General features: G+C 42.7%; 4 protein-coding genes across 5 annotated transcripts; 3 read left to right on the forward strand and 1 right to left on the reverse strand.

Annotated features, from left to right (window-relative positions):
- Positions 1–1977: 1977 nt before the first annotated feature.
- Positions 1978–33974, reverse strand: GOLGB1 (golgin B1). Its single transcript, XM_069979985.1, has 16 exons — positions 33836–33974; positions 31794–31897; positions 27943–28110; positions 24369–24482; positions 23328–23627; positions 21326–21421; positions 19808–21233; positions 18892–18941; positions 13396–18473; positions 11168–12956; positions 7946–8086; positions 6817–6948; positions 6447–6541; positions 5322–5447; positions 4324–4414; positions 1978–2998 (listed from the first exon to the last, which is right to left on the reverse strand). Exons 2-16 carry the CDS (start codon positions 31878–31880, stop codon positions 2867–2869), a joined length of 9825 nt encoding a protein of 3274 aa, XP_069836086.1. The 5' UTR covers positions 31881–31897; positions 33836–33974; the 3' UTR covers positions 1978–2866.
- Positions 31834–59291, forward strand: LOC138799145 (guanylyl cyclase-activating protein 1-like). The gene is made up of 5 exons (XM_069979972.1): positions 31834–31918; positions 41419–41641; positions 49219–49368; positions 57925–58015; positions 58554–59291. Exons 2-5 carry the CDS (start codon positions 41444–41446, stop codon positions 58679–58681), a joined length of 567 nt encoding a protein of 188 aa, XP_069836073.1. The 5' UTR covers positions 31834–31918; positions 41419–41443; the 3' UTR covers positions 58682–59291.
- Positions 59292–73044: 13753 nt separating this feature from the next.
- LOC138777554 (TRPM8 channel-associated factor homolog) lies at positions 73045–96805 on the forward strand. Of its 2 annotated transcripts, XM_069956304.1 has the most exons (9): positions 73045–73159; positions 77876–78144; positions 79390–80016; positions 80534–81483; positions 83817–83911; positions 84632–84845; positions 90782–91021; positions 93695–94029; positions 96517–96805. In XM_069956304.1, the coding sequence occupies exons 2-9, from the start codon at positions 78122–78124 to the stop codon at positions 96763–96765; spliced, it is 2733 nt and encodes a 910-aa protein (XP_069812405.1). In that variant the 5' UTR covers positions 73045–73159; positions 77876–78121; the 3' UTR covers positions 96766–96805. The 2 variants fall into 2 exon arrangements, with proteins under 2 accessions (XP_069812405.1, XP_069812406.1); XM_069956305.1 differs by lacking the exon at positions 77876–78144 and having other exon boundaries at positions 73046–73159.
- Positions 96806–133512: 36707 nt separating this feature from the next.
- On the forward strand, positions 133513–143536 carry LOC138799165 (TRPM8 channel-associated factor homolog). Its single transcript, XM_069980010.1, has 7 exons — positions 133513–134129; positions 134431–135389; positions 137453–137547; positions 138079–138292; positions 141111–141350; positions 141793–142127; positions 143294–143536. Exons 1-7 carry the CDS (start codon positions 133513–133515, stop codon positions 143534–143536), a joined length of 2703 nt encoding a protein of 900 aa, XP_069836111.1.
- The last annotated feature ends 643 nt before the right edge of the window (positions 143537–144179 follow it).

Here is a 144179-nt window from a genome sequence, read left to right on the forward strand (position 1 = left end):
GCTAAGGGGTTAATTTAATAAAATAACTTTTATTTATATTTGGCAGATGAATGTTCTGTCATTACAGGCAAGTAAATGCTCATCCTATCCTAGTGCTAGAAGAGATATCCCATACATACCGAAATGACAATATTTGTATAATTCTATAACAAATTCCTGCAATTTGGTGTCAAATAGACCCAAAAAGGCAATGGTATATGAAAGTAAGACAGAAAGAAAATCTTGACGACCTTTCAAGGTTTAGAATAACTATGTAGTCTGCACCAGACCAAGGCACTGTTTGATGGAGGATTAAAAGAATTTTATTATTCTATATTACACGCACATTAACATTTTGTATTTTGAATAGGAATGATATCACAGCTGTACAGTTGGATATTACAAGGTAGCCCCCCGATCAACTGGCTTTAACATTTATCTTATGCAGAACATCCTTTAATACATCAGCTTGTAATAGCCTACTGCCCTAAGCATCATATAGAAACAAATATTAATACCTTCTTAAGAAATACAGCATTGATGGAAAGGAAAAGCAATCTGCCCACCATTGTCTATAAATAGGATTTGGTGTGCATCACATTGCGAATGCTGAATTTACCAGTGTCAGATTTGTTTCAGACATTTCTGCAACTAAATCCTTTTATTTGGATGAGCCTGCTTAAAGGGGCATTCTGGCTTTAAAAAAAAAAAGTAAGATGTTATACATCAATCTTCTGTCTTCTGCAGCTTCTGTGTACTTCCAGTCCCCCAATCGTCAGTCTTCTTCCTGCTTCTGGCTCAGTGCAGGTCTCATCTTGGTCACTGGTTGGCTGAGCAGGCAAAACCTGAGCTTTAAACTTTGAAGCAGGAAGAAGACTGGAGAGATCAGGGAACTGGAAGGTGTCAAACAGAATCTGCAGGGGACTGGGGGTAGGTAAGTATATCTTTTTTTTTCCACAGACCCAGCAACATATTTTTTTTCAACGTGCTGGAACACCTCTTTTAAATCAATGTGCTTTTTGCCTATACAATCCCAATCGAAAAAACTTAACATATTCTCAGTTGCAGAGATTTCTACAACAAATCTGCCACCCTAACACTGAATAATCAAACAACAACTTAATAAAATTATAAATCAATTTAATTATTTTTTCTTTAAATAAATCCCAGAAATGGCACCATTCTTGTCCATGGATCTTGGTATTGCAGCATACCCCCCTTACCCCAGGGTACTCCAAATAAAAACATATTCCCATGCTGTCTGACCCTATGTGTACTATTTTATAAATGCCTTTATTGGGTGGGCTGACGGGTATCAAACCTCTTCAACAAGTTCTTTGCATTTGTTAGATAATGACATACATTAGACAGTGGCCAGAACACTTTTCCTATTTATATAGAATACTTATACTTCCATATGGAAGCCACCTGGAGATTACTACAGTTTTGTGTGCTTGAAAGTGAAATGGTTGCTGATATATCATGGACTGTATAGTACTTAAAGTGAATGTACCACTAGGTACGTCTGCTTTGTGATTTTTACATGACCGGCACTGGCAGTTCTTTTTAACTGCTGCCCGGGTCCCACACACAGCGCCAGTCTGTTCCCAAGCACGACCCACCATGAAGCACTGGGGAAAAGGGGGTTCCATCACACTGGGGCCCACAGGCTTGTCCCCAGTGCTTCATGCCACGCCGCTGCTCGCGACCAAGGCAGCGGTTCAAAAAAAACGTGGCACCAACATCCTTGCGCTGGCCTGTTCATGTAAAAAACACAAAACAATGTACATAGTGGTACATTCTTTTTACAAAATGTTTTCTTTCTAACTTACTCCAATTCACCCTTATTCCATCCTCAATGTTTTCAGATCCTGGGTTCACATTAGAGTAATATAGACACATTTTTGCATTTCCATTATGAACTCCAAGTCCCAACTGATAGTCATGTAGGGAATACAGAGGCAAAAATGTCTCCATATTATGTTTGGGTAACCTTACATGCTGGGACAAACATTACAAATGGATAAAAAAATATATTAAATAATAGCATCCATTCAGGTGATTGAAAACATTACTATGTGTCTAACCCTTTAATAAAGCCTTGGCTTCCACCAGATACAAGAAATAAAAAGACAATTCTGGTACATTCCTGTACTTGTCAGTGAGAACTACATGACCCTGACAGACTATAAAAAAATCCCTTCTGTTGAGACAGCATGGGGTAATGTTAGTCAAGGAGAAAAAAGGGGGCAAAATCTGTAGATGGAAAGAAGACAATACAAAATGGCCATTCTTTCAGTCGTATAAAACCTTTTAACTATTGTGCATAATGTAATCAAGATGCAACATTTACAGGAATAAAAGATCTTGGTCTCTGTGCAATAATTATAATAAATAGGTTTCAGTCCCCTAGGATTCCTCAGGAAGAGGGCAGATTTAACATATAAAGTTATTTACAGACAGATGCACATACAACTTTTCTATTTTACATAATCATACTGCTAGAAAGGTGCAAATCAAGAGCCATAAAATGCCCAGGAGATTAAAAGGTAATTTATGAAAATCCCAAGGAAAAAAAAAAGTCAGGCTTTGGGTTGTGGAGAAGGCATCAAAGGTGAACTGGGTAAAATTACATTTCTCCTTCTTCAGAACAGTAAAAGAGGTAACAGGTCCTGGAGAACACTTGTGTCCTGCTTCCTGTACTCATACTGATGGGGTTACGTGTGCTGTAGCCTCAGTCTAGTACCATCATGCCCTGAGTGGTTCCCGCCATGTCACAGAACAGCTTCGTTGATTGGCACCAGTTGCGGTTTCAGTAAAGTTCCTGATATAATGCAGCATGCAGGTTCTAGTGCTCGCCTGGCTTTTCGTTTTGAGGCATTTTTTGTCACAGGTGTCCCGTAAAGCAAAGGAGTAGCAGTACATGGACGAGTAGTAGGTAAACAGAAAAGAGCAGGGGTGCCCTGGTGCGGGAACAGAACAGATAACGAAGGAATCTCCGTAAGGATGAGCTCCGAGGCTGTAAAGGTTAAGAAACAGATGTGAATAAAACAGAAGCACATAGTTAATTTTTATTCGGTGTACATTAATGAGCCTAAATTATTAGGTAGTTTAAAAAGGTAGGTAGTTGAAAAATAAATAAATAAATAAATAAATAAATAAATAATGAAAGTAACACACAATCTGGCAAAACACAGCACTGTGTATACTATTTTACAGAGCAGTTACTGATACATGTCAATAAATAATAAAGAAATACCATATACAGTGCTGTTTTGGGTAAGATTCGGTTCTCATAACTATGAGATCTAATGGTTTTACACTGTATTTTACTGGGAGCTGAGCTGCAGTAACACAACTAGGAGACAACACAATGAAAGGAGACAACTCTGGTCTCATTCAGTGTGCAGTGCGGCCACCAAAAGGGTGATTTTTTTCCTGCAACATTTTGTTACCCCCCAGTCCCACTGGAAAATTTTGTTACCACCCAGTCCCACTGGGATAGTACACTGCAGTGCCTGTCAGCGTAACATTGAAAGACATCCTCAGACAGGCCTGGCTCTGTCTAACCACTAGACACTGCTGTCACTACTGACTGTGGTGCTCTAGAGGTTAAAGAGGCTCTGTCAGCAGGTTTATGTGTCCTTTCACAGAGTAGCATAAACTAGTAACAGAAAAGCTGAACAGAATAATGTATCACATCTGTGCAGCAGATTCAGGAGATATCCTTGTGAATAAAATAAACAATAAGTAGTCCTCTCCACTATGTGCGTGAGCCCAGTAGTCCTCAGTATTCATGGGAATCAGAAAACTCCGCCCACCAGCTGCTGATTGGCAGTTATTTATCCATGCTGTGTATAGTCAGTAAGCTGTCAGTCAGCAGCTGTGGGGAGGTGAGTGACAAGAATTCTATTCTCCTGCATATTCGGAGAATGGCTGAACAGAATGATGTAAATAATACACCGATCTGTTCAGCATTTCTGTCACTAGTTTATGTTGCCATTATTTAAGGTGGAATAAACCTAGTGACAGATTCCCTTTAAACTGCCATAAGTGGAGGTATGTAGTTGTGGCAGGAGATTGGCTGTAAATATCGGCCATGTTTCTGCCACTGATCTTGTGGCTAGGAGTACGTAGTGGAGCCCATGAAATAACTGAAGAATTCATGCCTGACAGACTGTAAAGATGCCTCTCCTCAGGATGGACATATATATATATCATAACAGTAAAGAGAATATTAACAACATTAGCAACTAGAAGTGTAATTAAGTTGATAATAAGCTGTTAAACTAGAAAATATACAACCACTCAATTTTTGGAAGCAGGGGGCAAAAGCAGATCTACCTTAACACTAGTAGTTCCATGGGTTTCAATCAGCAATGACAGCTCATGTGGTGCGGAGTCCTGAGAAGCTGGCCAGTCATGTGATCTTGACCTACATGAAGGTGACATCAGATATGGTTTGTATGAACAGAGAAATAAAACTTCAAACCATAACATAAGCATTTTCATTCTCTGCATTTATAGTATTATTTGTTTTTATATTCTTTTGTATGGTTTTTGCTTTGTATATATCCTTACAACTACTTTTTCCATACATGTTTATGTGCTGTAATCAGAAGACCTAATAACCCTACCAAGGCACAGGCCACCGTTTGATCCCTATTGTTTAAACACTAGTAACCTAACACGACGTGTTGGCATGAAGGCAATGTACAGGGCAATGTACACAGAAAGGCTGAAAATTTTGTTGAAACTTTTTGAGCAAAAGCCAGCGAGTGGGACCCAGCAAGAAAAAAAAAATAGTACTTAGTAAGTTCCTGTATGAAAATGTTCTGTGCATCTACAGGTAACAGTAAATAAAGAAGCTTGGAAATGAGCGAGCTGGCTGAGGTTGGGGTTTGCACAAACCTGAACTCTCCGTTCCGTGGAAATGGTGGATACAGCCTGAGGACTGCCTGTAAAACTGCGATACAGCCATAGGTCATAGGCTGTATCCTAGTTTTCCAGGCAGTCCTCATGCTGTATCCACCCTATCCAAGGAGCTCATCTCTACTGTCAAGTTAAATAGGGCAAATTTAAAAAATTGCCTATAAAAGGAGTTAAATGACATCACCACAACTCCCTGCATTCATTCAATAAAGGATGGTTCTTCAGAAAGAGGTGGTTCGTCCGAAAGAGTGCTAGGCTGGGATGTAGGTGTAATGTGTAGATGTCCCAATACTTTTGTCTATACAACGTATATATCTTCACCCACAAATAAAAATAAAAAAAATCTACTTATATATTTTATTTTGATTTTTTGGATGAGACATTAAACATCCTATGAGTTCTGTACTCACTGGTTGACATTTTCTTCTAGTTCTTGAATCCTGTCCTGTGATCTTTGACGCTCCTCTCTCAGCTGTTGTTCCAGAACTGATCTCACCTGTTCTTGCTCAGTAATTTGCTGCTTTAATTCCAAATACCTTTGTACAGAAAGAAAGAACAGATGACTTCCAAGCACATACGAGATTGATGGGAATACTGAATTACAATTGCTGGTTATAAACTAAATTTCTGATTGTAATGTTATGTATTACAAAATCACTTCTCTGAAATGAAAAAATGTGAAACCCATATTATTGCATAAGTGACCAGTCTCTTCCCGTTTTTCTATATTTCTTTGCATATCAGCCTTGATTTTATTCTATAATTATATACCATTATACCTAATTGTTGGATGTAGCAAACCAAACACTAGGATGGAGAATGGGACTTAGTTGCAGTGCCTAAGAAATAAACTCTTAACTATTTCTTTGGATATGTAGATGGATCTGGTCTGGTGGGCAATGCACTTATCCCCCATTTTCATTAAATTTTTTATTCTGTGGCTGTTTTGCAGGCTGTAGGCACCTTCATACCTGATCAACTGGAATTCCAGCCAATAGAAATACAAGGCTGAGCACTTTGTCTCCTTGTTTCTGTTCGGCCTTTCTTGGAAATCCAAGTGCAGGATGAACAGACACCATGATAGACACTATGTGGAAGACGCATGCTGACGTCACTCGGGGGGGGGCGGCATTGCACGTCTGCCACGCCGACGTCTATACTATGCTGCATGTGCGCAGAACAGTGGGTGAAGCCGCTGCTGTACTACACTGTGCAGGCATAATAAAGATGTCCGCATGGCCGATGTGCAATGCTGGCTCCTCTGAGTGACGTCAGCCGGAACCTGACCGTGACTAGATGACCAGCCACCCACCCACCGTGACTACTTGGCAGGTAATTTACATAGAGCGCGGGAGGTTATTAAACTAACTTTGCGGTCTGTATGTACGTTTCTTTAGCTTTATGGCCAATTTTAGAGTCATTGGTTCCCTTTAAGGGTGGACCCTAAAAAAAAAAATTCTTTTGGTGGGCTCAAAGTATTCTAGACTGACACTGGTCCTATACATTTAAACATGCTAATAATAGAAACTATCCACCTTTCCTGTAGTTCCAAGAGCTGCTGATCCGTCTCCAGTTGTGGTTCCTTCTTCTCCTGTGGTGCTCCAGGAGCAGAATCACTTGGCAATGCTTCCTGCAATAGACAATAAACTTTCCATACCTACAGATATACTAAAGTGAACATAAGAATTTACAAACTCCCGACATGCCTATAAACACGTACAGTTAGGTCAACTGGGGACTGAACACCAGGTATGTTATAATACAAGAATGCCTGATTCTGGTCCTACCCATATGCCCTTACTGGCCCTAGCAGGAACACCCCTCTAAGAATATAGATTTAGCAGCTGATAAACAGACTCATTTACATTTTCCACCACTGTCTTTCAATTAGTAATTTATTTTTACCAAGCTCTTCTGCAGCAATTCTTGAAGCTGTCGTTCGAGAGATGAACAGCGACTTGTAGCATCTCGCAGGTGCTGGTTGCTGCCACGCAGTTGCACAGATAAAGCATTTTTCTCCTCAAATATGTGTGAAAGCTGCAGAGAAAAGACAACAACAATAAGACAAACAGATGGGGGAACAAAGACACTAGCCAAAGTTTGGGAATTACAGAAATATTGGAATTTTTTTTACTATTCAATTGTAGCAGCTATTTTTATTTCTCAAAAGTGACAGGAAGTGTCACTTTTGTATTTGCTTCTGGGCAACTGATGGCATAACTGTCCCTTCATTGTTACGTAACATACTGCCGCTCGTGCAATAATGACTACGGCTACAAAACAAAAAAACAGCAATGTCTCTGGCAGTAAGACAAACTGTTACCAAACTGGTAATTGCTCCTACTGATTGACTAATATATGTATATTCCTCTTCTCATATTAATAAATATAGTAAACTTCTTTGGATGTTGGGATGGAAAAACTAACAGCTTGTTTAAGGATGCTGCAATTCTATATTACTTAAAGTGCTCCCTGTTGTTTCCTTTCTCCGCCTCCAGCCTTAAAGGGGTATTCCCATCTCAACTATTATAGTTATATTTGTAGGCCTTGTCTTGCAAATACATTCATTCTCCTGATATGCCACTTTCTCCCATCGTTGACACTCACCACATAATTATCTGTAACTCTAATGTAAGTTTCTGTCTCCCCCCACATGGAGATGTTATGTAGAACAGTCCAACATAGGAACATAGGAAATTCTGGCAGAGATGGTGACCCCAGTGAGAGCACAAAAACACATGTAATTTCCCAGGGCTCACAGTGAGAGCAAATGGGGAAAAGGATACCATGAATGTTCAGATAGAAAGGAACAAATAAATGATTTAGCTGAATTATATTTATTGGCTGACTGGTTGCATAATGAGTAATATAAAAAAAAATCATGGGTCTGCTTCTTTAACTTCATGTTCCCTACAAGTTTACCTATGTTAGTTAAGATGGGAATACCCCTTTAAAATAAATCCATACTATATAAAGCTATAAGATGCAATACACTGAAAAGTCTTTTAACATCCACAATGATTTCATAGCTGACCTTTGAGTTCAGTTGTTGGATCCTGAGTTCTTTATGATGCACTTGTGTAAGTGTGTCATTAAGCTGAGTTTGTAAACTCTGAACTTCTGTTTGTATCCTCTGAAGCTCTTCCTCAGAGTCGCTGGCTTGATTACTGGAGATCTGGAAACAGGAAAAAAAAAAAAAAAAAAAAAAAAAAAATCCCATGAAAATTTAAAGGACAAGTGCCATGAAAAACTTTTCCCCAGTAATTGAAGCACATTACAAAGTTATATAACTCTGTAATATGCTTCAATCACCTATCTGCCTCCCTTCCCTGTCTTTTCCCCCCTCCACCCCCCACCAGGAAGTGTCCTAACTCACACAGACCTAATTACTGTCGTCACCGTCACCAAGATCTTCTCTCAGCTCCTTCTCCTGTTACACTAGCCTCCCCCCTCCCCTGCCTTGTCAGGTGACTCAGCTTGCTTAGCTCCCATTGGTTGAACTGCAATCCATCACTTGTCACATGTCATGCTTATCTTCCCTCCGACTGACTCCGGCACATATGACTTCCCCCCTCCCCCCCACCTCATACCCTCTCTCCTGCTGCCATGCCATGTCACTAGAGAAGATAAGCTGAGCAAGCAGAGTCACCTGACAAGGAGGGGGAGGCTGGTGTAACAAGACCTAGAGCAGCCCTCCTGCTGATGACTCATCCTCACAAGGAGGAGCTGCCTGGTGACGGTGACGACAGTAATCAGGTCTGTGTGAGTCAGGACACTTCCTGGTGGGGGGTGGAGGGGGAAAAGACAGGGAAGGGGGGCAGATAGGTGATTGAAGCACATTACAGAGTTATATAACTTTGTAATGTGCTTCAATTACTGGGAAAAGGTTTTTCATGGCACTTGTCCTTTAAAGGGTATATTTAAATGTTAAAATTACTCTTAGTCTTTGCTAGGAATGGAGCAACAAGTATTCCATGCACACAGCCACTCTATTTATTGTCTAAAAAGCTGTTGAAAATAGCCAAGTACAATGCTTGTCTACCCTTGTCAGGTCCCACTGAGAATGAATGGATCGGCGGTATGCATGTTCAACTCGCTACTCCATTCATAACAAGGACTCAGGGACCCTGTTCTAGAGATCACTGGGGGTACCAGAGATCCAATACTTATCTCCTGTGGATGAGGGCTAATGTAATTTTAGCTTGAAATACCTCTTTAAATAACCACTTATAAACGGTCTGTCTCATATGTCAGCACTCTTAGCTTGAAGTAAAAGTCTGTGAAGACCACTTTGGTGAATACCACTGCGCTTTTTATTTAATGACATACACTATATTATGGATAGTATAGGGCACTAGAGGGCAGGGCATCACAAAAATGCAAAAGAGAATCCCAGCACAGAGGCCCTGCCTTGGGCTTAACACATTCTAGATTTTCTTGAAACATTCTTTTTGAAGTTGTGAACAGAAAGCAAGAAGACTGATAAATCTGGTCATTGAAAGGGTTTGCCCCCTCCATGTTATAATTTCTATTTTACTCCTACTGCAAATCTTCTCTGCAGCCCCATTCAGAGTAAAGGTCCTTTTACAAGGGCCATTCATCGGCAAAAAGCATTGCTAGGAACATTCCTTCGGACGATAATCGACCCGTGTAAAACTGGCAGCGATCAGTTGAGGAGCGGGAAAACGCCCGCACATTGGCCAATTGCATCTTGTGCTGTACCAAAATATATCACTATCGGCCGCATATCTCCCTGTGTGAATAAGGGATATGCCTAGTGATAGCAATATTTTCAAATGGCTTCACAAACTATAGTAATTGTTCATGTGGTGCGGTCCCATGATCACTCATGCCTTCTGAAGGCACTGCAAGTGAGCACAGATCATACTTTTTATGATTAGGGCTTGCTTGCGTTCTTGCACAGCCAGATATTGGGCCATGTAAAAGGGCCCCAACAACGTCACTCCACCCCAGCTGAGTTCTGAGGCCAGGACTGAGCAGGGACAGAGTGACATTGATACTCTTAAGTGGGGCTGCAGAGAAGGCTCCCAGTAGGAGTATGTTAGTTATACTGCTATAAATTTGTAAAAAACATACAGTATAAAAGGTGGCCAACCCCAATAACTACTCCTAAGTTTGTTCTTTGTATAATGGCAATCTTAATAAACATGGATGAGCCAAAGAGTTAATTTTTTTTTAAGTTGGCTGGCTGGTTTAAATACAGATATAGTATACATATTTACATTTACAGTATTAGACTGAGTTCACACTATGTAATACACTGGCCGTTCTGTGACCCGGCCATGTCACAGAACGGCCAGTGTCTGTGAACATCATCCTGGCTGTAGTACCGGCTGGATGAACTTCAATTCTATTGAACTGGAAAGCAGGAGCACAGTGTGGACTTGCATCCCAATTCACCATAGCACACAATGGAGAGTGTGTCCAGAGCCGAATGAATAGCGGCCGCATAAAACTGACATGTCAGTTGTGTATACACTCCGGCCGGAATTCCCTCTGACTGTAATGCAACGTGAACTTTCTATTAATCGCGGACGTTGTTACAAGTAAATGTACACACTATGAGGGGGGTCTCTTCCTGTGCCCGATTAACCATAACATGGTGAAAATGGTTTTTGATGCTGCCAAATGGCAACGTCAGATTTGCCAGGTTTATTGACAGGTGTGCAGCTCTCTATAAATCCAGTGTGACACGAGGGCTGGGACCTAAGACCGGCATGCAGATACAATGATCCAGATAATTGCCACCCCCCATATAGCTTTTATTCTATATTACATAAAGACAAAAAAGGCTTTCCCTGAACTGCAACATCTCCTTGCAGCAATTCAGGAGCTTCAGAAAGCCTCTGACTGTTTGTATCAGAGTACCATGTCTCTACACTCTGGAAGCACAAGCAGATATATGAAAGGTACTATGTCCTTACAGCTATCTAACAGTGCCAGCAGTTTCAAACGTGAATTATGGTTGACAGGTTTGCTTTGAAGAAATGCTCATATTTTCAATTGCTCTCCATACAATGTAATGGTACACAGATTTTGTAAATAGTTCTTGCCATATGTTTGTTCTAATATTGTTGGATTTCGGCTCTTTACCCATCATTGTTAGCTTTAATTTGCTATGCTTTACAGCATACTAGACAAGCACAGTTATCTGTAGTCCAGTATCCAACATTACTCTAAGCTAGTTCAGTATACGTACATTTTATTACCTTATTTTTTTTTTGTATATCCATACCTTTGTTTCTTTTTGGGAAGGACTTTGCAAACTTCTTTCAATTTCTTTACTTGGGGCCTTCAAGGTTCTTTGCAGCCTAATATGATCTTCCTGGAGACTGCCCATTGCCTTGGACATGTTCTGCAGCTGTGTCTGCGAGCTGTTAAGCTCAGATGTCATTCTTATAAGTTCAGCTTCTTTAGCTTGCAAAGTCTTAGTTAGATCTTTAAGCTGCATCTCCAGCTTGTATCGCTGTTCCTTGCTTTCTGATAACAAAATATTGAGATGGTCCTTTTCCGAGATGACAGCACTAACTTCTGTATTCAGGGCAGATACTTCTGGCAGCTGCTCCTGCAGTCTTTGTATTTCTTCCTGAGCTAAATCATGACTATCCTGCAAAGACCTCATTGAACCTTCAAATGCCTGCAGCTGAGCCTTAAGAGCAGATATTTCTTCATTGGCAGCTAGCAATCGCTGTTCTGATTCCATAAGATCCCTTGCAAGCTCAGCTACTCGCTCTTCCGCAGTCTCTGTCTCATTCCGCAAAATTCCAGTGTCATGCTGCATGCTCTGTAACTTCTTATTCAGTTCATCTTCCGCACGCTGTACTCGCTCTTCTGCTTCTACCTGTATGCGTGAGCTTTCCTCTTTAACATGGGTTAGCTCCTTTTGCACTTGGAACAGTTCATCTTTCAGCATCTGCATCTCTTGCCTCTCGTGTTCAGCCTGGTCCTGTAGAGTCCCATTTTCAGTTTGCAACAGAGATACATTGAGTTTGAGGTTACCAACCTCTTCCAGCATTTTCTGCCTTTCTAACTTGCTTTCATCTAGCTCCTGTTGTAATATCTCTCTTTGGCTTTTTTCTTTCGTCAACTGTTGCTCTTGGTTATTTTGCTCATGTCTTAGCTTTTCAATCTCCTGTAATTTTTCACCCAGGAGCTGTTTTAGTTGTGAGTCTTTCAAAGAAATAAGCTCCCTCAAGTCATCGCGGTAGCGGGTCAGCTGAGCATTCAGTTTGGCATTTTGTGCATTTAAGTCATCAGTACGGCTACGTAGCAGCCTCAATTCTTCCCGCAGCTTGTTGCTCTCCGCTGCGGCCTCCTGAATAAGGCTATCTTTGGCAAGAATTGCATCGAGATGCCGCTGCTCCAACTGTTGATAGTCAGTTAAAATGCGTTCTCTCTCCTCCTGTAGTGAACACATAGATTTGGTGAAGGACTCTAGCTGACCTTTACTTCGCTCAACCTCCTCGTTTGAGGCTTTTAATCGAGATTTTAACTTTTCCATTTTGTTTTGCATGTTTAGTCTCGCCCTGTCTGTTTCTTTAAGTTTATCTTCCAGTGTCTTGCACTCGACAGCATGCACATCGTGCAGTTCACCAACAGCTGCAGTAACAGCTTCATCTCGAGAATTTAACAATTGCACCACATCTTGCTCCTTTTGCTCCAATTCTTTGTGCAGTTTCTCTGTAAGAGATTTGGAAGCCTGTAGATCACTCTGAATCTGCTCATTGTGCAACTTCCAGTCTTGGACCTCTGCCTCCAATCTTTTTACAGCTCCCAGCAGTTTCTCATTTTCAGATTTAATTTGACTTATTTCTAATTCAAGCGCTTCCAACTGAATCTGCCATTCATTTGCTTCCTGAGTGCGCAGTTTCAGTTCCTGCTTACAGGCACTATGCATCTTCTGTTCTTCCTCCAAAGAGGAAGAAAGGATTGCCTTCTCTTCTAACAAAGACTCTCTTGTTTTACGGTGGACTTCTGCTTCCGTCTGTTGGCTTCTGACAAGTTCTGTATTCTCTGATTGCAGCCTGGAAATGAAGAAAAGTACAACAGATGAAATGAAGGAATTAGGAAAATATATTTAAAGATATCCATGTCCCTGGTTGAGTGTGACTTGGCCCTAGAACCTTATAGCTGCCTGGCACAGCTGTCAGACGCTGTGCCCCGCAGGGTGGCAATTTATTAAAAAAAATAAAATAAAAAACACAAACATTTCTTAATGCTCGGCCCTAGTGCCCGATACATGTAGTCACTCTGCCTCCGCCCTCTTCCCGGCCACTCACGCTTGATTGGTAGCCTTGAGTATGGTTACCAGGCGTCGAGATAAAGCATTAAAGAGATTTTTTTTTTTTAAACTGCTGCCCCACCAGAGACTACCTGGCACAGCATCTGGGGTCAAGTCACACTCCTTCAGGGAGGAGATTGGTTCCCTTTAAAGTATAAATGAAATTAAAGTCACAATCGTACCTGGTCACCTCAACCTTAAGTTTTTCAAGCTGGGACTTGACATGCAGCAACTCATTTTGAAGATCCACACAAGCTTTCTCCTTGTCATTTATCTCAATGTCCTTCTTCTGCATTGCATCAGTGAATGTCTCACTCCACTTTTTAGTTTCATCTAGAACGCGGTCTCTATCGTTTTGTAAAGAACACATGCTGCGTGTAAATGCTGCAAGTTTAGCTATATTTTGGTTTAAGTTGCCTTGTAATTCTTTCAGTTCCTGGTCTTTGTCATTTATACGGCTTTGTAAGGTGACAATGGACCCCTTGAGATGTTCTTTTTCTTGCTGTAGATCATTTATTTTCTCCTGTAAATTTACTATTTCTTTTACATGTTTGTCCCTCTCAATATTAAGTCTCTTTTCCATATCTTCCTCTTTCCTTTTTAACATTACTGTTGTATTTTCATTAATTGTTCTCACTTCATCCTTCAATTTCATGTTTTCTGCTAGAACCCTAGCTGCCTCACTCTGTGTATCATCAAGCAGCACACGAAAAGATGCTAGTTCATTCTGAGCCTTGTTTGTGTCCTCCATTGCTTTACTTAGCCTATCATTAGAGATCAGTTTTTCTTTTTCACACTTATTGTGCTCTAATTCAAGAGCTTTAATTGTCCTTTCTAAACCACTGATAGTCTCCTGATATTGTATACAATCTTTCTGAAGGTGTCGAACCTCTTGCTGTTTCTCTTTGAGCAATTCCTGAAGCTCCTTTGAGTGAGTCCTTCTTCCTTTGGCACTCTGATTTGCAGATTTTAACTTTTCCATATACTCCTTTTGTGCCTCCGACAGAGCTTCAACTTTCTGTCTTTCCAGCTGTCGTTTTTCCTCCTCTAACTTGAGTTTAAGGTAATTAAATTCCTTTTGTAGGCTTTCATTTTTTACTTGCAGATCCATAGCATCTTGCTGGAAATTTCCAATACTTCCATTGAGCTCAGCCATCTGGTTCATTAGCCTTTCTTCTAGCTCATCCTTCTCAAGTTCAATGGAATGTTTCTGCTTGCTGACTTCCTCCAGGTCCCCAACGGCTATCTGATTCTTCTTTTCCAAATTTACAATTTCTATTTCCATTCTAGTAACCGTACTTTGTATATTCATCAGCTGAGTCTCCAAACTCAACTTATCCTCAGTTAAAACTTTGATTTCGCCATTCATAACCTCTATTTCATTCTGTTTTATCATGGCATTGCTTTCTAGTTGTTTGATCAGTTCTTTCATTTGTAACGTTTCCTCCTGGGTTTTTAGTTGTTGGCTTTGCTCATGTTTTGCAGCCAGCTCTCCATATGCCTTCTGTTCTCCAATTACTGCCTCGCTTCCCAGGAGTTGTGAACCAGCCACCTCTACCTCATTTTCATGTATTTCAGATCTAGTCTCCTGCAACTGCATTTGTACATTAGTCTCAATGTTATGTAATTGGAGTCTTAGTGATTCGATTTCTTGAGCTGCAATATCTTTTTTAGACTTTACCTGTTCTAACTGAAGTACAAGGGTATGGTTTTCTGAGTGGACTTTCTCCAGTTCTTCTTTTAGTCTGGAATTTTCTGCATTATCTGTATCAGACTTCTGCTTCACCATTACTGGTTTTGATTCCCTTAATCTCTCATTTTCTTCCTCCAGTTCAAGTATTTTTTGCTGCTTAGCTTTGGCAAATTTCCTCATTTTTTCTTTCATATTTTCAATCTCCTTTTCGGCTTCTTCCAGCTGCTGCTCTACTTCTTTCTTATCAGCCTCTACACTTTTTATTTTACTAAATAAATCTTGCTTTTCCTGTCTTACTGTTTCCACTGCACGCTTCATCCTATCAGTTTCATCGCTCACATTCTCATATGACTGTAACAGCGTCTCATACTCCTTCTGTAAATCCGTAAGCTTTTCTTGCCACTCAGATATCTGAGTATTTGTAGACATCTTCAAAAATTCCAACTCTCTCCTTAAATCCTCTTTTTCTTGAGTGATACATTCCAGTGCTAATTTTAAGCTTTCACATGAAGCCTCCAAATTTTGGTTTTCCAATAAACGTTTGTCAATTTCAGCAATAAGTTTGTCTCGCTCTTCTTTCTGAGCTGATGATGCCTTAAGCCATGTCTCTTTTTCAATGTTCAGTTGGTTAACGAAAACCTCAGATTGCTGTAGTTTGTTGGACAAGTCATCGCTAAGATTCATAAGGGTGTCCAATTTCTGTTTCAATGCCTTATTTTCTTTAAGGGCTTCTTTTCTAGAGATCAGTGCAGCCTGAAGCTTTCTTTGAAGCTGCTGTTTTCCTTTTGCTTCCTCCGCATCTTCATCAAGCTTATTTTGAGATTCAGAAGACTGTATTTGAAGGTTTCTGGTGTGCTCTGCATACTCTTTGGCCTGAAGTTCTAGCTGGTTTCTAAGAGACAGTACATCATCATCTTTCTCAGCCAGCAATGCATTCACATTGTTAAGAGCTAGATTGACACCATCTACCTCCTGATGAAGTCTCTCAATCTCTTCCCTCTTAATCATTAACTCTTCATTTAAACTCTTAATTGTAACTTCATTTAGATTAGCCATTTCCTGGTTAATACTTTCAAGCTCTACTTTCAAAGTAGATGCATGCGCTTCTAAATTCACATTTTTTTCCTTCTCATTTTGTAGTTCTCTATTTAATTGGTCTATTGTATTCTCCAAATGTAAAATCTGTTCCAAATGGGCATTTAGTTTTTCTTCTACTTGCAAGGCTTTTAATTCCAGCTCATTTTTCTGGGACTGAAAGACTTCCAACTCTAGTTGAAAGTTTTTAACTGTCCCATCTGACTTGTCAACTACAGAGTTTTCAATACTTTCAGGTGAAAAATCTACCCAGTCTTTTCCCCACTGTGATTCTTCAGCATTCTCTTCTGAAACAGACACTGAAATAAAGTGTTCAGATACAATAGGCAAGGTATCCTGCATTTTTTCTAATGGATAGGGCGTTACAGTTTGTGTACCTCTTTCTTCAAGAATGGCATCAGCAATCTGGTGCGCCTTTTGATTCAATTCTAGTTTTTCATACTTTTCTTGCAATAGATTAAAGTCTTCTTTTTGTTGCTTTAGCTGTTCACGGTGGTGGCGGTCTTTATCCTGTGCCTTTTTAATGGTATCTCTGCGAGAATTTAAGGCCTCTTGCAATTTTTTCTGCAAAATCTCTTTGTCTTGCTCAAGAGTTGCTATTCTGTTCTCAAGTTGAATTCTTGCCTCTTGATCCTCAGCATTTACTGCATCTGACATAAGAGATTGTACTGATGTTTTCTCTGTCTGCTCAGTTTTTAAAGATTCAATCTGTCTTGATTTATCTTTCAGTTCTGACATTAATTCTTCAGTCATGTTTTGAAGCTGTCCAATAGCTGCACTTTTTTCAGCAAGCTCTTTTCGGATAGTTTCCAGGTCAGAGTCCCTTTCAGACAGCTGCTGTTTCAGACAATCTGCTGTGGCGCTTTGCTCCGATATCTCTTCAACAATGGATTTCACGTCAGAATTGGCACTGCCAGAAAATTCATTCTCTAGATTCACTGGAGTATTAACCATCTGTTTCTCTAGTTTTGAGATTTTGCGATTAAGCTCTTTTCTACTAATTAATGCGGCTTGTAATTTTTTCTTTAACTGCTCAATCTCTTTTTTGTGATCCTCTAGTTGAGTCTGGAATTCCTCTTTGTTTAACCCTACGTCTCCTGCATCATGTTGTGCTCTGTTTATGTAAGAGTGTAGCTGACTCTCCAGCGCGTTCTTCTCACCTTGCAAACGTTCAATGGCTTCCAAACTATCTTGTTGTTTCTCAGTTAAGAGCTGCAGCTGTTGTTCGCTGTAATTCCTCTGAGTATCTAACTGAATCTGCAGTTCCTCATATTCCTTCTGTTTATTCAAGACTTCACTTTTCTGATCTTGTAACTGCAACTGTAGTGTTTTTTGCTCCTCCTGGGCAATGTTAATAATTTCTTGACTCTGAATATGCTTCAATTCTAAGGTTTCCAATTGACTTTTCAACTCAGAAAACTCATTCTGAACAGACTTCAGTGTCTCCTCAAGTTGACATTTCTCTTTAGTAACATTTTCTAATTGTAAATGCACTTCAGAATTTTCTGTTCTTAATGCCTGTATGAAGTCTGTATCCTTCCCATTTTCCTCTTGGATGATGGAGTTCAATTGTTCTTTGAGGGCTTTTATCTCCTTACTCATGGTAAATTTTTCCTCGTTTAAAAGAACCACCTTATCAGATAAGCTGTGGCTGATCTCTTCAACTTGTCGATCCTTTTCTGAAATGGTCTCTTGAAGGCCTTGAATCTCTATAGTTTTTTGTGAAAGTAGATCTTTAAGTAAATGTTTTTCACGTTCACTAGTGGCCAGTTCTTCAGAGAGTCTCTCTTCCTTATTTTGGCTAAGACCAAGTACTTTGTTGAGACTTTCAAGATGTTGTTCTCTCTCTTTCAGCTGGTTTTCCTGTACTTTTAAAAGTTCAGTCCGTTCAGAGAGCAGCAGATTCATATGGTCTAGATCTTTCTGTAAAGCACTGATCTTTAAGTCCTTAGACTTTAACTCATTTGCCAAACTTTGTTCAACGAGTATACTTTGACTTTCATAGGCAGTCAACTGCTGCTTTTCAATCTCTAAAAATTCATTCAGGGGCTGCACTTTTTCATTTAGAGCTGTATCAAGCTTTAACAATATTTGCTCTTTTTCAGATGTAATAGTTTCAATTTGATGTTGGAGTTCTACAATCATATTTTTCATTGTAACAATTTCAACATCTTTGTCTGCATAAATATTATGGTCTTTAAGATCAGAAGAGTCAAGCATCTGGATATGTATGTCAGCTTCCTCCGATACATCTTGGCTAACTTTTACGTCCTCCTCACTTCCTATACATTCATTTATATTTTCCTCTGCTGGCAGTTCCCCTTTCAGTTTATTTATTTCTTGTTGTGTATCTTGTAGGTCCATCATAAGGATAGACAGTTGTTTTTCCTTTACATCTTCAATGCCAACATCAAGAACAAGTTCCTGAGATACTAAACTGGTTTGTACATTCAAGGAAGTGGATTTTAATACCTGAAAAAAAGGTTATAATGGAGATAAGTGTACATAACAAATGCCCCACATTTATATCTGTACTCCCTATTTAAAAACAGCATCACCCAATAGAAAAATATGTGTATACAGTTCGTGTATATTACAAGGAAAAAAAGCCTTCAGGTTTTTAAATGCTATAAGGTTATGCTCACAAGATATGCCTGTGTGAAGGGCTTTAGTGTGGCTTTCACTGGGCTTTAGGCAACACGAGGAAGCCAGCCCTGAAGCTTTTGTGACGAACAACTTTGAACACATTCCTCCATTACAATCAATGCAAGCAGGGTCTGGGGAAAACTGTTTTGGATGCTTTAAATCAGAACATTTTATTGCATCCAAAATAGCACATTCGATGCTCATGTGAACACACCCTAATAACAGATTGTACCTCGTGACTTACCACAGATTCCTGAAAATTGACTGTAGAGGGTACAGTAGCAGAATCTTCACCTACAAAATAAGATTGTTTAATGCTATATTTTACAATTTAGTTCCAGCTTTACATCAGTATTTAGTCATCTGATAAAAGGAGTACTGCTCTGTTATTTCTCATGTACAGTGAGTTACAACAGAAACAGGACCAGTAAAGCTAAACTCTACAGTCTACATTTAAATGCTAAAATAGTTTTAAAGGAAATAAAATCTCTGAAAGTGCCCTGGGGTATTTAGTGCCAAAACATTAGCAGCAGATCTTTTAAGTCCTACAAGTTAGAAGATGGGTCCCTACGGAATAGACTGGTAAAAGCTGGTAAAAACTGAGATTTGGGGAATTCAGAGGCCATGAACTCAACAAACTCTTTATCATGTTTGTCATGATAACAGCTATCATTTTAATTACCAAATAACGTCCGTTGACAATCGTCGTGTGAACATAGCTAGAGATGATCGTACAGGGCCAGGGTTCAGGTTCGTACAAACCCGAACCATCGGCACTTGACTCCCGTTGCTTTCGCGCTCCGTGAGGGACGTTGGAGACAGCCAGAATACTGCCTGGAAAACAGGGATACGGCCTATTACCTAGGTTGTATCCGTTTTCCAGGCGGTACTCGGGCTGTCTCCACCTTCCCCACAGAACGCAAAGGCAACGGGAGTCAAGTGCCGATTGTTCGGGTTCATACGAACCTGAACCTCGGCCCTGTTCGCTCATCTGTAAACATAGCCATTCAAAATATAGTCCTCAGGAAAAAAAATTAAAAATACAGGACATAAGATTCTGAGGCTAACCTCAAAATTTCTGCTGTGTATTTCTGGGGAGGGAGCTGGACTTTTCCAGTGTTAACATTCCCTAAAAAAGTAAATTTTACTAAGCAATTTACCTGTTGCGACAGTGTGGTGCTGGGTGTTGAGATTTGCAAATGAGACTAATGTCTGCAATTCCTCTTTATCGCCTGCTGACTCCTCTTGAGTTAATCTCTGTTCACTCACATTCTCATACTCCACACTACTACATTCTATTTGTTTTGTCGCATTCTGCTGTTCTTCTTGTAATTTATTCAATTCAGCATTAGCTTCTCTTATTCTTTTCATCTCCTCTTTCATTCTCTCCAGTTCACTTAGAGTTTTCTGTCCCCTTTCAATCTCTTCTTTTACAGATTCAAATTCTTTGAGGGATTCCCTAATTCTTGTTAGTTTCTCCTTCAATCTAGACAACTCTTTTTGCTTTTCATTTCCCTTTTCCAGCTCAATTTTTATGCTTTCTATTTCCACATTACCTTCATCTGTTTCATTTACAGTGAGTGTATCTTGCTCTACTTTTGCTTTAGCTAACAGTTCCTCATTTGTTTTTCTCAACCAATCCAGCTCCACCTGCAACTGTTCTTGGCTTACTTGCGGCAGCTCCCCCCGAGTACTCTTTTCCTTTTCAAGCTGTTTTATTAGTTGCTGCCGCTCCTCCCGAGAACCCGTCTCCTTTTCAAGCTCTTCGCTTAGGTGCTCCAACTCCTCTTGTGCACCTTTTTCCTTTCCAAGCTCTTCTCTTAGTTGCTGCAGCTCCTCTTGTGCACCCTTTTCTTTTTCTAACTCTTCTCTTAGTTGCTGCAGCTCCTCCTGTGCACCTTTTTCCTTTTCTAACTCTTCTCTTAGTTGCTGCAGCTCCTCTTGTGCACCCTTTTCTTTTTCTAACTCTTCTCTTAGTTGCTGCAGCTCCTCTTGTGCACCTTTTTCCTTTTCTAACTTTTCTCTTAGTTGCTGTAGCTCCTCTTGTGCACCCTTTTTCTTTTCGAACTTTTCTCTTAGTTGCTGCAGCTCCTCTTGTGCACCCTTTTCTTTTTCTAACTCTTCTCTTAGTTGCTGCAGCTCCTCCTGTGCACCTTTTCCCTTTTCTAACTCTTCTCTTAGTTGCTGTAGCTCCTCTTGTGCACCCTTTTTCTTTTCGAACTCTTCTCTTAGTTGCTGTAACTCTGTCTGAGCTCCTTTCTCTTTCTCCAACTCCGCCCTCAATCTTTCTAGCTCCTCTTGTGCATCTCTTTTTAGCTCTGCTCGGATTTGTTCCGAATCAATCAATGGTGTAGTATCTAGCTGAAAATTTGCTTTCTCCAGTTGGGATTTTAGTGATTCTATCTCCCTTGCTGCACCTCTCTCTTTATCAACAGCTTCCTGTAACTGTTGGCATAAAATATCTTTATTTTCCAATAAGTCTTTGTACAGTTCTGCTTGTTGGGAATGTTCTTTTTGTTCCACAGCTAGAAATTCTCGTAGTGAAATCAATTCCTGTTCCATCTCCCGAAACTGCTCCGAAAGAACCTGCAAAGAAAGCATGTAAGTAGGGATTAAAATGTACCGGTTGATGACAAATGTAATCCTTGCAGATTAAGGGATTATTGGGCAGCACTCACCTGCTTCTGAAGTTCAGCACTCTGCAATTCTTGCTCCAGCATTTCCACTACCTGATTGCGGGAGTGGAGGGCTTCAGTCTTTTCCTCCAGTGTCTTCTGTATTTTTAGAGGTAGACAAAGCAGACAAAAGCAAAAATGAAAGTAACAGTTATATACATTGTAAGTATAAGACATTCAATTGCTACTTTATAATGCTTGAATGGGTGTTTCCATCTCTCAAGTGATGGTTTAGCGGTAAAATTAGCTGTTTTAGCGCTGGAATTGAGCACTATGGCACCTTCACTATCTTTAAAGCGACTCTGTACCCACAATCTGACCCCCCCAAACCGCTTGTACCTTCAGATAGCTGCTTTTAATGCAAGATCTGTCCTGGGGTCCATTTGGCAGGTGATGCAGTTATTGTGCTAGAAAACAACTTTTAAACTAGCAGCCCTGTGCCCTACGGGAGTGGACTACATTGTGTATGCATTAGGCTGCCACACCCTCTCTGTCCCTCCTCTCCACCCTCCTCATCATTAGGACTGCTCCAGGCAGATTGTCTCCTATTCCCCACCTGTGTCCACCCGGCACATGGGCTAGATCGTTAAGACACCTGTGCAAATTTTCAGCATGGAGAAAATATTCCAGTCATCCATTCCTAATGATGAAAAGGGTGAAAGGAGGGACGAAGGGGTGGTGCGAAGTTAGGGCACAGATACTTCCGTAGGGCACAGGGCTGCCAGTTTAAAAGTTGTTTTTTAGCACAATTACTGCATCACCTGCCAAACGGACCCCAGGACAGATCTTAGATTAAAAGCAGCTATCTGAAGGTACAAGTGGTTTGGGGGGGGGGGGGGGGGGGCCAGATTGTGGGTACAGAGTCGCTTTAAGGGTACAAACCCACTTGACGTATTTGCTGCGTGAATCAGTCTTAAAAATAAGCAGGCAAAACGCAGGTTGGCTTTATACAATTGTTCTGTGTTAAAATACGCAATTGCGTATTTTTGAAGCATGAAGCTACATGCGTTTTTCACACAGGTTGTTAACAACTGATGCTTTGCTAACAACAAGCTTCATGCTTCAAAAATACGCAATGCGTATTTTAACGCAGAACAATCGTATAAAGCCAACCTGCGTTTTGCCTGCTTATTTTTAAGACTGATTCACGCAGCAAATACGTCAAGTGGGTTTGTACCCTAAGGCTGGGTTCACACTACGTATATTTCAGTCAGTACTGTGGTCCTTATATTGCAACCAAAACCAGGAGTGGATTAATAACACAGAAAGGCTCTGTTCACACAATGTTGAAATTGAGTGGATGGCCGCCATATAACAGTAAATAACGGCCATTATTTCAATACAACAGCCGTTGTTTTAAAATAACAGCAAATATTTGCCATTAAATGGCGGCCATCCACTGAATTTCAACATTGTGTAAACAGATTCTTTATGTGTTTTTAATCCACTCCTGGTTTTGGTTGCAATATGAGGACCACAATACTGGCTGAAATATACGTAGTGTGAACCCAGCCTAAGTGTGCAAAAGTGCCTAACCACACTGCGTGTAGGGGAATAAATAACCATGTGTAACGGTTTATATATTATTAAAGGGTCCCTTGACAATAAACTGTACAGAAAGGGGGACATTTATCAAGACCAGCATACCTGTACGCCAGTCCTGAGCAGGTGTAAATTTCTGTCATGTTTTACACCTGTTTCCAGGCTAAAATTGTAATAAATCAAATGTGGGAGGGGGTCACGCCTCCTCGCTGCGCCCCCCTCTGCCCACCCATCAGGCAAGCAGGTCTTATTCTACAGAAAAGGCAAGGATTTATTTTATTTTATGTAGCGTACGCCAGGGACGCAAGTGAAAAATGTGCCCCCAAAGTGCCCTCCTGTTAAAAACCAGCTGTCCTCTAAGGGGAAACTGGCAGTGAGTGTTAAATTTCCTGCAGTTTTCCAATGACAAAAAAATCTATGCACATATTTAGTGAAGTGCACGTCTTATTGCTACCATTCTTACTTCAAGCTCTTGCTTCTCCTGAAGACCTTTAGCAGCATCCTGGCTTTCCTGCAGGGCTTTTGAGAGTGCACTCACACTTTCTTCGCTGTCTTGTAGACGATTTGTCAGACTGGCAACAGTTTCCTGACTTTCCAATAGTTGTTTTGTGAGCACACTGATGTTACCATGACTCTCGTTTAGTTGTCTTGTAAGTTTATTTATAGTGTCCTGAAGTTTTGAGCTGGTATCCTCAATATCCTGTAAACTCTTTGGGGATTCTTTTTGTCCATTACTATGTCCATCTCTTTCAGCTTGGCTCGTCTGTATACAAAAAGATATATAATCAAACAAGGCATATGTTAAATGCTAGCCTTGTGGCATATAAGTACCTCATAATGTTAAGAAAAATCTAACAAATAAAAGCATGATGTTGTTAAAAGAGGCATCTGGTTACACGAAGCAAAACTAAAAGAATTTTATTGAGACAGCCAATTTTTAAACAGAAGCAGACGACACCAATACCACCCAAACTGGCAATGATTGGTGCATAGAATATGTATGCAATCATTTCAATTGCCAATACAAAGAAACTAAACTCCTGAGAGCAAAGAAATTGCACTGCAGCGCCACCTACTGGAAGTAGCTTCCTTAACAATCAACATTAGACCCTTTAAGAGCCCTTATGTCAAGCCAATCAAGCATGAAGTCAATATTCTTCAGGAGAAAAAATTACCCATTTGTAGACAGTCGTTTCATGGTTCTTGCCCCCTCATCAGTACTGGCTGATTGCAGGTGGCACTGTACAGCAACTTATTTTCCATCTGGAAATTAGCTACTTTGCATATTCTTTCCCATGAGGCATTGGATGGCTTGTAAGACTCCATATGCCAGTATGGCAATCTCCTCAAGGCGACTACTCCCACTACTGCTACACACTCCTCTCCTAATTTTCACTGGCCTTGTTTTAACTGGAGTGATACTTTATTTCTAAACTACTGTCCTTAACAAAACTCCCGGGCTGAAGAGAATTCCAAATGCATTGCATTCCCTGTGAACAGTTACCTGATCAGCACCTGTTCTTTTGAGTTCTTCAATCTGCTTAGTCAGAGCTGTCACTTTAGCTTTTGCCTGCAGTTTGAGTTTGGCAAATTTTGCTTCTGCAGCTTCTCTCTCCACCTGGAAAATTACAAAGGAAAATGTACACCTCATTAAAATATTACACCAGAAACCTAAGTGAATGTTACAGAAAGCGGGGGTAGTAGACCGCTGCTCGCTGCTATGGGCTGCCCGGACGATCTAGCGATCACCCGGGCAGACCCCCGCAGCTCCCTGCGGCCCCCCCTGTACTCATCCCCTCGCTGCCGACACGTGTTATAGCGCCAGCTGCGAGAGGGTAAAGAGGAGCAAGCGAGCGCTGACAGCGCTTGTTTGCTCCTCTCCGCCGCCCCGTGTAATAGGGGCTTAAGCCTTCTAATTAGCTAGTTAATAAGTAAAACTTAATAAATTTAATAAGTAAAGCTAAAAAGTTGCTAAATAAAAACAACTTCTAGCAGCCCCCTCCTTATCACAGACAGGACTACAGTTAAAGTAGACACCAGTATATACAAAAGACAGAATCACACCATTCAGATAGTGGTGATAGTCAGAGGTTACCTTGCCCCACCCTATACAGGATGAATATGGGCAGAAGACCTTTGCACTTCTTTTCAGAAGGCAGGCCATAAAACCATAGAGATCAAACAAATAATGTTTACAGACTGACTGCATACACTATTAATTCCTTGGCTCTAAATAAGTACACATCCTTTGAATTGAGGAAACATAAAATTGTGGGTACTAAACTAAGGGCCCTATTACACAGAGCGATAATCTGCTGAATCAGGCCAATTCGACAGATTATCACTCAATGTAATAAAAAACAACGATTAACTGATGAAACTGGTGTAATAGTGATGCAAGGCCCACCTCGGAGACTGTCTCAGAAGTTCTAGCGGTGGCTGGGGATAACAGGCAGAAGCTAGAAGAACACCGGGAGCGCGGACAAGTATGTACAAACTTTATTTTACACTTTTAAAGCAAAGGCTGCATGGACAGCGATAACAATATGTATACAGCCCTTGCTGCATGATTATCGAGCCATGTAATGGGTTCAGTAAGCGAGCTTGTTTACACTAGTGATTGGGCCGTCTAATACAGCCCTAAATCTTTATGGTGCCAACTCTCCTAGAATGGCCAAAGCCAAAAAGTCAGTAGACACAAGCATAAAATAACTAGGCTTTGATTTTTAGGCACGTTATGAGAATTTTTTTTTTTTTTTAGGGCTTTCATCAGAAGTACATACCGGAAGTATATTATGATGTGTCCATGGGCCCCCACGCACCTACTATATACCAAATATTGTCCTTTTGGCATATACTGAGATGATATCAGCGCACCTTTAATTTATAAATTTAAACTATATAGAAAAGTGTTTCTTTTTTCCTACCATGAATGTCAATATGCCACTACCAGGTATACAGTATCAAACGTCTTAGGCTTATATCAGGGAATCGCCCTGGCTTATACCTCCGGTGTGCAATAGAGTGTGAAGTGAGCCCAAGTGTGTTGAGGAACAGGACATAGAACTCACCAATAACTAGCTAGAGATGAAGTGGGAGGGATGAAAACACTGCAAGACAGATATTTTAAACATGTCACATCAAACCAGGAGACAAGCTCCTACTTAGAAAACAATGTACTCCAGGATATGCAAACAGTACAAAAAGGATATGATATGAGGAGAGAAGCGGTACGTGAGAAAAACAGAACTGCACAGAAGCTAGAGTCAACAATGAATTGTACACGTATTTACACAACTTTTCTTTGACCGCATACTGGACAGCACGGGTCAGTTGCTATCACAGTGTTAAAGCAGACATGTCAGCAGCTTATTGCTGACTAAGGTAAATGCGGTGTCCAATAGTAATCGGAAGATACATCTCTAATGTTGTGTTTATACAGAGATTTATCGGAGAGATTTTTGAAGCCAAAGCCAGGAATGCATTTGAAAAGAAGAGAAATCCCAGTCTTTCCTTAAGGACCTGTTCTCTGTTTATAGTCTGTTACTGGCTTTGGCTTCAACAATCTGTCAGATAAATCTCTCGCAACCTTACTTAAGTCCGCTGCTCCTGCACTTATATGCAAATTAGCATTTAAAGCCCAGAAACAATCAGACCTTTCACAGGTATAACATTGCTGGGCTTTTGCAGCCCAGAGGAACACCCTGTGGGCTTTATCTCATAATTTGCATAAAACTTCTAAAGCTTATATTTTGGCACTGGAGTGGCAGACTAAAATTAGAGTTTTATTTCATGATTTAGGGTAAGATGCACTGCAATTACATCAGTCAGCAAAAAGGCTTTTTTAAAAATAAATAAAATAAAAATAATTATTGGTTGAATGAGTGTCCGCTGGAATTGGCCCGTTCGGCCGACAAATGAGAAAATGCTGATTGTCTCATTCATTCGGGCATTTAAATCATCATTATCAGTCTACTTCTCTGCCCCTGGTACAATGATCTCACTTAAATAATACTAAAAAGCTAATAAAAATGGCACACTGTAGCACCATGTGCTACGGTAAGGTCCGCTATAATGATCTATTAAGCGGGTTAGGATGCCATAACCAGCTGATAAGATTCCCTTCAAAAAATTGGTGTTTTGTTGCACAAGAAATATAAAAAATAAGTCTTTCTGCGGTATCTTAAAAATTATAATACCCTTTGGTCACTGTGAGACAATACACAAAGCAATTGTAAGCAATTAGACAGGAAAAAAAAAAAAAAAGCAATACCCACCTCCCTCACTTCTTCGACACCAACATTCAGCTAGAGCCTAGTTTCACTTAGCAGCACTTCTGGAGTTGGTGCTGGCCCAAGGACTTGCCTGTTCAGTGGCAACAGCAGTGTCCCCCCTAAATGACGGTGCTTCCAGGGACAATGGGATGGACAGTCAAAAATGCTGAACAATGCCAACTAGTCATCCCAGTGATAAAAGTGGCGTTGAACAGCAGGACAGCTCTTCTGCTGTCGTACAGCCATAAACTAGCCCCTGCTGCGCACTTTAAAGTCTCTTTATCAGTGTCACCTGTGCATGGGCATTACAGGTCCAAAAGAGTCATCAAAGGACAGAGACCTTATTTTACCCAAAGGGCGCCACCTACAGGGACGTGTTTACCTCTACATTATTGTCTTCAGAATATAAAGCAACTGTGCTGATTGGCTGAGACAGTATTTGGAGGTGTTCCAGGGATGGGCAATGTGTGGGCTGTGTGTGTTTGTGAGACTGGTATACAAGACTGCACACAAATTAATAGTTAGGCACTTCCTATCTCCCACCCTCTCCCTTCCCTTTTACGTTTATCCCTTAGAGAGTCTCCCCTTTTGTAGATATTTATGTTTTCTTCTTTGTAAAAAAACCCTTACAGATCCAGTTGTCCTTGATCAATTAATATGGCACCCCAAAACCTAAGCAGATTCTACACTGGCCGAGTGGGCAATTCCTTATCTGTACACCAACCCCAAAGGTTCTGCACAGTATAGAGGAGAGTATAGAATTTTTTCCTTTTTTTTTTCCACAAGTCTAATTATTCAAATTACCTTGATCTCAGTTTCTTTTTGCTGAAGCTCCGCATCCTTGTGTTGTAACTCCACATCCTTATGCTGAATCAAATCCTTTAGCTGCACCACCAATTGCTCGTAGTGAGCCAATCTTTCCATCTGGTCCTCAGACATTCCCTCCACAGTTCCAGACTCTGGTCCCAGGTCCTGAATATAGGAAAAAAAACACTGTCACTTAAATGTACATGACATTCAGGATCAGGACTGCTCACAATTCCAATGTCAGTATTTTAATACTTTTTGCCCTCAAACCAATGTCACCATTATAGGAAGTGTGTGTAACTTAAAGGAGTTGTGAGTAAACTAACTGCAGTAACGTTATGTCAAATAACATGTGTCCTGTGCACAGACTGCAGTCCTCGGTGCTTAAAGGGGTTGGCCGCTTTACAGTAAAATTACTCAGTGTACAGTATTAGTAAGTGTACTCACAGTATATACGGACAGCAGCTCCCTGTGTACCTCATAGACCTAAAATCAGGCTCCCCTCTAGGCTGGGCTGTCCTGCTCTGTGGAGAGTATGTCCATAAATGGCCAATATGGAGGAGCATGTGACCACACCCCTCCAAGCGGGGCATGGTCATATGCTCCCATACGGGCCATCTTCTGGACAGAATCGATGCACGGCAGGGCAGGCATCTGTTACAATCATCCTGTTCCACACACATTAGATCAGTAGGTATGCCTGACATACTCCTACACACTAAAAATAACCAACAACAATAACATCAATCCTTTCACTGTATTCCATTCTCTAGATACCGATCATAGTATGGAAGAAACAAAAAAATATTTCACCAAATATAAGGAAACCCCAGGGAAAGCAACACCAATAGGAGACAACAGCAGAATACCGACAAGAGTTTACAAACTGAAACAACATTAGAAAATTGTTACATGAGAGATGAGGGGACATCACTACGCTGTAAGTTCCGACCAAAAGGTTTAACTAATCTGTTTACTGCAAACACAATGAGAAAGTGGAATTGTCTAGGTGGATATTCTTTTAGATGCGTAGAAACATCACCTTGTCAGTGGGGATGTATCCAGCTGTAGAATAAATCTTCTATAACAATATTATTAGCATTCATTATGTCACTATCATTTATAACTATTACACAGGCTTTTGAATAGAAGTAATAAAGAAATCGCCATTTAGCAGGGACAATGCATACATTTGTTGTGGATGCTTCTCATGGTTGCCACATGTTGCTTGGCTACCCAGGGAAACAATGTGCAGTTCTTTTTGCATATTTGTCACAATTTAACAATGCTATTCTGTGTGTAACCTGGCTGTCTCTGAGATCTGAGACAAATGTGATGTATGTATAGATGCATCTTTCAGGACTGTAGGCACACTACAAACCATCATCTCCGGCTGGCCAAATGTTACTACACATATTGCAGCAATTTGCCAGCTCCACTGCAGGAAAGAACAATGCAGGAAGGTGCCGGGAGACAGACAGCATACAGGAGACAAGGTTTACTAAAAAGATGTAAAACAAGAACCTCTTAGCATAGCATTTCAGGCTCACAGACGCTTATCCATGGCTGTATATTACCTGTTAAAGACAAACTAAAACTTTTGTCTAAAACAGAGGGTGCCAATCGCTCTATAAGCCAATAAATTATATAATACAAGTAATTCCATTTAGGTCAGTTTCAAACAATCTGCCCCTGAACTACAGATACCACTACAACCTGGAGTGATGCAAGTCTAATGACCTGACCTGACATCAGAGATTTCTATAATGGTGTTAGGGCCATTAAACTCATAGCCAGGCTGGGCAGGAGTATAACCATATTGCACTCATGTGAAACTGGCCTTAAGAGTTGACCCAATAATACAGTACAGCTTCCATTTTCCGTGCTTACCCTACAGATATATCACTAGGTTGCCGACTGGGAAAAAAGTAAAAATATAAGTCTATAGCCCAACGATAGTGCCACTGTGGATCCTCTCCCTTTAAACCTCTGCCATTTGTGCTGTAGATCTAACCATCTTTCTAAGGGCTCTTAACAGGGCCAAGTGGGTCCTGATAACAAGCACCGATCTTGGTGATCACACTTGTTCAATGAGAGTTTACATGACTTCTATAGGCCAGGCAAGGCAGCACGAACAACTGCTAGATCATTCATGCGTCCCTTTTACTTCATCATTGTTGGCTGCCACTGCCCTTTTCTTTACTATTTCCACTCATGTGCGGAAGAGCCTGCACAGCATCGAGATTCTCTATACTGTCTGCACCCAGCAGGCATTTAGGCAGAAGTAGTGATGAAGGGGAACATGGTGGACATCAGGCATTGGAGAAACTAGCAGTGGCGGGGGAGCATAACGCTTACACAACCTATTACACAGCTAGTGCTTTGGTGTAAAAGAATAAAGCTATTACTTACCCGATCCTGTTCCCCGATGTCCTCCAGCCTTGTCTATGGGATTCCCTGGTCTCCACAGCTGCAGCTCTCATCACTAGCTGTGGCGCTGTCCTGTCTCGGCCTGTTATTGGCTAAGCAGCCTGTGATTTCACAGACAACACCAGAAGTGAGAGCTGCAGCTGTGGTGACCAGAGTATAGCACAGACAAGGCTGGGGGACACCGGAGAAGCCAGGACAGGTAATAGCTTTATTATGTTATACACAAAGGCGACGGATGAGTTGGTGATTGGCTCTCCGGCCAATCGTTGTCTTTATTACATGGAGCAATATCAGCCTGGTCCCGCCAATTATCGTGCCATGTAATAGGGCCCTAAGTACATTGCTTTGTTATGTTCCCTGCAGACCAGATATTTAAAAAACTGTTCATGGTCAGAAAGTCCCCTTAAAGCACTCCGTACCCACAATCTGACCCCCCCAAACCGCTTGTACCTTCAGATAGCTGCTTTTAATCCAAGATCTGTCCTGGGGTCCGTTCGGCAGGTGATACAGTTATTGTTTTAAAAACGACTTTTAATCCGGCAGCGCTGTGTCTAACGGCCGGGGCTTACATTTGTATATGCATTAGGCTGGCACCACCTCTCCGTCCTTCCTCCCCACCCTCCTCATTATTAGGAATGCTCCAGGAACATTTACTGCTGTTTGAGCTTTGCACAGGTGTATTAACGATCCAGCCCATGTTCATTATGCACACAGGTGGGGAATAGCAAGCAATCTGCCTGGAGAATTCCTAATGATGAGGAGGGTGGGAGGAAGGACAGAGAGGTGGTGCCAGCCTAATGCATATACTAATGTAAGCCCTGGCCGTTAGACACAGCTCTGCAGGATTAAGTCATTTTTAAAACAATAATTGCACCCTGCCGAACGGACCCCAGGACAGATCTTGGATTAAAAGCAGCTATCAGAAGGTACAAGTGGTTTGGGGGGGACAGATTGTGGGTACAGAGTCCCTTTAATTCACTAACAGGAAAGGATTATCATTGACTGTTGAGTGGCGGCACAGATGGGCACTATGTCTACAAGCCTGGTAGCTCACACTGCACTTACCAACCTCCCCCCCCTTCTTTCTCACACAGAGGGACTGCTTGTTTGAATCAGTATTAATGCGCTGTAAACACGCGAATCTATGACAGCTTATAATGTACTGTTTGGGTAAGGATCCTTTTACATGGGCAGGTAAATTGCCCATAACAGGTGCTAATCCATAAGCCCACGTTCTCTTTCGGTTACATGGTTTGAAGGAGCAATTCTCCATTGTGATTGCTTGTCCAACCCCTCTGCTGACAGGCATCACTGTCTATCTACCTGACGGAGACCACCAATGCTTGTAGCCACGTCTGCAGGTGCACCGTGTTATCATTTGCAGGTCTCAAACATTTCCCATTTTACATATAACTCACAGAGTCCCTTGTGTTTTCAGATCCTTCACCATCGCCAGAAAGCTCATGAAGGACGGTGTTGGCGATGCCAGAAAGGCGGCTAAACATTCCGAGCTGAATCCAGGCTGAAATACAAGAACAATTCCGTAAGTTACTTGTCTGTGCAAGTCCCACATTTATCCTGCTGCCGTAGAATCAGAAAACGCCACTATCACGTGCAAAAACTTTTGGCAGATTTTATTCTACATATGGACATACCCAAAAGCAAGATTTTTATCTTATTTTAAAGGGAAATGATACAGAACAATAAAGATAAGTGGTCGTCAAAACAGGTACTGAATATTGCATAGGGCTGCATATTGGCGATATGAGGACTGGCTTAGCTCTGCTGCATTGCAGTGCTGGGGTCCTGGGTTCAAATCTAACAAAGGACAACATCTGCATGGGGCCTGTATGTATTCCTGGGGTCTGTATGTTGGGGTTTCTAAAATACTCCAAAAATAGCTACGTTTTAGAATTTAAAGTAACATTCTGGGCAGGGGGCTTTTTTGCCAAAGTGCCGGGGAAGATGAAAGAAATAATGTGCTCTCACCTTGTGCCCTGTACTACAGAGATATTCTGCATGTTTCCTAGCCCAAAGAATCTATAGAATTCCTTGTGATGGAGGGTCCTGTTACTGCTTCAGAGAATGGCTCCATAGCGTTCCTGTACCCCTAGATCTTGGCATTGCCATCATCTGCCAGGGAAGAGTAATGAAGCCACCCCACCCCCACACACTTGTTAGACCGGTACCACCAAAGTCAGCTGATTCAGTCTATTAGACTCTGGTCTCTGGCTGCTTTCTGCTTAGAGAGAGGATCTGGAACATGACTTGTCAGGCCCACTCAGCCAGTAAGAGGCGGGACCCCGCTACGGCCGCTGACTGGCTGGATGGGCTTGGAACGTCACATCTCAGATCCTCTCTCTAAGTAGAAAGCAGCCAGAGACTGGAGTTGCGGTATATGGGGACCAGCGCTGGAGCCGGGGAGGTAAAAGCACATTATTTCTTTCATCCTCTCCAGCACTTTGGCAAAAAAGCCCCTGCCCGGAATTCTCCTTTAAAGTTAAATAGACTGAATCAGCTGACTTTGGTGGGACCGGTCTAACAAGTGTGTGAACGAGTGAGAGTGTGGGGGTGGGGTGGCTTCATATGGCAATGCCAAGATCTAGGGGTACAGTAGGAAACATGGAGGGCACTGATGCAGAATATCTGTGTAGTACAGGGCACAAGGTGGCATGAGGTCAGCATGGCATGGCTCTGTAGGTATGGATATGGTGGCACATTATAGGTATGCCAATGCTTTCCAAAGGGGGAACAGGGCTGGTAATGCAGATACTGGAGGAGACACTAATACATCCACATGAGTTGATGGGGGTAGTAGTACCATCCACACTGACAGCATCAATGCCATGCAATGAGGAGATGAGGGTAGTAGTGCCATCAACACTGACAGCAACAATGCCATGTAATGAGGTGATGGGGGTAGTAGTGCCATACACACTGACAGCATCAATGCCATGCAATGTGGAGATGGGGTTAGTAGTACCATCCACACTGACAGTATCAATGCCATGTAATGAGGTGATGGGGGTAGTAGTGTCCTCCCATCCACACTGACAGCATCAATGCCATGCAATGAGGAGATGGGGGTAGTAGTGCCATTAACACTGACAGCAACAATGCCATGTAATGAGGTGATGGGGGTAGTAGAACCATCCACACTGACAGCATCAATGCCATGCAATGAGGTGATGGGGGTAGTAGTGTCCTCCACACTGACAGCATCAATGCCATGTAATGAGGAGATGCGGGTAGTAGTACCATCCACACTGACAGCATCAATGCCATGCGATGAGGTGGGCAGGAAAGGCATGGATGTGCAGAGTGGTAACCTGGGGAGAAGTGCAGGAAGAGATACCAGGTTACACCGCCAGCCTCCCACCTAGCAGTGTGGCCGGGTATACGAGGCACTGTGCCAGCATGAGCTAGATGCAGTGTGAAGCTGTTGCCCGCCCCGGATTACCTCTCCCCGGGTCCCCCTGGATGTACGCCCCGCTCTGCTCTTGTCGGGGTTTCTCGTGTTCCCTTCAGATCGCACTGATTTCTTCCCGTGCCCCTTGTTTGCGGCTCCGCCTCCGGCCACATCAGCAGCACAACACTTCCGGATGACCAGAGGAGTTCCGCCTTCTTTCAATAAGTTCTCCAATTAGCGCAGCGCTGCTCGGCTCGCCCCGCCCAATAGGCGTGCCTAGCCTTGGTCATCAGCCAATGGAATCTGAGAACTAACATTCCGGCCCCTCAGCCACATTTAGGGCCAATCAGAAGGCAGAGCGTTCGCCTAGAAGAAGGAGTGTTTGTGGGGCCGACTATCCTGGGCCAATCACACACTGGTGCGCATGCGCTGCTCGCTTGCAGTAAGGGAGCCGGACACCGTCACTGCTTTGTAGGCTGGGACTCATTGGACTAGGCGGCGCATACAGCCACAACATTACAGCCACCTGACAGTCACATTAATAACCCCTGAAAAGATCACTTTCTATGTGCATTTCTAGGGGTTGTCCAGCGAAAATCTTTTTCTTTAAAACCAACTGGTGTGAGAAAGTTATATATTTGTAATTTATTTCTATTAAAAAAAAAATCTCATCTTCCCATACTTATCAGCTGCTGTATGTCCTGCAAGGAAGTGGTGTTTTCTTTTCAGTCTGACACAGTGCTCTCTGCTGCCACATCTGTCCATGGCAGGAACTATCCAGAGCAGGAGAGGTTTTCTATGGGGATTTGCTGCTGCTCTGGACAGTTCCTGTCTCGGACAGAGATGGCAACAGAGAGCACTGTGTCAGACTGAAAAGGAAATGCCACTTCCCGCAGGACATACAGCAGCTGATAAGTATGGGAAAACTTGAGATTTTTAAATATAAGAAAGATACAAATCTGTAAAACTTTCTAAAACCAGTGGATTTAAAAGAAAAAGATTTTCACTGGATAACCCCTTTAAGTAACTGTAGTTGGCATACCTAAGGTGCTATAAAGTGAATCTATCTGCTACAATTCACCATCCAATCCAGCAGATTTATTATATTTTATGAATAGGCAAGTATCAGCAGATTAGCCGAATCCTACCTTCCTCCTCAGCGCCCCAGAGCTATAGGGAGCCATGAGCAGGTTAGATTTGTCTAACCTGCTGATAGCTCCCCTTTAACCCCTTCAGGACCTTGACAATTTTCAATGTAGCATTTTTGTTTTTTCCTCTGCCTTCTAAGAGCTACAACTCTCTTACTTTTCCAGCTACAGGGCCATATGAGGACTTGTTTTTTTCAGGAATATGTGTACTTTGTAGTGGCATCTTTTAATCTACCATAACATGTATGACAGAACCCCCAAAATATCATTTATGGGGTGAAATTGGGGGGGAATTTTTTTTTTTTTTTTTTTGGGGGGGGGGTGTTCCCTGTTTATGTAATGCACTTTATAGTAAAACTGACATGATATCTTTATTCTATAGGTCAGTCTGAATACAGCAATATGCAGTCTGTATAGCTTCTCTAATGTTTTACAATTTTTATTAACAGAAAAACTTGTTTTAAGTGCTGTGATTGCAGCACTGCTGGGGTTAATGGCAGGCCGCCCATCATTAACAGTGAGAACCTGGCGGCATATAGCAGCCATTCCTCATGTGTTTTGAAGTGAGCTCAGCTCCTGTCACTCTTCTTGGGTGGCAGTACACCGCCACCCACTCATCCTGCTTGTTCAGCAGGTGCATAAGTGACATCACTCTATTGCCAGAGCACTGGGGGAAAGAGCCACCTGTGTGACCACAGCCACAACACTGCCTGTGGCCCCAAGAGAGGTTGGTAGCTCAGGGTTGGGGGGGGGTTATGCTTCTGTGCTCTGTCAGTCATAGTGCCACATTTAACTGTAAGCACTACAGCATAACACTACTGTGGTCCATAACGGATTTGAGTACTGCTATGCGGCAGGCCAACCATCAGATGGGGGAGGCATTACTATGTGGCCTGCTTTCACTGGCACTGTAGTGAAGATCAACCGGGCGGCTTTGTTGGGAGCTGTTCTGGTTTTCTGGTAGGGCACTGCAGGACTGGGCTCTACCATATGTGAAGGGCCACAACTTGTGTCAGGCTGCCCAATGTATTGTTGGTTAATTGATAAATTATTGTCAACAAAACGTGCCATGTACCACAAAATTTTCACCAAATTTCAGACTGTGGAGTGTTGTCTATTGGGGGGAGGGAAGGATGAGAAGTGGGGATAGCAGGTTTAAAGGCGTAGTGTGGCGCTAAGAAATTATTCACAAAATAACACACATTACAAAGTTATACAACTTTGTAATGTATGCTATGTATGTGAATGACCCCCGCCCATGCACCCGGAAGTGTAGTGCAGTATACATACCTGATCTGTGTCGACCGACCCCGTCTGTAATCTTTTCAAACACGTCATCTTCGGGAGGCCGGCCGACCCGCTCCTGCCGCCCCCCTCTGCCGCGTCATAACTGTGCTCAGCCGCGATTGGCTGAGCACAGTTATGCTCAGCCAATCGCGGCTGAGCAGCTGATGACGCGGCCATGATATCACAGGATTGGGAGCACGTTGCACTTTGAGGGGAACGGGGACGGGTAAATAGGACTTCTTTATTGTGATCCCAACCCACTGTCCCCCCTTAAGTTTTCTTTGATGCCTAGACTACCCCTTTATTTCTGCCTCTCTCTCTAACACACAGCCTGCTGCATCCATAGCGGGCACAAACAGCCTGCTGCAGCCATAGTACACACACACACTCACACAGCCTACTGCAGCCATAGCACACACACATCCTGCTGAAGCCATAGCACACACACAGCCTGCTGCAGCCAAAGCACACACACACACAGCCTGCTGCATCCATTGCATACACAGAGCCTGCTGCAGCCATAGCATACACACAGCCTGCTGCAGCCATAGCACACACATAGCCTGCTGTAGCCATTGCACACACTCAGCCTGCTGCAGCCACAGCAAACACACACACACACACACAGCTTGCTGCAGCCATAACACACACACAGCCTGCTCCAACTATAGTGTGCACACACACATCCTGTTGTAGCCATAGTACACATACAGCCTGCTGCAGCCATAGCACACACACACACACACACACACACACACACAGCCTGCTGCAGCCATAGCACACACACAGCCTGCTGCATGCAGCAATAATACACACACAGCCTGCTGCATCCATAGCACACACAAACAGCCTGCTGCGGCCATAACACACACAGCCTGCTTCAGCCATAGCACACACACAGCCTGCTGCATCTATTGCAAATACAGAGCCTGCTGCAGCCATAGCATATACACACACATACACACACACAGCCTGCTGCATCCAAAGCACACACACAGCCTGCTGTAGCCATAGCACACACAGCCTTATGTAGCCATAGCACACACACAGCCTGCTGCAGCCATAGCATGCACACACACACACACACACACACACACCATTCTGCAGCCATAGCACACACACAGCCTGCTGCATGCAGCCATAGCACACACACACACAGCCTGCTGCAGCCATAGCACACACACACAGCCTGCTGCATCCATAGCACACACACACAGCCTTCTGGAGCCATTGCACACACTCAGCCTGCTGCAGCCACAGCAAACACACACACACACACACACACAGCCTGCTGCAGCCATAGCGCGCGCACGCACACACACACACGCAGCCTGCTGCAGCCATAACACACACACACAGCCTGCTGCAACCATCAGGAAGGTGATAATGGGGCAACCTGTAGTTTTATTTAGTACCACGTTTTTATGTGGTACTCAACCTGGTCAAACAACCAACATTGCACTTCATAGGATAATGATCCAAATCCACACAATCCAGACTTCCACAAATCCGATTCCTCATGCGTGAGGAAGGAGGAGTCCAGTCCTCCGAAACGTCCGGCGGGAGGCCATAGTGTTTGGCATGTGTTCATGGAATTACTCAGCCTGTGAGCTATGATTGCGATATACCTTGCAAAAGAAAAATAAAGCAATGGAAAGTATATACTGTGAGTATGCGTCTTTATAGCTACAGAAGGACAGTATATCCTGATGGAAGTGCTGCAAGATTAAGGTAATATCGCTGGGTAGATCAGACTACCTATTACACCACACATTTTTTCTGATTATGGAGTACTGAATTTGGTGGTTTCTCCGCTTGCACCATTTACCGTGCGTCATCAGGAAGGTGATAATCTTATAATATGCACAATAACACTTCAGCTATCAGGGGGGATGATGGGAACTGTAGTCATGTGATACACTTCAGCTATCATGGGGATGATGGGAACTGTAGTCATGTAATACACTTCAGCTATTAGGGGGATGATGGGAACTGTAGTCATGTAATACACTTCAGCTATCAGGGGGATGATGGGGACTGTAGTCATGTAATACACTTCAGCTATTAGGGGGATTATGGGAACTGTAGTCATGTAATACACTTCAGCTATCACGGGGATGATGGGGACTGCAGTCATGTAATACACTTCAGCTATCGGGGGGATGATGCGGACTGCAGTCATGTAATACACTTTAGCTATCGGGGGGATGATGGGGACTGCAGTCATGTAATACACTTCAGCTGTCAGGGGGATGATGGGAACTGTAGTCATGTGATACACTTCAGCTATCAGGGGGATGATGGGAACTGTAGTCATGTAATACACTTCCGCTATCAGGGGGGAGGATGGGAACTGTAGTCATGCAACACACACCAGCTATCGGGGGGATGATGGGGACTGCAGTCATGTAATACACTTCAGCTGTCAGGGGGATGATGGTGACTGCAGTCATGTAATACACCTCAACTATCAGGGGGATGATGGGAACTGTAGTCATGTGATACACTTCCGCTATCAGAGGGAGGATGGGAACTGTAGTCATGTAACACACACTTCAGCTATCAGGGGGATGATGGGAACTGTAGTCATGTAACACACACTTCAGCTATCAGGGGGATGATGGGAACTGTAGTCATGTAACACACACTTCAGCTATCAGGGGATGATGGGAACTGTAGTCATGTAATACACTTCAGCTATCAGGGGGGATTATGGGAACTGTAGTCATGTAATGCACTTCAGCTATCAGGGGGATGATGGGAACTGTAGTCATGTAATACACTTCATCTACCAGGGGGGATGATGGGAACTGTAGTCATGTAATACACTTCAGCTATCAGGGGGGATGATGGGAACTGCAGTCCTGTAATACACTTCAGCTGTCAGGGGGGATGATGGGAACTGTAGTCATGTAATACACTTCAGCTATCACGGGGATGATGGGAACTGTAGTCATGTAATACACTTCATCTACCAGGGGGGATGATGGGAACTATAGTCATGTAATACACTTTAACTATCAGGGGGATGATGGGAACTGTAGTCATGTAATACACTTCAGCTGTCAGGGGGGATGATGTGAACTGTAGTCATGTAATACACTTCAGCTGTCAGGGGGGATGATGGGAACTGTAGTCATGTAATACACTTCAGCTGTCAGGGGGGATGATGGGAACTGTAGTCATGTAATACACTTCAGCTGTCAGGGGGGATGATGGGGGTTGTAATTGCACTATTCCAGCTGGATTCGGGCGGCAGAGTAATGTGCAGGCTACCGCCCCCCTCCCCCTTCCCTTCATTGTCGCAGCCAGGCCGACCTTTTGTTCACCCCCCACATTGCTGATGCCGGCCCCGGGAGTGTCCTGACGGTCCTGCCTGCCGCCCTCACCTCACAGCCACCCACCTCCTGTTCTCCTCTCCCGGACTGTGCAGCTCTCAGCCGCTCTCCTGCCGCCGACCCTGTGCTGCCCCTTTGCCCTTGTCAGACACTTACCGGCCCAGCTGTGTCTCATGCTCGGTGCCTATGGAGGGGGGGGGGGGGAAGGTCCTCATCTTAGCCCATAGGACCCGCAGCTGCCAACCCCGCAGTGACACACACGTGTCCCGGGGCTGGCGATGTCAGAGGCAGGAGCGGCAACGTAAAATTTGCCGGCGGCAGCTGCATGGTAGGTGGAAGATCTGGGTCCGAGTGAGCGCGCAGGGTCCCGGGTCTGTGTCCGCAGGGCGCTCAGGTAGCCGCCTGTCATGTTCTTGACACTATATGTTAAACTACGCTATTTTGTAGTTTAACACAAAGTATCGATACCAGGAAATCCTGGTATTGAACTGTTTTTTTGCCCCGAAAATCGATAGTAGTATCGATTTTTCGGTGCATCGTGCATCCCTAGCACACACACATCCTGTTGTAGCCATAGCACACTTACAGCCTGCTGCAGCCATAGCACACATACACACACACACACACACAGCCTTCTGCAGCCATAGCACACTGAAGAATAACACAAAATCTTCTCTGAGACAGAAAAAACAACACACAGAGGTTACTGCTACACTACTTATGGCTACTTCTTCTCCTTCTGTATATTACACAGGATATCTTCATAGTACAGTGCTGCTCATATACAGCACAGATCTCCCCCCACACAATGGACTCTTCCAGCTCAGAAACAAGCTGCCAAATAGAGACAAGGTTACTGCTGTATGGAGGAAACTAAATGTATGGTAGAAAGGGTTTTTCTGGTTGTTATAAATAAAGGGCTTAGATTGAGAGAACATATATTATATTAATTATGGACATTTATAAAATTCATATGAAAACTCAATTATAAAATGTTAAAAGTTTTTTTTTTCTAGCTGGAGTCGGATCCGGTACATTTTTTCCAACTCCAGCCAAAACTAGCTCCGACTCCACAGCCCTGATATAAAGATATCTGGAGTCCGTCTACTCAGACTGCCATCATTTGTAGGAATAAAGAGAAAGCGGCACTGTTCTGTTTTCCCCTGTATAGTGGCACCTTGCATAGCCTGGTGGATGAGGGCAGCTGTGCAGGGATAAAAAAGTGAAAGGGACCAGGACAGCATCCTCTTATTTCAGTAGTTTATATTGTTTACCCGAGTTTTTCTATAAAATACCATTTAGATATTTTATTATTTTATTGAGACTGAATGCAGACCATAGGGTCTTAAAATACCATAGGGTTATGAAATATTTTGTTTACATGGACACATATGAGACAAACACACCAGGGCCTCTGAGTTCTATAATCTCTTAAAGAAAGAGATTAACCTTGACACTGCTAATGTCTTGGTACATAAATACACTCCGTCTTTGGATGGCATCAGGCTGGATTAAGCATCCGGTCACTGCCCAGAAGTGTCGGGGTCAGTTTAAAAGCCACTATACAATTCTTCACAAACACTTCTAGTAGGGGTACTGTGCTGAGGGAATTGCCGGTAACGGAGAGACCCCAGAATACAGAACACCCTATTATTTTTTTCCTTCATCTAATCACATTAAGATCAAGACGCTAATAGAATTATCTGGACTTAAAGTATAAGCGTAACTGTTTTATCAGTTAACAGTTATATTGTGATTTTTCTTGTGCCGAAAAAGAAAGCCTTCATCTTCTGACTTGAAGAAACATTACACGCTGTGGATAAGGATTGTAGCCTTAATAATACTTATCTACCTTTTAAAGAAAGAAAACACAAGCATAACAAGTCATGGGAAATACTAGCAGCTCCACGGTGGACGACCTGCAGGCAGTGGAAATCCACCACTGGTACAAGAAGTTTATGATTGAATGTCCATCAGGGCAGCTAACCCTACACGAATTCAAGCAGTTCTTTGGTTTGCGAGGACTGAGTGGAGAAGCCAACAGCTACATAGAACAAATGTTTCGTACCTTTGATATGAATAAGGTAAGATCATTAGAATACATAGAATAACTTCCTCTACACTGATCAAGACTAACAGTTGCTATTTTATACTATATGTGTCTGGCTTAATGTGTACTCCACTAAGAGGTAATGATCAAGTGTTAGTCATATTATGTATTAATAGAGAATCTTCATAAACCGTTATGAATTATACAGTAGTGACTTGCTATTAACAGTTATTTACTGAATTTATTGAAGGTGCGAGGGTGGGGGGAGGTTGTCCACAGTTGGCGTAATCTGCCTAGAGCACCAAAATACCTAGTCTCAGCCCTGTTTCTGTGCAGTCTAAAGAGTGACTAAGCCGCTTTTACATTGGCCGATTATCGGCAGGGAGCTTTGGCCTATGCTCTGTGGCCAATAATTGGGCCGTGTAGCAGTGTCAGCAATCAACCAAACCCATTTATTTGCTGAGTGCATCTTTGTGCAGCTTCAAAATTAATATAGGCCACACATCTCCCTGTGTAAAACAAGGGATGTGCGTCCTAAAGCAATATATCTTAAAGGCCACGCAAACAATACAGTGATCCTTTGTAAGGTGCAGCCGCATTATTGATCATGCCCTCTGAAGGCACTGCAATGCAACACAGATCTTGCAGATTAACACTCGCTTACATGTAAAAGAACCCTAAAAAGGTCTATGTAAAAGTACCCTAACTTTGCCACATTTATGTATACTGTTTGTGGGATTCAAATTAATTCTGTTATGTATGCATGAACTTTTGTTATTTATGGTATAGGTCATGTTCCCACAATGTAAAAAAATAAGGGCACATAATGGTCATTGTTGCAAAGCAGCGGCCGTTATTAATTGATTATGATTATGATTAGGGATGGTCCGAACCTGCCGAGGTTCGAGTTCGTATGAACCCGAACGCTCGGCATCAGATTCCCGCTGTCTGCCCGCTCCGTGGAGCGGGCAGATACAGCTGGAGGAACGCCTGGAAAACTGGGATACAGCCTATGGCTATGGCTGTATCCCAGTTTTCTAGGCGGTCCTCCCGCTGGATCCGCCTGCTGCATGGAGCGGGCAGACAGCGGGAATCATTACCGAGGGTTCGGGTTCGTACGAACCCGAACCGAACTTGGTTCGGACCATCCCTGATTATGATCAATAATAACAGCTGTTGTTTTACATCAACGGACGTTATTTGCACTTATTTATACATTGTGAGAACAAAGCCATATGCTGCATCATATAACCTGTTCTTTCACCCCTTAGGTTAATGGGTAAGATGGCCTTTTAGCTTTGTTGCTTTTAAGCTGATTCATTATCCAGCACATTAGCTCACTTGTGGATTATGGCTATGTTCCCACAACGTTTTTTCTTCTCTGTTTTTATAAAGAAAAATGATGTGACAAGAAAAGATTAGGGTACACATGAGAAAATATTATTTTACTGAGTAGTCGATGTTTAGAAAAAACTTTCAGCAGAAGTGGTTAGTAAATCCTGAGAACTCAGATTTAAACATCCCTGGGATATTTAGGGAAATAATATAGGACTAAGTGGTCTTCTTCTGTCATTTTCTATGTTTTTTAAAAGGGGTTATCCAGCGCTACAAAAACATGGCCACTTTTCCCCCTAGTGTTGTCTCCAGTTCAGGTGTGGTTTGCAATTAAGCTCCATTTACTTCAGTGGAACAGAGTTTCAAAACCCCACCCAAACTGGAGACAACAGTAGGGGGAAAGTGGCCATGTTTTTGTAGCACTGGATAACCCCTTTAAATATAGTTTTACCTATGAGTTGTAGTTTGTAGGATTGCACATTGTAGGTTCTAGGATGGCACATTAGTGCACTTTTGGCATTTGGTAGTTATAGGTGTTGCTTTAGCCATTTTTATTGATATAGAGGGAAAATTATCTGCTCCAGGTCCTCACTTTTTTGTTGGTTTGGCAAAAATGTACTAGTTTTTTGCAGGGTCGGTGCTGCACTTAACAAGGGGGCGGGTTGTGAAGGAGTATGTCTCTACATTAATCCAGTTTGCTTGGGGCTAGCAGGGAATTAGTTAATTCCGGCATATTCCCCCATAGTTTTGTCTTCAGTTCTCTTTTTTTTAACTATTCTATTGCTACTCCATATAGTTTTGTACTACTGAGCATTTGGTCCCATTTTACATTAAGAATTTTAATGTAGGTGTAAAAAATGGCCTTATAATGATGTGTAACCAAGGAGATCATATGATTGTGCCCGCAGGTATATTCCCCCAGGTGAACCATTTCAACACATTCCCAGCATTTTTTATTCATTATTCAGTTTCAAGAGAAAAATGTCAACACCCCCCAGCATTTTGTATTGATTATTCAGTTTCCAGAGAAAAATGTCAACACCCCCCAGCATTTTGTATTCATTATTCAGTTTCCAGAGAAAAATGTCAACACCCCCCAGTATTTTGTATTAATTATTCAGTTTCCAGAGAAGTCTACTGTGTTTCTAAGATTAATAAACTAGAAATGCCTACTGGGGTATTGTGGGTCCATAATATTCAGCTGGTGTGAAGTATACAGAAAGATACATTTACTGTTGTTCTCAGTTTTCAGCCTTTATGAGACAGTTTGCACCAGCATAGGTAGAACCTCAGGTTGAATGTAGTCTGTTTTTATGCGGCACTCTAAAGCATGGTGGACCAATCTTTTGAGTCTTGCTCAGATATTATATATATCTTTTGGAAAGGGACCAAATGTCACAAACATATTGGGCTTTACATTGGCATCGCTTTTTGAGGGGTTGCTGACATATAGCCCGATGTGAGGAAATAAACAAGATGAGAAGTTGTCCCAATTCTGGTCCTGTAAAGCAAGGCCAGTCTTTAGTTATATGCCAGCATTCCCCAATGAAAGGTCACATGAGACAAGGTACATATTCAATAGATGTGTGACATATGTAGGTTCATAACAAAGGATTTCATCTAATAAGTTATAAACAATATGACTGGTTCTGAATGCCCCTACATATTTCATAGGACTTTACAGAGCTTGTATTCATTTATAACCACTCAATTACTATGGAACCCCCAAAACCCAGAAGAATATGGGGTGAGTAACTCTTCTCTGTAGTAGAACCCATAACCATACAGTTTTAAAGGTAGAAATGCTAACCACTGTACCACACTATTAACTTTCCTGCGATGTTTGAGTAATTGCTTGTTATTACTTGTGGAATACCAATTCTGGAACATCTTATAACTCTGCTTTGCACTGTCCCTCTGTAATCACATCAGAAAATGCACAATGCATTTATACATTTCTAGGAGAAATAACAGGAACAGGGGGAAAGAACAATGCAGTGGTCAGATGAGCTGACAGATCCCCTTTAATCCTTTTTAGTCCCATTAGATAGGTTAAGCCTGGTTCAGATAATATGTTTGTGGCTTATCTCCCTGAGAACAAAAGGGTTGAGTATCTTGAACTTCAACATGGGAGAGTTGCACAACCACAGATGGTCCTAGAGTTCTTTGTTGTGATGTGTATGGCCAGCATTTGTAGGTTTGTGATTGTGTCATGAAGCAACGTTGGTAGAATCATCTGGGTACCACAAACATGTAAGGGAGTACAAGTCTGATGTTTTTAGTAAAGTAATTTGCATCACCATCCCATTTTTTTTTTTTTCACTTTTGGATTTAATCACTTTCTGGTTTTCGCTTTAAACCACGACCCTGCTGTTGCCAGGCAACAGTCCACAAACCTTCCCACAATCCCCCTTGCTTGCAGGCTAAGGGTCTTGTTACACCAGGGCTGTCAAACTCGAATACACAATGGGCAAAAATTAAAAAATTGGACAAAGTCGCGGGCCAACCTTGATAATTATTAAAGCGTGAATGGCACTGTCAGAGCAGCGTGCGTTGTTCCTGGCACTGTCAGTGGTGTGCGTCTCCCAGCCACGTGTACTATGCTAAATTACATGACGTGATAAATTGCTATGACATGATTAAACCCCAACCCATATAATAGCCAACCCCCCAAAAATGGCCCCACATATTAGCCAGCCCTTCCAATAGTGCCCAAATAGTAGCCAGCTCCCCAAGTTTCCCATATAGTAGCCAGCCCTCCCCAATAGTCTCATATAGTAGCCAGCCCTCCCCAATAGTCTCATATAGTAGCCAGCCCTCCCTTATAGTCTCTTATATAGTAGCCAGCCCTCCCCATATTCTCTTATATAGTAGCCAGCCCTCCCTTATAGTCTCTTATATAGTAGCCAGCCCTCCCTTATAGTCTCTTATATAGTAGCCAGCCCCCCCCCATAGTCTCTTATATAGTAACCATCCCTCCCCAGTAGTCTCATATAGTAGCCAGCCCTTCCCAATAGCCTCATGTAGTAGCCAGCCCTCCCCATAGTCACTTATATATTAGCCAGCCCTCTCCCACAGTCTCTTATATAGTAGCCAACCCTCCCCATGGTCTCTTATATAGTAGCCAGCCCTCCCCATCGTCTCTTATATAGTAGCCAGCCCCCCCAACAATCTCATATAGTAGCCAGCCCTCCCCAATAGTCTCATATAGCAGCCAGCTCTCTCCCAGTCTCTTATATAGTAGCCAGCCCTCCCCAATAGTCTCTTATATAGTAGCCAGCCCTCCCCAATAGTCTCTTATATAGTAGCCAACCCTCCCCAATAGTCTCATATAGTAGCCAGCCCTCTCCAATAGTCTCTTATATAGTAGCCAGCCCTCCCCATAGTCTCTTATATAGTAGCCAGCCCTCCCTTATAGTCTCTTATATAGTAACCAGCCCCCCCATAGTCTCTTATATAGTAACCATCCCTCCCCAGTAGTCTCATATAGTAGCCAGCCCTCCCCAGTAGTCTCATATAGTAGCCAGCCCTTCCCAATAGCCTCATGTAGTAGCCAGTCCTCCCCATAGTCTCTTATATATTAGCCAGCTCTCTCCCACAGTCTCTTATATAGTAGCCAGCCCCTCCCTCAGCTCCCCGTGACCCCCCTGCTTCCTGTGGCCCTGGCTTTCTCCTCCATAACGGGCCATGTAATAGGGTCTTAAGTGGAGACTAGCTGCTAATGCCAATATGGAGGATTACTACGTCTATATTTTCCAAATAAGACATTTTCAGAAATGCTTGTACCTTTTAAATTTGTTTTACATAATGCATTAGTTTAGACCTAGTTTTCTTTATGACACAACCCCTTATACATTAGACAGTGGTAGGTTAATGGTTGAACTGTCTGATAAACAAGTGTCCTGCAGGCAAAGCAATACACATTATAGTCCATATTGGTCATTAAAGTTGTGCAAACTGACTATACATGATTAAAGTACATCTGTCAACACATGTGTGCAGCTCACAGTATATACATAAGCTGACAGATTTGTGTTAAATAGGCGGTGCCAATGTTGCGGCACTTCAGCCACCTGACCCTGTCTCCTTCAGGCTAGGTTCACACACCATCTTCTTTTGGTCATCTGACTGACATCTTTTAGGACTGCCGGCATTTTGAGGTGAAGTAACGGTTGTTATTTCATAATAAGAGCTGCGATTGCACAAGTAACAGCTATCTTTATAAAATAATAGCCATTGTTTGAAAAAAAAAAATGGGACTTATTAAAAAATAAATTTGGACTCAAATTTTTGCAAATTTTTTCAAATTTCTGAAATTGTTACATTTGTGTTATTGCGCCATTATATGTCAGCCCACGTCAGCAGCTCATCGTGTGCATGCTGACAGAGTTCCTTTAATAACAAAGATAAGAAAGATAGACAATCTTTCTGCAAAAGTTTTGGCAATGTTCTGAGACCGTTCTGAGAACATCCCAATGTGTACAGGCAAATATTTGACTAAAGGAATACAAGCAAAGGTGCACATGCAATAGCTTAGTTCAGCTGACAGTTACCTCTCCCAATCCCCAATAAAAATGAACGTTCAGCAGGTTTTTTTTCTAATGTGTATAGTCTCTTATGAGTTATAATTATCAATTTATCCCATGCAATGAGGCACTAATTTTAGGCTATGTTCACACACAGTAAAATAAAAGCAAAATACAACAGTAAAATATATATATAAAACACAATCATATTCTGCATCTAATAACAAATTTCAGTCAAATAGTGACCGACAAATATTTTTTACAATGTGTACAAAGACAGCTGTTTTTTCATAGACTTAAACATAGCATATTATTAGATTCAAAATATGATTGCGCTTTATATCTATTTTACTGTTGAATTTTACTTTGTGTGAATATAGCCTTAAGCTGTTTTTACACAGGGCAGTTTAGTTGCATTTTTTGCAATACCTATAAAAATAAAAGTAGCAGCATATATTTGTTGTATTACGTCATTCATTATAATCCACACCTATTTTTGGCTTCAAAGGTGCTGCCTAAACCATGTAATAGCAGCCTTAGGCTATGTTTACACTACGTGAACGACCGGCCGTTCCGTGACCCGGCCGGGTCACAGAACGGGCGGTCTCTGCCAAGATCATCCTGGCCGGTACTGCAGTACCGGCCGGATCATCTTTCCGGACGCAGTGTTCTGATGCGGACGCATCACCGCGCGCCCGCATCAGAACCTCCCACAGCACACAATGAAGCAAGTGGCCCGAGCCGCTCACTTCATTGTGTGAACTGACATGGGTTTCTGCGGCCGCAATTCACTGAATTGCGGACGCAGAGAACTGACATGTCAGTATACGCTCTGGCCGGGATCCCATAGAAATATAGGCAGTGTTCACAGGCATACAAAGTACGGCCGTTGTTGCCGATGGCAGCAACGGCCGTACTTTTACGTAGTATGAACATAGCCTTAAAGGAGTTGTCTGATTAATGTGCAGTTAACCACCGGCCTCGGCAATATACTGCATAAGACCACTGAGGCTAGTAATTGGGTGCTGTAGTGACATAGGTATTCGGGCATGTCATTCCTGCAGCTCCTTAAAAAAATGTCTTGGAGGATTGGAGCACAGGCACTAGACACTTTGAGGACTGAGGTGTGACTAGTGGTTTATTTTTATTTTAACACAATTCCAAGCACCAACCAATTTTTTAGATAAGTCAGACACTTCCTTTAACAATATTTATTCAAGAGTCTAAAAAAGTGTTTCTCAGTGCTCCAAACCAGGTCTTGCCCATGCCTAGTCCACCATTTGTCAGAAGCAGCATTTATTATTAATATTATTATTATTAATGAATTCCTAATTCTCATATGTTTTAACTTAACACACCATAAAATAAGGGAAATATACAGCCATCATTACGATGTAATAATGCACTCCATTGATGTCCAAGGGAAATTGGCCGGCAGGGCACACACCATATAGAATAACATTCGTAATTGAATACGGCCTTCCAAATAATGAACATGGTCATTAGATATATATTTTTTTTACTGTGTGTGAACCTAGCCTAGCCTGTGGATTTTGTATTGGAATCTGTGTGATTTCAATTTCCATTGGGGATCTTTTACAGATTTTTACTGTTGCGTTAACATTTTTTAGTGTGAAAACTTTTTTTTTTCACTTTTAAGCACTATTAATTATACATAGACATCTTGAAGATTGCATGGGCTATGCATTGTGTAGAGTTTATATTTATCTATATTTAATAATTGTTACAGGATGGATATATTGATTTCATGGAGTATGTGGCTGCTCTCAGCCTTGTTCTGCGGGGAAAGATTGAACAGAAGCTACGTTGGTATTTTAAACTTTATGATGTGGATGGAAATGGCTGCATTGACCGACATGAACTGCTTAATATAATTAAGGTAAGTAAATTCTGTATGAAATATATATTGTGCCAACTCCTAAGTTAAGAAAAATACTACACTTACTCTTCGGAGTAAACAAACTGCACCTACATATCAAAAACCATATATTACAAATCGTATAAAGAGGTCAAGCCAGGCCGGGGGCTAAATAGAAGATGAAGACAAAGTACCTGTAAAGCAGGGATTGGGAGCCTTCAGCCCTCCGGATGTTGCAAAACTACAAGTCCCGAATAGCCAAAGCTTTATCTTTAGCTTTGCCTGTCCAGACCTGATGAGAATTTTACAGGTGGAGGGTCTAGGGCTCCCCATGTCGCTTGTAAAGGCTCAGAAACTGATGCTAGGTTGTCAACATGTCAGCTTAATCTATAATATAGGTAGTTCAATCCATACTCAGATTGCACAAATTCAGTCCAGGATTATCACAGGATGTTCTTCTGGATGTCTCCTTTTATTTTCATTTAATAAGTTATGTCCTAGAGTCATTCCCAAGTGGTCAAAGAAATTATCACCATATTTATATCAAAGGGGAAATTGTTGTGACCCACAAAATCTATTGAACATGTCATTTGTACCCTATGGTAAATGTAATAAAAGCAAAATCCAAATTATAGCAGAATTTTCCCTCCTACAATTTCAATTGCTAAAAACAAACCCGCATCATAGGGATCAGAGTTAAGACAGCCCTACAGTTTCTATCATGGAGGTTGGAGATCCATGTGGCTGGATTTAAACACAATATAATATAATCATCATTTTGAGGGGAAACAAAACAATGTGTGAACAGAAGGAAACGGTATTTTCTTTTAATATTTTTTATTGGTTTTATAAGAAATATACATTACAAAGAGTGTAAACGCTACTTCTCCAATTGTATCCAACCATTGTAGATAACAGAATAAACTAGGTAATTGGTTGAATAGACAAGAAATAGAAATAATAGTAGTCCATGAGATGCAGTTCCTGATTATGGTATTCTGGATATGCTAATCAGTTCATTTCGAGTTGAGCCGACCTTTCATCTAGATATTCCAGATGGAATGAAAATTAGGGATAGAATTATAAATTTTCTCATACATGCAGGTGGTGTTTACGGTTGTGATAACCTGATGGAGGTTGCTCTGATTTCCAATGTCTGGTTATGGTTCATTTTGTAGCCATTAACAAATGAGCTACAAATTATTGTTCTCATTCGGTAAGGGATTTTGTGAAGATTTATAAGTAAAGCTGATTCCGGTTTTAAATACAAATTTATATGAGTAATGGATTTGATGTAATGGTTGTAATGGGGGTGTAAACCATCTCAACAGTGACTTTAAGACAGCTTTTTGGTGGGATGTGCATCTAAAAGATTTGGATATTAACCCTTTAAGGACATGGCCCATTTTCGTTTTTACGTTTTCGGTTTTTCCTCCTTGTGTTTAAAAGGTCATAGCACTTGCATTTTTCCACCTAGAAACCCACATGACCCCTTATTTTTTGCGTCACTAATTGTACTTTGCAATTACAGGCTGAATTTTTGCATAAAGTACACTGCGAAACCAGAAAAAAATTCAAAGTGTGGTGAAATTGAAAAAAAAAACGCATTTCTTTTATTTGGGGGAAATGTGTTTTTACGCCATTCGCCCTGGGGTAAAACTGACTTGTTATGCATGTTCCTCAAGTCGTTACGATTAAAACGATATATAACATGTATAACTTATATTGTATCTGATGGCCTGTAAAAAATTCAAACCGTTGTTAACCAATATACGTTCCTTAAAATCGCTCCATTCCCAGGCTTATAGCGCTTTTATCCTTTGGTCTATGGGGCTGTGCGAGGTGTCATTTTTTGCGCCATGATGTGATCTTTCTATCGGTACCTTGATTGCCCATATACGTCTTTTTGATCGCTTTTTATTACATTTTTTCTGGATTTGATGCGACCAAAAATGCGCAATTTTGCACTTTGGGATTTTTTGGCGCTGACGCCGTTTACCGTACGAGATCAGGAATGTGATTAATTAATAGTTCGGGCGATTACGCACGCGGCGATACCAAACATGTTTATTTATTTATTTATTTGTTTACTTTTATTTAAAACCTGGGAAAAGGGGGGTGATTCAAACTTTTATTAGGGGAGGGGGCTTTTTACTATTAACAACACTTTTTTTTTTTTTTTTACACATATACTAGAAGCCCCCCTGGGGGACTTCTAGTATATACACTGTGATCTCTCATTGAGATCTCTGCAGCATAGATATGCTGCAGAGATCCATGAGATCGGCACTCGTTTGCTTTCGGCTGCTGCAGCCGAAAACGAACGAGTGCCGAGCCGAGGACGGCGCCATCTTGGACGGCATCAGTAACGGAGATCGCTCCTCCGGGACAAGGTCCCGGAGGAGCGATCTCCCCCACTAGACACCAGGGAAACGTTGCCTCCGGTAATCGGAGGCAGCTGTCAACTTTGACAGCTGCCTCCGATTAGCTAATTAGCGGGCACGGCGATCAGACCGTGCCCGCTAATAGCAGCGGTCCCGGGCTACTCGCGGCACCCGGGATCGCGGCACTTCAAAGCGGGGCCACCGCGCGGCCCCGCTTTGAAGTGCAAGTGCGGACATATGACGTACCGGTACGTCATATGTCCTTAAGAGGTTAAAGGGGTGTTGTGGAGTTTTCATCTTTCCGCTTAATTAACACACATTACAAAGTTATTTAACTTTGTAATGTGTGTTATTAAGCTGTCTGGCCCCTTTCCCCCCTTCCCCCCGGAAGTTAAATAAAGTATACATAACAAATTACTGTCGAACCCGTCCTCTTCTCCCGGACGCCATCTTGGGTCGATGCCGTCACAGCAGGGGGCAGTACTTGTCATCTTGTGTTCCACATCAGTGAATGGGAGAAGAAAAGGCTGCTGGTGCACATGCGCACCAGCAGCCTTTTCAGTGGCTGGACCGCATCACATGGCTTCCAGCTTGCTCAGCCTTGATTTGCTGAGCTTGCTGGAAGCCATGTGATGCGCTCCAGACAATGAAAAAGCTGCTAGTGCGCTTGTGCACCAGCAGCCTTTTCTCTGCCATTGACTGCACCTGGACCCAGAAGTGAGGACGGCAGCCGAAAATGGCGGGGACGTGGCCGGCGGGAAATTCGAACGGCGATCGTCACCAGTGGGATGGTAAGTATATTTTAAGTGTGTGTCTGTGTTTGGTTTTTTTTGTGTGGCCGCCGCACTACCCCTTTAAATCCAATGCTTGCTGCCAATCAGTTGTTTTTTTGTAGATCTTGTTCCCATTATGGAAGTTGTTTTGAAAATTCTTTCTTGTTTCCTACAATATTGTACAAAATAGAAATTCCACCTTTTTTTAAGATTAGAGTTTCTCAAAAAATGTAGAATAGAGCCATATAAATGAACGTCTTTAGGAAGATTGGTTTGTATAGTTTCTCTGATTTGGAGAAATTAGTTAAATTCCGTTGTGTCTAGCGAAAAAAGGTATTTTGAAAAAAAGGTTGTATAAAATAAGCATGTTTATTATTGGATGGTAGTAGTGAATTATTATTGTTATTCTATACGGTGAGTGCACTGCTGGCCAGTTTCCCGTTGGCTTCAATGGAGCTCATTATTATATTGAAATTATGGACATATTTTATGTCTATGTTATGATTTTATGAACATAGCCTATAAATTAAAAAGTATACTTTTATTTAGATGTTTTTATTTAATTTAATTTTACAAAGTACTATAAATTTATGCCATTGGGAATACCCCTTTAAAGAATTGGCCAGCAGTGCAAACACAGTGTAGAATAATGGCCGTGATTGATTATGACTAGAGATGAGTGAACCGGGTTCGGGTTCGAGTCCATCCGAACCCGAACCATCGGCATTTAATTAGTGGCGGCTGCTGAACTTGGATAAAGCTCTAAGGTTGTCTGGAAAACATGGATACAGCCAATGACTATATCCATGTTTTCCACATAGCCTTAGGGCTTTATCCAACTTCAGCAGCCACCGCTAATCAAATGCCGAAAGTTCGGGTTTGGATCGACTCGAGCATGTTTGAGGTTCGCTCATCTATAATTATGACCATCCAAATAATGAACATACTTATTATATACCACCTGCTTTTGCAAAATACTGCCTTTTTTCATCTGTTCACACATTGTTTTATTTTAAAAAATGCTGTTGTATGTTACAGTGTGTAAACCTAGCCTAAAACATTGTTGTTGTCCACAGGAAGGAAGGCTTGCAGGACATCCTGGTATTTGTAGTTTTTCATAAGGTGATATCGGAGCGGAGTATTTATTGAAATAAAGGGGTTATCCCAAGATTAAAAGTTATCACCTATCCATAGGATGACAGATAACTAAGTCTAGGTTCACACTGCATATTTATTATTATTATTAATATTATTTATTTTTAAAGTGCCCTTGATTCCAGAGCACCGTAAAAGCAAACAGGGCTAACAAACAGAACATTGCACCTCTAAAAAAGAAGATAAAGGATCACTAATTTGATGGATCCAAACCAGGATTGCTTTACTTAAGGCAGATCATGTCAGACTAACCCCATAAATTTCTTTGATTACATCACAAAAGTGTTAAATAAAGGTGGTGCCGTGAATATCGTCTATCTGGACTTCAGCAAAGCCTTTGATACAGTACCCCTTGTTTCACAGCATACTTTATGGAACAATATAGTGTGTCATTGCAAAGTAAAATTGGTGTTGCAAACAATAAGACCTCATATGGGTCTGTAGGTGAGAAGATGCTATGGCCTTTTAAACACAGGGAGGAAAAAACTGAAGTGCAAAAACGAAAAAGGGCTGAGGGGAGAAGCCAGTGAAGGGACTGGCAGAGGCAGAGCGAGGGGAGAGGTGGATTAATCCGGCAGCAGAGTTAAGGACAGACTGGAGGGGAGCAAAGGTGTTAGATGGAAGGCCAAAGAGGAAAATGTTGCACTAGTCCAAGAGGGAGATAAGGAGAGCATGTACCAGCAGTTTTTGAGTCAAGGTTGAGAAAAGAGCGGATTCCCACATGTATTTGAGTATGTTTTCTGAATGTACAGTTTAAAAGACAGGCAGGTTAGAATCAAAGGTGACCTCAAGGCAGTGGACTTTGGTAGAGATGAGCAAACCAGCCGGATTTCTGGTTCGTATGAATCAGAAATCTCGGTGGCTGACTCCCGCTGTCTGTTCCCTCCGTGCAGCAGGTGGATACATTGTAAGGAACGCCTGGAAAACTGGGATACAGCCATTGGCATTGGGGCCAGAGTGCCCCTGTTGACTGCAATTGACAGATTAGATGGAGGGGTGGAGTGATATGGGGAAAGATGATTCGTTCTGTTTTGTCGATGTTGGGTTTTAGAAAGCAGGAGGAGAAGAAGAAGGAAGATATAGCCGATTAACACTGGGATCCTGGATTTCAGAGAGTTCACATCTGGACCAGAGAGGTAGATTTGAGTGTCATCGGCAAAGAGATGGTACTGGAAGCTGTGGGATTCTGTGATGTGTCCCAGGCCATAATTATAGATGGAAAAGAGAAGAGGCCCTAGGACAGAGCTTTGAGGGATTGGGAGAAAATTAAAGTGCGGTTGAAGTAGGAGGTGATCCAGGAAAGAGCCAAGCTGGTGACACCAAGGGATCAAAGAGTTTGTAAGAGGAGGAAGTAATCAACTGTGTCAAAGGCAGAGGATAAGTTAAGGAGAAGGAGTATTGGCATGAGGCTTTGACAGTTAGTAGGTTGTTGGCCTCTTTGGTGAGAGCAGTTTCTGTAGAGTGGTGGGGGCAGAAGCCAGACTGCAGAAGGTTGAAGAGCGAGACAGCTAGAGGACAGTTCAAGGTAGACATGTTGTTCGAGGAGTTTTGAGGCAAAGTGGAGAAGTAAGATGGGCCGGTAGCTGGACACGGAGGCTGGGTTAAGGGATGGCTTTTTAAGAATGCGTGTGATGGTTGCATGTTTATATAGAGGGAAAGGTGCCAGTAGTTAGTGTTAGATTGAAGAGGTGAGTTACTTGATGGATACTGAGGCAAGGTTGGGGATGCGGTAGGATGGAATTAGGTCAATTGCGCAAGTGGTTGAGGTTGCGATGTCGAGAGTAGTTTGGAGAGCCGTTCTATAGTGATGGTGGAGAGGTGATTTAGTGGGGAAGAGCACTGACCCGGCATAAGGGGGAGTTGAGGGGACTGTAAGGTGAAATTTTCTCTGATGTTATCAATTTTATGTTTAAAGAATGTGAGAAATGTGGGGGTGGCAACAAGGGGGCAGAGAAGGGAATTAAAGGTGTTAAACAGTTGCCTAGGGTTGTGAGACTGCCATACTGCTCAATCCATTTACTGTGGCTTTACATTCAAAAAATAAAAGTATTGAAACTGAGGGCTCAATCTGTAAAGGCAAGGTATGCATGAAATCAGATTGAGAAGCTCTATACAACCAGACACTTAATTAAACCACCTAAAACCCTGCAACAGGTTGCCTTTAAGCTATAATTGGGAACACTGTCCTATTGGAAGGTTCATTGACACCCAAGCTTCAGTTTCCTAACAAAAGGCATGATGCTTTCTCCCAGGATTTCCTAAACCTCTATTGAATCCATCTTGCCTTCCATGTGCTGCATGGTTTCATTGCCAGTGGAAGCAAAGCTGCCGCAGAGCATCACTGATCTAATGTACTAATTGTGCCTCTCCTTGCCACAAGCGGGGGGAGGGGGGATTAAACGTTATTTTCTTGGGCATAAAGCTGCCGCAGCCGCAGCTGGTACATGCTGTGAGCTGCACAGGAGCTTTGTACTGTGCTCCAGGGAACCAAATCAGACCAATTGGGCTGATTGGTTCCCTTTCACTTTATAATAACAAGAAACATTAAGTGCGTTTTTCTTTTTGTATCCTTTCCCATTTTTGTATAAATTAACGGTCCCTTCTTTCAACTTTTTGAACCAGTTTCTTGACTAGGGACCCTATTACACAGGGCAATTCTTGGCCAGTGAGCAGACGACAAATGAGCAAATGATCATTTATCAGCTGATTGGGCTGTTCCAACCTGTTAAAAGATAATCAGCTGTCACCCCCACCATATACCACCTACATTTTCTTCTTCATACTAATTACATAACATATATTGTATTTAACAGTATTAATGATTGCTTTAGTATCATTGTCTGTACATTGGCTGCAGGGAACCATAGCAGTAGATTGATTTAGGTGTATAGTATTTTTTCTGTCAGATTGTATACAAATGCAGCAAAACAAATGTGGCATGACTGAGCTGCATATGCATCAATGTACATATTGTTTTTAGGACAGACTATATCTGCACCAACAGGGCCTGTATGGCTCTGTGTCAGTGTGTCAGCCCTTATTGTCAGGGACAAATCTAAACTTATTATGCACTTATCTAGAATATACCTGCCATAGGGGATCCTCTCAGTCTGCTTCATTTCCAGAAGCTAGAATCACATCTGCACTGGAGGCTCAGTTTAGGGTCTCCAGTGCAGGATCCATTCATTTAATTGGACAAATAAATATAGCAAATACATTTTTGTTGCCTGGAGCGGACACCAGCTACAAAGGACCAAATTAAAGTCCAAGGGATCATCGGGATCTGTTAGTACTAGGGATCGTCCGAACCTGCCAAGGTTCGGGTTCATATGAACCTGAACGCTCGGCAGCAGATTCCCGCTGTCTGCCTGCTCCGTGGAGCGGGCGGATACAGCGGGAGGAACGCCTGGAAAACTGGGATACAGCCTATGGCTCCGTGGAGCGGGCGGACAGTGGGAATCATTACCAAGGGTTTGGGTTCGTACGAACCCGAACCGAACCCGGTTCGGACCATCCCTAGTTAGTACCAAGCGTGAGGTAATAGAGCCTCAGTTGCAGATGTGAGCCTAGCCTTAGAGTAATGGCATAATACATTTGTTATCACAATTGACATAACAAACAATCTTTATGTAACCTTGCTAAAGTAATTCATTTGACATATATCGACTTCTTACAAGCCTATGGGTACTGGTATTTTTCAGGCGCATACTGTATGTCTGAATTATTAAACTAGCTTATTTTCTGTCCTAGATAGATTTCATCCGCTACTTAGCCATGTCTCAAGGTGGTTGTTGAGCTGCCCTGTCAGCTGAATTTAAGCCTAGTTATGAATAATCTGTTCCTATTAGGTGGCTTACTCTTCCAAAGGGCGGATATGTGGAGATTAATGTGAATGTGACCTTGTGACACAAGTGTTTAACGCTAAGAAGCAAACCAGCTCCAAATAACATACGCTCATTGCTTCAGCGTCAACAAATCAACATACATGTTCCTAATAAATCATTAAGTTCTTATGCTGCGTTCACATGTTTGTATTTAATAATTGCCATCTGAACGTGTGAACACACTATAATATGGTATCTTAGAGTTCACACCCATTTTTGTTATACAAGGCTGAGGAGCATTGCTTGAAATAAAACAAAGGTGAACGTTGTCATGTAAATTCTTATACGTGAGGCTACAACTTAAATCAGTATAGATATATAAAGGTATCTGGGCAATTACATAACGAACAGCTGCTAATGTATGTGACTTTCCTGCTGCAGGCAGTGCGGGCCATTAATGGCTGCGAACATGACTGCACACCTGAAGAGTTCACTAACAGAGTTTTCGACAAGATTGATGTTAATGGCGATGGTAAGAATAAAACAACTATACCGTGTGTATTTAATGGCTTTGTTAATGTGAAAGAATATATAAAGGGAAGGACACAGTATACCATTTATGTATTAATCTGTGGGATGTATGGCACTGCACAAATGCAAATAGCTTGTCTTTAGAAAGTACAGGTTATGTTCCCACATCATAAATAAGGGGTTTCACTTGTTAGATTTATAAGAAGCTCTTAACAGGCTCTCTTATATATTGTTTCCATACAAAATGCCATGTTTGAAACCAATGTCAATTTTGATACCATTAATGGTTCTATATTGTCATGAAGAATACTTCATATTAATGCCAGTTGTGTAATTTAGCCCATTGTTTGTAAATGTAACACACACACGGTTTTGTCCTTCTCTTTTTCATTACTTTTTATAACAAGAAATAGCAAATTGCAAGCAATACCTATCACATAATAATTCAACAATATTAGGTGATTTTCTATCATTACCTAGCAATGTACCCTTATTGTTGCATGTTAGAACAGTTCACTAGGGTTTCTTTTCTTTCACAGGGGAGCTGTCTCTGGAGGAATTTGTGGAGGGTGCTCGTAAAGATGAGGAATTTATGGATGTGATGATGAAAAGTCTGGATCTGACCCATATAATGACCATGATTAATAACCGAAGGCACAGTGTGTGACTTGGAGGGGCCAAGAATATCCTTCTGATTGAGAGATGGTTTGTGGCATGTTTTGTGGATGATATGGGAAGATGGGTCTCACTGTGCATATACGAGAAGTTATTGAGGAGTCATCATGGATCCGGCTAAAATTATGGATTCCATAGCAAACAAAGTGTGGAGATCAAAATAAATGACATAGTGTTCCCTAACACATTAATATGTTTCATTGTACACCACATGAGTTTTCTTTAAGTCAGGGCTTCCCATTCACCACAGATGATCAGGCAAATAATCAGATGCTGTGTCCAGTTTGATAAAGCATAACACCTATGAATATAAATGTGGCAAATTGGCTTACAGCATGTGCACGGCAGCCAAGAAGGCTAAGATGTGTGTCATTACTTCCTTTACTACACATACCTGTACCTTTTCTCTATAGAGATCTGGTATAAAAAACAAAAACAAAAAGATCTTTAAACAAATGGTACAGTCTGCACGTATTGTGGGCACCTATGAGTCAAATAGTACATTTCCTTCAAAGGGGCACTCCAGAATGAACTGGTTCACTGTGTTATGCCTAGTGACAGACCTAGGGGGCTGGTGTATGGTGGTAACATTATAGATAAGTTATTAGAGATAAGCGAACTGGGTTCGGGTTCGAGTCGATCCGAACCCGACTGTTCGGCATTTGATTAGCAGTGGCTGCTGAACTTGGATAAAGCTCTAAGGTTGTCTGGAAAACGTGGATACAGCCAATGACTATATCCATGTTTTCCACATAGCCTTAGGGCTTTATCCAAGTTCAGCAGCCACTGCTAATCAAATGCCGAAAGTTCGGGTTCGGATTGACTCGAGCATGCTCCAGGTTCGCTCATCTCTATAAGTTATAAATCACCCCTTCAGACCATGTACTTAACATACTTCTGTATGTCAGTTGTGTATGAGGTGCACCTTTAGAAATTTAATTTATTATAATAACTCCTACAAACATATTTTGACTACCAAGGTGAATTATTTTAGCATTTCATACTTTGCATTACAGAAAAGTCAAAATGAACACATTGCACAACAGTTCTGTGACACATTATAAATAATAATCTAGTTTAGAGGTGCATTTACAATGCAATACAATGTAAAAGCTAACAAGTATAATATCAAGCAATTTGTTAAATATCCTCTGTATTACCATCTGTAAATCATGTACATATGTACTGTGTAGAGATTGCAGTGTTATCTATTCCAGTGAGGGGCATGGGCAAGCACAGTATGTGATGGATATTACCATACAGCGCTCTACATGGAGCACTCTGTATTTTTGTTCTCTGTATGTTGGTGCCTTTGTAAGCTGTAAATAAATGGCTGCTTTCTATAAATAAACTGTAAATATCCTAAAAGACTATCTGGGTCTATTGCATGTGTAAGGCTGTGATCACACTTGGTTTCTGTTGGGAAATACCACAGTTGTCTTTGCCATGATTTTCATAGCAGCAGCATAATACACAGTATACAGACTTGTGTGCCAAATAGCTACACATCACAGCTTTTATTATTTAAAATGGAATGTGATGTAGAATGAGACAAAATGTGTCCAAGTTTGCTCTCAGATTGATAAATCTAGGCTGTAGTCTGTAAACATGAATGCATTCACTTACCTACCCCCTTGCCTTCTAATCTCCATAGCATACACAAACTTATATACACAAGAGAAAAGTTCATGGTAAGCCAAAAGTGTGTAGGTAAATCCATGTGGACAAAGCAAGATGTTACAGAGCAATAGGGCCATTTTCTGAGCCAGTCCCTATAGGCAAAGACTAGCAGTGCTGCACATTGTACAGAGGAGCACAATGAATTCCAGTTTGGCAGTGTTTTAGAATGGCACCCAAAAAGATATGGGGCACAAGCCCTAAGGAATGTTTTGTCAACCACAAAACAAAACAAATCTCCATAAAACATATATCTATAAATACATCAGTCAATAGAGAATGGCACTGTGTAATAATAAAGTGACAGCTCCCTGCTCTGTTGTTCTACTTCACTGCATCTGCATTTGAAGAGTGGCAGTCACCTGAAGATCTGGAGCACCAAGGAAAGTACTGTGTGTGCACATAGCCCTGAAATGCAACTTTCCAACAATTCTTACAATTTTTACTGTAGCTTGCAAGAGCTGCCATGGTCTGTAAGTAAAGTTATGATATAGTAAAAACAACAGGATAGGCTCCAATGTCCCTATGAGGGTTTAAGCCAAACCACAAAAAAAGCAGGGGGCAGGGGTAACATTAAAAACAAGCTTAACCCACCTCACCTCATGCCGCTCCAGTGTTGGATCGCTGCTCAGGGATCTTCTACCAGCTGACATCAAGACCCGCTTGATTGACTGCCCGCTCAGCCACTCTGTGGCTGTGGTGGGACGCCACAGCAGTCACTGATTGGCTGAGCAGGCAATCCATCAGCTGAACTTGCATACTCAGTTTGTGTAACTTTTATTGATTGGTAATGGGAGTTACTGCAACACTGTCTGCAGATCTCATTAATGTCAATGGGAATTATGCAAACTGTTACATAGTTACATAGTTAATACGGTTGAAAAAAGACACATGTCCATCAAGTTCAACCAAGGAGGGGATGGATACAGGGAACGGGGAGGGGTGATAGGTTCTATACATATGCATTTATATTATTTTGGTCTAAGAACTTGTCTAGCCCTGTTTTGAAGCCCTCTACTGTTTTTGCAGTGACCAGATCCTGTGGTAGACTGTTCCACAGATTTACAGTTCTCATGGTAAAGAAGGCTTGTCGCCTCCGGAGGTTGAACCTTTTTTCTCCAGGCGGAGGCAATGCCCTCTTGTCCTTTGAGGGGGTTTTACCTGGAACATCTTTTCCCCATATTTCTTGTAGGGGCCATTTATATATTTAAATAAGTTAATCATATCTCCCCTTAAACGTCTCTTCTCCAGACTAAACAAATGTAATTCTTTTAATCTCTCCTCATAACTAAGATGTTCCATTTCCCTTATTAGTTTAGTTGCCCGTCTCTGTACCCTCTCCAGCTCTAGAACATCCTTTTTATGAATCGGGTTCCAAAACTGGACGGCATACTCCAGATGGGGCCGCACCAAAGCTTTATAAAGCGGTAATATTATATCCCTGTCCCGAGAGTCCATGCCTGTTTTAATGCATGACAATATCCTGCTGGCCTTAGAAGCAGCTGACTGACGTTGTGTGCTGTTCTGTAGTCTATTATCTACAAGTACACCCAGATCCTTCTCCATCAGCGACTCTCCCAGAGTAACTCCCCCCAGGACATATGATGCATGTGGGTTATTAGTACCCAGGTGCATAACTTTACATTTATCCACATTGAACCTCATTTGCCAAGTGGACGCCCAAACACTCAGTGTGTCTAAGTCATCCTGTAACATCTGCACATCCTCCATAGACTGTACTGTACTACAAAGCTTGGTGTCATCTGCAAAGATAGAAACATTGCTGTTAATTCCATTCTCAATATCATTAATAAACAAGTTAAAAAGTTAAAAACTGTGTAAAAGCTAAATTTGCTGCTTTCTTGCCACCTCTGGTGGTTGCCATTAGGCTGGTGGGAGCTGGGTGGCCCATTATCTCAAGATAGGTGTGCCCTAGAGGTAAGTCCTACATCGATCATACATTCACAGCATATCCTGTGAATAATCAATACATTTCCTAGATGAAAAGACACCTTGAAGCTTGACGTTGTAGCCCTTGTTAAACCCTTGTTAAAATAATCCAAGTGACAAACCTACGGTAATATGTCTGTATTACTGTCAGCAGACGTCACCATTTTCAGAAGGATCTATCTACAATCTAAGTTTTAGGTTAAATATACATACATATATGCAGTGGCGGATTAAATGTACCCTGGGCCCCGGGCTGTCCACCCAACCTGGGCCCCCCCGTCCACCCCAGCAGGCTGTGTGGGGTATATAAGAATACAGAGGTCTGTGGGGGATCAGTATATAGAAGTGACCCCATAACATCACTAATATGGGATAAGGGGAGATGTTTTTATTCTATTCCCTATTAGTGATGTTCTGGGGTCACTTCCCTGCACTGAGCCCCCACAGATCTATGTATACTTATATGCCACAAAGCATCCAGTGTATAATGCACCTAGGACCCAACTACAACAGCTGCAGGCACTACAACTCCCAGCATGTACTGACAGTCTGCAGCCCTCATAATATGCTGGGAGTTGTAGTGCCTGCAGTTGTAGTTGGGTTCTAGTTTAAAAGTTTTCGCTAGTGTACTGTAGTGACCCCAGGGCTGTGTCAGTACACTACCGCAAACAATACACTGACCCATTTAGACCCCAATGGTACACAGGCTCTGCACACTATAGGGCTGGGTTCACACACAGTATATTTCAGGCAGTATTTGGTCCTCATGTCAGGTCCTCATAGCAACCAAAACCAGGAGTGGATGGAAAACACAGAAAGGATCTGTTCACATAATGTTGAAATTGAGTGGATGGCTGCCATATAACAGTAAATAACGGACATTATTTCAATACAACAGCAAATATTTGCCATTAAATGACGGCCATCCACTCAATTACAACATTGTGTGAACAGATCCTTTCTGTGTTTTCCATCCACTCCTGGTTTTGGTTGCTATGAGGACCACAATACTGACTGAAATATACATAGTGTGAACCCAGCCTATAAGTGTTACAGTGCAGTTACTAATGACTCACAGGTGACGTCTTCTCCGATTGCCGTCGCTCACTTTTTCCTTTCTTTTTGATTTGGCACAGCATCATGAAGACTTCTCCGACCCCAACTCATCTGCAGGTCTGCAGGCGGGGAGCTGGGGGGTGACTGGGGAAGGGAGGCAGCTGGGGCGACAGGGGGAGAAGCTGGGGCGACAGAGGACGGGGAAGCTGGGGAGGCAGGGAAACAGCAGGGGGTGGCAGCAGGGGGAGAAGATGATAGGGTAGCAGCAGGGGGAGAAGATGATGGGAGTAGCAGCAGGGGGAGAAGATGATGGGGGAAGCAGCAGGGGGAGAAGATGATGGGGGTTGCAGCAGGGGGAGAAGATGATGAAGGGTAGCAGCAGGGGGAGAAGATGATGAAGGGTAGCAGCAGGGAAAGAAGATGATGGGGGTGGCAGCAGGGGGAGATGATGATGGGGTGGCAACAGGGGGAGAAGATGATGGGGGTGGCAGCAGGAGGAGAAGATGATGGGGGTGGCAGCAGGAGGAGAAGATGATGGGGGTGGCAGCAGGAGGAGAAGATGATGGGGGTGGCAGCAGGGGGAGAAGATGATGGGGGTGGCAGCAGGGGGAGAAGATGATGGGGTAGCAGCAGGGGGAGAAGATGATGAAGGGTGGCAACAGGGGGAGAAGATGATGGGGGTGGCAGCAGGGGGAGAAGATGATGGGGGTGGCAGCAGGAGGAGAAGATGATGGGGGTGGCAGCAGGGGGAGAAAATGATGGGGGTGGCAGCAGGAGAAAATGATGGGGGTGGCAGCAGGGGGAGAAGATGATGGGGGTAGCAGCAGGGGGAGAAGATGATGGGGGTAGCAGCAGGGGGAGAAGATGATGGGGGTAGCAGCAGGGGGAGAAGATGGGGCGGCATGGAGAGCAGCTAAGGTTGTAAGGGGTATAGCCGGGTGGCAGGGAGCCAGGGTGAGCTTCTGGCAGAAAGAGCCTGTCACGCAGGCCGGAAGCTCATAGTGCAGCCCCGCGGTGCCCGAACTTCTCTGCTTGGCGGCGCGCATGATGTGACGTCATCACGCCGCCAGGAGAGAAGTACGGCAAAGACGGCAAGGAGAGAGGGGGGGGGGGGTGCCGCGGCGGACTCCGACGACAGAGCGCCACAGCAGAACATTACTCGAGGGGCCATTGGGCCCCGAAAGTGATATGCTGCTGGCGCTGCTATGTAAGATCTTAATGTGGGCGGTGCGGGCCCCCCCGGAGCCTTGGGCCCCGGGCGGCCGCCCAAACCGCCCACATTATAATCCGCCACTGCATATATGGTACCCTCTCCAGGAGTCTTATAAATAGAATTGAGACTGTATATAGTAATTATTACAACATTTATTCACACAGATAAAATAAAGTAAATAAACAAGATGCTTAAAATATACTTAGTGTCAAAGTTTTTATTGAGGAAGATTCAATGCATACAATAAACAGCATCAAGGCAAAATCGCCCCACGCAGGGGGGATAAAGTACATTAGATACATCCTCCAGGTTTGGAAAAAGAAAACATAAGACCAAGGAAGAGGAAACATAAAAAACAAACAAACAAACGGATATACAGTATATGCAACTATGCAAATCTATGCAAACATAGTGAATTGAATAACGGCTGTAGTTTGCATCGGCCATCAAATTAATGTTCATGACATTAATTCACATCTGTTATTTAACGGTTGTTATTTTGAGTTGTTCACACAGTTTCATTTGCAGGCTGTCAATTCACCGTCTTTTAGGCAAAATTCAATGTAACTTTTAAAAAAAAGGTGTCGAAAAGTGGCCATCTCTAACCTGAACTTACTGCTGTCATTGAAATACCGGCCACCAAAGTATGTTAAACAGCGGCCATTATTCGATACTCAAAATCATAATCACGTACCGGCACGTCCATTTCTGCACACCATTCTGGCAGATGGATGACACAGGTGCAGGAGCTGCGCCCATGTCATCCGCTGGGGGCCTGGCTGTCAGTAATAGCCAGACACCCGCCGCAACTGCTGAGATCCGGCAGCACCTATAGTGCTGCAAGAAGGGGGAATCCCTTCATTCCCCATTGGGGCGGTGCCGTGAGATTGCACAGCCCCGATGGTTACTGTGATGTCCGGAGGCTTCCCGAAGCCTCCTGGTGTCACAGGTACGGTGGCTGATCAGGCTCAGCCTAAGGCTAATGGTGCGTTTACACAGACAGATTTATCTGACAGATCTTTGAAGCCAAAACCAGGAGCAGACTATAATAGGGATCAGGTCATAAAGGAAAGACTGGGATCTATCCTATTTTTAATCCATTCCTGGCTTTGGCTTCCAAAATCTGTCAGATAAATCTTTCTGTGTAAACGCACCCGGGGTCTGATCAGCTCTGCCTATTACAGGCAAAGCTGATCAGCACTGCAATGCAATATACCTGTAATCTAAAAATTGCACAGTGGTGAGACATTAAATTAAAGTGGAAAAAAAGGGGGGGGGGGACCACTCATCAAAAAATATTAATAATAAAGTAAAATTCATATATAATCCCCATAGCCCAGAATACAATAATAAATGTTGGGGGAGGGGGGGAGTTGACATATTTAGTATCGCCGCGTGCTAAATGTTGCTGGCAATAAATTTATTACATGATTAAACCTGTGCAGTGACCGTAGACATTTTTGAATGAAAATTTCACAAATTTTTTTTTGCATATTGGCTAAAATTTACCACTAACCTAAAGTACAATATGTCACAAAAAAGCAATCTAAGAATCAAAAAGAAAAGTTATAGCATCACGTACACATAGCTACAACCTCATAAAGTGAGACAGGTTGGATTTAAAAAAATGGGCTCTGGTCATGAAGGCCAAAATCCGTCCAGTCCTGAAGGGGTTAATTTACTTGGAGTTATATTGTGTTGTTTAAGTGTTCCCTTAATTTTTTGGAGCAGTGTATAAGACCCACAAAATATCAGAAAAGAATTAATAAAAAGCAATCAAAATGTAATGCTTATATACCATTATGATACCAATAAAACCATAGACCATGGTGCAAAAAACGACACCCCTACCAGCCCTGTAGGTGGAAAAGTGCTATGGTTCTTAGAATATACTAGAAAATGTACCCGGCGCTGCCCGGGTATAAAGTGTCAGTGTGTTAATTAGATTTGTTCTAAGGTGCCCAGGAGGCCAAGCTAAAGGTATTGTTTCATCTGAGTTAATCAGTGGAATTAGTGTATACCTGTAGTGCATAGTTGGAGGGGTTCTGTATACCCACAATGTATAGTTTTTAGGGGTCTCACATATCTGTAGTGCATAGTTGGGGGGGCTGTATACCTATAGTGTATAGTTGAGGGAGGTCCTGTATACCTGCAGTGTACAGTTGGTGAAGGTCCTGTATACCTGTACTGTATAGTTCGGGGGTCCTGTATACCTGTAGTATATAGTTGGTGCTGTATACCTGTAATGTATAGTTGGTGGAGGTCTTGTATACCTGTAGTTTATAGTTTGAGGGTCCTGGATACCTGTAGTGTATAATTGGTGGAGGTCTTGTATACCTGTAGTATATAGTTCGGGGGGTCCTGTATACCTGTAGTAAATAGTTTGAGGGTCCTGTATAACTATAGTATAGAGTTGGTGGAGGTCCTGTATACCTGTAGTGTATAGTTTGGGGTCCTATATACCTGTAGTATATAGCTGGTGGAGTTCCTGTATACCTGTAGTATATTTGGGGTCCTGTATACTTGTAGTATATAGTTGGTGAAGGTGCTGTATACCTGTATTATAGAGTTGGTGTAGGTCCTGTATACCTGTAGTGTATGGTTTTGAGGTCCTGTATACCTGTAGTGTATAGTTTGGGGTCCTATATACCTGTAGTATATAGTTGGTGGAGGTCCTGTATACCTGAAGTATATAGTTGGTGGAGGTCCTGTATACCTGTAGTATATAGTTTTGGGGTCCTGTATACCTGTAGTGTAAAGTTTGGGGTCCTGTATACCTGTAGTATATAGTTTTGTGGAGGTCCCGTGCACTTGTAGTGTATAGTTTTGGGGTCCTGTATACCTGTAGTGTCCTGTATACCTGCAGGGTTGTATTTACCCGTATGGCAGTGTTATTCAGTCACAGTGTGTCGGTATTGGTCATGTCTGGTATGGGGGTGTTATCCAGTCATAGTATGGCGGTATTGGTCAGGTCTGGTGTGGCGGTGTTATCCAGTCACGGTATGGTGGTATTGGTCAGGTCTGGTATAGCGGTGTTATCCAGTCACAGTATGGCAGTATTGGTCAGGTCTGATATGATGGTGTTATCCAGTCACAGTATGGTGGTATTGGTCAGGACTGGTGTGGCGGTGTTACCCAGTCACAGTTTGCCGGTATTGGTCAGGTCTGGTATGGCAGTGTTATCCAGTCACAGTATGGCGGTATTGGTCAGGTCTGGTATGACAGTGTTATCCAGCACAGTATGGCAGTATTGGTCAGGTCTGGTATGGCAGTGTTATCCAGTGACAGTATGGCGGCATTGGTCAGGTCTGGTATGACAGTGTTATCCAGCACAGTATAGCGGTATTGGTCAGGTCTGGTGTGGCGGTGTTATCCATTCACAGTATGGCGGTATTGGTCAGGTCTTATATGACAGTGTTATCCAGTCACAGTATGGCGGTATTGGTCAGGTCTGGTATGACAGTGTTATCCAGTCACAGTATGGCGGTATTGGTCAGGTCTGGTGTGGCAGTGTTATCCAGTCACAGTATGGCGGTATTGGTCAGGTCTGGTGTGGCGGTGTTACCCAGTCACAGTATGGCGGTATTGGTCAGGTCTGGTATGGAGGTGTTATCCAGTCACAGTATGGCGGTATTGGTCAGGTCTGGTATGGAGGTGTTATCCAGGCACAGTATGGCGGTATTGGTCAGGTCTGGCAGTGTTATCCAGTCACAGTTTGGCGGTATTGGTCAGGTCTGGTATGACAGTGTTATCCAGCACAGTATGGCGGTATTGGTCAGGTCTGGTGTAGCAGTGTTACCCAGTCACAGTTTGGTATACCTGTTGTGCCCTGTATATACATGTACTGTATGGATGGAGTAGGGGGCCCTCTATATACATGTACTGTATAGATGGAGTAGGGGGTCCTGTATACATTTACTGTATAGATGGAGTAGGGGGTCCTGTATATATATGTACTGTATAGATGGAGTAGGGGGTCCTGTATACACATGTACTGTATAGATGGAGTAGGGGGTCCTGTATATATATGTACTGTATAGATGGAGTAGGGGGTCCTGTATATACATGTACTGTGTAGATGGAGTAGGGGGTCCTGTATATATGTGTACTGTATACATGGAGTAGGGGGTCCTGTATACATGTACTGTATAGATGGAGTAGGGGCTCCTGTATATACATGTACTGTATACATGGAGTAGGAGGTCCTGTATATACATGTACTGTATAGATGGAGTAGGGGGTCCTGTATATACATGTACTGTATGGATGGAGTAGGGGGCCCTGTATATACATGTACTGTATAGTTGGAGTAGGGGGCCCTGTATATACATGTACTGTATAGATGGAATAGACCGAGAAGAGGCAGCACTCCAATGTATGGTGAAAAACGGAAGATAATTTATTCACCCATCAATGTGCAATGTTTCGATCTCCCAATGAGATCTTTTTCAAGCAACTCTTTTTCAAGTTGCTTGAAAAAGATCTCATTGGGAGATCGAAACGTTGCACATTGATGGGTGAATAAATTATCTTCCGTTTTTCACCATACATTGGAGTGCTGCCTCTTCTCGGTCTATTTCATTACCAAGGTGGTCCTGGAGTCCGTCCACTGAGGTTGAAGCACCCACCTGAGCCACAGTGCCACACATGCCGTCCAGCCCTATATCTTTACTGTATAGATGGAGTAGGGGGTCCTGTATATACATGTACTGTATGGATGGAGTAGGGGGTCCTGTATATACATGTACTGTATAGATGGAGTAGGGGGTCATGTATATACATGTACTGTATAGATGGAGTAGGGGGTCCTGTATATACATGTACTGTATAGATGGAGTAGGGGGCCCTGTATATACATGTACTGTATGGATGGAGTAGGGGGTCCTGTATATACATGTCCTGTATAGATGGAGTAGGGGGTGCTGTATATACATGTCCTGTATAGATGGAGTAGGGGGTCTACCAGTTATTACTGTGGATGTTGTGAGGCAGCTTCCCTAGCAACCATTGCTCCCTGTGAAAATGAAAGCAGTAATCCTATTGGTTGCTAAGGCTCCCAACTGCCATGTCTGCTGCAGCTAATTATATCACCTGTGTTTGCAGTGAGGAGATTTTCCCATTCATCTCTATGGGGCGCTCTTTCCCCTCCCCCTCCCCTCCTGTACATCTGGCGGGGACGGGACCTTCGCAATAACCTTCCCGGGCACCCAATGTATCTGTGTGCCAAATTTGGGGTCAAACGGTTCAGGCGTTTGGAAGTCTATAGAGGACAGACAGAAGGACAGACAGACAGACAGACTTTGATTTTTATGATATAGATGCTAATGTTATCTGTCACTTGGTTTGAACATTTACTTATATATTATATTACAAAGTTTTGTATTGTTATTCTTTTGTTCCTAAAACAAATAAAAAATTATTGAAAGATAAATAATTGCTGTCACAACTAAAACTTCACTCGGTGGGAAAGCTACTGTGGGAAAGCTTCTTTGCTGCAGGCTCTTCAAGGAATGGCTCAGCAAAGACAATGCAGTCCAAATGAAGGGTCAGAATCAGTGCTGCATCAGCGAGGAAAGTGTTACGGGTGGAAAGTTTTCTGCCCGGAATCACCTCTGGATGAATTCTGCAAATTAATTTTTCATTTAATCAAATTCATTCATTTTTTTCCATTTTTGCATGGATTCCATGCTGAATTTCCGCTAGAATTCTGTGCCGAAAAATTTTAGAGCAGAAACTCACTGCTCAATTCATTTTAATGGGATTCCGCCAGAAGAATTGACATGAAAATTCAGCGTGGAAGTTACGCTGTGTGAACTGCAGAGCGCAAATTCAATTGAACTCCATGGAATTTAGCTCTGCACTATATTTTTGGGTGGAATTTTTAGTGAGGAATCGGCGCTGAAATTCAGCGCTGATTCCTCAGTGTGAACTGGCTCTTGGGCTATGTTCACACAGAGTATTTTTGCTTAGTTTTTTTGGTCAATATTTTTTAACCAAAACCAGGAGTGGATTGAAAACACAGAAAGGCTAAGTTCACACACTGTTGAAATTGAGTGGATGGTTGCAACCTAATGGCAAATAATGTCAGTTATTTTAAAACAACAGCCATTGTTTTGAAATAACGGACATAATTTTTTCACTATATGTTATGCCTGCATAGTTATAGCGGCACTATCAGCAGATTCTTTATTTAGATTTGGCCTAATTGCTCCTATGCTAATGAGGGGCTTAGGAGCATTTGGGGCGTCACCCAACGGGCCGGAGTAGTTGCTTGGCCCGCCCAGTCTGCCCACTCCCGTGCCACCCCCTCCATTGCTGCTCACTATGCTTACATGAATATGCAGGTTTATTGGGGAGAACCTGCTGATGGTGCCGCGTTAAATGCACCATAACAAGAAAAAAACATGAGACCAGGAAAATGATGGCACATCCACAAGGTGAACCATTAGGTATGGCTCCTGTTTCCTTATGGCATGATATGTAAACAAAAAGACACGTCCAAATTTATGCAAGAAAATACCATGGTAAACCCATACATCTATGTATATATAGTAGAATAACTGCAAAGTCACTGTACATTTTGTCCAACACACATTTTGTTAGCACGCTTCTAACTTCCTCAGGGGTGCCTCAAAGGAATTTTCCTGGTCTCTGGCTTTTTTTTTTTTTTTTAAGTCTGTGAATGGAAATAATATTGTTTCATATTGTTTCACCTTGTGGATGTGCATTTATTTTCTTGGTCTCTGGCTTTTTTCTTGTTATGATACTTTGTGCATTTTCTGAGACAAGGACGCACTACAATCACATTTAACATTATAGGAAGCACCTACCTCCTATCTGCTTTCAAGTATATTCACTCTTGTTGTGTATATTTAAATGAATCAAAAAACATACTAAAACATGTTGCGTAACCTTTTTTTTTACCTTGTTTACATAGATATACGTTTTCTATGGGATTAAAAATAGTGTAACATGCCACACTTTTCTGCCCTTGATAAAAAAAAACAGCTACCCTACATATACTTTTTTTTTTTTTTAACACTAGAGTCAAAGGGAAACAGAAGAAGATAGATTGTAAACTTTTGCAAGTACTTGTTTGACTTTATGGTTAAGGCCTAGTTCACACATTGTAAAAATAACGGCAAAATACGTCCGTATTTGGATAAATACGGCCTGAAATAAAGAACATGATGATATTTTCCAAATATGACCATATTTTGCCCTTATATATACATTGTGTGATTTAGGCCTAAGGGCCCTATTCCACAGTAACGATAATCGGCCGGATCGGCCCCATTTGGCCCGATTCGGCCGATTATCGTTCGGTCAAATAGAGAGAACGATCAGCTGATGATCGGGTCATCGGCTGATCGTTCATTTAGGGCCAGACCTAAAATCATCGTTCCCCCACCGCGCATCGCTACGGTTGGATAGCGGTGCGTGGCGGGTGACCGACGATTTGACAGCAGCAGCAGCATCATCATACATTACCTGTCCAGGCTTTTTCTCCGTGCTGTCTTCATCCCAGGGTCCCGCGCTCTCTATCTTCTGAATAACCGGCCATTCAGAAGATAGAGCGCGCGGGACCCTGGGATGAAGACAGCGCAGAGAAGCCTGGACATGTAATGTATTACTGCTGTTGCAAGGGCTGCAAGGACATCGATAACTATGTCCTTGCAGCCCTCGCTCAACGATCATCGGGCGGTGGAATAGGCCCATTAAACGAGCGGCGATCTAGCAGATCGCCGCACGTTTACATCGTTGATCGGGCCCTCCTCGGCCTGTGGAATAGGACCATTAGGCCTGGATGTGTATCTTTGTAATGTATGATTTAGGCTCTGTTCCAACTATGGCATTTCAGCTTGAAAAGACAGGCATCTATTGATAATGATGGAAGCAAATAATATTAATGAACATTATTTTCAAACTAAAATCCTGCAGTGGAAACGTACCCTCAGAATTGTTAAGCGCTGTGGAATATGTTGGTTACATATAAATAAATATTATTATTATTAGAAAGGCTTCTGTCTCCAGATGTTTAACATATACATTTTTTATTTTCAGGTACGCATACATTCGTCTATATTTTTTAGGCGTGTTTTATGTACATGACAAACATTTATTGAAAAGATTATGTGAAACCAGCCTGGTATAAAAATATAGGTTTTCAGTTTACATGGTAAACAGGCTGTATCAAAGTGCATGGAGACCTCTACACGTCATTTACTGTCCCTTTAGTTAGGGATCTGAGTTGCTTGGAATAGACCTAATAATGCAGTATGCAATCTTTTCCAGGTCTTCTGCATACCTTTCCTATCTGCCTCATCTTCTGTTCTCAACCGCTTTTTCATAATTATAGCTGCTGGCTATTAAAGTAACTACCCACTATCTTTGTCTTGAGACTGTCATCAGGTATCTGAGAGCAGTGTCATTAGTACATGTGACTGTTCTTGGGAAATGTAAACGATTTAAAAACTGGTTTCAGGATCCTCAATAGGAAAAGACCTCGTCTTATACACTTGGAGAAGATATTGCTATACGGCTGAAGTAGAGGGGGATCTAATAGCTACTCAGGTAGGTGCTTTTTTTAATATACTGTTACCTGTTTCCAATGTAAGACTAGAGAAAAATTGATTTGCATTGAATATGTTTTTTTTTTTTTTTTTACTTCTGCCCTTTATGAGATAGGTGATATATGTTAACATTTTTGAGTTCTACCGTTAAAGGGGTTTCTGGGTTTTCAACATTAATGGCCTGGACACAGTATAGATCATCAGTGTCTGATCAGCGAGGTGCTGACAACCAGCACCCCCACCAATCATTAGTTTGGGGAGTTGCTGCAATGGTGCCAGGAGCCCTGTGCCATTTACTTTGCAGTGGTAGCGCGGGTTACTACTTCCATTCAGTTCAATAGAAGCTGAACTGCAGTACCTCTAGTCTTCAGTAGACGACACAGGGCTTTCAGCACTATTTCCACACAATATTAATAACTCTGACCAAATGTATCATTGTTAGAGAAGTAATAAATAAACACAGCCTCCAATGGATTACAGTAGAGATTGCATGCATTTTTGTAACATGTGGTGCCTTACAAAGGATACTCGAAAATCTGAATTAGGAGTGAACACTGCTAGTAGTCAGATAGCATGTGTGCTGACAGGTACCCTTTAAAAACACAATCTATGGGCTGTGTAATGTTTTATGACTAACAATGAGTGAAGATTGAACAATTTTTTCAAACGGCCAATATTTATCAAAGTCTGTAAAAAAGAGAAACTGGCATAAAATGCCCACAGCAATTACAGATCATTTGACTAGAACTAAAAGCTTTGATTTGTTGCTATGGGCAGTTTACACCAGTTTCTGTTTTAAAGACTTTGATAAATCTTGGTCATGGACCAATATTATCTGATTTCTAAACATGTTAAAACCTTGATAAATTTGGGCTTATGTATTTTGTCAGGTTTTTTGTTTACCATTTCTTCTTGCCATTTGCACTCCAGTCAGCCACAGAGACTTATTAATTGACTGTGTCTGTGTGTGCCACTAGATTGGGGGTCCACTGGGAGATTCATCTGTTTTCTTGTGGGCCAGTCCGTCTCGAGGCTTCAAGGTGTTACTGATGTCTTGGTATCAGATACCACAGGACAATTTCTTTGCTAACGGGGAGGCCTCAACTGGTCAGAGCTGTTTGGAATCCTTCTGTATACAATATTAGAGATGAGTGAATGTACAGTAAAACTGAAGCAAATTCCTATCATCAGGCTGCAGGTTTTGAAGTGTGTTCCGCTCTGCGCCGCTCCTCTCTGGGTGCTGGGTAAAGATGGATTCAGTCCTTGCAAACTTCTCCCAGTTACCCAGGACTAGATCCATCTTTTCCCAGCACCTAGGGAGGAGTGGAACAGAGAAAGGGGCAGACTTCAAAGTGTGCAGACTGATGAGCAGAATCCCAGTAGGAACAATGCAATTCGCTTCATTCCTACTGTAAATTCGCTCATCTCCAATTTTAACCCCTTAACAACCCATGACATATCTCATATGACATGGCGCCGTTAGGGGGGTTCAGAGAGGGTCCTTGCGGTGACCGAGTTCTGAACCACCGAGATACTGCAGCCCGGGACCGCGGCTATCAGACATGACAGCTGCATTAAATGCCCTTCAGAGCGCCATCCCTGGTGTCTGGTGGCGGTATCTTTCCTCAGTAATGTGATCACAGAGGGCATATCCTTTCTTCCGATCCCGGCTTGGCAATCCATGCATCTGGTCTGCTGCAGACCAGAGCAATACAGCACTGATCTAATGGATCGGTGCTGTATCAAGTATACTAGACTGATCTCTTTGAGAGATCAGTGTAGCTGTATTAGAAGTCCCCCAGAGGGACTTCTAATTAATGTGTATATTAAAGGGAACCTGTTACCGGGGACGCGGGCACAGAGCCCGCCCGACCCCCCGTTGCAGCCCCCGGATACTTACCCTTTCTGACGAGTCCCATTCCTGGAGCCGGTCCTGGGACGAAGATATCAGCGCCCAAAGCTGCATGCTTAAGCGCCCAAACTATTAAATTATGCCATTCTTGATCATGCACAGTAAATGGCATAAGTGCCAAAAAATTCCAAAGTGCAAAATTGGGCATTTTTAATCGCATCAAATCCAGAAAAATTGTAATAAAAAGTGATCAAAAAGTAGCTTATACGCAAGTAAGGTACCGATAGAAAGAACAGATCATGGCACAAAGTTAAATTGCTGTAAATATCCCCCATTAGCAATATTTTAAAAAAAATACTTACCTTGCTCTGCAGTCCTTCTTTTTCCCTAGTCAGCTGAAGGTGCGCCACACATGGCAACACTAGGCAGGCCTCCACTGGAGGACCACAAACTAAGGGGGTGGGCTGGCAGAGGATGGCACTAGCAAACAAACACAAACGACCCACCACACAAACAGCACACAAGCACCGGCCCATCCCACACAGCACCAAACAGAGACACACTCAGACAAAGCACATGAGCACCTGCCCACCACACACAGAGACACAACACACAAGCACCAGCCCACCACACACAGAGACACAGCACACAAGCACCAGCCCACCACACACAGACACAGCACACAAGCACCTGCCCACCATACACAGAGACACAGCACACAAGCACCTGCCCACCACACACAGAGACACAGCACACAAGCACCAGCCCACCACACACAGAGACACAGCACACAAGCACCTGCCCACCACACACAGAGACACAGCACACAAGCACCTGCCCACCACACACAGAGACACAGCACACAAGCACCAGTCCACCACACACAGAGACACAGCACACAAGCACCTGCCCACCACACACAGAGACACAGCACACAAGCACCTGCCCACCACACACAGAGACACAGCACACAAGCACCGGCCACCACACAGAGATACAGCACACAAGCACCTGCCCACCACACACAGAAACTCAGGACACAAGCACCTGCCCACCACACACAAAGACACAGCACACAAGCACCTGCCCACCACACACAGAGACACAGGACACAAGCACCTGCCCACCACATACAGAGACACAGGACACAAGCACCTGCCGACCACACACAGAGACACAGCACACAAGCACCGGCCACCACACAGAGATAAAACACACAAGCACCGGCCACCACACACAGAGACACAGCACACAAGCAAAGGTCCACCACACACAGATGGAGAGTTTATTGCAACTGTAACTGAGGTAATTGTTGTCATAAACCTCCAGAGTGTGGTGTGTATATGGATGGGTCCTCTCCAGGTTGTCTCCTCACCACAAGTAAGAGTCTTCACTAAAACTTCCAAAGACTTCCAAAGAAAAGTTTTCTCTATTCTCAGTCTAACTGTTAATGCAGGACTTTTCTCAAAACCTCTTGAATTGCTGTAAATTGCTAGCAAAATCACTTCTCGAAAGTCCCCTATAGCAATGGTCCCATGTGCAGACCAGAAAAAAAAAGAGATAAAAAAAAGGGTCCCCCAATCCTTTTTTAGTAAGGCCAAATCCATAATGTTAAGTTATATATGGGGTAAACGAAAACCTAGAGTGGCGTATCGCCTTATGACAAAAGATAAAATGGCTAAAGATTTAAGCTTGCCAGATATTGCCGCATATCATAGAGCTACGATTCTTTCCCAGCTATATTATTGGTGGAAGTCTCCTTCCCATCTCCCTTGGATCCAACTAGAATCCCACTTGTGTAAACCACACCCTCTTAAGACAATTCTGTATGCTTCCTTATGGAAATTCTCACTCCCCATTAAATTATCTCCCACCATTAAAGCAGGTCTATACCATTGGACACAATCACATAAATCTATGGGTAAACAACTGAATGTTATTCTTCCCCACACACCTTTTGCCATACTCCGCTTTGTTATGCCTGAGGTGGATGTGTCTTCATGGATACCTTTAGGCCTATCTGAGGTTAATCTGTTATTCACTGATGGAATTATGCGCACTTTCCAAGATTTACAACAGAAATACAACCTACCTCACAAGGAATTCTACAAATACCTTCAGCTCAGACATAGTTTACTCGTTAGTAAAGAAACTGCTGTTTCCTGCGACCTAGACCTATTAAATCTGTTTAAAGCGTAACTGTAATTTCAGGGTCATTTTTTTTTTAAACATTAAATATCAACAGTTCAAGCGATTTTAAGAAACTTTGTAAGAGGTTTTATAAACCGAAAGAGTTTCCTTCTGTACTGAAAAAGCAATCTCCCAGCCTCCCCCCTCACTGCAGAAGAAGCAGGATTTCTGTCTCCATTATGTGGCTATGGAGAGGGGAGGGGCTGGGGAGGGGAGGGGGAGCAGTCTTGCAAAGCACAACACCCTGCAATCTTCTCTCAGTAAGTTCATAGATAAGCACTGACCTTTCTGACCCCAGAATCCTGCGGTTTAGGTGCCCAGACAGTCTACAAACAGCTGACCTTCATGTCACCTCTTCCTGCTCCCTCATCTCCCTCGGCCCCTCCCCCCTCCATAAGGATAGAATGGAGAGAACAGAACCCGTCTTCACCAGACGTGTTTGCCTGATAATGCACAGATAAAAAGTCAGGGGGGGGAGGCTGGGAGATTGCTTCTTGAGTACAGAAGGAGGCTTTTTTGGCTGATAAAACCTATTACAGAGTTTCTTAAAATCGCTTATACTACTGATTTCTGAAATAAATAAAAAAATATGACAGTTACGCTTTAAGACTTAACCCAGAGGTCTTAAAAATTTATATAATGTAACAGGTAACTTTCATAAATTTGAATCCCTAGGCCCATATGAGTCATGGATGAGAGACTTAAAGATCTCTCCTACGACGAAAGAGTGGGAACTCGCCTTTAAATGGTCTTTTAAATCTCTAGGCTGCGTTTCCCATATTGAAGCAATTCTTAAAACAAGGCTTAAGTGGTACTTTACTCCACAGAAATTACACAAGATCTTCCCTACCTCGACTGACAGTTGCTGGAGAGGCTGCGGCCATACTGGTACACTTCTACATATTTTTTGGGAGTGTCCCCATGCCACAAATTACTGGAACAAGGTATGGCAACTATCAGAATCAGTGCTACACACGCGAATTCTAAAATCAGCCCAACTAGCCTTGCTACTTTTAGGTATCCAAGAGATTAACCCAACTTACCACATCCTAATAGATAAAATACTCACAATAGCTAAACTTGTCCTGAGCAGCCACTGGAAAACAGCAGAAACCCCATCTATAGCTGAACTTATTCAATAATTAATACTACATATAAATATGAAGAAGCAGTGGCTTATGGCAATTATTCTATAAACAATTTCCATAAGATATGGAATCCATGGAGACACAGCGCATATTTTATACCTTAATCCTCACTAGTCCATATACGTTTGCTGAAATAATACACTGTACTACTTGTCTATGTCACTGGATGATGCCTGAACATGTTTCTCTATTACTTTACTGTTTTTAGTTTGATTGTGTGAACTATATTGGTTGTTACCTTTGTTTACCACAATGCTGTTCATCTGGTTAAGTTGCTTAAGTTGGTCATGTGAACTCAACTCTGATACTCTCTATGTCAATGTTCTTTGTTTATTCATTGGAAACTACTGTTTGTAAACTAAAATTATGAAAAAAATTTCAATAAAACTATTGAAACAGAAAAAAAAGAGAAACTCACCTAACACACACTCCACTGCAGCAGCTGCTCTCTCTGTGTGCTCACAAATCTTTCAGGACAGGCAGTGTGCTACGATGCTGCCTGTGTCGGAAGACACAGCCACCTGCACTCAGTTACTTGTGTGTGCATCTTAAAGGTTCCTGGCAGGGGCATAACTACCACTATAGCAGCCATAGCGGCTGCTATAGGGCCCGCCGCCGCAATACACTGGGCCCCCTGAGCCGTCATCATTTGCAGCACCGGCTGGCCCTGCTGGTCTCCTGGGTTTTGCAAATGTCCCTTTAGCTGCAAGCACTCCTGACCAGAGCTAGCAGTTATGTAGTTATGACTTCACTTGACCGTTTAGTGGTCAGTCGGGGGGGGGGGGGGGGGGGGGGGGGGCAATCAAAAGTTTGCTATGGGGCCCAGCCATTTCTAGTTACGCCCCTGGTTCCTGGGATGGCCCTGCAGTGGTTGGGGCCACCCGGAAGATATTCCGGGCCTCTAGTGGACCAATCCGACCAAATCCCACTCCTGATTGCAATACAAATAATATTCTTATCATTGTCTACGATGGCTATTTCTACTTTTCTGAGAGATTTGTATTTTGCAATATAATTTATTTCTATTCATTATTTTTACAGCTATCAGGAAATCATGTGGAATAATATAGATTACAATTCACTTATCAAAGGCATCAGTGATCTGAATTTCACATCAGAAAGTACCCCTTGTAATCTTCTTGTTACTGGTGACACAGCATTCCCAGTACTGGTAACCCCTACAAAACAGGTTCTTATTGCTGCATCTAAGTATGGCAAGGGACGCTTGGTGGTCATGAGTCATGAATCATACCTGAATGAGCCACAGTTCATGGATTTTCTGCAGAATGCAATATCCTGGTTGAAACCATCCCCAGAAGCAGTAGTCGGTGTTGTTGAAAGCCTTGGCCCTCTGGCAAATACTCTGTCTACGTTTGGACATAACATTCAAATGACCACTGGCTTTAGTAAAGATTTGGGAGTGCTCTGTATGACTGGATATGATGGCACTCAGGTATCGGAAATAACATCATTTCTGAGAGAAGGTGGAGGTCTGCTTATTGGAGCTCAAGCCTGGGATTGGTCACAATGCCAACCAGAATTCAATGTTTTCTATGACTTTCCTGGAAACAAAATAACATCTGTAGCCGGTGTCTATTTTACTAATAAAAAAGGAGACAAAGGGAATTTCAGTGTGAATGAGAAACTACCATTTCCAGTAGTTGATGAGTAAGTATACACATGTAGGCTATGTACCTAAGTACCGGCCGGATGATCTTTCAGGATGCAGGACTCTGATGCGGGTGCATCAGCGCGCGCCCGCATCAGAACCTCCCACAGCACACAATGAAGCAAGCGCCCGGAGCCGCTCTCTTCATTGTGTGAACTGACAGGGTTTCCTACAGCTGAGGATCCTGTATACGATGTGTATACGCTTCGGCCGGGATCCCATAGAAATGTAGGCAATGTTCCACACTGCATAAAGTACAACCATTGTTGCCGATGGCAACAACGGCCATACTTTTACGTAGTGTGAACATAGCCGTACCATGTAAGAACTAATAAGGTTTTGATCTTTTACATTTATGTAGTAAATGCACTTATTTCATGATTTTTACTGTCTACTGTAATATTATGTGATGATTTTTCTTGCTATTACACGTTAACATAGTTTACTATCTACATTATCCATAAATACATCTGTTACTGTGTCAATGAGAAATATTCCATTCTGATTTTTTTGCAGTGTGGATTTCTCAGTGGATCTGAATAAACTCTTTAAAGGTGTTTCCACTCTGGATATCATTGGGGGTGATACTGCTTCTGAAGTTCTGCTGCACGGTCCTTTGACTTTTCCAGTTGGGATGACTGACAAACACCAATGTTTTTTCGCTGCTGCTTACTACGGCAGAGGACGTGTTGTAGTAGGGACACATGAAGCCTTCCTTTTAAGACAAGAGCTGAAGTCTTTCATCCTTAATTCCATTATGTGGTTGGATGCAGGAAGAAATGGCAGGATAGGTGTTCATAATGGTTTGAGACGCCTGACTTCAATGCTGCAGGGGGAAGGTATCTCCTGTGCAATATCCGATGTGAGTTCGGAGTTCAGCGTGTATTGTTGCAATTCTTACAGTGATGCTCAAGCAGAGAAAATTCAGCAGTTTGTTGCAGAAGGAGGAGGTCTTCTCATTGGTGGCCATGCCTGGTACTGGGCTTACTCTAATCCAAATGTGCTTACTCAATATCCAGGGAACAAGATCCTCAATAAATTTGGGATAAGTATTCTGAGCACAACCGTACAAAATGGCATTTATGATGTTTCTGAGTCACTTACTAATACATATCATTTTCTCAGAGCAGTCCCTCAGCTTCTGGGCGACTTGAAAAATAATAAGGAGCCTAGATCATCTCTAACCCCTTGGTTGTCAAAGCTGAGCCAGGATGCGTTAAATTTTCTCAAGTTGCCCGCCAGCCCGCTTACTGTGTCCTTATGGGAAGAGATCTCATGTCTGATACTTAAATGTAATTTACCAGAAGTCAGTGTAAAGCGTCCTGTGAATACCTGCTCTAAAGAGGCTTTCATACTGTGTATAGCTCAAGAAGTCCAGTGCTTATATGAATCAGATCAAAAGGACATAGGAAAACTTGAGCAAGAGAAAGCCACAGCAACGATAGAGATTGATGGCACAAACCCTGGTAAAGTATGATTGGTAATACATTTGAAATGTTGAAATGATGTGTGCATGTCAAAAACAATAAGGATGTCTAATTAAAGTAGTACTCTGATGTCAGGTAAAAATACATAAACATGCTGCAGAAGTATATAGCATTGCATATCTTTCTGCTCCAGTTCTGAAACCACTAAAAATCTTTTTTTTTTTTTGGGGGGGGGGGGGGGCTAAGTTCTTGACTTCCTGATTGTACTTTCTGTTTAAGCAGTTGCTCAGTGCTACCGTTTCTGGAATACCCTGCTTTTTCTCAGCTGTTTATCACAGCCCTCCCACCCTGCCTACTACCCTCCCACAGCACCCATGCCTACCCCTCCCTACCCAGAGCAGTTGCAGATTGCCTTATTTTACAGCAGACCATCACAGAATAAATGAGGGGCAGCACCTGCTGTATTCCCTGTCTGGCATAATTCTGTGGCATAATTCATCAAAAGACAATATTCTGTAAACACATCTGACTCTTCCTAATTGTCCAAATCTATATATCCAAACATATATTTATATGTATATGACAGGGAGACGGTGACTTGTCTGAGAGGGGCTAGTTTGAGGTGGTGATATGACTCGAGAGGAGTTAGAGCTCAGGGACAATATCCAGTCAAGCCTCCTGTGACATCACAGGATAATGCCTTGTCTCGGGAGAAAGAGGAGTCAGGGAGTTGGAAATAATACCCCACTGCGTGGTTCTATTTTCAACATCCTGCCAGGGAAAAATAATGTAAAAGCACACTGAAGCCAGTATGTTAGTTTTGTGGCTTGGATTTTTAGTTTTATTTAAATACAATTTTCTGATCCCAGAATACCCTTTTAAGTATTTCCATATTGTGAGTATTGTGTGAGTTAACAGATTAGCACCTATGATGCCATCATTTGTCTTTAGTAATGTGCAAAAGTGGTACAGATGTGTAGTTAAAAAAAAAAGAACTTAAAGAGAAAAATTTTGTTTGCCATTTGAATTGCTCAAATATTTTTCGAGATTTTTGCTTATAAAACAAGGGCCAGTGCTGGATACTGAGGTAAAATGAGATTAAAAGATATCCAGGGTGCTGTTCAGCCATCGAATAGCCAATCTTTTAACCAGCCCCACATTATGTTTCTTAACGTTCCCCATCCCTGCTATTTTCATTATCATCTGGCATTCCTTACTATAGGGACCTCATAGGAGTTTAGGACTTATAATGGCAGTCTGTGACCCTGGCAATAACAGGGGCTACGCCGTGGGTGGTCAACCTGTAACAGTGAAACTCTCACTGTTATGGGCGTCCCATCACACAAAATGTATTCTGGGGTCCTTTTGCTGTGGCCCTTTGTCAGAAAGGTTTGTGCTCCCTGGACTAGGCAAATAAGCTCACTAGTCACTGTAGTTAGCTTTAAATAACAACCACATTCAGGCAGGTATAGTTTATGCATTTATTGTCACTTGAGACAAAGGATCATTCACATATTTGCATTTTTTTTTTGTAAAATCAGAGGCAGGTATGACAGTTGGCTATTAGCCTAAAATTAAGGTGACACCAATGCAATTTAAACCTTATTAAAGGGGAACTCTGGTTAATAACTCTGTTAAGTCCCCACCCATAAGCTTGTTTGTAACAGTTTTTTATATTATATGCATTGGTCCATTTGTGTGCAGTACATCTTGACTCACACCCTGAAGATCCTCTGGCCTCCCCCTCCCTTCTGGGACAGAGGTCACATGATCTCTTCTGTTATCAGGCAAGCTGTAACACCTCATCTGTAACCTCGCCCACCACTGACATCACACAGTAGCCAAGGTCCATAAAAAAACTGCTTCTCCTGGGTAGTATAGAGGAAAGGTGACCATGTTGTTTATTTTTTCGCTTTTTCTAACCTATCTATGTAGATGAATAGATCAATAGATAGGCAGAAGGATTGATAGATAGATAGATAGATAGATAGGAGATAGATGGATAGATAGATAGATAGATAGATAGATAGATAGATAGATAGATAGATAGATAGATAGATAGTGTGTTTACTGTGCAAAGTAGAAGCAGATCGAGCCAGTGGTGGGCAGATACTACAAAACAGGGGCAGGTACCCAGCAGTCGGATGTGAGGTGCAATGCATGATGGAAAATGTAGTTTCCCAGGCAGATACTATGATGTAAAAGTGTGATCATCTATAAAAGTTTGACTCCGGGGCTAGGAGCAGTGTAGACGAGTGGGAAATATGTCAAACAATCAGTGGGGGATCAGTGAGTGCACTTATATGTTTTTTGTGTATTTTTTTATGGGATCATTGAAGTTCCCCTTTAATGCTTTAATGTTACACTTTAAGGTGGTGACGCATGGAGAAGTACAGGACTTTATTTGTCTCCCAACACAAAAGCAACACTTGTATTTCCAGCATCAGTTGTTGGGAAAGGTCTCCAGGTAAGTTATCTGCTTTGTGTTATTTCTAGTGTCATTTTATTCTTTCTTAATTAGGCAAAATATTATTTTTAACATTATTGCTCCATATTGAGGCCATAAACTAAGAGATAATGAATTTAATTACATATATGTATAATTTCCTGCTCCCTCTACTCCTTCCTAAAGAATTGCTAAGCAGTGTTATACCACACTGTTATAACCCCATGCCAACTCCCAGAATTTAGATGTTTCACTAGTATTTTTTGGCGGGATGATTGACAGGCAGAGAGACCAGTAACGGACCTCTCTGTCTGGCAATCATCCTCTCCGAGCAAGCTGACAGGCAGAGCGGTGACTAGTGACCGGCAGGGAGCTGCCCAGATGACTACCTCCCCGTATCTGCCTGTCATGTGCCCCAGTTATTAAACTCGTTTTTCTCCGGTATAAAGCTCCTGCAGCAGCCGCAGTCGGTGCATGCCATGGCTGCTGCAGGAGCCTTATATAGCACTCCAGGGAATCATATCAGCCCAATTGGGTTGATTGGTTCCCTTTAAAAATCCAACTATAGTATACAGCTTTTCCTTCCTCATTTGCTTCAAGAAAAGAGTATGGTGCTGTATAGGGTGTAGGTGCACCTATGGTTTTCTCATAATGAACCACTGTGACTCTATGTTGAGCTGTACATGCTTTGCGCTGTGTTTTTGCCCAGGGTATGGGGCCTTATAGTCTTGTTTGTTACAGGTGCAGGTAGGTTGTCATTCAGATAACCTGACTAAAAAAAAAAAGCTTAGTCGTGCCCCAGTAGTCGTGTATAAAAAGGATGTTAATGATGAGAAGGTTGTGATATCCAGTGTCTGGGGAGGACTTCTATATGTTATTGTCAAGGAGAAAAGTCCACTGGGAATTGTTCCAGTTACAGTCTATGGAGCAGAACCAGCTCCAACATTTATAAAGGGTAAGTACAGGCATTCCTTCCTTAATGTATATACTCGTCACTTATTAGGTTTACTACTAGATGACACTGCTGGTCTGTGTTGTTTAGTTATGTTGATACCACATCCTGAAACACTTTAGACGTCTCCCTTGCTACACACACACACACACATATATATATGCAGAAGATAATCCACAGCACCGGAGCAACATTTCATCGAACAGTCTTTGACATTTTCGTGCTTGAAAATGGCGAAGACTGTTCGCTGAAACGTTGCTCTTGTATCCCTTGTATGCTGCACCATGTTATTTGTTTGGATTGATATACTTTACATGGAATAAATTCACATTTTTACTGTCATCTTCGAGTGCTGTGGATTATCCTCTGCATATTTACTTGAGCTTTTGGTCAAGGCAAGATCCGCTGGCACCAGAGTCATCTAGGAGTGCTGCTAAAGTATGTTCACACATAGGCCTATATTTATCAAAAGGTGTAAAATATACACTGGTGTAAACTGCCCACAGCAACCAATCACAGCTCCTTTCTCATTTTACCAGAGCTTAAAGCTGAGCTGTGATTAGTTGCTCTGGGCAGTTTACACCAGTCTATATTTTACACCCTTTGATAAATATTCCTCATAGTGTTTAATTAGCCCTTGACCACTTTGTTTCAGGAGAGCTAAGCTGTAGCGAGAGCTCTCTCTTTCTGTGGCTTATCCCTCCCCTCCCCATAGAGAACACAGGAACACTCAGCCACGTTGAACTGTCCTGTGTATGGGGAGGACGGGGATAGTCGGGAAAGATAACTGAAGAAGAATGTTAGGCAGTCAGTTATTTAAGGGGTATGGGTAGCTTAAAGGGGTTATCCAGCACTACAAAAACATGGCCACTTTCCCCCTACTGTTGCCTCCAGTTTGGGTGGGGTTTTGAAAGTCAATTCCATTGAAGTAAATGGAGCTTAATTACAAACCGCACCTGAACTGGAGACAATAGTAGGGGGAAAAGTGGCCATGTTTTTGTAGTGCTGGATAACCCCTTTAAGTCTAACTCACAGGTGTCAAACTCAGGCCCTCCAGCTGTTGCAAGTTGCAAGCTGAAGCTTTGGTTTTGCAGGCATGATGGGAATCATAGTTTTGCAACAGCTGGAGTTTGACACCCCTGCTCTAACTTGTCCTAACTTGCCCTATAACTATGCTGATTATCTATTAAATCAGGCTGATACATTTTATAAAAGGACCAATGATCAGCCAACAAACAAGCAAATGTTTAAAAATCACTGTATAAACAATTGTGACATTTTTCATGTAGTGTGACCACACGATCATGTTGTTTCTATTTTTAATCAAGGGTCCCCCTTTCCTGAACTGGTAAAACCTTTAAAAATACCCTAGCCAGGTAAATACCCCAACAATCCAGCCAATTTTAGGTCAATATCCTTGTTGAAGTAAAAAAAAAAAAATTAGCTTCTTTATTGGAATCCACAAGCACAGGGCACTGCAACTAGTGGTGCCAGCAGTGTTTAGGGCTCCAGCAAGACCTTTTTTGGATAGGCAAACAGAAGAAACCGCAGCACTCCAGATCAGTGAAGAATTCAAACTGTGTTTATCAATATCATAAAAATGAAAGTCTGTCTGTCTGTCTGTCCTTCTGTCTGTCTGTCCGTCTGTCCCATATAGACTTCCAAACGCCTGAACCGTTTGACCCCAAATTTGGCACATAGATACATAATGTACCCGGGAAGGTTTTAGGTCCCGTCCCCGCCAGATGTACAGAAGGGGAGGGGGAGGGGGAAGAGCAGCGCCCCATAGAGATGAATTGGAAAATCTCCTCACTGCACACACAAGCTGCCCAGAGAAAACGGCAGTTGAGAGCCTTAGCAACCAATAGGATTACTGCTTTCATTTTCACAGGGAATTGTGGTTGCTAGGGAAGCTGCCTCACAACAGATCCACAGAAATAAGTGGTAGACTCCCTACTCCATGTAAACAGTACATGTATATAGGACCCCCTACTCCATCTATACAGTATATGTATACAGGACCCCCTACTCCATCTATACAGTACATGTATATACAGGACCCCCTACTCCATATATACAGAACATGTATATACAGGGCCCCCTACTCCATCTATACAGTACATGTATATACAGGACCCCCTACTCCATCTATACAGTACACCAGACACCCCATCCTCACTCACCAATTAGCATCAGGATTGGTAGGTAATAGCTCCAGACATCACATTTAACACTGCCACACCAGACCTGACCAATACCGCCATACTGTGACTGGATAACACCGCCATACCAGACCTGACCAATACCACCATACTGTGACTGGATAACACTACCACACCAGACCTGACCAATACCGCCATACTGTGACTGGATAACACTGCCACACCAGACCTGACCAATACCACCATACTGTGACTGGATAACATTGCCATACCACACCTTATCAATACCGCCATACTGTGACTGGATAACATTGCTATACCACACCTGACCAATACCGCCATACTGTGACTGGGTAACACCTCCATACCTGACCGGACCAATACCACCATACTGTGACTGGATAACACCGCCACACCAGACCTGACCAATACCACCATACTGTGACTGGATAACAACAACATACCAGACCAGACCAATTACACCATACTGTGACTGGGTAACACCTCCATACCAGACCTGACCAATACCGCCACACTGTGACTGGATAACACCGCCACACCAGACGTGACCAATACCGCCATACTGTGACTGGATAACACCGCCATACCAGACCTGACCAATACCGCCATACTGTGACTGGATAACACTGCCAGACCAGACCTGACCAATACCGCCATACTGTGACTGGATAACACTGCCACACCAGACCTGACCAATACCGCCATACTGTGACTGGATAACACCGCCATACCAGACCTGATCAATACCGCCATACTGTGACTGGATAACACTGCCACACCAGACCTGACCAATACCGCCATACTGTGACTGGATAACACTGTCATAACACACCTGACCAATACCACCATACTATGACTGGATAACACCGCCATACCAGACCTGACCAATACCGCCATACTGTGACTGGGTAACACCTCCATACAAGACCTGACCAATACCACCATACTGTGACTGGATAACACCGCCATACCAGACCTGACCAATATCGCCATACTGTGACTGGGTAACACCTTCATACCAGACCGGACCAATACCTCCCTACTGTGAATGGATATCACCGCCACACCAGACCTGACCAATACCATCATACTGTAACTGGATAACAATGACATACCAGACCAGACCAATTCCACCATACTGTGACTGGGTAACACTTCCATACCAGACCTTACCAATACCGCCATACTGTGACTGGATAACACCACCATACCAGACCTGACCAATACCACCATACTGTGACTGGATAACACTGCCATACCAGACCTGACCAATACCGCCATACTGTGACTGGATAACACTGCCATACCAGGCCTTACCAATACAGCCTTACTGTGACTGGATAACACTGCCATACCAGACCTGACCAATACCACCATACTGTGACTGGATAACACCGCCACATCAGACCTGACCAATACCGCCATACTGTGAATGGATAACACCGCCACACCAGACCTGACCAATACCACCATACTGTGACTGGATAACACTGCCATACCAGACCTGACCAATACGGCCACACTGTGACTGGATAACACTACCATACCACACCTGACCAATACGGCCACACTGTGACTGGATAACACTGCTATACCAGACCTGACCAATACCGCCATACTGTGACTGGATAACACCGCTATACCAGACCTTACCAATACCGCCATACTGTGACTGGATAACACCACCATACCAGACCTGACCAATACCACCATACTGTGACTGGATAACACTGCCATACCAGACCTGACCAATACCGCCATACTGTGACTGGATAACACTGCCATACCAGGCCTTACTGATACAGCCATACTGTGACTGGATAACACTGCCATACCAGACCTGACCAATACCACCATACTGTGACTGGATAACACCGCCATACCACACCTGACCAATACCGCCACACTGTGACTGGATAACACTGCCATACCAGACCTGACCAATACCACCATAATGTGACTGGATAACACTGCCATACCAGACCTGACCAATACCACCCTACTGTGACTGGATAACACTGCCACAGCACCTCCACCAACTCTATACTACAGGTATACAGAACCCCAAACTATACACTACAGGTATTCAGGACCCCAAAACTATACACTACAGGTATACAGGAACTCCACCAACTATATACTTCAGGTATACAGGACCCTCAAACTATACACTACAGGTATACCGGACCTCCGAACTATATACTTCAGGTATACAAGACCTCCACCAACTCTATACTACAGGTATACAGCACCTCCACCAACTCTATACTACAGGTATACAGGACCCCCTATACACACTGACACTTTATACCTGGGCAGCGCCGGGTACATTTTCTAGTTTCATATACAAAAATACAGATGCAATGTTTCTTCTCCGTCTGGAGCCCTTCTCAAACATGCTTGAGGCTCCAGTCAGAGCACAAATGTTGCATCTGTATTTTTGTATATGGAATAAACACAGTTTGATCTCTTCACTGATCTGGAGTGCCGCGGCTTCTTCTGTTTGTCTATCTGCTTTATTGACTACAATACTTTCTCTTTCTTGTCTTAATAGAAACCAGGTCAGATTTGTTGAAGGCTGACAGTCATGTGATGGCACACAACAAATTATTTACTCAAGTCAGAGGTACAACATAGTCAACTGCCTTCTCTGCTTCTTGGTTTAGACACAGAGAAGTTGTCCACAGGGTTACTTGAGGACTACATGGGGGCAGGCCTTTTTTTCAGATCAGTATACGTGTATGATAAATCTCCCCTGATGTTTTTAATTCTTGATAACCCCTTCAAAGGAGAACTCTGTTTGGGATCCATTTTTTCAATATGCCTGGAGTGGGGATGAGTGCAAAAAATAACATCCACTTACCTCCCTGGCGCCTGCACTGTCGCCCACATACCTTGGCTCTGGCCCCCTAATGCCCAGCTGATTCCTGGGTTGAAATATGCAAAAAAACACCGCAGAGACACCATCACTTGTCTCAACGTCAGTGTATTCTAGGACATTGCCCCCTGGGAAATCAAATATGCAAAAAACACTGCAGAGACACCATCATGTGTCTCTGCCTCAGTGAGCTAGCCAGACCTTCCTCCGGGACGGAACAACCAAGCCAAGGAATGTCTCTAGTCAAGGAAACCACCCAAGCAAGGAATCCATCCACAGACAGCTGTTTCAGGATATTTTCCCCTCATCACTGTGGAGTAGGATTCTGGCTAGTGGGAGCAATGCCTAGTAAGTGCATGCAAAAGGACGCTGGTTGACCTCAGGGAGATCACCCAAGACAAATCAAAGACACCATCACGTGTCTTGACGTCATTGTATTTTAGGACATTACCCACTGGGAAATCAAATATGTTTTTTTTGCATATTTGCAGGTTCATTCTTTGAACGGACAATGGAATCCGCCTGTGCATAGAATGGAGTCTATGACACGGGCAGAGACGCGCGCGCCAGCCACAGTCTGCGGACGGAGCAAGCTGCGGAATGTACAAGGGGTTTTCTGTTGCCATTCCGCAGTATGCACGCACCCTTACAGCCCATTGGTTATAATCTTACTATTTGATCAGGCAGGCACAGCACCAACAAACACCCCATGTTCTTGTACCAGTAACCAAAAATTATCACTGTTTTTAAATGATTTTGTGCTTGAAACTCAGATCTTATTTCAATTAATTAATTTTGCTGATTTTATCATTGTAAAGTCATTGTATCCTGCAATCACTACTTACATATTTTGACAACTAAATGTGTCTTCTCACCAGGACAGACTAGCCTCTCCTCATGGTCGGAAACAATTCGCTCTTCAAGAGCTCCTTGGGCTGAGCTTATTACAGAGAACATTATCCTTACTGTCCCTTCTGATACAATACGCTCACTAGAGAATCCAGACGAGGCAGCGTCTTTATGGGAGGAGATCATGTGGGCAATAGCGGATCTTGCATCTATCCCAAGAAAACTGCCTCGTCCAGAAAGAATTGTGGCTGATGTTCAGATCTCAGCAGGTAAGAACCAATCTAATCGGTGAAATCCCAGACCTCCAGACCTCCGATCACATTGCTTTGTAAATTATTACCATCATAGCTCTATATCAGGGTTAAATATTGTTAATGTGAAGTACAAGGCATTATACACATAAGGGGTTTTCCAGGCTAAAATATATATTTTTTTATTATAAGAAATTCTCAGTATATAAAAAAGGCAATTTTGCAACATATGGGGATATTTATTAAACCTTGTCCAAAGGAACTAGGGAGGATACATAGCAAAAAAACAGATAGAATCTTTTGTTAAAAAAAAAAAAAAAAAAACTACAGTATAAATGAAAGCTGCAATTTGATTGGTTGTTAGGGGCAATTGCTCCACTGTTCCTTTGCATGATGTTGGATCAATCTCTCCCATAGCCTGTCTCTCTACTGCATCTCTTGGATCTCGTTTTGTACTGCGCTGACTGTCTGTTGCTGACCCGGTCTGTTTACACCTCGTGATTGTGTTGTTAGTCTTTTGTCTGCATTCTTTTTAAAGGGGTGCTCCGGCGGGGGGGCACTTTTTTGGGGGGACCGGGGAGGAGGTGGCTGAAATAAAAGACGTTCACTTACCTCTCCCGCAACACGGCGCTCTCCGGTCCCCGGTTCCCGGCCGCTTCCGGGTGTCTGACGCCGCCCGAGACGCTACGTTTCAGGGCCGCTCAGCCACTTAGTGAAGAAGGCGGGATCCGAGCGGACTTCAAACGGATCCCGCCTCCTTCACTGAGTGGCTGAGTGGACCTGAGACGTCACATCTCGGGCCCGTGTCAGACACCCGGAAGCGGCCGGGAACCGGGCACCGGAGCGCCGTGATGCGGGACCCGCCGCTGGAACTGGGGAGGTAAGTGAACGTCTTTTATTTCAGACACCTCCTCCCCGGTCCCCCCAAAAAAGTGCCCCCACGCTGGAGCACCCCTTTAACTCATCTTGCAAAAAAGCCCCCACACAACTCTGTTCGTGAAAGAATAAAAAGAAGAGTGGAAGTAAAGCAGTTGAAATAGATAGGGGCCACATAGGAGACCTTGCCTAATTAGTGCAGTATTCTGCTGGGAGGTGTGTGAAGTATATCTTGAAGGAATCCAAATACTCATGTTTAGATAAAGCTGTGTTATTTGACCGCCTTTTGACTGCACAGTCGCGGGGACCGCCCTGTGAGATAGTACGAGTCTCAGGCCTCCGTCTTTGGGTACAGCTAACTAGTGAAAGTTTTCCTGCATAGTCGAGCGATGTCAGTAGAGAGCAGCTTACTTGCAATCTGTAAGCTACTGTGGATTAGTCCCTCTGCCTTTCTTTCCTAGGGGGTGACTGTCCTGAAGTTAGGATCCCCAGCAAAGGCAAGGGTGCTTCCTATTTCTCTGGTTACCCTGGGTCTAGGTTTAGCAGTGCATAACTCCCACTAGTCTACCTTGAAGATTGGGTGTTGCCTCTCCCTTGGCTAAACAACAACCAACACCAACACCTCCTAATTGGTCTAGAGCCAGACTCCAACTAACTGACCAGGAAGTGTGTGTATAAGGACAGAAGAACCACCCATAGAGGGACACTACAGTCCGACTAAGCAGGAACTCCACTGAGCAGGAACACTGGGTTAACTTCAGCTACAGCACCAAATACCTAGTTTGAATGGAAACTGGCTTAACAGCACCCACATAGTGGCCTGAATGGAAACTGGTTTAGGAGCACCCACAGACTGTTTTGAATGGACACTGGCTTTACAGCACCCACAGACATCCACCCACAGTGTACTCTCCTATCCTTTCCTCTCTGTGCCTATCTATTTCTCTCCCTGCTGTGATCCTTCTCTCCTCTTCACACACAGCTTACTGCCTGCCCCCAGAAAGTGAATCACACTATATACAGGGTGAGGGGGAGGTGCTGACATCACAGTGGGGCTTGCATGTGATTGGACAGCTACAAGGGATTAGGCATAATCCCTTACTCCTGCAAAGTGACAGTACTCTAACTAAATATGTGCGGCTACCATCGAATCTGCCATGTTTATCGCACAGAATTTCGCAAAACAAAGCGAATTAACAGCGGGGCGAATTTGCTTTGCTCATCTCTAGTGTAAAGTCACAAACAGTATATAAAATAGGTATCGCCATAATTGTACTGTTCTGAAGAATAAACTTTACTCTTTGAAATGACAATAACACTTAATGCCATTTTGTGCCCCAAATTTATATTATACAAATGTAATAATGCCCCTTTTGTAGCTTCCTTTAACAACATATGTCCCCTACAGCAGTTAAGAAGTCCCTCCCTTAGTCAGGTATGTCCCCTCAGTAGGCAGGTAGTCCCCACATTAAGCATGTAGGCCCGCCACTCTTAGGCAGCTGTGTCCCCCAATAAGCAAACAGATCCCCTATTAGCCAGTTATGCCTGTTTAGTAGGCAAAAAACAAGCAAACAATGAAAACCAACATTCTTACCTCCTCTCCCACACAGAGCAGCCAGAACCCTCCTACCTTCTTTGCAATACAGGCATCAATGAGTACCACCATGGCTGCACTGTAATGGGGCAAAGGTCATGGTCTGCATTGAGGTTGCACCTATAGTCCTTGATTATAAAAGTATGTGGCAAGAGAATGGAGATTCTTCTTTCAAAAATCCCTTTCTCACCAAACTATTTTGTCCTTTTCTGTTGCTGTAGGTTCGATGCATGCTGGATACCCAATAATGTGTCATTTAGAAGCAGCACCTATATTAGTCATTCCTGCAGAAATGAGGAAAAATATGTGGGGGCCTATACATGAACTTGGTCACAATCAGCAGAGAGGAGTTTGGGAATTTCCTCCTCACACTGGAGAAACCACCTGTAACCTGTGGTCTGTATATGTGCATGAAACAGTGCTAGGAATCCCAAGTGATAAAGCTCATCCTGATCTATTGCCATACAAAAGAGAAAACAGAACTAAGCAGTATCTGAAGAATGGAGCTGACCTTAAGGAGTGGAACCTTTGGACAGCGCTTGAGACTTATCTTCAGGTATTATAAACTGATAAAGTACATAGGCCCAGATTCATCAATGCAGCCTAATACAAACTTAAATAAGACTATGTAAAAAATAAATTGCTAGATTTATCACAACAAATTTATGTGGCATTTTTTTTACTCTGTCTAGTCCAAGTATTATCTTAGACCAACCATTAGTTCACTTAGCTTACTCTAAAATGTTATGCTAAAACTGTTAAACTAATCTCTCCTTTAAAATGCTGTAGCATTAGTTGTCAGTGATGAGGAAGCGTGCAATTGTAAGGCAGCATAAATCTGCTAACAGACTTCCTTTAAAATAGACTTCCATTTTTTTCTTAGTTTAGTTTTTCATTGATTTTCCATTTACATATAAGATCATAATCTTTTTCTGTCAGCTGCAAGCTTAAAGGGGAAATACGGTAGGTTTTTTTTGTAATCAACTGGTGTCAGAAAGCTATATAGATTTGTAATTTACTTTTTAAAAATCTCAAGTCTTCCAGTACTTATCTGCTGCTATATGTCCTGCAGGAAGTGGTATATTCTTTCCAGTCTGGCACTGTGCTCTCTGCTGCCACCTCTGTCTGTGACAGAAACTGTCCAAAGCAGAAAATGTTTTCTATTGGGATTTTCTACTCTGCACAGTTCCTAACATGGGCAGAGGTGGCAGCAGAGAGCACAGTGTCAGACTGGAAAGAATACACCACTTCCTGCAGGGCATGTAGCGGCTTGAGATTTTTAAATAGAAGTAAATTACAAACCTGCATAACTTTCTGACACCAGTTGAATTTAAATAGTTTTTGTCAGACCTCCCCTTTAAATGTTAACCCATAGCTGCACCAGGATGTTACTTAAAGGCGTTATCCAGTGCTACAAAAACATCGCCACTTTCCCCCCTACTGTTGTCTCCAGTTCAGGTGCGGTTTGCAATTAAGCTCCATTTACTTCAATGGAACTGAGTTTCAAAACCCCACCCAAACTGGAGACAACAGTAGGGAGAAAGTGGCCATGTTTTTGTAGCGCTGGATAACCCCTTGAACGTCCTGGTGCTGCTATGGGAGTTCAGAGGGGGGTCGCGCAGGGGGTATCCCGGGTGGTATATACAGCCCGAGACTCAGCCCGGGACTGCGGCTATTAGCGGGCACGGTCTGATCGCCGTGCCCACTAATTAAGCACTTAAATGCAGCTGTCAAAGTTGACAGCTGCATCTAAGTACTTGCTGTAGCCCTTTCCTGTTGTTCAAGTGGGGGGATCGGGCCCCCCCCTGCGACGCAACAATCACGAAGGAGCATCTGATACCGACAGGGGTCTGCTCTGTAATGGCGCTGATCCTGGCTCGGCACTCTATTGCTTTTGGCTGCAGCAGCCAAAGGCAGTAGAGTGCCTATCTCATGGATCAATGCATCACCGGAACTTTTTCCGATCATTTTTTTCTTTTTCCAAACATGGTAAACAACGTAAGCGTAAAAAAAAATTCCAAAGTGCAAAATTTTCGACCATTTTTGGTCGCATCAAATCTAAAAAAAATTGTAATTAAAAAGCGATCAAAAACCACATATGAGCAATCAAGGTACCGATAAAAAGAACACATCACGGCGCAAAAAATGACACCTCACACAGCCCCATAGACCAAAGGATAAAAGCGTTATAAGCATGGTAATAGAGCTATTTTAAGGAACATATATTTTTATAAGCCATCAAATAAAATAAAATTTATTCAAGTTACATATCGTTGTAATCGTAAAACTTGTGGAACATTTATAACAAGTCAATTTTACCCTAGGGCGAACAGCTTAAAAACAACCCACACATATAATTTTTTTCTGGTTTCACAGCATATTTTAGGCAAAAATTACATCTGCCATTGAAAAGTACAATTAGTGGAGCAAAAAATAAAGGCTCATCTGGGTCTCTAGGTGGAAAAATGCAAGTGCTATGGCCTTATATACACAAGGAGGAAAAAACGAAATTGCAAAAAGGAAAACTGGCTGTGTCCCCTAAGGGTTAAAGTACTTTAATGGGACTAAAATGTGTTAGAAAAAGTTTGATGAACATAAATAATAAACGGTCAAATAAAATAATAAACTCAAAAATAAATATATTTATCTCAAAGATAAATGAAAACTGTGACATGCTAACCTAAGTAAAGATATTATTCTCATATAACTTTACTGTTTTGACCCTCTTTCTCAGTGTAGACTAAAAGATTTACATTTATGTATATATTTAATATAAATCAGTTATTTTAAGTAGACAACCAAGGTTCATTATTATGTGTACAATTATTTATAGTATGAAAAAAATAAATAGGAAAATGGTAAATAGTCCTTAGCAAAAGGGGATGACCCCCCCCCCCCCCCCCCAAGGACATTTACACACTTCACATAGTAATACCGAACTGTAAATTTCTATTTTATAACATTTCATTAATATTCCTTTTATAGTCAGAATGTCATAAAACTATACTATATAGTGTAAAGAACCTTGTCTTCATCGTTTCAGCTAAAAGAGGGCTTCGGTTGGGATCCCTATAAGCAAGTTTTCTTAGAGTATCAGCGCCTGACTGGCGTCAGTAATGACAAGAAGGTGAAGATGAATCTTTGGGCTGAGAAGTTCTCTAAAGCAGTCAATAAAAACCTTGCTCCATTCTTCAAGGCCTGGGGATGGCCCATTGATGATGCGACCAGCAAAAATTTATCTATACTGCCTCCATGGGAAGAGGATCCAATGAAGAAATATGTTGAACTTTAATAAGACAAATATATAGAAACATTGGGGTAGATTTATCAAACTGGTGTAAAGTAGAATTGTCTTAGTAGCCCCTAGCAACCAATCAGATTCCACCTTTCATTTTTCAAAGAGTCTGTGAGCAATGAAAAGTGGAACCTGATTGGTTGCTAGGGGTAACTAAGACAATTCTCCTATACACCAGTTTGATAAATCTCCTCCAACGTTTTTATGAAAATATGCATCAAGTGGCTTAAAATGAATTATTTGCTAATAAATGTTACAGAAGTAAAAATCAAATACTACGAGGAGCCTGCTAGATTTTAATCTAAATTTAGAAAATTGGAGATACTATTTGAATAATCAACATGATTCCAGTAAACATGTATGATGCATGCTGTGCTCAATAAATCATTCAGTTCTATGTTGTTTCCTTACAATTCTATCATCTGATTCATAACTTAAGGCCATAATGTAAAAATCCAGGGAGGGCAGGGGTTGGTGGCAACATAATAAAGAAGCTATACTTACCCATTCTGCTGACGTACCCCTGCTGGTCTTCTGTAGCTGTAGAAATGCCCACTCAGCCAATGACTGGGGGAGGATACCTCTGCAGTCACTGACTGGCAGAGCAGGGAGTTCTTGCCTGGTCTTGATGACACAGGAAACCGGGAGAAACTAGAGACTGAAGGCTGGCAACAAGCTGTGGCTCTGCGGTTGCGGGGGAATTGGGATGGGTAAGTATAGAGTCTTTATTATGTTACAACCTCCTTCTGGCCGCCTTGGATTTTTAGTATGTCCCAGAGTTCTCCTTTAAATATATATTTGACTTTAGTCTTGGGAACTAAAAAGATTTGTTAGTAAGGAGGCTTGCTTTTTTCGGAACTTCTCAAGAAAAGAGGGTTATCCAGGCTGGACAACTGCTTTAAGCAGGTTTCACAAATAGCTGGTATCATATTATCCTGGTATCATATCCATATTTCTCTTGCAACATGCTTGTTTTTCCTAAATAGTCCATGTATTGAAAAATGAGCCAGGTTTTCTATGTCTCTTAGGATAATGCCTTCATGTACAAGCCTCTATTTTGTTCTTTTCCTCTTTATCTCTCTCTCTCTTTTTATATGTAAAGGCCCTATTCCATGGGCCGAGGGAGAGGTGCAAACAAGCGCTGTCAGCGCTCATTTGTTCCTTATTCCCAGCTTGCTGCCGCCGCTATTTCTCACGGCGGCAGCGAGCGGGTGAGTGCGGGAGGGTCCATGGGGAGCTGCAGGGGGGCTGCCTGGGTGATCGCTAGCCCATAGGGGATAGTGGCTGTCTGCTGCCGCTGCCCCAATTCCTTGGAGCTACGGCAGCATATCACTGCTATATCAGTCGCTTTTTTTTTCAACATGCAACAATCAGCCGGCATGAACGATGTCTGCTGATCGTTGCCTTTTATTCCACGGGACGATTATCAGCCGTAATGATCAAATACAGCCGATAATCGTTCCGTGGAATAGGGCCTTTACTCTTACTTCTAAATAAACTTTTAACTGCTGTCATCCACTGGAAGACAAGATGCCTTTTTTGCTATGTCATAGCCTATATTATAGTATTAGGGTGGGTTCACATGTACCGTATCCGCAAAGGATTTTACGCTGCAAGTTTGCAGCGAAATCCGCTGCAGATACCTTCCCTGTCATTTTCCGGGAGTCCGGAGCCTCAGATACAGCCGGAGCGTGGATCAGATAAAGTATGTTCTGGGTGGAGTTGGATTAAGGTGGCCAGCATTTACATATTCACAGCCGGATGACAATCCTGCTGCGAGTATTTAACCTCATTGAAAATTACAGGGAAACTTAAGATGCTTAAGATACCCTTAAGATGCTTTTTTGGCAATGCTTAACCCTTTAACATCTTCATGACCAAGGTCATTGATGCACAGCCTTCTGAGAGTCATAACACGTCTTTTGTCACCTACAGGGCTGGTTGGGGGCTCAATTTTTCTGCCATCATCTATTGCTTTTGTTGTTTGGTGCATGGTGCAAATTGGAGTGTTTGATTGCTCTTTATAATTTTTTTCTGATATATAATTTAAAAAATCAGCAATACTGGTGTTTTTTTTTTAATTTTTCGTTTACACTGTTCACCGTGCAAAAAAATATTGTTACATTTTAATAGATGAGATCATTCCCACAAGCTACAATATCAAATATGTTTTTTTTTTTTTTACCTTCTTACCTTTCATTGTAAAATTGGAAAGGGACTGATTAAATTTTTTATTGGGGGAGGTGTTTTGCTATGTTTTAAAAACTTTTTATACAACCGTTTAGTCCCCCTATTAGATGCAATAATTACATTGCATATACTGATCAATGCTGTGCCATCGCATAGCAATTATCAGTATTGTTGGCGCTCTTCCTATAGAGTAAGCCTGAGGCAGACTTTATGAGAAGCTTGCCGAATCCAACAGGAGGAAGGTAAATATTATACCCGTTCCTATCAGAGAAAGGGATCAGGACCCCTGCAGTCATGCTGCAGGGGTCCCGATCAGTCAGTGACATGTTATTCTCCTCTTAATGACTGCGTTTAATGGGTTAATGACAGGCAGCAACATGATCGTACATAAATATGTACGACTCCTGACACATTAATGTGTGTGGGGCAACAACGTCCTTACTTTGTACAAAAAGACAAGCTACATGTTCTTCTAATGGATCCCGGTCGGAGCGTATACACATAGTATCAGCCAGGATCCCAAGCGGGGCCGCAAACAGCTGCCGCTATTCATTGTGAACATGGCCTTATACTGAAAACATGAAAAAAGATGCAATATGAGGTTGCATTGGAATTAAAAAAAAAATTTAAATTTTGCAAATTTGGAAGGGGAGAGGTAAATCTGGTGAAGTTGTAGAATATCTAGTCTATCTTTAACCCTTAGGGGACACAGCCAGTTTTCATTTTTGCGTTTTCGTTTTTCCCTCCTCGTGTATATAAGGCCATAGCGCCTGCATTTTTCCACCTAGAGACCCAAATGAGCCCTTATTTTTTGCGCAACTAATTGTACTTTGCTATGGCAGATGTAATTTTTGCCTAAAATGTGCCGGGAAACCAGAAAAAAATTATATGTGTGGTGAAATTGAAAAAAAAAATGTTTTTTTTTTTATTGGGGGGGGGGGGTTGTTTTTACTCTGTTCACCCTGGGGTAAAACTGACTCGTTATATATGTTCCTTAAGTTGTTACGATTACAACGATATGTAACATGTATAACTTTTATTTGATTTGATGGCTTGTAAAAAATTTAAACCTTTTAAAGAAAATATATGTTCCTTAAAATCGCTCCATTCCCAGGCTTATAGTGCTTTTATCTTTTGGTCTATGGGTCTGTGTGAGGTGTCATTTTTTGCACCATGATGTGATCTTTCTATCGGTACCTTGATTGCGCATATATGACTTTTTGATCGCTTTTTATTACAATTATTCTGGATTTGATGCGACCAAAAATGCACAATTTAGCACTTTGAGATTTTTTTGCGCCGACGCCGTTTACCGTGTAAGATCAGGAATGTGATTAATTAATAGTTCGGGCGATTACGCATGCGGCGATAGCAAACATGTTTGTTTATTAATTAATTTATTTATTTTTATTTATAAAATGGGGAAAGGGGGGTGATTCAGACTTTTATTAGGGGAGGGGATTTTGTGTTATTAAAAATACATTTTTCTTTTACTTTACACATATACTAGAAGCCCCCCTGGGGTTAGGGTTATTTCCCCTGGGGTTAGGGTTATTCCCCCTGGGGGACTTCTAGTATATGCACTCTGATCTCTCATAGAGATCCATGCAGTATAGTTATACTGCATGAATCCATGAGATCGGTGTTCTATTGCTTTTGGCTGCTGCAGCCAAAAGCAATAGAATGCCGAGCCGGGATCAGCGCCATTACGGCGCAGACCCCGGCCCGGGATGGATGCGGGGATCGCCCCCCCGCAATCGCGCCGCAGGGGGGCGATCCCCCCACTAGACCACCAGGGATGGATATGAGCAAGTATTTAGAAGCAGCTGTCAACTTTGACAGCTGCTTCTAAGTACTTAATTAGCGGGCACGGCGATCGGACCGTGCCCACTAATAGCCGCGATCCCGGGCTACATGCGGCACCCGGGATCGCGGCAGTTCAGAGGGGGGTCGCCGCGCGACCCCCCTCTGAACTCCCATAGCGGCACGAGGACGTTCAGTAACGTCCTGGTGCAGCTATGGGTTAAATATCTAGTCTATAGTAAAATGTAAAATGTGCAAAAGTATTTTTTATTTTTAATTGGTTTTGGAATCTTTTTTAAGTGTCTTTCCCATAGGCTTCTTCATATGGTTTGAAAAATGTCAGGAAAAATGCATGTCCAAAATCACACTAAGGTTACAAACACACTTGCCGGATCTGCAGCGAGTCCCCTTGCTGCGTTTTTGCAGCGAGACTCGCTGCAGATCCCGGCCCTATACTTTCAATAGCAGAGAAACTGGCAGCAGGGATGTACATCTCTGCTGCGATTTTGTCTGCAGCCCGCCCCATTAACCCCCCCAGGCCGCCGGATATTATACATTACCGGGTCCCCGTTCCCGCTTGCTTCGGGGCTCCCGGTGTCTTCACGGCCCGCCTGGCCAATCAGTGCGCTGCGGCGGGGCAGCGCACTGATTGGGAGCCGCCGAAGCAAGCAGGAGCAGGGACCTGGTGATGTATACTGTATCCTGCCCGCCCCCCGCAGCCCCCGGCCGCACGATCCCCCGGCGGGGGGGGGGGGGCGGGGGCGGCCAGGGGCTGCGGGCGATCGTGCGGCTGGGGGCTGCGGGCGATCGTGCGGCCGGGGGCTGGTGTCAATGGTGCGGCCAGGGGCTGGGGGCGATCGGGGCTGCAGGGGGGCGGGCAGGATATACATTACCTGATCCCGGCTCCTGCTTGCTTCGGCGGCTCCCAGCACGTTCCGCCCGGCCAATCAGTGCGCTGCCCCGCCGCAGCGCACTGATTGGCCGGGCGGGCCGTGAAGACACCGGGAGCCCCGAAGCAAGCAGGAACGGGGACCAGGTAATGTATAATGTCTGGCGGCCGGGGGCGGGCTGCAGACAAAATCGCAGCAGGGATGTACATCCCTGCTGCGAGTTTCTCTGCTATTGAAAGTATAGGGCCGGGATCTGCAGCGAGTCTCGCAAAAATGCAGCAAGGGGACTCGCTGCAGATCCGGCAAGTGTGTTTGTAACTTAAATAAACAACGTTCCAAAAAAAACCCCCAAAATCTTAAATGGCATTAAAAATGTTGGATTAAACAATGCAACTGGGTAAAGGAGCACTGGGGGCTCAGCCATACTTGGACTATGGCATTTTTGGCATGTATCCAAACCTGCTGATTCCATGGACTTTTATCAAATAATGTAATGGGATAGTGCTTAAAATATAACTTAAATTTTTTTAGATTATAACATACCAATCTTAGTGTTCCCAATAACCAAAAAATAACAAACTATATGCATATTCTGAGAATCCGCATTCAGAAAGTGGGGCTCCAATTAGTTTATGGAAAAGCTTCTCAGATACAGGCCTACTTGTATGGTATTCATTACACCAGCATGCCTATAATGCGTATCCACCTAATGGTTACTAGATCTCCCATTGCAATTCTGCCACTTATACCAGTGGCAAAAAAATAAAAAATTACACAAAGCAAGGATATGCGTTTTAAAAAATTACATACTTTTATTAACACGATTAAAAATCGCTTGAGAAAGCGATCTTATGCAAAACGTGCGTCAGGGTTACAGACGCCAGACTCCACTATGGGTAAGGGATATTTATATTTTCCATCTTAGATAGACATCCTCAGGTTATGCAAGTCTGCGTTTAGTAGCCCTGAGGCCATGTGGATACACTGCATGTGCTGATACTTATGCCCTGTAGACGCTTGCCCATACTTGATTATGTGATTATATGACAGTAATACTGTGGTTTCTGTTTGTCTCTGCTGGATCCTTTTTACACTATTACATGTTATGAGATTTTTAATCGTGTTAATAAAATTATGTAATTTTTTAAAACGCATAGCCTTGCTTTGTGTAATTGTTTGTTAAGAAAGGCTATTATATGGTAAATTTCTGGACAGAGTAAAATGTGGTGAATCAATCTCTGCTAGGCAGAAACCAATATAATGATGTAAATGTCCATTGGAACTATTGTGTATACACTTATACCAGTGGTGTCATCAGGGGAGTGTACATGTCAGTCAAGAGAAATATTGCTTTTGTATACATCAACTTATGATACTTACTACAGCACTGTGCTACCTGCATATTACCAACTACTCAATAGGAACCATTCCACCATATATTGAGTGGGGTAACCTGTATTAGAGTGGTAGGTGCAGGTCAGTAAATGGTGTGATTTATATAAGGCTCAATGATAGAGAAACAAATGTAGTTGTGCCGCTAAGTGGCTGCTCACTGGCCCTACTGGGTTATATGTGCCTTGCGGGATTGCTGTGTACAGGATTATTGTCCTATCCTGTACACATGTGTAAGCGCAAGTCTGCAGTTTCAGTAGAGGGCAATGATGTATTATGTCCCCAGGCACCGTTTCAGACTCGTATGATTTTAATGTCTGCAGTGGAGTCCCATTTTTTCGGCAGAGTGTGGCTTCTCAAACTGTGTATATAGTTTGCTATTTTTTGGTTATTGAGAACACTGACATTGGTGTGTTATAATGTAAAAAATAAAATTTATGTTTTAAACACTATCCCATTACATTGTTCGTTTTAACTGTAAGATATGGGTTACCACAGTACCTATTCTACAAAGGTCATAACCATGGACCTTTGAGCCAGAACACATCTGTACTCTCGTGTTAACCCTCCAGCATTTTCTGAGAGCGAGTGTTCAGTGCGGCAGATGACGTCTTAAGACTAAAGTGGGAAAAATTGTCAAAAAGATAGATGTGTGATGATTTCCAAACAACTACCACTGATGCCATTGAGTAAATGTGTAGTAAGGCTTCCAGCTGGTTTACCACCTACCATATTCACCTGATCTAGCTTCCTCAGACTATGATTCAATTCCAAAGCTGAAGAAACACCTCAAGGGAATCACATTTTACACCATTTCTGACACCATGGCTGCTACAGATGAATGGTTTGGGGCACAACCAAAATCCTTCTTTTTGCAAGGCTTACAGAACTTAGAATACTAATGTAAGAAGTGTGTTGACATCAGTGGAGAGTATGTGAAGTGAATGTAAACTTTCATCTTCCTATCTCGTTTCTTTCTGGGTAAAGCCAAAGACTTATCAGTAGCCCCTCGTATCTGACAAAAAATATACCTCCCTTTTGATCAATTCAATGTTACCAAATGCCTCAAAAGAAATTGAGCGATCATAGGAAGGCAAACATACAACCTAGCAAGTGGTGACTGTTTATCGGTTTTAGCAAGAGGGAAATCATTGATTGCTCATTAGCTTTTAGTGCCTACTTACCATTTCCAAGTAGAGAGTCTCCCAAACGATTGTCATCAGCCAATTCCCCTTTAGACAGGTGATGAATGAGCCTGAGTTTACCTTGTTCTTTCCTGTTACAGCAAGTTCGTCCGACCTGTCATCCTACCCAACCCAATTTCCTTCTCTAAGTTTGCCTGCACAACCTCAGGGAATTCATTTGCCACCTTATGGGTATGGGGAAGAATCATGTCAGAATCACCCCCCTGACCTCACTTTACAATATAAGTCATTCTTTTGCCAACAATACCCCTTCTGACGAGCTGTCCCCGACCTTAACCACTGCCAAGGAAAGGAAGATGGTTTCTAAGACATTAGCCACAAACATAGCGGCAGGTCCAATTGGTCCCAATGCATCTCAGAGAACATAACAAACCATTCATGAAAGTGCTTGTCCTACCTCCATATTTGTCCTACAGCCCCAAATACTGTCAATGTATGAAAACATGGACATGCAATCTCCAACAAACTTCAACCCAAAATGCTCACATTAAAAAGCCATGTAAATACAACCCCTCTATCCAGGCTAATAGGAAGTGGAATTTTATCCTAGCTCACTCTCTTTTGCTCTTCCATTCAATCATTTAAATCCCTCAAAATTAAAAATGCCAGAAACCACACCATCGGGTCTTCCTAGACCAGGCTTACCTTGCAACCTACCTCCACCATCTGACTCTTGCTCTGAGCTGCTGCACCTTTTGTGCCTTTGGCACTGAGTTTCTCTGGGGAGATAGTCACAAACCAGTCTTAACGGGGCATAACCCATTGAGAAAAAAAAAAGGATACAAATGAGAAGAAGGTCCCCTGGATGAGCAGCCATGACCCCTCCCTTCAATAAGTCAGTTGTCTTCTGGCAAGGCAAAATATGGGAGCTTACCTCTTGAGTTTGAGTATTAGGCCCAAGATTTTGAACCCTAACTCGCTTGGCCATTGTCTGAGCCAAGGTCAAACACAGACAGCAATGAGGTACAAAAACAGGATCAGGAACATAGGAAACAAGACAGGAACACAATCAATACTCTGGATAACTCTAGTGATGTAAGGGCAATGCATAAATGAACACATTTAAATTTCCATCCATCCTTCCTTACCAACATATATTGCATCAACGCTAGAGGCTTCTCCATCTCCATCTCAATCTTATTCTGCCTCTCCCTTATGGGTCCAGGGATGCACTGCATCACTATGCTAATAACCTCCAACCTCTGTTCTCCAGCTGAGCAATCAAGTAGGAAAGGGAAATGTGCAGAGCTCTCTGCAGAGGTCAGAGATTATCAGTGCACCAGCAGTAAAGCAGATATCTCATTGTCTTCCAAACATTGGGTCACTTACACACTGCAGTACATAAGGGGTTAAGCAGAAGGTAGTCTGCTCCTGCACCTATGTATTTACCATAAGGACTCCTAATGGGCCCTTATAGGTAAAAACAGTGGACTGGACTGCAGCTAGGATTCTGCCATAATAAATATATATATTTATTTATTTATAGGGCCCGTGAATCCTAGCTATGCTTCTGCTTAAAGGGTAGCTCTAATAAATTTAATGGCTCCGGAGTGGAAGTTGGAAGTTGGCTTGCATGGAAGTTGGCTTGCAAGGGATTTATCCAAAGCAGCTGCAACTGCAAAACTCTCCAGAGACATTGGTCAAAGATATAGCCCAAATTTTTGGCATTATTGCTTTTGTTAGTGGGAGACTCAGACACTTTAGCTTGATCCTGATGGCTGCTCTGGCTTGTACTAAGCCAGGCTGTATGACTATAAGAGCTAGGAGTGCTCCCTCTCACTGCACTGTGACTGACAGCATAGGACAGCTCTCCATGTCCTGCTTACGTGTATTGACAACAGGCAGAGGAGCAGAAACAGAAAGTGACATCTAGTGGCCAAAGTTATAACTTTTAGCTATTTCATAAATAAAGGGAATTACAAATAAGTTAGCTACTAATGTCCAAATATGCTAAGTTACTTTTAATGATAGTTCTGCTGTAAATAGTCAATCATTTAGTTGAATAGTTGCCATTTAATATAACATTTTACAGCAGTGGTTTTCCTTGCTGTTAACAAAAAATAATCAATGGTTGATACTTATGTGAAACAGTTGATCTCCAGGCAAGTTTCTATGTGAAGAAAGTAAAAAAAAACTCTCTAGCTCTAGAAATTTTCAATGCTTTATTTAACATTCATAACAACACTGACATGTTTCAGACCCCACTGGGTTCTTAGTCATGGTTTTCTGTTGATTTTTAAATTGTCTCAAGCCGATTCATGTCTCAGACACACTTGTTTGTGCCTGGTGTCAGATGGATATCTACTATTGGATGTAGATGCCATTCTGCCATTCTATGCCATGGATCGGCATGAGAGGATTTAAACATCAACAGAAAACCATGACTAAGGACCCAATGGGGTCTGAAACGCGTCAGTGTTGTTATGAATATTAAATAAGGCATTGAAAATTTTTAGAGCTGGAGAGAATTTTTCTACTTTCTTTGTTGTGAATTACCCCAGAGTCCTGGCCTGTCTCTCCTGTGCTCTACTTTGAAGGCAACTCAGCCATGAGACATAAGTGGTTAGACATATGACTGAGTGCTGACTCTGAACATACTGTTTGGCTTTCTTCAAGTTTCTATGTAACAGTCAGATAATAGGTTTGCGGTCATGAAAGGGGTTTGGCTGCTAAAAATAGATTTTTTTTTTTGTCACCAGATTTGTGACAATGCATCACCTTGAAAGTTTGTAGGTTATAGCTGGATCACTAGGGTTCTGCTGGAACCATACTAGTGTAGCAGTCTGGAGTGAGGGGATCTCAGAGAGGATAGAGGTTATGATGAATAAATGAAGATATATCCTGTCATAGGCCGAGTGCTAATAACTCTATCCCTTCTTAAAGGTAAACACTGCCACAGAGGTTAAAGAGAGGGACTGCACCTAGGTGTTTGGTGATGATGATATTTGTCATTGCCCCTGGGCTTCTCTTTTACTGCTACCTGAGGTGCTAATGGAGAAGCCCTTGATGGTGATGAGGTGCAGAATAATTCAGACAACAGGGAGTCAAGGCAGTGAGGTGCAACAGTGACTTTTACTTGCATAAGAAGTATATAACTTAAACAGTTTCTTTATGCTTAAGTTGGAAGTCCGGGCAAAATAATTTTAAGATATGTTATTGTCCAACAAAAGTTATGAAAATTACTAATAGAAACTTATTATAGGAAACGCGCCTATAGTGCATTTTCCCTGCACTTGCTACAGCATGGTGTGTTCAGGTGTCTGTAAAGTTGGTGATGTCACGACACATAAACTGCCAACTCCTGCTGCAGCGGTGGGACAGACCGGACCAGCAGAAGTCGGCAGTTTATGTGACGTGATGTCACCAACTTTACAGAGACCTGAACACGCCATGCTGTAGTTAGTGCAGGGAAAATGCACTATAGGTGCGTTTTCCATAATAAGTTTCTATTAGTAATTTTCACAACTTTTGTTGGGCAATAATATATCTTAAAATTATTTTGCCCGAACTTCCCTTTAATATCTCTCAATATGGCTGACTGCCAGAGATGGGTCACTGCTGTTACAATGGAGATTGTTGGTGTAGGCGGAGTCACCCTTTTGTATGCTGGTAAGTAGTGAACCACAACCCAGTGGAATGGGAGTCCTTTAAGGATATATGGGCCAGGCCATAAGCCACAACGTTTCGGATCACAGAAATGACTTAGGGTATGTCGAGGAGTTGCCCCTCAGTGTGAATACCTTGATGCCTAAGTAGATCAGGCTTTCTCTCTTGGTAAATTCATCAGTAAAATAGGCTCCTTGGCTCAACAACTCCCATATGTCACCATATATCTCCACTAGTTGTTATACAGACTCCAGTAAATCTCCTCATAGAAATCTCCTCACAGGCTGTAGTCCCCTCAGAGGCTGTTACTCCTACCACAGCTGAACTTAATTACTCAACTGACTTCCTGTCAACTGCCTCTCGAGGGGAACTCATTTTAATAGATCCGCCCCTTCTGGACCTAACCCTTACCTTAAGGCTGCGTTCACTCGTAACTGATCCACAGCGGGTTTCTCGCTGAGAATTAGCAGCGAGACCTGCTGTGGATCCCTGCCCTGTTTACCCTATGGGCAGACAAACTCGCATATGTCCGCAGCCCGCTCTGTATACCCCCCCCCCCCTGCCGGAGCGTATACCTCACCTGCCCCCCCCCGGCTTGCTTTGGGGGTTCTAAGTACGTCCCGCTAGGCCAATCAGTGCGCTGTCCCACCACAGCGCACTGATTGGCTGAGCAGGACGTGAAGACATCGGGAGCCCCGAAGCAAGCTGGAGCGGGGACCAGGTGATGTATAGGATCCGGCAGTGGGGGGGTTAACGGGGTGAGCTGCGGAAAAACTTGCAGCGGGATGTGCATCCTGCTGCGAGTTTGTCTGCCCATAAGTGTACAGGGCAGGGATCCGCAGTGCAGATACCTGCTGCAGATCTGTTATGTGTGAACGCAGCCTAACTAATGTAGTACACTAAGGAGGCAGTTGGTGTTGCTATGGCAACTCTGTGTGTGGTGTGTAGATGAATAGCTAATATGACCCATCTCCAGCAGACCTGCTGTCTCGAACATAAAAATAAACAATTTATTAACCAATTCTTCTTACTTTGGGGCTAGTTCACACGGAGTAAAACTGACGGAATTCCGCAGCGGAATTCTCTGCCGTGGAATCTTGCCAGCCTTCGTGTCATACTGGCAGTCTATGGGAGGCTTGCGCCTCCTCTCTCCGCACCTCTCCGCTCGGAAGAATTAACATGTCAATTCTTCCACGCAGACAGAGGAGGCGTGCAAGCCTCCCATAGACTGCCAGTATTACACAGAGGCTGGCGGGATTCTGTGGCCAGTTTTACTCCGTGTAAACTACCCCTTAAGATAGGGTCCATTCTCTCCCCAACCTTAGGGAAACACCCAACTCCTGTATACTGCACTAGTATATCACAGACATAACACCACATTAATGAGTAAATCAAGCCACTCTGCTGCCAAAGGCAAACTACAAAAAGGTGCCCCCCTATATTTTGAGCACTCACAGTTAAAGAACCAGACACAGCACACAGCATGTGGAACCACCTGAGGCAAACATTTCAAGTCTCCCATGACAGAAGTGCCCCTGACCACATGGAGTGCAGTTAGTTCAATTTCATATGGTAAGTGGATGCACAAGCTTAGAAAGGGTAGAATCCTTTTTTCCTTAGGTGTAAGAAAGTGCCATAGGCACTGAGTGTATTGCTTATTGGAAGTAAAAGGGTTTACGTTTTTTTTTTCTGGCACCAATGCAATACAAACTGACCAGCGACAGTGACTCTATTGTCTCCATCTGCATTGAGTTCTCAAAAATCACTGAACTGTTAAACATAGTCTGTAGATGGCTTGTTCACAGTAGTAGTCTTCTGATATCATCTCCTTTATTACCATTTACATCCATTCTTATGTCAGTGTACAATGAACACAGAAGCAGAAAACCCCAGGACACTGTACAGAAACATTCCAGCCAGTTATATACCTATTAGGGTGCTTTCACACGCACCGTATGGCTGCTTATTTCTCGCACAAAACTCACATCAAACTCGCATGAAAGTAGCTGCGTTTTTTGTGGTGTTGAACTCGCCTGTTAAAATCATATAAAAATCAACACTTGCATGTAAAAACCGCACCAAACACGCAGTGAGAATACACATACATTGGCTTAATAGCAATCAGTATCACTGTGGATTTATGTGCGAGAAACTCGCAGCGATAAATACACAGCGATACAGTACGTGTGAAGGCACCCTTAAAGGGTTTTGCAATCTTACCATACTTCTGTTATTAACTCAACAACTGAATTAATGATAGAGACCATGGATTATATTACATATAAGTTATCTGGTAAATACAAATTATTTTTAATGCTTTGTTTAGCCTTCTATGTAGAGAAAATGACATAATTACTAGTTTAAGAAACCAAAATAATTGTAATCTTAGATGCTTAATGTAATGCAGGACATTTCTATAGCAACTACTCTTTAACATTGCATAAGAGAATTTCAAAATGTAAATCTTCTACTTAACTCTTTATTGTACCTTAGCAAATACAAAATTTCATTTATATATTTAAAGCATGAAAAGATAACTTCTAATTTGTACTAATATATTTAGTCAATTGGGAATGGGTAAATCAGAGAAGACCACATCCAGCCTATATCATGGAAAAATATCACCTTTCTATGCCTGCTATGACAAAATTTATCTAAAATGTTTGGAAAAAAAAAGCCATGGCCAGATGTTGATTGCTGTGAATCAATGGAAATGAATGATGAATACGCTGAGAATCCTTTGTGTGTGAAACTGGCCATATACTAGAATAAAGGGGGCATAAATGTAATTTATCAAGCTGATTCTGTCCCCATCCAGTATAGTTGAATGTGTGCTGGGATTTCTAAAAAAAGAAAAAGCAGTTGATGTATAACTACATGTTCATGCCACGGTTGGTAACATTCTTCATATAATGCGCATGCATGGTCGCAGCTTAGGAAATGCTCAGTGAGTTAATGGCCATGATATCTTGAGAAAATCTGGATCTGGTTTTAATACCAAAGATAGGCTTCAAGGACTGTAATGTCTGAGAAAATATCCATACTAGCAGATACAGTACCTTGTGCGGAAAAGATAAATTACAGAAAAGCAGATGCAAGGTAGCGATTTATGTTGAATGAGATTTTTAGGATCTAAATTAATGCATAAAAAAAAAATCTAAATGTATAGCAGATGCCTAGACCAATCCCCCATGTAACTCTTTTTTTTCCCTCCCGCAATGTTACATCTACAGTTTTGTTCTCTGTGTTTATATGCTTCACTTCCTTGCACTGCCTCTTCTCTCATCATACCCAGCATTCTCCAAAGGCTATGCTCTAATCTACAATCTGATATTCGCAAAGTACTGCCCTGTATCTGCCCTAGACTCTTCCACATACAACATTGATCACCTCACTCAATTCATTGTGTAGTGGTGGTGATATTTAACTGCAGAGTAGCTCCCATTCAAGTGAATAGGTGCTGAGCTGCAGTTACAGCTGTGTAGTGGGCATAATGTATCAGGTTGCTCAGATTGTTCTGGGAGCAGTGGTGACAGTAAGTTAATCCTTAATGTGCTGTAAAAAGCTACAGCTCATTGAGGGTTTACTCCCTGGCACCACTGCTCCCAGAACAACCTTAGTAACCTGATACAGAGGAGATGCTCATGGATGCACATGTTTACAGGAAAATAATTTGTAGCTTCACCTCATGTCTGGTGCATGGTCTGTAGTGAAGCTGGGAACGTTTCATTTATCCTGGAAGATCTCCTGTGTTGGTAATCAAAATATGAGACAATGATGAAATTTAGGGAAAATGTCACATACACCAGAGGTGCAGAGAGAACCTCCAGTTCTTTCTCCCATCTCCTGACTGCATTTTTATACTGTTACATATTTTGAATGAATTGTGCACTAAATTATCCAGACTGACAGCCTCCAGCAAAGCACAGCCGCACAGTTCTCCCCATAAACTTTCTAACTTCAGAAACCCGATCCCCATTAGTAAATACTAAATCTAGAATGTTCTCTCCTCTGGTTGGTGACTTCACAGGCTGTTTTAGAGATGCCCCTGTAAGGGTCTCTATTATATTCTTGCTTTTACATGTAAGTGCAGAAGGGATGGAACATCTAGTTCTTAAGCAATATCACTCAGTTGTTAGATATTCTCAGAAGAATGTTCTTACCACTAACATCCTTATTTTAATATCCTTCTATAAACATTTCAATAAAGAGGTATTTTTCAAAGCGAATAATTACATCAGTACAGAAACCCAACATTCTGGGCACAGTACGATATGTGTTATGACACATTCCAGCCAGTATTTTGCAACCTTTTGGTAAATACTTTGATTATTACTATGACTGTTTGTCTAATTACTATTTATTTCACACAGACCATGGATTATTTTGCATACAGATTATTTGTAATGTTTTGTTTTGCATTGCAGAGGAAATAATATAATTACTAGTTTAGGAGATCAGTATAACTGTGACCTAAGAGCCTAAATGTCATGCAGGAAATTTCCATAGCAACTGTGTTAAACATTGTGCAAGTTAGAAGAGAATTAGAAGGTGTAAATTTTCTACTTATCTCTTCATTGTACTTTAGCAAATACACCTATTTAAAGCAACATCTTTTGAAGCGACATATTTGGTAAAATGCGATCACCTGTGGAAAAGTAATGTGTTTTTATAATTGTGGCATACATAGATCTGTGTCCTACAGGCCCAGCTGGTGATGACTCTTGGCAAGAACTATTGCAGGATGACATTTACGCGTTTCGAGGAACAGAGGTCCTCTTCATCAGAATAGCAGTGCACTGCTATTCTGATGAAGAGGACCTCTGTTCCTCGAAACGCGCAAATATTGTGCACTTTTGATAAATGTTTTTACTTTATTCAGCCTCTATTTGGAGTCTTTTGGGCAGCGCTAACATTTATGGATTAGCCACGCACCATTTTTGTACTTAGACTAGCCTTATTCCCACGGGCCCCCACTTGGGAGCATCCCGTTTGGGCTATCCTAGTTGGCTTGCAGCCCTGCACTCTCCACCGAAGCGCCATACCCTGGCATCTTCTGAAGACCTGGTACCCATTTGGGTGATATGCATAAAGCCCAAGGGGCTTGAAGGTGAGCACCCCATCAGCACCTTGCATTTTTAACTGATTTGTTTGTATGGTATCACACGAGGCACTGCTGCCTGGCTTTTTTCTCTCTCCCTTGTATTGCAGGATGACAGCATAACAGTCCTCACAAGTCCACATTCAACAGTTTATCAAAGGAGCCAAAAAAGAAGAAAAATGCTATGTCATGTGCATTCGTCTGAAAATAGCTAAAATAGATAGTTAAAGCTTCAAAATTTGAAAGAACATGGCACAGTTAACTGTAACCATAGTAGCAATGTTTTAGTAAATGATGACACCATACTAGCAATGACAACTCTGATGGAGTTTCAAACTACAGTGGCTAAGATGGGAGAGACTGGGCATAGGCACACCACCTTCACTATAATTTGATGATGGTTCTATTGACTAATAAAGCTGAGATTTTTGGCATTACCAGATACCATTATTCATAATCTGCAGGTGTGACATCTAATTGGTTTGACTTTGGGCCACTCCCAAAGACATTGTCTAAGAGGCCCCCTAGTTTTCACTCTTGGACTTCACAGCAGGAGACTACCAGGTCGATACCTCTGGGAGTAGTCCTTTTATGGGTGAGGACTGGCCTTGAGCTTTAAGAGTCACTAGTATGAAGCTTCAAGGGTTTAGGAAGGAAGATAAACCAAATACAGGCAAATATAGCCCATTACAGGCCATAGTCAGATACAGAAGATTCAAAGTGGTACAAGACAGCAGAATAGTAGAAGGTCAAATAGGCAAGCTGTGACCATACACAGTAACAGAATAACATTCTACAGAAATACTGCTGCTGGACCACTAGTAAACTGGTCCAATCTCTACAGTTCTTAATGTATGTAAGAATTCCTGCTTTTAGCCAGTAAGGAGTATAACTAGGTCTTGGTATAGGGCTCATTTTAATGCTCAAGGCAGAAATGGCAATGACTGAAGTGACTGCAAAGCTGCAAGAAGAAACACATGAACCAAGGAAGTCCTTGGCATGGGCTAAGGGTGTTCCGCTGGGGGTAATCGCATGCCATTGTTAATAAATTGCCATCTTAACTGAACTCCACCATTTATTTATGTCCTCTCAACTTGGGTCTCAGATAAGCAAGAAATTAAAGTGGTATTTCCACATGGGGTAGTTATGACCTATCCAGAGTATGTACTGAATAAGAAATAACCTAAAGATCACAGAGGGTCTGACTGCTGAGGCCCCTCTGCAGTCTTGAGAACGGAGACCCAAAATTCCCCACAGAATAGAGCTGCGGGTCATGCATTGATGAATGCTGCAGCTCCATTCATTCTCAATGGAGCTCAATAGTTGGGGACCCAGAGAAAGGCAGGCAGAGCTTGTAGGTAATTGGGAAAAAAACAAGTTTAAAGGCTATGGGAACCACCTTAACTGGAGGCCCCCAACTGGATGACTGTCCCTACACTAAGTGCACAGGGCTTGCTAGAGACACAATCAGAGAATAGTCAGACAGCAAGTCAGGACTATATAATCCATATTTGCTGTAGAGAGCTTCGCATAGGAATTAATGGATCCATAAAAAAATATAGGGAGAAACAAGGATAGTATTACCATCTATATGCCGTATGTATTCGTCTATGGTTTGCCTGGCAACTCCTGGCAAGGCTCCTCCAAGTGGTTTTCTTGTATAGCACTTTTTTTTTTTTTTTTTTTGCTGATCCACAAATACAGATGACAGACAGATGTCATTCAAATGCATTCTGAATGTATTTATGCGGAACGATTGTAGACAAAGGATTCATGATTTTATGGACTTAAAAAATATACCAGCAGGGTACAGAATTTCAATGTCCAGAAACAGCAGGCAGAAGCAAGGGTCAGAAGTCAAGGCAGATGTCAAAATAGAGACACAGCAATCTAAAATCAGGAATGCTAGAGATGTACCAATTACTGATGCCTGTCAAAAGTGAAGGGACATTGGCAGTGTCCCACTTCTTTGAATGTGAAGCCACTTCCACCTCCTCAGATGATGATAAGTCCTGATTAGGGATGAGCGAACTTTTGAAAAGTTCGGTTCGATCCGGCGAACTTTCGTGAATTTCGGATCGGTCTGAACCGAACCGAAAACGAACCTTGCTCTAACAGCTGAATAATTGCAGCTACAATAGTGGGAGTGTGATAGGGTATAGTTTTGTTTAGTTGCAGTTGATATTACAATGAAAAAAAGTGGGGAAAAAAATTTCCAAAAATAATGAGGAAAAAAATAATAATAATAATAAAAAAATAATAATAATAGGAATAAAATTAATAAAATATAGTGAATAAAAGTGCCATAAATAGTGACAAAAAATATTGAAAAAAAAAAGTTTCCAGGGAGGATGCGCCAGCACTTGATTGCACCCAGGCCAGTATTGTTGAGAAGAGACAAGTTGAGCAGCAGGAGGAGGCAGCAATTGATTGATTCCAGTCCAGTATTATTGAGGAGAGGCTACTTGAGGAGGAGGCAGCAGTTGATCGATTACAGGCCAGTATAATTAAAAACACACTACTAGAGTAGTGATGATTATATTTCTATTTTTGTTCCTCGGCTTACAAAGTTCTGACAAACTGAATCTACTTACTCCTACGAAGCAGGTTCACTGGCCATGATACAGTTGCATCTAGGGCGTCACGTGATTGTTTTGAGAAACAAATGTATCGTGTTTTTTTCCAATGTGTATATGCCAAGGTTATTTTCTGTATTTTCTCATCTGAAGAGTGAAAGTAATTCACTCAATTAGCTTATTTAGAACTGTGAAGGCAAATCGATGGAGGCAGATATGGTTATCGATAAATCACTCATCAACGTTTATGGACTAATCTTAGAAGTAAGTATTTGATAACGCCTTGCCATTAATGAGTTAATAAATGTTGACATAGGTGGAGTTCTAACAGCTTACCGCTTTTTGGCTTATCATTGTGAGTCTGAGAAGCGATGTGTGTGACAGCCACTTGATGTATTTTTTAGAGTTAGTGTCAAAATTAAATGTACAGGTCTGGTCTTCGAATATATCAGATATCTGTTCTCAATAATGCTTGCATTCTGTCCCGGTACATTGCTTCATTTTATATATGTGTTGTTAAAGGCTCTTTCCTTCCTAATTTATCAATTACAAGTTAGTCATGAATGATCTTTATTTATGACGAAGCTAAATGTTTATTATGGATTTTTGCCTCCACCCATTGCCCTGTGTGACTACTTTGGTCACCATACATCATTGCTGATAGTAGTTCACGTCCCTACGAATGTGTGTAATTCCTATGGCTTGCCCATAAGGGTTAGCTCTAAATCGCACTATACATTTATATTTGTTAGGGTACAAACACACACACCGTATACGCAGCAGATATGCAGCAAATACGCAGCAGATCTGCAGCAGATTTGGTGGTGCAGATTTGATCTGTGTTCAGTTATTTAGATCAAATCTGCTGCGTATTTGTTGCGTATTTGCTGTGTATCGCAGCAGTAAATAGGCTGTGTATACGGTGTGTGTGTTTGTACCCTTAGGCTATGTGTCTGTGTGAAACATAATGCAATGTATTTCCAAGTGTAGCCAATGTGCCGCTAATTATGTTTGATTCGCTATGTTTGTGTAATATCTCTTCCAGGAATTTTCTTTGTTTGATCACATGTTGCTGAGAAACGAGGGTGTGGCTTATGGTTTGTGTTAGCGAGCTGCCCGTGCAGCTAACTCACTCCCCCCTCCCCCATCCCCCCTCCAGATTGTGGTGTCGAATTCACTATTACGTTATGTTTGTAATATTTGAGGCTTACACTATGACCACATGATGGGAGTAGTTGTGTACTGTGTATATGATATGGGCCGGCAGCAGACATCATGGAGGGAGAGGGAGGAGGGAGGGAATTAGCAGCACGGGAAGCTCCATAACCCACCCACATAAGTGACGTCATATTTAGTCAGCAACATTGCCTCTAACAAGGAAAAAGCCTCGACTAGCTATTACCTTACCAAGCGAGCATTGTTTGCAAGAGGTTTATATTATTTATTTATCTTTTTATTAAGGTCCATGCTCGGCCACTGCTATGGGACGGCCCTGCGCCTGGGTACACAAGCCGGCTAAGGCAGAGTGCCGCATGTAGGGAGGTTGCCCGGATTGTGTACCCAGGTTGGGACAAGCATAGTAGATTACAGACGTTAATCATTGGTAAGTTATTTACCCACTATGTCAAACAAGAAACTCTACTGTTATGGTCACCTGACGCTCATATATTACTAATGTCTGTACGTTTTTTGCTTTCAGCCAAACATGTGGAGACCAGGTGGTCCAGTGTGAGGGACAGATTCATCAGGGAGCGACGGCAGCTGATGAGGCGTGGGGCCTCAGAAGAAGAACTCGGCTCTTTGCGTTTTGCCCCAATGCTGCATTTCATTTTGAATGCCAGCATACAGCGCCAGTAAGTGTGTGTCTTAACTGCATCTGTCCATGCTAGGATCAGATGATGTCAGTATTAGTTCAGTCTGTTATGTGTGCAGACATATAGACATGTGTTACGTAGACAGAGATTATATACATCGAGCTTCCTGCAGGGGGACCTATATATTTCTGGAACTGGATAATAATAAAGTTACTAACAAAAATGCTCCCCTGTTGTACACTGAATATTCATTATAAATGCAGCGTGCCCTAACTGGATACTAAAAATTGTTTAATAAGTCGATGATGTAAGACCTAACTGGAGTTCGATTTAGCTACAAAGCACGGACAGGATAAATGGCGACAAATGTGACCCAATGATTACATATGACCAAACAATGTCCCACTCATTTCTCAAGTGAGATTTTTAGGGAGCCAAGGGCTAATTAGCGCAAGATGTGAGAATAAATTACTATTTCTTTGCAGACATATTATTTTCCCTGAGCATCATTTTTGGGGAGCAGTGTGTGAATGTTGATCAATAGTCTAGATTATGTGCAAAGGCTAACACATTGGACATACTGGATAAAAAAGGACACAAAAAGCCTAAGTAAAATCCTGCATTGGATGCATATTGGTTCTTGAGAATTGTTACAATGTTGCTAACATGTTTGTAATAACAGATTTTGTCCACTGTTCATTTGTCAGCAGAGATGAAGAAGCTCAACAAACAGCAGAGGCCTCATCGGATGAAGAGAATAAAGAACCTCATCTGACGGAGGCACGCACCATGACTCCACCACCAAGAGGCCAAGAGGGCCCTGTTGAGCCTGGGCAGGGAGACGAACATCTGGCTTGACGTTAAAGAATAAATTGTGGGCGTCCTGCCTCCACTCCCTCTTATACTAAGGTTGTTGTTGGCATAAATGATTGTGATTAGTGGTCACACACCCTCTGCCCCCCCCTCTCAACCACTATCCTGTGCTTTATACTATTTCGAGCATGTAATAAAGATATTTTGTGATATATCGGTGTTTGACTATTTTCTAAATTTATGAAAAATAATTATTTTTTTTTGTTTAATAAATTGTACTCTATGTATTTACCTTGTTTGCGATTTCAAAACCAAAGCACACAAAGAATGTTTTTACTTTTGGATAAATTTTTGTTTATTATGTGTAAAAGTCTGACAGTGCTCTCTGCTGATATCTGTGGCCGAGGTAGGAAGTGGCCAGAGCAGGAGAGTGTTTGGATGATCGATATTATTAGGCTAATAAATGTTTCCGATCTGGAGACACACATTTCAACAGAGAGCAATGTGTCAGTCTGAAATTCTAATCCAAAATCTCAGCCATGACCACCAGCAGCTGCGATTTTGCTGTAGCCGTCGAGAATGTTACTGTTACACATAACCAGATATATAACTAGCCAACATCCATCCCTCCATCCACGTGACGCACCTGGGTGATGGCTGGAGGGATGTATGTAGTGTGGTAATGGTGATGTGTAAAGTGAGATGCCCTGTGTCCTTAGGACAAATTACATACACTGTGTTGTTACATATTAAAGACATTACATAGACTTCTACATATATATATTGTGCACCCTGCTGGACAGTCCATAGGAAATACACCTGTTTGGGTCACATCACAGTTTGTGCACAATAGTTTGAGATCAGTATACTATTGGAATATTAGCTGCATCTGTGTTTGATCGCTAATTAATGGCCATTAGTTGATCTAGTGTGCTTATGTGTATTTGAAGACACAACAACAATGTTGACAGGCACTACCTGGTTTACATACATTGCAAGGCGAGACACATTGTTTTGTTATAATTAATTTATAAAAGCTTTTTGGCCATTCGAAAATAAAACATTAGATATAGTAGGGGCAAGCAAATGTTAAAAATAAAAATAAAAAAAAAACAACAAAAAAAAAACCCCCAGAGACAGGTGTTCTGACTCTTCTCACTTTTCTCTGTCTTTTTTTTTTTTTATATCCCTATCTCTGCCTGGATATCACAAGTTTTTTACTTCCTATCTCTGCCTATCTCTCCCTCTCTCTACCTCCCTGTAAATATCTACTTGTTTGCCTATCTATCTATGTGCTTTCCCTCCCTAACAAGCACGGAGCTCCTCTCTCTCTGCAGTCTAGACACACAATGAGAAAGAGCATGGACGCTCAGGCACTTCCTGTTCCTGTAGTGACGTCACACACCTTGATATTCACATAATAACAGGATAAAAGGGATTATAGGAGTAATAATTCCTTATATCCTCTTCCATTCTGTGAAAACAATACAGTTTTACGACGCCTTTGCGGTTTTAACGAACTTCGTAACAAACTTTTTGAAAGTTCGGTTCGGTACCGAACCGAACTTTTTGCAAATTTCGTTACGAATCTGGTTCGTACCGGTTCGGTTCGCTCATCCCTAGTCCTGATGTCAGTAGGACTGGTCGCGGGGGTAAAGAAACAATTCTTCTTACATGTTGCAGTGCATCTTTTGCACTTGCACTTTATTTGTTATTCGATGCACTTTAGGCTTGGCCATGTAGTTTATCTTTTTTGTATATAGGTATATACTTACAGATAAACATAATTATTGGCATACATGTGCAATAGTGATACTGCTATGTGTTCCTCTTTGTACCAGTAGGGGGTGTGGTGACACACTGTGTTTTATTTGAACCAGGAGTGGAGTTTTGGTAAATGTTTTAAGCTTTTGAAGCGTTGAAGCGTTTTTTGTCTAAGTATAATTGTTAATAAAGTATTCTGATATTTTTACATTATTATGGTTGTGCAGTTCTGTAACGCCTGGAGTCGTGGATCCACTGAACCGTCACTAGCGATGGTAGTAACCGCACCAGGGAGCGAAGTCTAAGGGGCCGCTGGTTTTCACCAGAGCCCGCTGCAAGGCAGGAAGGACTTGCTGCGGCAGGCGACCCCCAGGTCGCTACCCCTGGCTTGGTTGCTAGTGACAGCAGGCGAGGCGTGGTAGGAGCAGTAGGCAGAAGATAGTGCAGGCAGAGGTCTGTAGGCGTAACCGCAGGTGGCAGGCAGTGCTCAGGAACAATGGGAAAGCAGCGGACAGGGACTAGGGATCGGGACAGTGGACAGGGACTAGGAACAAGGACTGAGGTCAGGAACAACAGGGAGCTGGGCCAAACGCTATGGGAAGCATGTAAAGGATCCAACACGAGGGACAGGGCATGCTGGGATTTATAGGGAGTGATTGGTGCAACTTCCAATTAGGGGCGGACTGGCCCTTTAAATCTGAGACAGCCGGCGCGCCCGTGCCCGAACCTCCTCGGCGCGAACCGAACCTCCCCCTCTTTCTTGCCTGCAGTAATCTCTTGATGAGATCTTGGTCCAGGATGTTAGTCTCGGGTTCCCAGGACCTCTCCTCAGGACCAAATCCTCTCCAGTCCACTAGGAAGAACTGTCTTCCTCTGACAGTTTTTATGGCCAGAATGTCTATAACAATGTAGACGTCGTCCGAGACGGCTTGTGGAGCAGTGAACGAAGACTTATTGGAGAATCGGTTGAGGACCACTGGCTTTAAGAGGGAAACATGGAAGGCGTTCGGAATTCGCATAGTAGGAGGCAGACGGAGTTTGTAGGTGACTGGGTTGATGCGTTTTAGCACCGAGAAAGGACCGAGGAATCGAGGACATATTTGTCGGACATATTTGGCTGAGAACCAGACTTTGTCACCTGGGAGAAAATTTGTGGCAGGTCTTCTTCTCTTATCCGCCTGGTCCTTCATGCGGTCAGATGCCTTGAGCAAAGATTGTTGAGTCTGTTCCCAGATCGACTGCAGGTCAGACAACAATTCCTCCATGGCTGGGACCTCGGAGGATGGAGAGAGAGACAGAGGAGGACGAGGGTGACGCCCATAGACCACATAGAAGGGTGACTTGCCTGTGGAACTCGAGTCCAGATGGTTGTAGGAGAACTCTGCCCATGGAAGCAGACTGGACCAGTTGTCCTGGCGAGCAGAGACGAAGTGTCGTAGATAATTGCCAAGGACTTGATTGACCCTTTCCACTTGCCCGTTGGTCTATGGATGATAGGCTGACGAGAAGTCCAGCTTCACTTGGAGTTGAGAACAGAGAGCACGCCAGAATCTGGAGACGAATTGTGAGCCTCTGTCAGACACTATGGGGGAGATTTATCAAAGGGTGTAAAATTTAGACTGGTGCAAACTACCCACAGCAACCAATCACAGCTCAGCTTTAGGCAGTGCTGAAAGGAAAGCTGAGCTGTGATTGGTTGCTGTGGGCAGTTTGCACCAGTCTAAATTTTACACCCTTTGATAAATCTCCCCCTATATGAAGAGGAAGACCATGTAGGCCAAAGATATGCTGAAAGAACACCTGGGCCAGACGAGGAGTGGATGGTAGTCCAGGAAGAGCCACGAAGTGGGACATTTTGGAGAAGCGGTCTGTAACAACCCAAATGACAGTGTTACCCGCAGATGGAGGCAAGTCTGTGACAAAGTCCATGCCTATATGGCACCAGGGACGGTCTGGAACTGGCAAGGGCTGAAGTAGGCCGGCAGGTTTTAGACGGGAGGACTTGTTCCTGGCACGGATGGTACAGGAAGACACAAAGTCCTTGACATCTTGGAGAAGGCTGGGCCACCAGTATTGGCGGGAGATCAGTTGCCCGGTCTTTTGAACTCCCGGATGCCCGGCCACCACAGAGGAATGACCCCACTTCAAAATTCGTCTTCGAAGTGCAGGGCGCACATAGGTCTTTCCGGGAGGCAATCTCTGAAGAGTAGATGTGGCGACTGGCACTAGGCGATCGGGAGGTATAATGTGGCGAGGGGATTCCTCTTGCCCCATAACATCAGATGCTCGGGACAGTGCATCGGCTTTCACGTTCTTTTCAGCCGGGCGGAAATTAATTACGAAGTTGAATCGTGAGAAGAAGAGCGACCACCTGGCCTGCCGGGGATTTAGGCGTTTGGCCGATTGGAGGTAGAGAAGGTTCTTGTGGTCCGTGTATACATTGACCGGATGCCTAGCCCCCTCTAGGAGATGATGCCACTCCTCCAGTGCCAATTTAATCGCCAAGAGTTCTCGGTCACCAATAGTATAGTTCCTCTCAGCAGGGGAGAAAGTCCTTGAGAAGAACCCACAGGTTCTGGTCTTGCCTGATGCGTCCCTTCTGCGAGAGGACGGCTCCAGCGCCCACTGAAGATGCGTCGACCTCAAGTGAAAATGGCTTGGTGGCATCCGGGCGGACTAGAGCAGGAGCAGAAGCAAAGGCAGACTTTAGGCTAGTGAAAGCTTGCTCGGCCTCAGGTTGGCAATGCCTGGGATCCGCCTTCTTCTTAGTGAGAGCCACGATGGGTGCGACGAGGGTAGAGAAATGTGGGATGAACTGCCGATAGTAGTTGGCAAATGCTAGGAGGCATTGGATAGCTCTGAGTCCAACAGGACGTGGCCACTGGAGAACAGCTGAGAGTTTGGCTAGATCCATTTGTAGACCCCGGTCGGAGACAATATACCCAAGAAACGGAAGGCTGCGCTGATGGAAAACGCACTTCTCTAGCTTGGCGTACAAATGATTGGCCCGTAGTCTTCGTAGGACCTGACGTACTTGTGTCACGTGAGTCTGCTGGTCAGGGGAGAAGACCAAAATGTCGTCAAGATAGACAATGACGCAGACATAGAGGAGGTCACGGAATATATCGTTGACGAATTCCTGGAAAACCGGTGGGGCATTGCATATGCCAAATGGCATGACCAGTTATTCGTAGTGCCCATCTCTGGTGTTAAAAGCGGTCTTTTATTCGTCTCCTTCACGAATACGGATTAAATTGTACACTCCCCTGAGGTCCAGCTTAGAGAAGATCTTGGCTCCACAGAGAGGGTCGAATAGTTCGGGGATAAGCGGAAGAGGATATCGGTTCTTGACTGTCACCTTATTTAGGCCCCTGTAGTCTATGCATGGGCGGAGAGAACCGTCCTTCTTCTGCATAAAGAAGAATCCTGCGTCAGCAGGGGACGTGGATTTGCGGATGAAACCCTTCTGTAGGTTCTCCCGGATGTAGGAGGACATGGCCTCAGTCTCGGGTACGGAGAGAGGGTACACCCGACCTCGTGGAGAAGTTCCAGGAAGGAGGTCTATGGGACAATCATACGTCCGGTGAGGGGGTTGAGAGTCTGCCTCTTTGGCAGAAAAGACGTCAGCCAAGTCTTGGTTTTCTGCCGGTAGGCCGGGTAGAGGCTTGACGGAGTCAGGTGACATCATAGAGCACTTGGGCTGAGGAGGCTTCAGACACCGGTTAGGACAGTCCAGACCCCAACTGAGAATCTCCCCGGTTCTCCAGTCTAGCTTAGGGGTATGTAATTGCAGCCAAGGGAGGCCCAGCAGGATGTCGGAAGAGGAATGGCGCAAGACGTAGAAGGAGATCTTCTCCTGATGTAAGGCGCCCACCTGGAGGACTAGAGGTGCAGTCTGGTAGTGTACAGCTTCGGTAAGAGTCTCGGGTAGCCGCCATCTTTGGACCAATCTGGCTGCAATGAAACTGCCTGCAGACCCAGAGTCGATGAAGGCAGTAGTCTGGTGCGTTTGTCCTGAGGGTGTCTTGATGGAGACTGGCAGAGACAACCTTGGAGAGGTAGCATTCACACCTAGGGAGGCCTCTCCTACCGGACCTAGATGCAAGCGTTTCCCGGACGCTGAGGACGTTGGGGACATCTTTGCCGGAAGTGATCAGAGCCACCGCAATAGAGACAGAGATTCAGCTCCAGTCAGCGAGCTCTCTCATCAGAGGTCAGGCGAGCTCGTTCTACCTGCATCGGAACTTCAGGAGTTAACTGGGGTACTGGCGTGACTGGATTCTGGAAAAACGGCGCCAGCTGGTGATGGCGACGAGGCAGGCTTAGTCGCCGTTGTTGCCGGACCTCCTCCTCTCTCTTGGAAAACTGGTTGTCGACTCTGGTAGCCAGTAGGATGAGATCGTTCAAGGAGGTAGGAAGATCTCGGGCGGAGAGCACGTCTTTCACCCGACTGGACAGGCCCTTCTTGAAGGTGGCTATTAGAGCGGCCTCATTCCAGTCTAATTCTGCTGCCAGGGTGCGGAACTGGATGGCGTAGTCGCCAACGGTGGAACTCTCTTAAAAGAGATAAAGGAGAGCTGTCTCAGCCGAAGACGCACGGGCAGGTTCCTCAAAGACGAAGCGAAACTCGGCCAGGAAGGTTTGGAGATTGGCAGCAGCAGGGTCATCTCGGTCCCAGAGAGGCGTGGCCCAAGCCAGAGCTCTACCCTCCAGTAGGCTGATGATGAAAGCCACTTTAGAGCGCTCAGTGGAAAACTGACTACTTAAAAGTTCAATGTGCATGGTGAGTCAGGAATCCTCTGCACAACTTGGGATCGCCTCCGTATTTACTCGGGAGAGCCATTTGAAGTCTCGAAGGGGCTGCAGGAGGTGGAGAGCGCTGGGTTGCAGTATGCTGCTGTAAGGCGGCGGTCAGTTGCTGAATCTGCTGCGACTGTTGCTGGATCTGTTGCGCCTGCCGGGCGACCACTCGGGCTACGTCACGGATATCAGGCACCTCGCTCCACCATGGTTGGAGCCTACTGTAACGCCTGGAGTCGTGGATCCACTGAACCATCACTAGCGATGGTAGTAACCGCACCAGGGAGCGGAGTCTAAGGGGCCACTGGTTTTCACCAGAGCCCGCTGCAAGGCGGGAAGGACTTGCTGCGGCAGGCGACCCCCAGGTCGCTACCCCTGGCTTGGTTGCTAGTGACAGCAGGCGAGGCGTGGCAGGAGCAGTAGGCAGAAGATAGTGCAGGCAGAGGTCTGTAGGATTAATCGCAGGTGGCAGGCAGTGCTCAGGAACAATAGGAAAGCAGCGGACAGGGACTAGGAACAAGGACTGAGGTCAGGAACAACAGGGATCTGGGCCAAACGCTATGGGAAGCATGTAAAGGCTCCAACACGAGGGACAGGGCATGCTGGGATTTATAGAGAGTGATTGGTGCAACTTCCAATTAAATTTGAGACAGCTGGCGCGCGGGCGCCCTAGGAGGCGGGGACGTGCACGCCGGCCAGCACAGACGGAGACAGGAGCGGGGCGGGGCCGAACAGGTAGCAGCGCCGGGTCCCTGCACATGGCCCCTGGCGGCTGCATGGGGCGGAGAGAGGTCGCGGCGGCGGCCCGGAGCACGGGATGCCGCCGCGGCCGTGACAAGTTCATACATACCTGCTTCCTTTTCCTTTTGGGTGTTTGCTATTTTTCGGAGCAGGTGCACTAGCACTACCTTTTGGCCACCTGAGGTGCCCAGCTGGACTTTTGGTGTTTGATATACTGAAGAGAATTCCAGTTTTACCTCTAGAAAACTTCTAAGTGTCCTTCAGGGTTAATTGTACTCTACTGTGCAAAATAATATTAATAGGTAAGCCATGTAAACTAAATTGGTGCCGTTGGAAGATGCTGGCTAGATGGTTAGCAGATACAGAGTCAGGGAGGTGGTTCCAAACCACAGCAACACATCTCCTCGCTCCCCCGTCCCTACTTGCTTTCACTGATTTTGTGTAGGCAGGAGAGGGTCGCTTATTACACCGATCGATTTTTAACAATTAACGACTAACGATCACAAACTAGATTGTTTATCATTAACCTGAAAATGTTCACCATATTGCACAGAACAATAGTTTTTCGTTACGATCGTTACTGCAATCGTTATTGCGATCGTTACTATGATTGTTTATTCCTTCTGATCCCAGTAAAAGAATGAACAATGTGCAATTACACTGAACGATTATTTAAAAAAAAGGGGAACTTGAGCGAACGAATGTGGAATTACAGTAAACGATTAGCGAACGATTAACGATAATTTTAGGTTCAGAACTAAATTAACGATCAACGACATACGAACAATTTTTTGATTGTTGCCTGCAACACAGAACGATTATCGTTTAAATTCAAACGATATAACGATTTTTCGCATGATAATCGTCCCATGTAATTGGGCCCTAAGTCCAGATGTCTGCAGCTTCGTTTAAGGCATAGAGCTGACAGATTTCCTTTAAAGGTCCATTCACACTTACCATATCATAGCCGATTTCATGCTGCAAGTTTCTTGCAATGAAATCTGATGTAATACAGTATGTGTGAATGGAATGGAATTGATTTCTGAAATACAGTATAAAGGATTCACTATGAGAAATGATCTAGGACCTTAAAGCACATTATTTGAATTGCCCCAATTCAATTCATACATTGTGTGTGTGTGTGTGTGTGTTTCAGCACAATAGGATTTGTTGCCAATAACATACATAATGATAATTACATACTATACTTAATGCTTGCTTTATTATCAGAGTCAATTTTGAACACAATACTTGGAGTCATTTTCCTCTTATCTACATTACACCACTGTTACTTCCAGATAACAACTAATACATCATCAGAAGATTAAAATAGTTGCTATGAGACATGTTTCAGCAAAGTATAAAACTAGAATTTTTTCCCCGCTATTTACCAGAGCCTCATTTTGGCTGCTTTGTTGAACATCTCAACATCTCAACAGGTAAGTGTAATGCTTTCTAGCAGGGGCATTAATAGAGTTCCAATGAACCCTAGGACAAATTTTGGAAGCCCCCCACTTCCTCGCCACCACCACAAGATATATTTTTAAACCACCCCAACATATAAGTGATTTTCCATGTATGTAAAACTACATAGCTCTCAGTTATAGTTAGTTAACAAATAATATTACTGTAAGAAGAGTACATACCATCACAATATCATGGCCCCCCCCCCCCCCACCACCACCACCAGCACCACCTATTCCCAATCTATGCTAAGCCTTAGCTGTATATATGACCCATGTGGTCTTACAGGGCGCTAGAGGCCAGGTAGCAAGGGGAAAACAGAGGGGAGCCCACCCAAGAATTTGAGATTGAGATTCAGTTAGAGCACACACTTTGCCTCACATGCGCAGCCTCCAGTGCACCTCTATAAGAAATCAGCGTGCTTGTGCACTGGTATTAACGGTCATGTGAGATTGGCTTAGTAAAGCCCCCTCATAGTCTTGATTCTGGCTCTAGGGGGGTCTCCCAGAGTGTGGGCAGGCTCACGATGATGTGCTGTGATTTTCATTTGCTTGGGCTGAGGACTGACAATGAAACTTGTAGGTATAAGGACACACTTCATGCCAAGTTGTCATTTTGTTTTTTGAATATATCAGAAAATGTGTCTTGCCTTTAACATGGAACTGATTTAAGTTTGGGGGTGCTCCATTCAGGTGTTTGCCATGTGTCTTTTCTGGGAACAGACGCTACAGTGTATCCTATAATATGCAGCCTTAAACCTATCACAGGGAGACTGGTTGAAGCGGTTTCTTACATAATACTCTGTAGTATCAGTTAGGGGACAGAGGTTCTACGTCACTGAACTGTCACATCTGCACTTAGGAGAGGGCAGAGATAACACACTGCACTGTCTGCCTCTAAAAGCCAGAGGCATCATGGCAAATGTAGGTTGTGTTAAAAGAGTCATATCATAGAGGAAATAGGAATCAAGATGGCAGACAATTCATGCATAACACAGCAACAAAAATTGGTATATACAGGGCACACACAAAAAGCAGGTGCTTGGAACAAACTTCTAGCAGATGTGATAGGTTAGTGATTGTAAATATGCCTGGGATAAACATATCTATCCATAAACATAAGATAAAAAGAAAGGAAATACTTATAGGGCAGACTAGATGGACCAAGTGGTCTTTTTCTGCCGACAATCTTCTATGTTTCTAAAAAGAAACTCAAAAATGCAATTGCAGGTTGTCAAATTGCTTATAAAGGTTCTGTGATGCAATCTTAGTTGATAAAACTGTACTTTAATGGTATAAAGGCCACATTACACAGCTTACGCTGTATGTGAGTTGCGATCTGCTACATCGGTGCTTGCTTACTGAGTCTATTACACACCTTTATACTGGCACGGCAAGGGGGAGCAGAACGGCAATATGCGGCATCAGTGCTGGAGGCAGGGAGGTGATAGAACGTTATTACTTTCAGCCTCTCCAGCACTTTATTTAACCCCTAGACGACCCTGGACGTACAGTTACGTCATGGAAGTCTGTCACCAGATGACCCTGTACGTCCTGAGCTATGAAGCGCGCTCCGGAGCGGAGCGCGCTTCATTGCAGGTGGGGGCCAGCTGCAATCAGCAGCCGGCACCTCACCGTTAATGACGGGCTGCAGCGATCGCGCTGCAGTGTTTTATTAACTCCTTAAACGCCGCCACAGCCTTTAAGTGTAAGTGACAGGGGGAGTCCCCTGTCACTTACCGATCGGGACACCCGCAGTGTGACTGCGGGGGTCCTGATCGTTGAAACGGACCGCCGGAGGTCTCTTACCTGCCTCCGTAGCGTGCGTAATTGTCCGATCTATTAAAATATAACAAGCGGCATTGTGAACGGCGAACGGCGTACACGAAAAGAGGGAAAAAAGTGTGCGGATTACCGATTATGTTACATTATTTATAAAAATAATCAATAAAAAGTGATCAAAACGTCTGATCTTCACAAATATGGTATTAATAAAAACTAGAGATCATGGCGATAAAAATGACACCCCACTCACCCCCGTAGGTAAAAAAATAAAACTGTTATAATAGGCCCATTTTATTAATAACTAATTGCCAAAAAAAAAGGATTTCATTAAAAAAAATATATAACATTAGAGAATCTGTGTAACCTGCATGTGGTTGTGTTCGGACTGACCTATAGAATAATAGTGTCATGTCGCTTTTACCATATAGTGCATTACGTAGACACAGGAACCCCCCAAACGTTACCATATTGCATTCTTTTTTACGATTTCACCTATTTATATCTTCATAAATAATATATTTGGGATTCCATCATACATGTTATGGTAAAATGAAAGACGCCATTACAAAGTACAACTATTCCTGTAAAACACAAGCACTTACATGGCCCTGTAGATAGAAAACTGAGAGTGCTAGAGCTCTTAGAAGGGGAGGAGGGAAAAACGAAAACACTAAGATCAAAATTTGCGCGGTCCACTGGGTCATTTTGGACGTGGTCCTCAAAGGGTTAAAAAATGGCCCTGCCTGCAGTTGCCCTTTAAGTTTTTACAACTCTTCTAGACTAATTCCAGACTCTAGACTCAGCTCCATATAAAAGCAGATGACACTGGCACTGCTTGCATAGTGTTCTTTAATATTTTTTTGTTTATGTCTTTCTGGATGTGCAGTTTACATTGCTAAATGTCATAGGTATAAATGTATCATCCTTACAGATTATAAAAAGGGACCAGACAATTAAAACCACCTAAAAATATACACATGCCTGTGACCACACGCACTGTAAATCATAAATTAAGAAAGATTGAAGATAGATAAGAAATACATCATAATTAGCCCTTCCACAATGCCAATAAATTAACATAGAAGTTCATATGTCTATGGGTCCATTTACACAGAAAGATTATCTGACAGATTATCTGCCAAAGATTTGAAGCCAAAGCCAGGAACAGACTATAATCAGAGAACAGGTCATAAAGGAAAGCCTGATATTTTTCCTCTTTTCAAATCCATTCCTGGCTTTGGCTTCAAATCTTTGGCAGATAATCTGTCAGATAATCTTTCTGTGTAAATGGACCCTTAAAATGTATAGAAACCAATAGTGCAATACCTGGTAGAAAAAAAAATGCATTCAAGGTGCCAATGCAAAGATAAAATACATGTGCAGGATATTCACAACTTTTTTTTTTGTAAAGGATAAGAAGTATCTACAAAACTCCAGGGTGGGTGGGCTATGGAATTCCAAGCCCCATATGTTCAGTCCTGGGAACTTCCTCAGAGACTTCTGACCAAATACAGTATATAGTAATGTTACCAATAATACCAGTATACATAAAGGAAATATTATCTCCAAATATTTTACCATAATATGGCTACTCATCAAGTCCTGTATACCGAAAGCAATGTTGCTAATAATAACAATATACAAGGGGCAAATATTACTGCCACACCATGACCGCTACTATTGCCACCATACTGATAATGACCAAATCCAGTATACTAAGACTAATAATACAAATATTACCAACAGTACCAGTTTACAAGGAAAAAATATTAACACCACATTATGACTAATACCACCTAATACTGACTAATAATAAAATCTACTGTACAAACACCAATATCACCTCTACATTGCCCATATAGATACCAGCTCAACATAGGCTCTACAGACCATATAGGTGATTACAGTGCAGTTACAACTAGTATCTTACAGGGGGCACCTGCTCTGACCTCTGAACAGAGTTGCTCACTTTTCTTCTCTTTTTCTTCTCTATGCAACCTTGACCATCATCGAGACTTCTCCCAGCCATGATTTGTCTCCACATAATCTACCAGAAAAAAATCATTAGTGTAGATGGCACCATATGCGGAATTTACTTATGGCGCTTTCCCCATGCTTCCCCTGCCCCCCAGATTTAATACAAGGTTATCAGAGTCAGTGTTTCTCACAAAGTATAATGCCCCCATAAAGTATCAAGAGCCCCCAACACTCTTACGCCCATACAATGATTACATATTGCCTCCAAACTGCTCCAAACAAAACAGAAAGATATTACAAATGATACCACTAATAATAATGCCACACCATGACCACTATTACTACAACAGATCCTATAACAGAGTGCAGTTACATTCAGTGACTCACAGGGGGCGTCTTCTCTGATCGAAAATAAGGGTTTGTGTGGGCCTGTAGGTGAAAAAAAGGAAGTGCTACGGCCTTTTAAACGTGAGCAGGAAAAAACGAAAGCGCAAAAACGAAAATTTGCACGGTCCTGAAGGGGTTAAAGAACAGTGTAGGTACAGGTATAGTGCAGAGGAACCACAGAGTCCAGCAGTAACTTAAACAGTTGCAACTGTGGTGTCCCACCACTGGTACTGTCTATGGCACCTTAGTAAGTCACACCCACAGGTTCACATGTAGTGTTGTGTTTTGCCCACTAGGTGTCACTACTGTTTTATCTAACCTGTTGCACAGCTGAAGGAGAGAAAATGGCTAAACTGTTTGTACCATGTGTTATGTGCTGACCAATCACAGGTGCTTGTTCTTTCTGTCCTAATTCTTTTCTCCTCTCTTTCACACACACTCAGCCTACCACTCACAGGAGGGTTTAGTTATGGCCCCTGTAGTAGGATTTAGCTTTGGTGGAAGGAAGTGTGCAGTTTCTAGCTAGTATTTAGTATGAGAGGAAGCAAGCACAAAGCAGTCTCTGGAGAAGTTAGGCCAGGGCCTGGCTTTGGCCGGGACTCATGAAAGGGATCAAAGGCAGCTACTTAAGATTTCTTTATGCAAGTAACTTAAGCAAGTATGCAGTGCTAAGCTCTACTTAGAGGAGAGAAGCCACCCAGGAAAACCCTTGCCAACGCCAGGAACCTTTCTAAAAAGTACAGGGCAGTTACCTGAAGCAATAGGAACTGACCCCAGTAGTACAAAGCTACCGTGCAAGGTCTACATATCCTACTGCACAGTGCAAGATGACTGGGAAATCTCGGAAGTCTGCTACACCCAGATAACCGTCGACTGGGGTATTCTGCAACTAGGGGGCATAAGGCGGTTCAGAGCCACTATTGGCATCCGTGAGTACGAGTATCTTCTTATCTCTTCTGTATCTACTCCTATTCCAGCAGAGCACATTCACTACTTTAGGCAGGGTTCATCTGGCAACTCCTCTTCTCTCTCTCTGCAAAGCACCTACTACAACAAGCTATGGTTCTACCTCACTGTCAGCACCAACGTTCCGTGTTAAAGAACTGCACTGTATTTATCACATGTACTGTTCACATGGGACTCGGTTCTACTCTGTTAGCACCTGCACTACACACCACCATATATTTGGGTTATATCCCTTTTTGTGAGTGGCAATACCAACAACTTGAAGTTGGTCTGTCACCACTCCAGGCTACCGTGACAAATGCCCAAGTAACCCTAAACACCCCCGGAGGTTACCAACCATAGGGGCAGCTGCTTGTCCGAGCTTGGTACTCGAGTATTAGGGTACTCAATGGTACTCGTTATTCGGACGAATATCTCGCGATACTCGAGACAATGGAATCTTCCTCTCCCTGCATGTTTGGCGGCTTTTTCTCAGCCAATCATTATGCAGGAGAGTCTTTGAGAGCTTTGAGAGATCACGTGGGAACCCTACATGTCGATAGCAGCAATTGGCTGGCCAGATCAGATGACCTGGGCATATAAGAATCTGCACCGGTGGTGCTCGCCTCACATGCATGCTGGATGAGCATAGGGAGAGAGGGGGGGGAGGACTCCAGACTGCTGGCTTGGACTTGCAGTACAGCTACCACGATCTTAGCTGCACACTGTTGTGATCAACTGCTGGCAGAAATGAGACAGTAGGTGATGCATACAGACCCCAAAGAAGTCCTCATTACTATTATTTTTTTTTCTTTGTGGCTGGTGCTGTTGTTGTACATTGTATTGCTGTGAGTAGTAGTACAGCTGAATAGAACCTCACTGCTCATTGTCCTGTGTAACAGGTGCCATACGCCATAAAGCACCACTTACACACAGAATATACGACAACCTCCAAAAACTAGTGTGACCAGTGTCTTTTGTCATCTGCAGCCAGTCTGCAGGGTTGCTTCCTTTTTAAGTGCAGCCATATCTAACCCCACTGATCATTGTCAGAGGCTTTGTTACTTGTCCTAGGCTTAACTTAGAGGACAATAACGGGGACCTATCTAGACAATGGGTTCTCAGTTGTTAGGGGCTCCAACATCTTGTGTCAGTGGTGATAGACTTGAAATACCTGTAGCCATGGCTAAGATAATCCACCTATTGCTGGTCGAGGGCACAGAGTGACACGAATCAAAGAACACAGGCCCCACCTTGTGGGTAAGCTAGCAGTTGGAGTTCTCCTTGGGGTCCTAGCGAGTTGCTGCAGCATTGAAACCCATGGATGGATTCTGGCCTCTAGGCCAGATCCTGGAAAGTCTCTTAGTATGGGCACTTGATGCTTGCTCTGACTCTGACTTAATCTTACGAGTATTAGTATTCCTAAGGGATTTGCATTTTTATTTTATTTTTTTTATTAATTTCTACTTATCTTTACAGTTACCAAGACGTCATGTTCATAAATAAAGATTACGGTTCACTTATCAAAGGCATCAGTGATCTGAATTTCACATCAGAAAGTACCCCTTGTAATCTTCTTGTTACTGGTGACACAGCATTCCCAGTACTGGTAACCCCTACAAAACAGGTTCTTATTGCTGCATCTAAGTATGGCAAGGGACGCTTGGTGGCCATGAGTCATGAATCATACCTGAATGAGCCACAGTTCAAGGATTTTCTGCAGAATGCAATATCCTGGTTGAAACCATCCCCAGAAGCAGTAGTCGGTGTTGTTGAAAGCCTTGGCCCTCTGGCAAATACTCTGTCTACGTTTGGACATAACATTCAAATGACCACTGGCTTTAGTAAAGATTTGGGAGTGCTCTGTATGACTGGATATGATGGCACTCAGGTATCGGAAATAACATCATTTCTGAGAGAAGGTGGAGGTCTGCTTATTGGAGCTCAAGCCTGGTATTGGTCGCAATGCCAACCAGAATTGAATGTTTTCTATGACTTTCCTGGAAACAAAATAACATCTATAGCCGGTGTCTATTTCACCAATTACGAAGGAGACAAAGGGAATTTCAGTGTGAATGAGAAACTTCCACCACTTCAACTAGTTGATGAGTAAGTATACACATGAACCATGCAAACACTAATAAAGTTTTGATCTTTTAGATTTATGTTGTAAGCAGTGATGAGTGAACTTGACGAGTGTTCGGGTTTGGCCAAACCACCCGAACGGTCAGCAAGTTCGCTAATTACTAGTAGTAAGTGGACTCATTTCATAATATTTTTTATTTCTACTGTAATATTATGTGATGATTTTTCTTGCAATTACATGTTAATATAGTTTACTACATACATCATCCATAAATACATCTGTTACTGTGTCAATGAGAAATATTCCATTCTGTTCTTTTTGCAGTGTGGATTTCTCAGTGGATCTGAATCAGCTCTTAAAAGGTGTTTCCACTCTGGATATCAGTGGGGGTTCCATTGCTTCTGAACTTCTGCTGCACGGTCCTTTGACTTTTCCAGTTGGGATGACTGACAAACACCAATGTTTTTTCGCTGCTGCTTACTACGGCAGAGGACGTGTTGTAGTAGGGACACATGAAGCCTTCCTTTCAAAACAAGAGCTGAAGTTTTTCATCCTTAATTCCATTATGTGGTTGGATGCAGGAAGAAATGGCAGGATAGGTGTTCATAATAGTTTGAGACGCCTGACTTCAATGCTGCAGGGGGAAGGTATCTCCTGTGCAATATCCGAAGTGAGTTCGGAGTTCAGCGTGTATTGTTGCAATTCTTACAGTGATGCTCAAGCAGAGAAAATTCAGCAGTTTGTTGCAGAAGGAGGAGGTCTTCTCATTGGTGGCCATGCCTGGTACTGGGCTTACTCTAATCCAAATGTGCTTACTCAATATCCAGGGAACAAGATCCTCAATAAATTTGGGATAAGTATTCTGCGCACAACTATAAAAAATGGCAATTATAATGTTCCTGATCCTGAGTCACTTACTAATACATATCATTTTCTCAGAGCAGTCTGTCAGCTTCTATGTAACCTGAAAAATGATACAGAGCTCGCATCATCTCTAACCCCTTGGTTGTCAAAGCTCAAACAGGATATCTGCAGCTTTTTCAAGTTGCCAGCAAGCCCTCTTACTGTGTCCCTATGGGAAGAGCTTTCACATCTGACACTTGAATGTTACTTACCGAAAGTCAGTGTAGAGCATCCAGTGAGAAATTGCTCTAAAGAGGCTTTTATATTGTGCTTGGCTCATGAAGTCCAGGGCTTATACGAAACAGAACAAAAGGACACAGAAACACCCGATGAGCAGGAGAAACCCCCAGCAACCATCCAGATTGATGGCACCAACCATGGTAAAGTGTGATTGGTAATACATTTGAAATGTTGAAAATTAGGAAACTGCCGATATACAAAAAAGTTTTTTTTCCTGTGAAGTGAGATCAGTATGAACTAGTGACAAACAGTGAAATGCCATAGTTTGCAAACATGGCACAGATGAGTATTTAGGTAAAAAAACAAAAGAGAGAAAATGTCTAGTCCCGTAATCCATCTATCATCTATATAAATCACAGGAGTGCTTCATAATTTTACCTAAACTATTCAGTACTGTCCATAGGCAAAAATGTGCTGACAGATTACTTTTAACTGGAGAAACAGAATGTTGCTATTGGGTACTAAAAAAACCCTCTAAGTTTGCCCAAGAGTTTATCCATTTGCTTTGCAACCCATTGAAATTTCTATTCCAGTATATGTCACATACAATTTTTCAGTTGACCTTACCATAGTTTTTTGTGCAGTGTTCAGTATATTTATATGCAGGAAAATGTCTTTTAATCTGGCGCGCACTGCAGGGACAGAGGCAGGAACCTGTCACCTGGGCAGAGAGAAGGCCATAACTAGTCACGGCATTAGCGGTTTTCTGGACTGACATTTTTTCTGGCTTATTTGGGTTTTTTTTGGCGTTTTTGACACATACAGGAAAAGCTTTATTGAGAGGGAAAAGCCACAGTTTGCAGAAAAATAGCTAAACCCTCAGCATGCTGCATTTTGGATTTACTGCCACAGAGCCAAAAAAGAGGTGAGAAGAATGCCACAAAAAAGAAAAAAAAAAAAACATCAAGTATGTATGGCATTTCATAAAATTCTCAAATAAATGCCATGACATTTTTTTTGTGTGAAACCAGCATTATAAGCCTCTTTGCCTGTCAATCATCCCAGCAGAGTTTGCTGACAGACAGAGAACTGTGACTAGTTACTACCCAGACACCGCTCAGATGACTCTTCACTGCACGCCAGATTAAAATCCCAATTCCTGCATATAAAGATACCGAACACGCACACAAACTATAGTAAGGGAGCACGTTAGCAGCTTTATTAGGAGCTGCTAAAGCGTTATAGGCAAAATATTGATGATTGGTTCTAGGGATGGTCCGAACCTTCGTATGAACCCGAACGCTCGGCATCAGATTCCCGCTGTCTGCCCGCTCCGTGGCTATGGCTATGGCTGTGGCTGTATCCCAGTTTTCCAGGTGGTCATCCCGCTGTATCCACCCTCTCCACGGAGCGGGCAGACAGAGGGAATCAGTTCGGTTCGGCCCATCCCTAATTGGTTCCCTTTAAGGGTACAAACAAACAGGCCTGATCTGCAGCCGATTTCCTGCTGCGAATTTGCAGCAAAATCCACTGCGGATCCCTTGCCTGTTAAGTTCTTTGAGAAGACATACTCGCAGCGACATTGTCAGTCCACTGAGGATATGTAATTGACAGCCCTGTTAACCCCCAGTCGGCCAGAGCATAGTGTACCTGCTGGACGCTCCAGCTTGCTTGGGGGCTCCTGGCGTCTGGACGTCCCGCTCAGCCAATCAGTGTGTTACGACGGGGCAGTGCAATTGGCTAACCGGGACATACAGCCGGGAACCCCCGAAGAAAGCCGGAGCATGGAGCAGGTACAGTATGCTCTGGTCAGTAGGGGGTTAACAGGGCTGTCAATTACATACTCGCAGCGGAATGACAATCCTGCTGCAAGTATGTCTTCCCATAGAAACTAACAGGCAAGGGATCTGGCCTGTGTGTTTGCACCCTAAAGATATACTGAAAAATAATTATTTTTAGCCTTTAGGACAAATGACATTTTCATATAACATATTGGCCCACTTCAAAAAAGTTAGGGAATTTTAATACAATGTCAGAAAAGCTTGTCCTCTGGACTTAGTATGATTAATTGTCTATGTATTGCAATTAGACATTATTAATATATTGCTACTGTCCTGGACCTTGCTTAACACTGGAAAATTTTGATCATCCACATATTTTGTATATATATTTTTATTTAATTGTATAACTATTAGTCAAAAACTGAAGTGATGCCAATGCAATGTACTGTATACTGTATTAACATCCTATGTTATACTTCCAGGTTGTGACGCATGGAGAAGTACAGGACTTTATTTGCCTCCCAATAAAAGAGCAACACTTGTATTTCCAGCCTCAGTTGTTGGGAAAGATCTCCAGGTAACCGCTTTGTGTTGGTTCTAATGCCATTTAGTTATTTCTGTATTAGGTGAAAAAATTATTTTAACAGTTTTGCTCCACATTGTGTAAACTAAGGGCCCAATAGCACACAGCAATGTGTCGTGTAAATAAACTTGTCAAAGATTGGTGCCTGTTTACATGGCCTACTACAGGGCTGGACCATCACTCGGAGAGGGCTGTGCAAATGATGACTAGATCATTTATGCATCTCTCTGCTGCCATCATACATTTGCCACAGATCCTATTTTGTGGCAATCTCGGCTGGAATCTGTAACCGCATATATGAACGTTACATAATTTTGATTTTTTTTCCTTCCCTTAAGTCTCATTGAACTGAATCCATACTGAATCCATGAGAAAATAAGACTATGGTGCTGTGTAGATGCAACATGCAGTTGCACATCAAGAGCCAATGGTTCTGTGACCACTGTGACTCTATGTGGAGCTGGACATGCTTTGTGCCTGTTACTTTGCCAGGAGAATGAGGCCTTATAGCCTTGTTTGTTGCAGGTGCAGGTTGGCTGTCATTCAGATGATTTAAGCTCAAAAGAAACACTCTGTCGTGCCCCGAAGGTTGTGCGTAAAAAGGATGTTAAAGATGAGAAGGTTGTGATATCCTGTACCTGGGGAGGACTTCTATATGTTATTGTCAACGAGAAAAGTCAACTTGGAAATGTTCCAGTTACAGTCTATGGAGCAGAACCAGCTCCAACATTTATAAAGGGTAAGTACAGGCATTCCTTCCTTAATGTATATACTAGTCACTTACCAGGTTTACTACTAGAGGTGAGTGAAGCAGTCGAAAATTCGGTTTGCGAGGTTCACGAATATTAGGTTGGAATTGTGAATATTTGCGAATCAAATGCAAAACCAAATTTCATTAAAACAGTCAATCTAAAGAAGCTACAACAATAAGACTATTGCAGAGTAGGGTTTTTTTTATCAGATGTTGTTGTTACAGTGTCAAAAACTGGAAAATGATGATATGAAAAAAATTTCAATCATTCAATTACTGCCATGGACATTGGTGTACCAGCTGCATGAAATCAAGTTTTCTCCTAGGATAGCAATGGACGTCGGTGACTCAGCAGTGTATACTTACCTTTGCTCCATGAACATCATTGGACGCTGGAGATGAGTGGGGTTAAATGACACTTTCTATCAGGACAGCAATAGACATTCTAAAGTGGCAGCCCCATCAGGAGCAAAGCTTTAGCTGTAGAAGGCTCTGGAACAGACATTCTATTCGACCCTGAGGGGCCCAGAACAGACACCGGGAGGTGGCAGTGCTCGTGCACTCTTTTACCCTGAGAGGCCTTGCACAGACAGTTGATGGTGGTAACTGTTGCAGGAGTTTTATTTTTGTTATCAAAAAAATGAGAAAAGAGAGAAAAACCCCCAATGAACCAACACACAGAACATATATATATATATATATATATATATATATATATATATATATATATTTTACATGTCAGGTAAAATTACTGAAATCCGACTGTTGAGTTGAATAGGCCGTAAAACTGCCAAAGAATGGAAATCAAAACCTTTACACTGAATACTGTATATTAAATAAATAAATGTAATAAAAAATTATAGAAGAAATAATGTGTTCAAAAACTTTGCTGAATCTGGGCCTCAGACTTTTTTCAAGACATGAATACATATCAACACTGAGTTATTGATTCGACAAAATGCAAGATGCAACCTATTCATGCATTTTTTTGGGATGTTTTTTTTAAAGCTGTCTCCAGTTTGAAGGGGTTATCCAGTGCTACAAAAACTTGGCCACTTTCTTTCAGAGACAACACGACTCTTGTCTCCAGTTCAGGTGCAGTTTGCAATTAAGCTCCATCCACTTCAATAGAACTGAGCAGCAAAACCCCACCCAAGCTGGAGACAAAAGTGGGGCTGTCTTTGGAAGAAAGTAACCAAGTTTTTGTAGCGCTGGATAACCCCTTTAAATGAACAGGGAAGGGGGAAACCCCTGATGGAGTATGGCAGTGACCTCCCCACCCTTACTTTGGTCACTCTCTGAAAACCTCCCCCTAGGGCTATGTTCCCACACAGTATTTTTGCTCAGAATTTTGCAACCAAAACCAGGAGTGGATTGAAAACACAGAGAGGCTATGAATGCACTATAAATAAGATAACATAACCTGCCTTTCAGCAACAAATAGCTGCAGGCAGTACCTTTAGAAGTTTCTTATGTTATGTTTAGGGGACATCATCCTCTGCAATATGTACCCCATCAAGAACCCTTCCTATAGCTGTAAACCAGTCAAGAAACCACAAGAGCCATTAAAACCTCATACAATTATCCTATCAGGAACCATTGTGAAAGTTCTAAGTAGCTTAGTGATATCTTCAAAACACGAAGAACAATTATTGCCCAGTTACCATATGTGTCCTGAAAAATGTGACACGAATGGTAAGATTCCTTGGCACAAGTGCTAGGGTTGAAACCCCACAGCTATGGTTAACAAGAAGGGAAATTAGCTTTGGCTGTCTAGGCATGATGGGAATTGTAGTTTTAAAACAGCTGGAGGGCTTGCGTTTGACATGTCTGTTCAAGATCAACACTGCAGGACAATAGGCCGAACTAGATACTTAACAAAACTTATAATATACAGTCTTCAAATGCATTAGATTGATAAAAGTGCCCCCCCCCCATTTGATAAATCTGAGTTTAGACCAACTATAAGTTAGCTTAATGTGCACCACAGCATGGTGATAAGGGGAATTATACCTTTCTTTATCCACCTTATTCCCGAGTGACTATCCCTGTCTAAATTTAATAAAGCTGAGTGCTAGCGACGAGTAGATAACACCAGACACAGATAGTTGGTACTGCCTTCTCTCTCAGTCGAGATAGAAGTATATACTCTCTCTTTATTTAGTTTCACATTGATTATATGTTCCTTCATTATAGGCACAGTTTCAAGTCACAAAGTGCATACATATAATACTGTGATTGGTTATTCCATAAATGGTTAGCTATTTCCTGTTCTGCGCAGTGAGCTGATTAGTGTTTAGGCGTCTGTGTTACCAGTTCTTCTTTTGTGAGTTCAGGGTGGTATCCTCTCGGGGGGGGCTGCCAACATTCCAACATGTCTCGTAGACCAGTCTTGTCTGGCTAGAAGCGGTTGCAAAGCTGGAGACGTTTCAAGGAATACAATGTTTTTCCAAAAGTGTTAACCCTTCTTGGCCACCGTCACAATGGCACCTGATTTTGGCACATTTTTGGCGCACAGTGCTGCTTAGACCTTGCCTCCTTTTGCCAAAGTAATTTTCCTTTTCAGACTTTTTGGAAAAGTGTCTCAAACACATAATAAATAGATGAAAAGTCCTGTGCACCAGCTTTAGGACTAAATATACATCTGGGCCATAAATTCCATAATAAAAAAGATTGCAGTGTGTATGACAGTACTTTAAACTCAGCTCTTAATTTATTTTATTAATCTGATGTTCATTTTATCAAGTCATTGTATCCTGCAATCACTACTTGCATATTTTGACAACTAAATGTGTCTTCTCACCAGGACAGACTAGCCTCTCCTCATGGTTGGAAACAATTCGCTCTTTAAGAGCTCCTTGGGCTGAGCTTATTACAGAGAACATTATCCTTACTGTCCCTTCTGATACAATACGCTCACTAGAGAATCCAGAAGAGGTGTTATCTCTATGGGAGGAGATCATGAAGGCAATAGCGGATCTTGCATCTATCCCAAGAAAACTGCCTCGTCCAGAAAGAATTGTGGCTGATGTTCAGATCTCAGCAGGTAAGGGATGGAGCATTCATGACATACTGACTGACAGAAGCTCCCTGTGTACCGCATACAGTTAATATCAGACTCCCCTCCTTCACCAAGAATAGCCATATGTAGCCGGGTATGGAGAGGGAAAGGGTACAGGGTTCCATACCTTCTTAATTGTTTAATGCAATAACCAGCTATATCATCTATATATTGAGGTTCACAGTTACTACTACAACACAGTTACAGACAAAAGTATTTATATGTCAGAATAATATTTCAAAAACATGGTAATATAAAAGTTTAGAAGTTACTAATCATTAAGGAATGAACCTTGTGTGTAGTATTGGCAGTTAACAATTTACAACATAGACTCTTCATACATCTTTGAGGGTCAGTCTTTGCTCATTTTATCAATCCACCCTTGCATCCTTTAAATTGTTTAGTTTGTCCTTTTGTGTTGCTGTAGGTTGGATGCATGCTGGATACCCAATAATGTGTCATTTAGATGCAGCACCTTCTTCAGTAAGTGTTACAGCAATGAAGAAAGGCATTTGGGGGCATATACACGAACTTGGTCACAACCAGCAGAGAGGAGTTTGGGAATTCCCTCCTCATACCACAGAAGCCACCTGTAACCTCTGGTCTGTATATGTGCATGAAACAGTGCTAGGAATCCCAAGTGATAAAGCTCATCCTGCTATTAAACCAGATGCCAGAGATAACAGAATCAAGCAGTATCTGAAGAATGGAGCTAATCTTGATGAATGGAACGTATGGACAGCGCTTGAGACTTATCTTCAGGTATTCAAGACTAATAAAGTACTTCAGACAACCCCTTTATAAAATGTCCTCTAAGGGCATGTGAACCTACTGTCCCTAGTAGGGCTCACAGTCTAATTTCACCAGCAAAGTTTCATTAAGAGTCAAATAACCTGTAGGCATGACTTAGGAGAAAACTAGAGAACCTAAAAACAAAGATGTTGAGGGGAATTAATAAAAATCCAATCTACATGTGAGGTCCAAACCTTTCCCCGCTCCAGTGTTGTCTGCTTATGTGGCTGGGGCACCGCCTCGAACTCCAAGAGGCCTGCCCCGACAGCTACATGCTGCAGGAGTGCGCCCTAGAACTCAGTTCCTGTGTCACAGACTGAGTGACATCACGGATACCCAACGGCACCCCTGGTTAGCCTGGTTAACCTGAACTGCTTCTGTATATGTGTGAATGTCTTCCTGCCAATCAGTCTCTTTTGCCACAGGTGTTATGGTGGGGGTCAGAAGACTGGTCCAATCATATCCAGGACCGGGTCCATGACCTCCTATCAAGCGTCTCACGGCCCAGTACTCCATGCTGGCTATTAGTCTTATCTTTAGGCGAATGTACCATCAGGTACATTGCTGCTATTTTTTTACCCTAATAAATTGGTGCCGGCACAGGGATGCCAGATGCCTGTGCTCTGTGCTGGTCTTTTCCCGAGCACCGGCCCGACCTGGAGCACCCCCAATGTGGTGATATATGCTCTGCTCTGTGACGCGGCTCCATTAATTCTAATGGAGCCACATCACAGATGAGAGGGTGCTTCATCACACTGGCGCTGGCGGCCCTACCCCCAGTGCTCGGGGACAGGCTCAACACACACTAAAGCCCCACTGTAGTGACACTGTCCAACAATGATAAAAGCACACAGGAAAACTGGGGTGACAATATAACTTTAATATAAAACAGATATATACTGTAAGTAGGTAACAAAAAGTGATTTAATGGTAAATAGTCCTCAAAAAAAAAAAAAGGAGTAGACCATGCACATTTACATTTTGACAGACATTACATACAGGAGTACCGTAATACTGATGATACACTAAATGTTTCTGCTTGTTACATTCAACTTATCTATCATTTATCCTTGCATAGACAAAATGCTATAAAACTATTCTCATCAATTTACTATATATTGTCTTCATTGTTTCAGCTAAAAGAGGGCTTCGGTTGGGATCCTTTCAAGAGAGTTTTCAGAGAGTATCAGACCATGTCTGGTGTCAGTAATGGCAAGGTGGCTAAGATGAATCTTTGGGCTGAGACGTTCTCTAAAACAGTCAATAAAAACCTGGCTCCATTCTTTAAGGCCTGGGGATGGCCCATTGATGATGCGACCAGCAAAAAATTATCTTCACTGGCTACATGGGAAGAAGATCCAATGAAGAAATATGTTTAACTTTAAGAAGACAATAGACAGCATCACTTTTATTAAAACAAAAAATTGCAGTGGCTTAAGAATTATATGCTGATAAATGGTATAGAAATAAAATAAAAATCAAATAGTACAGTACAAGAAGCTTGCTAGATGATGAAAAATTTTAAAAAAAGTATACTGCTTAATGATCAGCATTATCAGCATAACACACACAATGCGTGCTGTGTTCAATAAAGAATTTAGTTTTTAAGTTCCATCTGTGTTTGTTTGTTTTCAGGTTCATGATGCCAAAATAATCTAATATTGTGAAGAAGGTCGACTAGCTCTAAGATTACATTAAAGGGGTTTGTGGGCAAAATGTACCAATGAGTTATTCACAGGCGACTTGAAAAGTGTTATTCTTCCTCCAGTTTCTTGCGAATTTCTGCAATTAATACAATACACTTTGGGAAAGATTTATCAAACTGATGTAAAAGTAGAATTGCCTTAGTTGCCCCTAGCAACCAATCAGATTCCACCTTTCATTTCCCAAAGGACCTGTGATGAATGAAAAGTGGAATCTGATTGGTTGCTAAGGGCAACTAAGACAATACTATTTTACGCCAGTTTGATAAATCTCCCCCTTTGTGCACAGGCTCCAATTAAACAGCGATGTAAAGCTCTC

Source organism: Dendropsophus ebraccatus, chromosome 1 (genome assembly GCF_027789765.1).
Source record: "Dendropsophus ebraccatus isolate aDenEbr1 chromosome 1, aDenEbr1.pat, whole genome shotgun sequence".
NCBI classification, from domain to species: domain Eukaryota; kingdom Metazoa; phylum Chordata; class Amphibia; order Anura; family Hylidae; genus Dendropsophus; species Dendropsophus ebraccatus.

Bases quoted from the DNA above. Each gene is read 5' to 3' on its own strand.
- GOLGB1 (XM_069979985.1), bottom strand. From the start codon at position 31,880: ATGTTTAGCCGCCTTTCTGGCATCGCCAACACCGTCCTTCATGAGCTT. The intron at 18,474-18,891 runs GTAAGTCACGAG...CCTTTTTTTCAG, and splicing joins TCAATTTTCAGGAATCTGTG to GTATTAAAATCCACTTCCTT. The intron at 2,999-4,323 runs GTAGATCTGCTT...TAACCTTTACAG, and splicing joins ATGGAACTACTAGTGTTAAG to CCTCGGAGCTCATCCTTACG.
- LOC138799145 (XM_069979972.1), top strand. From the start codon at position 41,444: ATGGGAAATACTAGCAGCTCCACGGTGGACGACCTGCAGGCAGTGGAA. The intron at 49,369-57,924 runs GTAAGTAAATTC...TTCCTGCTGCAG, and splicing joins AACTGCTTAATATAATTAAG to GCAGTGCGGGCCATTAATGG. The intron at 58,016-58,553 runs GTAAGAATAAAA...TTTCTTTCACAG, and splicing joins GATTGATGTTAATGGCGATG to GGGAGCTGTCTCTGGAGGAA.
- LOC138777554 (XM_069956304.1), top strand. From the start codon at position 78,122: ATGCCACAAATTACTGGAACAAG. The intron at 78,145-79,389 runs GTATGGCAACTA...TTATTTTTACAG, and splicing joins CCACAAATTACTGGAACAAG to CTATCAGGAAATCATGTGGA. The intron at 94,030-96,516 runs GTATTATAAACT...TCATCGTTTCAG, and splicing joins CGCTTGAGACTTATCTTCAG to CTAAAAGAGGGCTTCGGTTG.
- LOC138799165 (XM_069980010.1), top strand. From the start codon at position 133,513: ATGTTCATAAATAAAGATTACGGTTCACTTATCAAAGGCATCAGTGAT. The intron at 134,130-134,430 runs GTAAGTATACAC...TTCTTTTTGCAG, and splicing joins CCACTTCAACTAGTTGATGA to TGTGGATTTCTCAGTGGATC. The intron at 141,351-141,792 runs GTAAGGGATGGA...GTGTTGCTGTAG, and splicing joins TGATGTTCAGATCTCAGCAG to GTTGGATGCATGCTGGATAC.